The following is a 144,179-nucleotide window of genomic DNA, read 5'->3' as shown; positions in this document are numbered from 1 at the left end:
GCACAACTTGTTACCTTAGCCCTTGAGGCTATCAACTTCACACAAACAACTAACTTCCTACATTGACACTTATTAAATTTGTCAATGTCTCCTATTTGGCTCAAGGTTTAAAAAATCATTTGTGGATAGATTCGTTGGAATCTTCCCCAACAACCCTCCACTTGTAGCAACCTGATATTTGTTGACCAGCTCTTGACTAGTTCTCACAGTGAAATTGGCAAAGATAGATTGTAAGTTTGTGTGCATAAAGAGCTCAAAAAGAATTTAAACCCTGCTTTCCTATTTTTGGTTGGTTTCAAGTAGCACCTTTACTCTTGACAATGTGACATCTTGTGAAATGGATCAAAAGAAATCAAAAGAATCTTAATGCAATGACAATTTTCCCTTTAGGCTATCTCGTTGTGGCTTTGATTTTTTTGGATTCTTAGAACATTGGGAGAGGCTTGAATAATTCTTAATAGGTTAATCAAAGTTGCTCCACTTCTTGAGCCTTGAATAATTCTTAATAGGTTCAAAGTTGCTCTACTTCTTGAGCCTTGAATAATTCTCAATAGGTTCAAGGTCTGGTTGTGGGAAAGGCCACTAAGTTAAATGGGGCTTTGTCAATCGGGCCTCAACTTCAAGGCTAAGAAAAGTGCTTAAAAATTCGGTTTTTTGACGAGTTATAGCATGATAGAGAGAGAGCAATGAGATGAGCGCTCTCCATGTGAAAATTTCTATGGGGTGGCTCAAATGGCTCTAGAGATATGCACCCTAGAGTTTGATGGCACACTGTTATTATGGCTATAGAAGAACAAGGTTAGGCATGATTGATATAGAGATATAGAGTGGCACATTTCTCGCCAAGCTCATAGTCCAAAGTTTGTTTCCTTGGGGCTAAGGCTTACAAGAAATTTCCATACCACGCCTTATCTCACGTAGTTCCTTGATTCTGGTCTATGGATAGTAAGAAATCTCAGAACATGAGAAACCTCTCTTTTTTATAGATGTATCCTTGAATATGTCCCATATGTCACTTTTTATGAGTTGCTCGTTGAGGATCCAGTTGGTGGTTATGTGTCCTGCATTGATTTGACAAAGACAATCATGCTTGGAGGAGTTGGAGAGACAAAACCTTGATTTGAAATGCTTATGTTACAGATCCAGAGGGTTAGTAGCTTGGTGAGAGACCTCATATTGATTGGGGTAGATTGGATCGTGGTCTGACATCAGTCTACATAGCTGGTTTGAAGCATGCTTGTTGTAGATTCCATTGGTAGTCCATTGAGATTTGACGTGGGGTTGCTTCATGTATATAGAGATTGATACTTCTATTATATATGCATTAAGAAAGGTTTGAAATTTACAAGATAAGTTTTTCACATCAAAAAATAGTATCTTCTAGAATATGAAGAATCTCATGGCATGCTATATCAATACAAAGATCTCAAAGAGTGAATTCTAGGTTTTAAGTTCATTTGTAAAAAATTTAAGGTGCACCCATCTTGGAGAAGAGAGAGTAAGTCAACATGCTTATAGGGCCCCTTAGAGAGCAAAAATTTCCCTAGTGGACTAGCATGCCATGATTAGAGGGCATACTACCTTTCCTTCCCATGAGGGGTGGTAGGTGTTCTTTGCAGCGGCCGGTGAACGAATTGTTGCTTGTCATGGCTGGTCTTTCGAGGTGTAGTACCACTTGATTAGCATCTGGATATTCATTGGCATCCTATTTGAGTAGTGGACTCTCTTTGCCAAGCACCCTCCTCATCGTCCGTGCCAATTGGGTCATTGGTCTAAAGAGTTCATCTCTCCTACTTTTCAATTAGAGTTTTGAACTTTTGGTCATTTATTTGGAGCTTCAAATTCATCTACTAGATATCTTACCTCATGTGGAAGATTTCACATGCACGACTCCCGATTCGCACATGAGATGGGCAAAATGACCACTACTTGAAATATCATTGATGTATAACATTGCAAAAGGAGTACCTATGCCATTGGCTTTAGATATGCCCATATAGACAACCGATTTTAATTTCTGGGAAGTATGTTGTTTGTATATCAAAGTTTTCATTCATGATGGGATTATGATGTGGGGGTTGGTGGCCTAGATATTGTGATTTCTGGAATCCCGCATTCTATTTGAGGGTTCCCATACCGATATGGTCTTCATGCTCAAATATTTGGGTTACATAGTTGGCACTCTTGATATGCTAGTTCAATGTGTTGACATCTTGGGTTCATAGTCTTCCACAACATCAACCACCTTGACAAATATCTAGTTAGAGTTGTTGCACACTCTTTGTAGCCAGTGAGATACATCCAAAGCTTTTTTTACCAAAATCAATGATTATTAGCAAACGTCGAGCCACAACACCAAAGCTATGATAGCACTATTACTGGAAGGGAAGCTGAAAACCTCCTCCAAACTCCAAATACACATGTTCTTCACACCTCCCTCTCTCTCTCTCTCTCTCTCAAGCATAAACTCCTTGAAGAGTGTGACGTTATCTTGCAAAACACACACACACACACACCCACGTGTCTAAATTTTGACATAGAAGTGTAAGAAGGTGTAAGAAATGTAGGAGAAGGAGATAGTATATTGCTTGCAATGCTTGGTTGATTGATCTCATCACCTTTGCAAGTTTGTATGCATTTCATATGGACTGGTGAGAGTGTACAAATGTCAGATGTGATCTTCCCACTTTATTGGAGCAATACTAAAGTGTGTGAATCATGCGAGCTATGTATGCTCAGGAGTGCATAGGATCGGGTGTTCGTAATGCGGAGTGGGACTAGAGTCCATTATATAGTGACTAGATTGCACACAAAGAATAAGTTAGAGAAAAAGATAAGAGAATCACGCATCTAATAGCTTAAATATGCCCCCAAGTGCAATGCACATTCTACATCTTGGGCATTTGATATTCAAAAGCAAATCTAGTGCCTAAAATTAGATGCCCCTCTTTTTACATAAAGTTGCATGGCCAACCGTGAGTTAAGATGGTTCTGACTTATAGAAAGCTCCCTCTAGCTAGGCTAAATAAAAAATGACCAGAGATACTTGGCTTTAGAACGAACCAAAAAAATATTTAATGAACACTAAGTTATTACGACTTAATGATTGAATTGAAGTAATCAACTATGCAGTCTCCTTCCAATTCGAGTCTACACAAACATCCATCTCACAATTAGTTAACCATTAATTTATTAATTGAAATAGTAACAAAGTAATTAAATATTATAAAACCTAACTTTCTCCTACATATGCAAATGATTGTCGACCTAAAGGTTAAAAACTAATATTCATCATGAAAAACCCAATGCTTTTTTGCTTCATCATTTTATTATTACAGTGCCATACAAATGTTCCAACAAGACCCAAAAGGGCTTTTAGTATATTCTTTGAAGCCCACCCAGAAAAGGCTTGATCAATATAATTTAGAGCTTGACTTGAAGAAAAACCAACAAAATTTTACCCTACATTGATATTATAAAAGCACCTTGGAGAGGCCATCCAACATTGGTTCTTAGAAAGAAGCCCCTTCTAAGATAGAGGGCCCTTTAATCTATAGGTAATAATCCCATTATCTACCTTGCACATTGTGAGAATAACCCTAGAAACAACCATTTATCGATGAAGAGCTCCATGGCTAGGATCAAAAGTGGTAATTGCATGCTCCTAGTGGAAGATGCATTTTCTTGGTTTGGAAGTTGGTAAAGTCCCCCTCCTCCATAGCTCAACATTTGAAGCGACGGACAGGTCGGAGATCATTTTCCCTACTATGTGGGGTTGCGAGGTTGCCAACATTTACTAGAGTGCACTCTAAAGGGGGTAATGCAATGTGGCTTATGGGGTAGGGCTCTAGTAACCCCCCAAATAGTTTAGAGGACCATTGGTTTTGGTTTTGGTTTTTTTTTTCTTTTTTCTTTTTTTTGAGAGAGTAGAACTTTGAAATTACAACACACACACCCAACCCCCGTTTTTGACTTTGGCTTGCTTTCCATCGGTAGGCGACCATGTGGAAGGAGGGGAATCTAGAGAGAGAGGGGGTGGGCATAAAACATGAAAGAAGAATAAAACATATAAACATGGGAACATGGAAGGAAGGGACGGGCTCTTCAAAAATGGGCTCTCAAGAGGCTGGGAAGGCCACCTTCATTCTCTCACTCTCTCAACTCTTGCACACGATGCAGCCCACCACCACCACTCCATGAGCTGGCCGTCGACGACCCCATCATGCCTGGCCTCGCCGCCCACTCTCTTTCTTTAAGTCTACTCATATCTCTCTCTCTCTCTCTCTCTCTCTCTCTCTCTCTCCACACACGGCGAGTCGACGACCTCTCTCTCTATACACGGCACTTGACATTACGTTGCCAAATCTAGTATATAAGAAAACCATCTCTATCACCTCCATTTCTCTCTCTCTCTCTCTCTCTCTCTCTCTCTCTCTCTCTCACCTGTCACTCTTTCCTTCAGATATCGATACCCTATATTTCTGTAATTCAACACCCGTGCCTGTCGATCGAGCAGCCACTTATAATACACAGCTCTCTCTCTCTCTCTCTCTCTCTCTCTCTCTCTCTCTGTGACAGCCATTAAAGCTGCAGATATTTCTGCCCACCCCGCAGCAACAGCTTTCTTGACGCCGATTATGGGGCTGCAGGTGACATAAGGATAGCAAGAAACTATGGTCTTCTTGAAGAGACGATCGCAGGACAGAGAAATCGCTGAATCTCCAGCAGCGACTGGCGCAGCGCTTTTAATCAATTGGTTGATGGTAATTTGATGGGGAGGCACGGAGTTATGAACATGCAGAGCAGATCAGGCGACGAGACAAGAACAAGAGAAAGCTCTCCAGATCAAGGGACTAACATGAATAATATTATGCAGGGTCAGGCGCAAGGGGCTAATTCCCGGACTGCGATTCCGTGTGCCGCATGCAAGCTTTTACGCCGCAAGTGCGTCCAGGAGTGTCCCTTTGCTCCCTACTTCCCCCCTACAGAGCCTCACAAGTTTGCATCAGTTCACAAAATCTTCGGCGCGAGCAATGTCTCAAAAATGCTCATGGTATGTTACGGTTATTCCGAGGAAATTGACGCACAATTATATTGACTGCGTTTTTTTGGCTGCGTGGCTGGATTTGTGTGTGTGCCTGCCATAGAAGAGAAGTGTAGGTGCTATTACTAGAAATTTTGGACAAATTCTCACAATAATTGCCACATTGCAGACTTACTCAACATCATGAGCTTCTGTGAGGGAGGCACCGCATACCTAGCTAGGTACGATTAAGGGTAGGGGACCGCCTGCCCGGTGGGCAGGCCGGTGGTCCCCTACCCCCAATCGTACCTACCTAGGTATGCAGTCCACCGGGCCGGCGGTCCCCTACCCTTAATCGTACCTACCTAGGTATGTAGTGCTTCTCGAGCAGAAGCTCATGGTGTTATGCATTGAATGAGAACACTGAAAAAGATTGTTTTTCTACATGAGAATTTCTAAATCTTCTTATGTATTGTGTATGGCATAATTAGGTGTATGTCTGTGATGCACCTCATCTGGTTAAATTTCGAGCGCTAGTGCTACCTACGTGGCATTAACGAATGCCCTTGATTTTACTAGTGTCTACGTGGCACTAAAATCAAGGGTATTCACGGCATGTAGGAAGGAACTTATAGCAGGGCATTTATTAGTGCCACACAAGCACTAGTTGCTCCATTTTATAGGTCTCAAAATTTTAAGGGCATTTGCTAGTGCACAAGAGCTTTTGGACAAACGTTTGCAATACTTCTCACATTGTGACTTACCACAACATCATGAGCTTTTGTGAGAGAGGCACGAGCTTCTGCTAGGGAGGCACCACATACCTAACTAGGTGAGGTTGGGGCAGGGGATTGTCGGCGCATTGAGTGCGTTGGCGATTCTCTACCCCCAATCGCACCTAGCTAGAAATGCAGTGCCTTCCGTACGGAAGCTCATGATGCCCATTTGCCTATATGAGAAACTTTTGAAATCTTCTTGTGACAAAGACTAGTAAAATCAAGGGCATTCGCTAGTGCCACATAGACGCAACTAGCCCTATGTGGCACTAGCCGCTCGAAAACTATCACTAACCCATGCATCACAAATCCTTTCTAGAGTCTCCTCGTTTTCTTCATTTCACATCTTTCAAGCAATCAGTATTGTGCTGTGTGTTTGAATATATTGCCATGCTATTATATTTTTATCTAGTCCCTTGACTTTGTTATGTCCTCCATAATACTATACACTTCTTGTCCTTCCGGAAAGTACCTATCTTTATTTTTAATGATATTTATTGAGAGCTGGCATATAAGTCAAAGCTTTTCCATTTAAAAGAAACTTATCAGATTGTTCATTGGCGTCTCTATTGCACTTAAAAATCATCACAAAATACCAATTAATGCTAGATATCTCATTTTACACGACAGATCTTTATTGTATTCTTTTTTAAGAGTTTTTTTCCCTTATTCTTGTTGTCATTGTTAATAAATATAATCTTCTTTATTGCAAGAATCAGTTTTTCTATAGTTTTAGATTCTGGAATATCAATATGCTTGAGAAACATGCTTCCCACAGGAGGTTCCTGAACATCAAAGGGCCGATGTCGCAAATAGCCTCGTATACGAGGCGAATGCGAGGATACGGGATCCGGTTTATGGATGCTTGGGCGCAATATCAACCTTGCAACAAGAGGCGCAAGCTCTACAATCAGAGCTCCATGCAGTAAGGACTCAAATCATGAGATACAGGTTCCAAGAGAGTGCAATGGCAGCAGCAGCATCAGCCCATCATCACATTAGTAGCAACAATAATAATAGTAGCCTCAATAGTAGCATCAATGTTAATAATACTAGTGGAGCCTCCCTTGTAGCTCCACTTGCATTTAAAGTTCCATCAAGCATAGCCATACATGTGTCATCGACCAGCTTATCATCGTCGACGCAAACCACTGTGAATTCCGGTAGTAATGAGCAATACACAATGGGATCGCCGGAGAGTACCATGGCCTCTGTTGATCTCAAGGACCACTATTGGTCCCAACTCCATCAAAGTTGCTAGACTCTCTCTCTCTCTCTCTCTCTCTCTCTCTCTCTCTCTCTCTCTTTTGCATGCAAAACCTATGTGGTTGGACCTCTATACATCACCTCATTGCTCTCCTTGTCTTGTATTTATTGGAGGTCTTCCATTATTTCATTTATTAATACCGAGTCTTCATGCTCTCATACTATGGTTTTAGTCAATAGTGTTGTGGCTTCCTTTTTATATTGAGTCAAGAATGTTGTGGTTTTTTTTTAATTAATTCATCTAGCTTTTCGTTGGATCAAGTCGTTAATCTAAATATTTGACATATAGTATGCTCAAGCGCATGGCTTAGGTGGTAGTCACACAATGCACATGATATATCCATTTGTAGATCTCACTTAATGAACTAAGGTGGTGTTCATAAGATGCATCCTTTTCCGTTGCAATTAATCGAGCAAACTAGGGGAAGATTTGTTAATTTAAGGGATCAAAGCGTTTACCCATGCTCACCTTTAATGGGTCAAAGGTTTTGCCCATGACCATCACCTAGCCTAATCCTGGTTTCCTTTACCTTCCATCCTTAAATTAGTGGATCCATGACCTACATTCTCCTAAAGTTTATCTCTCCTTTCCTAAATTATAAATTTTCATATCATTTGTTACTATGGTTAGTTTGATTAGTGCAGTTCTACTACATTTGCTCCTTGCTTAGTGCTCGATAATATTTGTGATTATCTTCAGTTAGGATGCGTGTATTTCATTATGTGAAATCATCTTTCATGTATCAGAGCTTAGAGCCTTAAGCATATTCTTCTTAATTACACTCATACTTCATATCTCACGACATTAGCTATTGTCCATATTGTCTTCATTGTCCCAATGAATTTGTAGCCTTAAAAAATGGCAGAGAGTCGTCATTTTGCAATCTAAAAAGATGAGATACACATCAGACATATTGAATGGAGCTATTATCAAGTATGGGACTTGGGAATGGAGTTGTACGTTAGATCTTAAGTAGCTTTTACTTAGATCTTAAGCAGCGTCAACTTTGGAAGATTGTCTCTTGCAATGAGCCCATGCAAGCTCTGTCATCCAAGGACTATCCAAAAGAAGACATTGATGAACCAATTGAAAGCATTGGTCATTGTGTAGATTGACATGTATGGATGGTGAGAAACATGACCATATAACACTTGCAAGTATTGTAAAGAGCTATGAGCATACTAACTTAGATTTACCCATGTCTCCATGATCACAAGATTTAAAACTCAAATAGACAAGAATGGCAAGCAATTCCTTGGAAATTACATTTTTTTCTTGTTGAGGTCTTGCCTTAGGATTGTCCATCCCTAAGTCATTGTAAGCAGTCCTTGAGTCACCACCCACTGATCTAGAGAACTTGTAGCTCTAACCTCCAAATTAGTCTTGTATTAAAGATCTAGCAAGAAGAGGATCTTTGAATTAAAAAACTCTTAAATCTTAAAAGTGTGTGGCACTGGTTACCATGAAAAAGCCAATTGGTCCTCATCATGACATGAGTGGTGATTATCACAACCTCTACCATATATATCAACCATGGCCACAAGCATGGTTCAAAGCCCAATCCCAATGAACCAGTTCAGAAAGTAGTTGTGGAAAGTTTGGATAACTAGCAAAAGAATGCCACTATATTGACCAAGGTAATGTCTCATGCGCCACACCTCCATGAAGGAACCAATTAGAGAGAATTATGCGAGAATGAGAGAAGAACTAAAACTTTACATTGAATTATTTTATGAGTAACAGATGCAATGCAATGGTCCTCTTATGCAGAGGTCATATGCTTCTGCGATTTACAGATTAAGTGACATATATCTTGATGAGGATTTGTGGGCATAGATGGATAAAATAGGGTTGTTCAAACTTATGTAGTGTTTTAACTTTTAAGTCAGCCATTCCTTGGTTCAAGATACTCATATCAATGCTTATTCCATAAGTATGTGTAGCGAAGCTATAGAATCCCCCTTGATATATATACGATACCTTAGATTCTATTCATACTATTGAATGTAACATATTGAGTGTAGCAACAAGATAACCACAACATTAGTGCCAAATTATATTAACTTGACGTATCACAGCTCTCCTACAATTCCTATTCAAATGTCAAGCTCTAATGAGCTCAAACTAACAACATGACCCATGTGAGATTTTCAATTTTTTTGGCATGGTTGGTAGCTAGCAAATTACATCTTCTAGCAGCCAATCACCACATATAGGACCAGCTTTATACCCCTTGATTGAATAGCTTGCAACATTAGCAAAACATTTAGCTTGAGTCTAAACACTTTACGTGGTGGAAAGTTTAAGCTCACATGTGTTAATCACACTCCCGTACCCGCACAAAATCCATATCCCACACTGAAATTCCATGAACTTTAGCTCCTTTTCCTCGATGGCTTTGACATGTTAATCACATTCATGCCTCTTCATAAGCCTTAGAGATTGTCCATAAGAGGTACCAAATATATCTTGATGCTAGTAACTCGGAGTTTGGTTGTGGGATTATAAGAGACAATACTAGTACTCTTTTCTAAATTGAAAAAAACGTGGCAAGTTATAGCTTAAAAGAACTACTCGCCAAGTAGACCATATGCTTGATTGTATGGAGAATGGGTTTAGACCTTCCAAGCCAAGACCATCTTCATGCAATGTCATGGCTCTTGCTCTAAGGCTAAGAAATGGTGGAAAACTATAGTTTACAAGAAATACTAGCCAGAAAAACCATATGCTTAATTGTATGGAGAATGGGTAGTCAACACCCATCTTAATGTAGTGTCATCATTACTCTTGCTCAAGCTCGGGCCATTTAGACTTGATATGCTTGAATCCAAGAAAATTAAATGGAATTTTCATAATCTCATTCTTTGCTCCTTGATCCATAAGCTTTGCTAAGTCTAGGATCCAAAAACATAAATTGTGTATGGAGAGCCAATGGAAAACTATGAAGCACTTTGCAAGGAATCTTTCCATTGTCATCTTTATAAGAGTAGGTTACACATTTGAGACATCTCCTTGCTCTGAGATTGGCCGCCTATGTACGAAATAAAATCATTGATATATGCACATTGTGTATTGTATACAAGTCCAAGCTTGGTCATATTATACTTTACCTCATCTCTTGACAAGGGAAGAATTAACATTGCTTGAGGGTAGATATATTTGATAGAGTAGAGTAGCCTTTGGTCAATTGAGCGCACCCCACTCTTCGATTGAAATATCAAGGTTTTCTTAATTTAAAAATACTCTAAAAATTTATAAACATGCCATCTCTTACTTTAACAATGGTGAAATGGATGCATTACTCCAAGATTATCAGGCTCTAAGTAATCTCAACCCTTTTTGGATTTTCTTAAGTACTTCATCTCAAAGAAAATTTCTTGATCACATGCACCACTTTCTTTGTGCCAATCATCAAGGAAATTATTCATGAAAACATCACCATCAAAGACATCATTGCCTTGCTCAAGATGTGGACCATATAGTTTTTGAAGTCTATAGCTAGTTGGATCATTGCAAAGGAGTCTCATGTGATGAACATAAATTTGGCAATTTTTATTGTATCATAGAACTCATTGAATTGTGACCCCAATTGGCATGTCTAACCCTAGTGGCTGATTATGCTTACACATGCACACCTCCCTTATGAATACCTTGCATATGTCCCAGGTGACAATCTTTGAATACGATGAGGTGCTCAAAATTCTATTTGCATCATGCAATGATATGTACCCAAAAGTAAGCATACCCTTTTAATTAGCAAGAAATGGTAGCAAAGAGTATGTAGCCTTATTTTTGTCATCCTTAAATAATCTCCTTTCTATAGATATATGTTCAAGTATCCCATTGGAGGCATTAACAATGAGGAGACATGAGCTCTCTCTGTTTTCAATATCTCCATGCATTGTTGTAGTGCCTCAAACTCCTCCTTGCTAGGGAAATCCCCAGCATACTTGGAAACATCAATATAGATTGCCTATAATGCTTGCATTGCATGCAATAATCTTTGTGTAGCTTGAAGAGATCCATCACATCATTCTATAGCACATAGTACAAGTCACTCATGGGCACCACAAGAAGAATAAATCTTGGAAGAGATATCTGTGCTTCTGTCAAACTATTCACCTCATCAACTTCTACTATTATGGCACTTGGTTCCTCTTCAAATTCTATTTCAACCCTACCTTCCTCCACCAATTGTTCCTTTTTCCTCAGCTTATCTAATTCTACTTGATTATTTAGAAACACTCTAGCCACAATGCAATCCTAACAAGCTCATCCTCTCTCACCACTACATCATGAGTTTCTTGGTGAACCTTGTCCCTTACTACAACTACATCTTGAGCTTTTGCCTCAGGTGAACCACAGTAATCTTTTGTTTTATCTACAAATAGGAAATGAAATCAGCATGGTGTTGGACAAGGAAACATGTATGGCTTACTTTTGTCTTAATAATCTATGTTTAAATTTTGAAGTCTGCATAAAAGGTCCAAATTGTCCCTAAACCTTGTTTTAGATGATACAAGGGAAATATGTGGTAGATATTCTTAAGAAGTATGGCAAGATAGGTTTCAAACCAATCGACACTCCGTGGGACCAATATGTGAAGCTAGCTGATGATGGTCAATACACTATCAAAGTCTCATGTACTTGGCAATTACAAGGCCGGATTTGAGCTCTGTCGCGGGTGTTGTAAGTCGATTTATGCAAAAATTGTGTAAGAGTCACTTTGATGCAGTGAGAAGGATTATGAGATATGTGAAGGTTACTGTACACTTTGGCATGTTTTATGAGGACAATGTTGACTTTTTCTTTCCGATTATTAGAATGTGGATGGCTATACAACCAATTTGACCTTGCATATGCATTTTAGTTCTTTGATCAACTTTGGGTCTAGATGTCCCAATTTTTGGGCGCCCTCATTTTTCCACTCATATAGGTCACTTTTCTAGTATGAAGCTGACAAAAATATGACCCTCTGCTCTCATTCTCAATCATCCATATGTATGAGCATTCTCTTCAATTATGAAATTATTTCTCTTGGGTCATTCTCTCTAATTCCGTTTCATTGTTGTGTGCATATGTTCTTGAAAATAATGGAGCAATAGTTTTGATCCCACCAAGTTGGTTCAAAAAGAATTTTCTTCTAATCACACTCCTATATTGTCTCTACTACTATGCATGGTTATGGGAAGTTTCAAAACATCAAGTTATCTATTGGGGTTTAGGCCAACTGGATAGACGCCCGTCGCCCACTAAGTTATTAACCCATCCCTAACCTTATTCTTTTATGCCTAATAGAACAAGAATCTATAAGATCGTTATCCTTACTCTGTGGTCCACCCACTTTGTGTGTTTGCTCTTCTTCTCCCTCACATTCCATATGCACCCGTGCACTCTACAACTGGTATTTGAGCTCATATCAGAGGTCTTGTGGAGAGCTCAGATCGAGAGAGAGAGAGAGAGAGAGAGAGAGAGAGAGAGAGAGAGAGAGAGACAAAGAGATGAAGTTCGCATCCATATGACCGCAATTTCGGGCTGGATTTTGGTTCCAATGTTGATGCAACTTTTTCATTGTACCGAGTGTCCATCAGATGTCCTAAAGTTTTTAACCCCCTTTCAAAGTCGTTTATGCCCTTAGAATCTCCATTTGAGCAGCATCTCGGCTTATATTGACATAGGTTTGGTTTTTTCTACAATTGATTTCCTTGCATCCCATTGATCTTCAGCATCCCTCGTGTCCTTGTCATCAAATATCCACCTCCTCTGACAATCATCATACAACATCGACATCACGCTTGTAGGTATTCTTTGTATCGACACCCCTACTCTCTACTTTGATATACACACATGCTATGTGACATCAATGAGAGAGTGTTAGGGTATATTTGAGGGCTACCATATTGTAGTCTTGGAGTGGGAGTGTACCTTTTTCTCTCATAGAGTCTCCTGAGAAAGTGTTTTCCCGAGCACATTGCTCAGAGGTGGAGTTTTTTGCATCGGCATCACAGGTGGTTTTAGTGATAAAATTTTGACTAAGGTCTCCATCCCAGTCGAGGTGTAGATTTTTTTAATGACTTTATAGGTGGACTTTACTTGTCAGGGACATCTACTTTTTTCATACACATGTGTATTGCTCTCCGTGCATTTTGAAAGTAGTGTTGGTTTGTGTGAGCATTGCATTTATGGAAAACAGACTAGGGTTACCACTTTTCCATTGAATCGAGAGTTAGGGAATCCTCTAGACTTGGTACATAGTGACTTATGTGAGCCTATTCTGCATACATCTCTAGGGGGTGCATTATATGTCCTAAAATTCATAGATGACTCTACTCGAAAGAGTGGCTTTACCTCTTGAAGACGAAAGACAAAGTTTTTGCTCCGTTCTAGAAATTCCTTGCAATGGTAGAAAACGGGTTACACAAGAAGTTGAAGGCTATGTACACAGACAAAGGGGGAGAGTACGTCTCCACGGAGTTCAATAATTTTTTGTAGCCAAAGAGGAATTTGGTGACAGTTTACTACGCAGTACACACCTGCTTAGAATGGTATTGCTGAGCGGATGAATAGAACAATTCAAGAGAGTCACAACCATATTGCCTATGGCAAACTTACCTCTAGAGTTTTGGGGAGAGTCTATTATGATAGCAGTGTACATAATAAATTGATCACCTAGTACTCCATTGAATTATAAGCATTTGTAGGAGATGTGGACTGCCAAGAAGCCAAACCATGATACATTATGTGTATTTGGGTGTGATGCATTCTCGCATGTCCGTAAAGAGCTATGCAAGGAGCTAGATCCCAAATCACAATACGGGTTCAATAAGAATCTGTTTTTCCGGAGTCCCGAAGGTGCATCTTCATTTGATATGGTGCAGATGGAGGGATGGGCTATCGTCATTTGCACCCAAAATCTAGAAAAGGTATTCGTAGCTCACAAGCTATCTTCAATGAGTGAAATATGCACAGATATCCTATAAAAGAGGTTGAGTATTGCAAGGTCAAATACAAGGACGTACCCTCAAGTGAGATCAAACAAACAGCTCAATCTATGTTGAGCCAGCAGAGGATCACACCCACATTTTTGCTCACACTCATCATTTTTGTAACCATTGATTGTAATAAATGTCTTTCCGACATTGATTTTGAATTGAGCCATTCATTAAGTAACGGGACTCAATTGAGTTTCCAGCTTGTAATCCCGAAGTAATTTCACTTGCTGATGTAATTAGTTAGAGATGTTCTCACCTCCAAGGCTGAGGTATATAAGCCAAAGTTTTTGTAACCTAAGGAGATTCAGTTTTTAATCAAAGTGAGTTTTTGAGCGACGTGACTGTGTCTGAGAGAGAGAGAGAGAGAGAGAGTCTTATCTACTTGCTACGCGAGCTACGGAGCCGCCATTTGAGAAGCGACACCGCCATTGTGTTAGCAAAGGCGAGAGCTACGCACTGATACCAAGAGTGCGCGCTATCGGCTTCTATGTGTGGTAAGTTCCTACGAGCTTCGGTGTGATTTTTCTTCCAACTCGTGTGTCAGAATAGAGCGTGCAGCATATCTATAGAACCACAACAAGTAGAGCTACGCATTCGTACCATCGGGGTCAAGTTTTGATCACCTGTATTTTTCGGCCTGTCTTCATACGCGTTTATCGCACGGAGTGGTTATAGGTTGATTTTGCAGTTCAAGTCTTTAGGGTGTTGTTCTTACCTAGTGTATAGACTTCCCCTTGAGTTTGAGATCGATTCAATGATTCTAAATCCTGTTTCGTATAGCATTCATTCGTAGTAAGGATTTCAATCACTTGCGTATTTTAGAACTTAGATTTGATTTCCTTAGTAGTGATTGTCTTTAGAAGGTCGAGTAGGTGATTTGACACCCACCTAGTTGTTTTCATGCGCCTGCGGGTCAAGCTTCGTCCTCATCTGACAAATTCTGTTGTTGGTTGAGTTCTCGCTATTTAGCTTCCGCTAGCGGCGTAACCGCCTTAACATTTGGCGCCGCTGCCGGGGACGAGAGCCCTAAGTAGGTGACCTTAGACTAATCCTACGAGGTGAGTCGTATAAACTACTTTGTATACTAGAGTTAGAAAAGATCTAGGAGTGGTGGACTCCAAAGATCTCGAGAGATACTAGGAAGTGGGGAATTCCTGGGTCTTCCGTGTTGACAGTATTTTTAGTTTAGCTTAGATTTGTTTGTTGTTTTGTTGGTGTTGAGTAGTTGTTGATAGAAGAAGAATTTGCTAGTCCGTGAGTGGCAGTGAATCTCTTTAAAATCACAATTACCAAACCCATTTTATGATTAGGAATAGCTTAGGTAGGACTTCATTTGATCCTGATCTAGAGCTAATAATCATTGGAGTATTTGCTTGATATGGTTGATTGCATGTTAGATCACTAAACCGTCGAGTTAGTAGCGAAACTTGCAATAAACAAAAGTCAGAGAAATTTTCTGTGTATCCGGGAGTTGTTGAGCACTAGAGAAAGCTTTAGGAAGGATTCTGTGCCAAAAAACTGGAAATCTGCAACTCTAGACATCATACGCGTATGATGTCTAAATGACCAAACAGAAACCAAAACAGAAATTTTGACTTTACCAGAGTGATCAGGAGGGGGGTTATACCCTAATTTTCAACTTAAAACAAGAGCATTAACACTCAAAGAAACCCAAAAAGACAAGTCGGAGTCCAAGAAACGCAAAGAATAGGAAATTTTGGATTCAGATCTTGTTTTTACATTCAAACCTGACAAAAACACTTGAAACTCAATTATAAACATTGGAGAAGGCTTAAAACCAAGAATAGTCCAAATCTGTGAAAAAAGACATCATACGCGTATAATGTCTTTTAGCACATCCACTGCTTATTTTTTATATCTGACCTGACAAGATTGTTACAAACACTGTAGAAAAGCATAAATATCAAGTCTTGACCCAAACTGATGAAAAAGACATCATACGCATATCATGTCTTTGACCTAATTTTGGACATATTTTGATACTTTGCCAACACAGATCCATTGTAATAGTTGTCTAGAGGTTATATTTCAAGTTTCATCCCATTTGCATCACAATTGACCCAAAAAACAAGTTAAAAGCGGAAAATTGCCAAGAAAAGCCTAAATTAGCCATAACTTGCTCAAACAGAGTTCAAACTGAATTTTGTGAGTGGAAAGAGCATAAGGGGGCTACTGAGAGTGAGCATAACCAAAATAGTTTAAATCTGTGAAAAAAAGACATCATACGCATATAATGTCTTTTTCAGCATAACTGCAACAAAATTCTCACTTGATGAAACAGAAGTTGTCCAACTGACAAGATTAAACAATTGACCAAGTATCAATCAGTTTGGATCAATTCTGACCACAAAAACTTGAGGAAAACAAATTGCCGAGACGGAAAAGTTAAAGTCCTTTAGGGGAATTGATGAATTTGAGATCGGGCAGGAACCTCCAGAATAACCAACCAAAACAAGGGGAACCAGCAAGTGTCATATCAACCGAGGGAAGTGTAAACCAAAGTTGGGTGCAACCATTAGAGCCGATCTTTGAAGGAAGTGTCTCTGATACTTCTTCGGAGAGATCTTACGAGATTTTCACCGAACACTTGGAACACTTGAACCTGAACAACAGAGAAAATATGGCAGCAGGATCATCAAACCCTTCCGCCACAATGAAGCTATTGTTCATAAAATACCAGTACGACAATGAGCAAGGTGCCAAGATCTACAAAGATGGAATGGACCGCTATTGTGTAAAGATAGAGGAGAGACCTAGTGAGTTCAAGGACTTAGTGCCTGTGAGCTATAGCGGAGATAGATATCTAGATGACGAGGGTACCATGTACTTGGTAGTCCTAAACCCTAACATTGTGGACAACTGGGGATTGATGGGCACCAAAGCCAAAGTAGATGAAGAACTTGAGGAGAAGGCACCAATAATGAACTTCCCTAATGCGAGGTTAAGAAGAGAGAATGAAACTACAAGGATCAACAATGATAACATCTATGTGGGGCTATACAAATATAATAATGGGGAGCAAGATCTCTATTATAGATGTGAAGAACCCTACACCGGAGAGTTGACAGACCAAAAAAGACTTTATGTCTTTACCTACACAGAGGGATCAGAAGTGAAAATTGCCGCTTACGACAAGTATGGCAGGCAATACTCAACAATGGGCAAGAAAGAATTAGAAGGATATACATACTTTGGGGGACCACTACATCAGTATTATGTTACTTCTAGCTCACAAAGACCAGCACCAACAAATGGAGGGCAAAACCCAATGACGACAGGAGGACAAAGAACTCAGGCTGCTGACTCTTTCAGTCAACCTCAGTACTCGAAGCGCGGACCAATGGGATCATTACATTCCAGAGAGTCAATGGATACGAATCGAGGTAGTGCAATTCCAATCCCCACATATACCACTCCAGGTCCAAGGTTCGAAGCGGAACCATCACATTTACCTCCTAGTAGTAGATTCAGGGCAGGGGAACCGACAAGGGTAACCCATGAAGTCCATGATGCTAGAGAAAGCTTTAGCCGGGACACAGGAGCAATGAGATTGGTAGCAGACCATAGACGTATGAGACCATCTCAAGTAGCCAAGTGTATGCCAAAGAAGTATGGTGGTTCAGGAGATCCGTATGCACATGTGTCACTCTTTAAGCAAGTCTTAAGAGCTGAGCAGATAACCGATTTCCATACACAATACGAGGGATTTGGTCTTACTCTAGAAGGTACGGCATTGACATGGTTTCAACCACTGAACATAGGGGGATTCCATGACATTGACCATTTGCTAAGAGAGTTTGCTGAGGAATTCTCAAAACGGGGGATTAAGCACAATACGGTCTCACAAATATATGCTTTTAAACACAGAGAACACAATACGGTCTCACAAATATATGCTTTTAAACAGAGAGAACACAAAAAAGTGAAGGAAGCTTCACTTCGCTTCAAACAATACATTGAGAGATGTCCAGTACGTGAACGACCACAAGATGACAGACTATCTGTTCTCTTTATTGAGGGACTGAGAAACGACACTCTCAAGAAGGACTTGCACTTGAAAGCTTGTACAAGTTTCGAGCAAGTAACGAGAGAGGCATTGTACTTAGTGGATAACTGTACGGTTTATGGAGAGGTGTCAGCGGATACAGATTTTGCATCCAGTAGCTCCTCCTCCGTAGCGAGCAAGACTACCACTAAAAAGAATGTTCAAATAACAACCATGCCAAATGTAGAGCAAATGATAGAAGATGCTCTAAAAAGGATGGCACCATACCAAAAACCATTGCCAAAAACACTGAAATGGTGTGCTATTGAACAAAAATGGACAAACCATCCAACAGAGGAGTGCTATTACAACAAAGGGTATGTAAGGGAGCGTCAGTATGCACCTCCTGCTCAATTAGCACCACCTCAGATACATCCAGTACCTCGATACCCAACGGGAAATGTACCAGGACCTATGGGGATAGAAAGACCGCAACTGGTATTGGGACAACAACCACCTTTACCAGGAGCAAGACCAGTGGGCATTAGATATGCACCAACCTTAGAGAATCAGGAAGAACAAGCCTTAGTGCCTGTTCAAGCCTATTATGAAGAATCTAGTGCACACGTGTCTCCAACTGTGTATTACCCACCAGAAGAACCCAAAAAACCAGAACCATGGGGCATGATTGGGAATGTTGGAACCCCAACAGTTACAAGTGCTTCTGATGAAGAGAGATACAATTTGGACGCAAGAACATTGATGTTCATAGCTCATGGAGGGTTAACAGGACAAAGACCATCCTATCCACAAAGGACGAATCAAGTGGGACCAAGACCAGCACTAGGACCCTGTTACAAGTGTGGAGGTGACCATCTGATGAATGTTTGTCCACATACGGAAATCATTAGAATTAACGCTTATTGCACTGAGTGTGGGGTTACTCACTTCATTGAGGATTGTTCAAAGAATCCAAACAAAGTGCAAAAGACGACATTGAATATGCTAGAAACTATTCCTACCAGCAGTGGGTCTGAAAATGAAACTCTGATACCAACGCAAGTTGTTACTAGAGCTCAAGCTAAGAAAACCACGAGAGAACCTGAGAATGGAAAGTTAGCGACTGAAGTGGTTAGTCAAGAACCGCGGAGTCAGAGAAACACATGGAAAGCTAGAAAAGCACGCATGAAGTTGAGAAAAGAACGTGAAGACGCTATTCTAGCTGAGGAACTAAAGCAAACGAAAGAAAGATTAGAAAAACTTGAGAGTCAAAACGGAAAATGAGAGATGAGCCCGGAAAGAACGAAACAAAAGAGTATCAAAGAAACAACGAGCTTAAGCTCAGGGGGATCAGTGCTAGTCGACAAAGTACATGAACCATTGGACGCACTAATGAAAGCATACGAAGCTAGGTTAAAGAACAACCAAACACAAGAACAGAGGTGGATGACATACCCAAACGCGGAATTGGAAAAGCAGAGACTTGAAATGTACCAGAGAATGATCGAGACTGCACAAGCCTTATTAGAACCACCAAAAGAAACAATGAATTGTGGAACGGAAAACCCAATTCAGCAAGAGACTGTCGTTTCACGGGTAGCTGAAAAGACTCCCAGTGCACAAAAGCCTGAAAATATACACAAGGATGACCGCATAGTGTTGAACACAACCGATCAGGAGATAGAGAGTTTTCATCCAGTCATACAGAGGTCTTACGGAAGAGATGAGGATTATAATGAATTTTGGAAACAAGTGAGAGAGGCAAACTTTGCAAACGAGCTAAGTTGCCAAGCTAATCAGACAAATTGGGAAAAGGACATCAGGAATCCTCCCATAGTGGAATTTGAGGCAGGATCTCAAGTGGACTTGGATCTGCAATCTTACTGGGGAGATGGGGGCTCTGTTAGAACAATGGAGAGCAAACCTCACTCACTGAATACCTTACCTTCATACTTAGGAGAGTATGAAGCAAAATCCGAGATTAGAGCACTTCCCTCACGAAGAATCTCATCAGAAAAAGTCATGGACTCGCAAGGATTGATAGAGATCTTGTCAACACCAATGACATGCACTATCACTCTAGCTGAGCTTTTGAGGCTAAGACCACATATGTGGACCACTGTAGGAAAATGCTTGGAGAAATTAGGGATAAAAGACCCAACATTGAGACTGCAAGAGGGTATACAAGAGCTGAGTAAACCACAAAAGAACGCTAAGCCTGTACCCTTAAACAACGTCGGAGAGTATTGTGAAGGTGAAGAGGGGAATACAACATTACCAGTTGAATTCCAAGGCGTGAACACGATGGCAATACTAGACAGCGGAGCTGGGGTAGCCATTGCTACAAAAGAAATCTGGAAAAAATGGGGGAAACCAGCAATAAGGAAGACTAGGTTGAAACTCCAATTACCAGATGGACACATGGAGAAACCTATGGGGTTATTAGAGAAAGTTGTAGTGACTTCTTGCGGCATTGAATACGAACATACTTTTGCTATTGTCGATTTTGGCAAGGAGAATAACTATGATATCATACTGGGAAGACCATTCATGAGACAGTTGAAAATGGTCCAGGATTGGGGCTACGATCACATATACCTGAGAAATATGGAAACCACTACACGTGTGAACCTGAAAGACCATAGCTACAAAGATGTGAACCGAACACCGGTGGAGGAGTTTGATTCAGCTACTTTGGCGGGATCCGAATTTCCAGCTTGGTCAGGTAAACCCAAGGAGTTATGGATGTGTGGAGCTTCGCAATGTGGAAGTCTGAAACGAGAAGAATGTGTTTTAGAAAGGGCTATCGAAGACGAAACTTATATAGGAGAACCCTTTAGAGGACACGCTTGAACCATTAGAATGGACACACATTCTAGTAACCCTAGATGTTTGTGCAATTCCAGATGGTCCCACAACGAAATTTTGCGACAAGGACGGGTACGATGTGGTTCCGTACTTCATGTTGAGAACTGTACTCGAAAAAGAAACTGAAAAGAACGATACACTGGAAAAGGAAGATGAAGAGGAGGTGTTTCACGACAGTCCCGATCATCCTGAGGGGGGAAATGAAGCAGACAACGAGTCAACGGACAATTCAAGCGGAAACGAAGAAACTATAACAGATGTCCAATTTTATGATTTTCCGAACCAAACTAAACAACGCCAGAAACGCTATAGAGCAAAGAGAAAAACAAAGGGGGTTAGAACCAATCCGATGCCTAGAATAAGAGGAAAAAATCAATTCCTAATGCTAGTAAAGGTGGAAGATTGTGTTAAGGACAAGATTTCTGGAAGAATGAGAGGCAATGATCAAAAGAGCTTACGAAAAGACAAAAGAGGCTCAAGAAATCGAGTTCAAAGGAATGGAACGAAAACTGAAACTGAAAAATCAGAAAAGAACAAGCGCAACAGAGAACACACGAAGTCCAAGCTAGAACGTAGAAACAAGTACAGAGAGCTCAAGAAAACTCTGAAAGAAGTTTGGACGACAGAAATTGAGAGTGGAGAGGACGAAAACGCCAAAATCAAGGAAAACATGGATGTTCCCTCTCACTATAGGAAATTCACAATAGAGGATAGGAAGGTGGTATTAACCCAACCTATTCGAGAGAGAGAGAGAGAGAGAGAGAGAGAGAGAGAGAGAGTCTTATCTACTTGCTACGCGAGCTACGGAGCCGCCATTTGAGAAGCGACACCGCCATTGTGTTAGCAACGGCGAGAGCTACGCACTGATACTAAGAGTGCGCGCTATCGGCTTCTATATGTGGTAAGTTCCTACGAGCTTCGGTGTGAGTTTTCTTCCAACTCGTGTGTCGAAATAGAGCGTGCAGCATATCTATAGAACCACAACGAGTAGAGCTACGCAATCGTACCATCGGAGTCAAGTTTTGATCACCTGTATTTTTCGGCCTGTTTTCATACGCGTTTACCGCACGGAGTGGTTATAGGTTGATTTTGCAGTTCAAGTCTTTAGGGTGTTGTTTTTACCTAGTGTATAGACTTCCCCTTGAGTTTGAGATCGATTCAATGATTCTAAATCCTGTTTCGTATAGCATTCGTTCGTAGTAAGGATTTCAGTCACTTGCGTATTTTAGAACTTAGATTTGATTTCCTTAGTAGTGATTGTCATTAGAAGGTCGAGTAGGTGATTTGACACCCACCTAGTTGTTTCCATGCGCCTGCGGGTCAAGCTTCGTCCTCGTCTGACAAATTCTGTTGTTGGTTGAGTTCTCGCTAGGTAAGAACAACACCCTAAAGACTTGAACTACAAAATCAACCTATAACCACTCCGTGCGGTAAACGCGTATGAAGACAGGCCGAAAAATACAGGTGATCAAAACTTGACCCCGATGGTACGAATGCGTAGCTCTACTCGTTGTGGTTCTATAGATATGCTGCACGCTCTATTCCGACACACGAGTTGGAAGAAAACTCACACCGAAGCTCGTAGGAACTTACCACACATAGAAGCCGATAGCGCGCACTCTTGGTATCAGTGCGTAGCTCTCGCCGTTGCTAACACAATGGCGGTGTCGCTTCTCAAATGGCGGCTCCGTAGCTCGCGTAGCAAGTAGATAAGACTCTCTCTCTCTCTCTCTCTCTCTCTCTCTCTCTCTCTCTCTCTCTCTCTCTCTCTCTCTCAGACACAGTCACGGGTTATGCCTTTTGGTCTAACCAATGCTCCCGCAACCTTCCAGAGGCTGATGACGCATGCTTTCAAAGAATACTTAAGGTTGTTTCTAGAAATATACATGGATGACTTATGTGTACATTCTCTTCTGAGAGATGAGCATCTAGAACACCTAAGAAAAGTATTTGAGAAATGTAGGACATATCGCATTTGTCTCAATCCTGAGAAATGTGTGTTTATGGTCCGACAGGGCAGAATTCTGGGACATATTGTCTCACAAAACAGAATATCCACGGATTTAGAGAAGATAAAAGTTATAGTGGATATGCCTAGACCAACCAATGCGAAACAAGTACAGAGCTTTATGGGACATTGCGGATATTATAGACGATTCATTTACATGTACGCTATAATAAGCCAACCACTTTACAGGCTAATAGTGAACTTTGAATGGACAGAGGAGTGTGAGGAATCGTTCAAGAAATTGAAAGAGGCACTCATTACTGCTCCAGTCTTGAAATCACCAGATTGGGAGAAGATATTCCATGTGCATATAGATGCTTCGGCATATGCAATAGGATGCATTATGGCTCAGCCAGAAGAAGGAAACATGGATTTTCCTATCTGTTACGCCAATCGACAGCTCAACAATGCAGAGAAGAATTACACCACAACAGAGCGAGAGGGATTAGGAATTATATATGCTGTGAAAAAATTTCGGCATTATCTTCTAGCCAACAAGTTTGTGTTTTTTACGGATCACCAAGCCTTGCTCTACCTAGTGAATAAACCATGCAATACCGGGAGAATAGTGAGATGGTTCATTATCTTACTGGAATTCGACTTCACGGTAGTAGTAAAGAAAGGAAAAACACATCTTAGAGCTGATCATCTTTCGCGATTGACGAATGGAGAAGATCCTATAGGAGTAGATGACGACATGCCAGACACGTACTTGTTCAACATAGAAATGATACCGAAGTAGTCTCAAAATGTCGTTAACCTATTAACCTATGGTGGAGAGTTCGATAGAAGAGAATACAACCACAAACATATTGCTATTCAGCAATCCAAGAATCTTCAATTGGTTGCAGGAAGGTTGTATCAATTGGGACATGATCATGTTTTACAACTATGCATCAATCCTGAGGAATATAATATATATCTACACGAAGCACATGTTCAGGAATGTGCATTTCATTGTTCAAGAAGAAACACATATAGGAATTTGTTACAATTGGGAGTCTATTGGCCAGGAATGAAAGAAAGCGTACATGAATATGTCACTGTATGTATTGTATGTTCATCAAAACCGCCAGCAGAGTATTCGACATTATATCAGATAACAATCGCTCCAGAATGGAGTCAGTATATTGTTGAATATCTCACAAATAGAACTTTCCCAGAAGGAACTTCAAAAGCACGTCAGAAATCTGTAGAAACAGAAGCTAGAGATTACGCTTTAATAGGAGATCAACTCTATAAGAGATGTAAAGACAACCAGCTTAGGATTTGCGCATCAGAGTCCGAGTATGTGATAATCCTAGAGCAAGCTCATGGAGGAGTAGGTGGAGGCCATTTCTCAAATGATAAGACAGCAAAACTTTTCTTAGCCACAAATTTGGTGGCCAACATTACATATGGACGCTGAGGAATACGTTAAACGGTGCGATGACTGTCAGCGGACCAAAGTACCACTTAAAAGAGATGATATGCCGCTTAGACCAATGATGGGGACAAGAGCTTTTGCAAAATGGGGGATTGATTATGTCGGACCCATTTCACCTCCTGCATATAAGACTCATGCACAATACATCATTGTGGCTACAGACTATCTAACAAAGTGGGTCGAAGCAAAGGCAACTCAAAAAGCAAATGCCAGGACCACGGCACAATTTCTATATGAATACGTCTTTGTACGATATGGATTGCCAATAGAAATTGTGAGTGATCGAGGCACACATTTTATAAATGAAGTGATAGAGATCCTTCTAGATGAATTCATGGTAATCCATAGGAAATCAGCCCCGTATCATCCACAAGCAAATGGACAAGCTGAAGCAACAAACAAAACCATATGCACGGTCCTTACGAAGATTGTATCTAAGTCGAGAACTGACTGGGACCAGAAGTTGCATTCAACATTATGGGCATATAGGGTAGCATATAAAACATCAATAGGAACGACCCCATATAACATGGTTTTTGGGCTAAATGCTATCTTACCAATAGAATTCTTGTTTTCAACCTTAAGGGTGGCTAAGGATCTAGAGTGGACAGGGCACGAGCTGTCTGATAGAATAGATGACCTGGAAAAGCTAGACGAGCTTCGCCTAAAAGCAGTAGCTTCTATCTACACTCAAAAAAGGCGACAAAGAGAATTTTTTGATAAGCATGTGCGGACTAAAGAGTTTAAGGTTGGGGACTATGTCCTAGTTTACACTCTGAAACAGCATGCTAAGAAGCTTAAAAAGCGAGGGATGGGACCTCTAGTGATTAAAGATCTATCACCAAGTGGAGCCGTCAAGCTTGCTACATTAAACGGAGAAGAAATGCCCAATTGGATTAGTGGATGCAGAGTGAAAAAGTATCTTTTGCCGCTAACCCAAGACATGCTTCTCAAAATACATCAAGAAAAGCTGCGTGTCCAAAAAAAGAAAAAAATTGTAGAGGAAGCGCAAGCCGAGGCGAAGGAAAAAATGGAGAAAAGAAGACTACTGCGTCAAAAACAGCGCAATGAAGGAGCAATACGAATAAACGCAGTCAGTATAACAGAAATGGATAATGACAAAGAAGAACCCATCATTGAATGCAAAGTAGGAACCAACCAAATCAAAGCCAGAGCACTATTGGATTCAGGAGCTCAAGCTAACCTACTTTCACTCAGTTTGTATAGACAATTGACAAATGACACTAAACTACAAACTGCCAAGCAAGAGTTAAAGAGTTACTCTGAGAATTCAATCAAAACTGTCGGATGCACAGTTTTACATATACAGATTAACCAATATGTGTATCCTCATATGTTTTACGTGGTTGAAGACCAAGCTACACAACAACCATTGTTGCTAGGACAACCATGGCAGAAACAATACAATGCAATGATTGACTGGAGTTCTAAATCAGTGCTTATCAAATACGAAGGTGAAAGTCAATCAGTTAAGTTCACCACAGGAGCAGAGCCAACTCCAAAGGACGAATCCAAAGACAAAGGTAAACAACAACCAGAGAAAAAGAAGAAGCAATGGCAACCAAAAGTTTCTTTACAACCGGATTACTCTTCGACGAGGAATTCTCAACAGTGGATAAGGAAGACAAGCAATAATATAACAGCTCAACCTTGGGAAAAAATGGAGTCAAAGTTGTTATGGAGACCAAAAAAGGTTGTGCCAGAGAACACAAAGGTGGAAAACAGAGTCTTCGATACCAGACAACAGAGTGATTCCAGACAATCAAGGACAGTGAAACAGATCTGGATTCCAAAGAAGTTCATGACGGCACAAAGCTATAGCAAGCAAATTTGGATCCCAAAGATTTGTAAACAGGAACTCCCTTCAGTACAATCAACGGAAACTCCTAGGTATTTCAAGGCGAGGAAATCACCACAAAGGACAAAGCAGGTTTGGGTCGCAAAGAGTTTGTGGCAAGCACAAGCGAAGCGGAAGCAGATTTGGATTGTGCAAAAGAACAACAAGGTAAAGATGAATCCATCTACTGATTCTACTACCGAAGTATCACCAACCCAAAACCCGATCACCAATCATTCAATCAAACAAAGAGCAGCTTTATTGGAAAGACTGTTGTATCATCGCTCTGCAATTGCATTGGGAACTTATGACCAAAACAACTACAATGCTTCGCCCACAGACACTTCATAGTCGTCAGGGAGGACTCAGACTAGGAGGGGGGGAGGTATATAGGTATACAGGAGTTACAAAGCAGCTACAAGCGCCAAAAACAAAGAAAAACAAAAATTATATTACAAGGGCAGTGTCTTACATGATTTTGTAATTTTTTATGTTTGATTGCGGATATTGATAATATTTATGCCCTTATATACCTTGTTTTGCAACAAGAAGAGATCAAATGATGAATTTGGGTCTCTAGACGTGTAAATATCGCTAAATAAGAGTGTTTTTGGAGCTAAAAAGTGGTAATCCAAGTCCAGAAATCACAAATAAGTGTATATTCATATACACAAGTTACCAGCTATTTATTGTGTATGTGTGGAATTTTTTGGCTTCAATTTGCTATTTTCCTTTATTTTTTATGATTTTCTTGATAAAAGTAAAAGAAAAATAAAAAAGCAGGTGAAATGAGATCGGAAAAAAGAAAAGAATAGACGGTGATGGTCCTAATGACAAGGGCAACCCATGGTAAAAATTGGGTACAATTCTGAAAAAGTTGCGGAAAGCCCGAAATGACAGAATTTTGGCAAAGTGGACAGATTTCTCAGAAACAGGTCAAACAGTCCAAATTGAGAAATTTCAAATCCTAAAGTGCATTTCACGATGAGATAGGAGCACATGTCAAATTTGGTAACAAGTGATCCGGGAAGCCCGAAGTTAAGTATTTTTCACATCACTTTCAAGCCCATTTCCACTACTACCTTCTTGGAGAGAGCAAAGAGCACACAGGAGCATCCGACCTTCCACCGCCTTCTACGACTGCTACGAGAGCTCAGAGGACACCAGACATGAGAGGTAGACTCGTTGCCATAAGCTTGTGATGCTTATCGTTAACTTTTGTCGCGAAAACTGACCAAAACCAAGAAACAAGAGCAGACGGGGAATAGGGAAGAACGCTAGGTAGGGGCACAACCGCCTAACCAAACCTTGCAAGGACTTAGAGGTGGGTTACCCTAGCATAGAAGATGGGTTTCTAACACTCAAAGCTCGAGAAAGAACGATTGAAAAAACCCTAGGTCAACAGAGCCTGCAAGAGGCAGACAGGAAAAAGTTGTCGAAACGACACAAAACTTCTCAGGAAGCTTAACAACATCGAGGGCAATGCAACCATGGAGTATCTCCGGGTTTGGATCACCAAAAGTAGGTCGGAACAACCGATTCGGCTGCGGACACACAAAGTGTCATTTTGGCATAACGGCTAAAATTGACGACCAAATGACATAAAACTTCACAAGCAGCTTCAAATATACATGGATGACTTATGTTTGCAAGCAAAACCCAAAAGAAAGCTGATTCACTTATCGATGGTGAAAAAGACGCTTTCGGGCAACCAGATGGAGAAAGATGGAGAACGGGGAGCCAAAGTCAAGTTCAACCAAATAGGTGGCTTCACAACATATCCAATGAGCTGGAAATGCAACTCTCGAGAAGAAAAGTTGAAGAAATTCAATTCCAAGGCAAAAAGACGACTTCGGAGACTGAAATGCCTATAAGGGGGCTTTTTAGCTAAACTGATGACTTTTTAAGTTGAAAACTAGTTAGCAGGGCTTAGGGCACTAGCACAAAGCATTCTTTGCACAAAAAAGACCAACATTTCAAGAAAAGACATCATACGCGTATGATGTCTCACAGCATGATTTTCACATCCATTTCAACATTTGAGTGCATAGCCTCATTCCACATGTTAATCATATCCTATGAACCAAGTATCATGAGAATTGGAGTTAGAAAACCCAAGGAAAACCAAAAGGACGCAAAGTGGGCCATAAAATTAATTTTTGGTCCTAATTTTGTCAAAATAACTCCAAACTCATTGAAACTTTGTAGGATTGTTGATTAACACATCTACAAGCTATCTGGAACCAAAAAGCACCATTTTGACACAAAAGACATCATACGCGTATGATGTCTATTTGCACTTACAGAGCCAAAACTGCTCATTGGACATCATACATCCATTATATATATCTAATACATGCTACATATGAAGTTTGGAACCATTTGGTCAAGTGGATCACCCCATTAGCCCAATTGAAGGAAAATCCTTCACCTAAAGCCTATTTTTAGCCCAAATCCAACATACTCAAGTCCAAACCAAGATTTGAGTAGGGACAGTCCTTCACTAGTACATGGGGAGTCCACAGAACCAATCCCATGAAAAATTGATTAAAAACACATCATACGCGTATGATGTCTCCAGAGCCATTTTTAGCCCAAAATCTATCCAAAATTCATAAATCCACTGAATAAGCCTATCTAAAGCCATATCCAAGCTCATAGAGAAATTTGGTCCAAAAATACACTAAAAGACATCATACGCGTATGATGTCTCACTATGTGATTTTGGCACCTCAGGGCTTCAACCACCAAACAGAAGTGATCTACATGCCATTTGAAGGTGAACCACCAAGTTTTATCTAATTTGGATCATAAAATCCAATTCCCTTTCAAAAAATTTCCAAGAGCTTAAACTGGACTAAACTGGCCAAAACTTGACCAAATGGGATCCAAACTCAAATTCAAGCATATGATACTTATGTATACACTATCAGCTACAAGCACAACCAATATGAAGTCATTTTGACACAAAAGACATCATACGCTTATAATGTCTCCAGCATGATTTTGAGCCCAGTTTGCATATTTTTTCACCTACCTTGCATCCTTAGGCCCTGAATAGCTCATGTTTCAATTTTCAAGTCATTTGAATAGTTAAAAGCTTCATTTCGGCTTTCAGTACTAAAAAGACGCTAACTTCTGAAATTGGAGTTACAGGATCCATGGATTCCGCCAAGTTATCGGCAACAAAGAGAAAAAGACCGACAATCAAAGATGCTCTTGCAGAAGCAGAACCCTTTGACATTCGAGCAGAAACCCTCAAGCCAACCAAAACTTGGGTAGAGGAAGCAGTACTGGAACAAGAGGGAATAAAGATCTACCAGGGGACTTTCAGAGATCCTCAAGGGCAAGTGGTGGATATACCGATGATCCCACAAGAATTGGTGGATTATAGCAGGTCAGAGAACATCAGCAGGTACCTGGAAAGGGCAGACTTGCACAGATTCTTCACCTCGAGACCATCAGGTGTAGATACAAGAAGAGTGTATGAGTTGGCAACCTCCATTCAGAAGGATGGGAAAGCCACATTGACAGCAATAGATGGAGAGAAAGTAGAGGTACACATCACTCCACAGCTCATTGCAGATGCATTGAAGCTGCACAACAAAGGGAGCTCTGTCAGGGAAAGAAGGGAGGCTATAGAGGTTTATGGGCCCAAGAAACAGAATGCAACTTATGGAGATATGGCAGACCAAAGAGCGGCAACCCTTTGCCGACTGTACAACCAATTTTTCCATATTTGCAGTAAAAGACCGATAAAGTATACGACACCGCCCCATGCCATTGCAACTACCATCACATGGGCATTGAAGAGCAATATGCCAAAAGAGGTGAATTACGCTCAACACATCCACGAGCAAGTAATTTCCATGCACAACGAGAAGCCAAAGTATATAGGAGGAGCTGAAGTTCTGACAAGAATAGCTTATGAGGCTATTGGAGCCAGAGATCAATGGCCAAAGGCTCCCTCCCAGAATGAGTGGCTTAGAGAAGCCGATGAGGAGGAAGAACAGCCTGAAGTATCCAAGAGGGCGTCCACAAGAGCACGCAGGAAACTAGAAATAGTTTCAGAACCTGAAGAGAATTTGGATGAGCCGCTTATGAAGAAAGCAAAGAAGAAGGTTACTCCCAAGCAAACCAAAAGTCAGAAAGCGGCAAGAATGGAAAGACTGGTGGAGCAGTTTAGAGCGGAAAGAGCTCTAAAGGGGGACTTTGAAGAAAAGTGGGTTCCAGACCCCACTAAAGTCGGAACTAGCTCAGCCAGGCCACATGTTGATCAATATGATCAATATATTAGAGCTTATGAGGAGTCAGAGGCTATACTGGAGCAGCAACCTGTTGAGCCATACACTGAAGAGGAAGTACAGCTTTTAAAAGCTGAGTTGAAAAAGGACGACAAGGGGAAGAAGAAAGTAGATGAGTCTACTGAACCTAAAGAGAAAGACGGGCAAGCAAACAAAGGGAAAGCCAAGATGACTGAGGACAATCAGCCCTCCTTTACTGATGTATCAAGCCCGAAGAATACGAAAATCATTGTGGAAGAGACCACAGTAGAGATGGACACGGCTGGTATGGAAAAGCCGGAGGCCGGGACCAAGGAAAAGGAGATAGATCCAATTCAGCAAAAGAAAAACGATTATGAGGATCTGGTAGCGATAGGTTACACTGAAGAAGAGGCCCTTGAGGCAGTCTATGGGATCCACCTACAAAAACAAGATGATCAGAGAAGGACAGAGGAAAAAATAAAGAGTACAAAAGAGACTGAAGAGAAACTGGACGAGCAGAACGTACTAGAAGAACAAAAGCCAGTGGAGGTGGTGGCCAAAAAAGCTTTAGAGTTGACAGATGAAGATGAAAAAGACATGCACATGGTGCATGAACTGCTCAACAAGATCAAAGAAAGATCCAAGGTAAAGAAAGTGGAGATTGAGACAGCCAAACAAAGGGAAGCCGAGTTGCAAAGGAAATTAGAGGATGCTATGACTGAATCTGAAAGTCATAAAGCATCACTCTACGATGCGGAAAACGAGAGAGACGGCTTGATACTCCAGCTAGCCGAGGCTTCAAGAGAAGTAACAAGTGCACAGGAAGCAAGGGAGCGGATGGAAGACGACTTGGAGGCGGCTAAAGATGAGCTCATTGAGCTAAGGGAAAGAGTCGAGCTCCAAGAAAGAACAATCACTAGACTCAGGACTACCCCTAGAGCTAGCAGAGCAGGAACCGAACAAGAGGGAGCTCTTGTACCAGCTCTGGAAGACCAGGTCCGAAGCTTACAAAGAGAGCTAAGATTAGAGCAAGTGCAAAGGTTGCACATGGCGGAGGGATCATTGGCAGCAGAGGAGAGGCTCACTTTAGAAAATCAAACACTAAGAACAGAGAATGAGACCCTCCGCAAACAGCTCCAAGATCTACAAGAGCAACAAAGAAGAGAGACAGAGACACCACAAGAAGGATCAGGTGGAGCAGCCATAGAGCTACCAGAAACTGGAGAGGCAACCACAATTGAAGATCCAGCCCCAATTCAAGAGGTGGCCTCAACTTCAGGAATCTCTGAAGAAGAAGAACAAAGGCTCCATGACCAAATAGAAAAGTCAACAGAGGAGAGTGCCAAGGCGGAAATGGAATGGGAGAGGAGACTCCTAATCTCCATTAGACTTCAGGGATTAGACACAAAAGTGCTCCATGAAGAGTGGATGCAACCCAACCTGCCTTTCCCTTTGATGAAGTTTGAAGTGATAAAAACGAAAAAGAGAATAGAGGAGGAGCAGTATGTCGCTCTTTACGAAGGCGACATCACAAAAGAGGAACAATCAAAGAAGATTGTAGATTCGCAGCCTAGATGGAGGAAAGGTTGGCTGAACAAATACCCAGCCTACCTCATCTACTTGGTAGAGGCACCAAAGGAGATTCGGGAGGATGCAACCTTCTGCCCGGTGCCAAGAGTCAGAAGCTGGAAAGAGCATGGCAGGATTGCAGAAAAGAAGCCAAATTGGCTTAATTACCCCAGGATGCCAGGACCAAAGGCAGGAGAGAGAATAGGTAAAGCCTACATGATGAAAACCCTAACGGACACCATCAAGCTCTTTACTGGCTCTCCTGACCTTTCGTGTCAGATGCTCAAGAAAATTTGCAGGACTCTCTTAGCCTGCATTGAAGTGTTCGCGCCAGATAAAGCCACGACCTCGAGTCTACTATCGACGGCCGACACAGTGACTGATATGATGTATGACCTTTCATTGCAGCCTTCTCCAAAAGTGTTGCACCTCCTATACCAGAGGATTATGTTTTTGCCTAGCTTCCACATGCAAACATTCGAAGAAGCTTTCTACACCGGCTTTTTCACCCACGAAAGCAAAATATTCGGCCCAACCTTGACCATCGGCAACCTGCGATACGAATCACATTTGTGGATGCTCAAGACGACAGGACTTTATTGACCAAGCATAAAGGTCATGTCAGGGACGACATGAACGCGGAGGGGGAGAGTGTTGAGCCAGAAGAGGATCACACCTACATTTTTGCTCACACTCATCATTTTTGTAACCATTGATTGTAATAAATGTCTTTCCGACATTGATTTTGAATTGAGCCATTCATTAAGTAACGGGACTCAATTGAGTTTCCAGCTTGTAATCCCGAAGTAATTTCACTTGCTGATGTAATTAGTTAGAGATGTTCTCACCTCCAAGGCTGAGGTATATAAGCCAAAGTTTTTGTAACCTAAGGAGATTCAGTTTTTAATCAAAGTGAGTTTTTGAGCGCCGTGACTGTGTCTGAGAGAGAGAGAGAGAGAGAGAGAGAGAGAGAGAGAGAGAGAGAGAGAGAGAGAGTCTTATCTACTTGCTACGCGAGCTACAGAGCCGCCATTTGAGAAGCGACACCGCCATTGTGTTAGCAACGGCGAGAGCTACGCACTGATACCAAGAGTGCGCGCTATCGGCTTCTATGTCTGGTAAGTTCCTACGAGCTTCGGTGTGAGTTTTCTTCCAACTCGTGTGTCGGAATAGAGCGTGCAGCATATCTATAGAACCACAACGAGTAGAGCTACGCATTCGTACCATCGGGGTCAAGTTTTGATCACCTGTATTTTTCGGCCTGTCTTCATACGCGTTTATCGCACGGAGTGGTTATAGGTTAATTTTGCAGTTCAAGTCTTTAGGGTGTTGTTCTTACCTAGTGTATAGACTTCCCCTTGAGTTTGAAATCGATTCAATGATTCTAGATCCTGTTTCGTATAGCATTCGTTCGTAGTAAGGATTTCAGTCACTTGCGTATTTTAGAACTTAGATTTGATTTCCTTAGTAGTGATTGTCTTTAGAAGGTCGAGTAGGTGATTTGACACCCACCTAGTTGTTTCCATGCGCCTGCGGGTCAAGCTTCGTCCTCGTCTGACAAATTCTGTTGTTGGTTGAGTTCTCGCTATTTAGCTTCCGCTAGCGGCGTAACCGCCTTAACAATCTACTAGTGATGTTCCTACCACTAGTAGTGCTCTAAAGAGAGCAGATTGTAGCACTCAAGCAAGTGGGAGTAGGCAATGCAATCAGAACATAACTTGGTTATGGCATATGAGACGTGGAAACTGATCAAGTTGCCAAAGGGAAAACAAGCCTTGCCTTGTAAATGGATGTATAAGAAGAAATACATGGTAGAAGATCTTAAGCCTAAGTATAAGGCTAGATTGGTTGTTAAGGGATTCAAGCACAAGAAATGTGTGGACTTTGATGAGATTTTCTCTGTAGTAGCCAAGATGACTACATTGTGTCTTGTGTTTGGATTAGTAGCTGCTAAGAACACGGAGCTTGTCTAGATGGATGTGAAGATGACTTTCCTTCATGAGGATCTTGAAGAAGATGTCTACTTGAAAAATCCAAAGGGTTTTGAGATTGAACCTGAAAAGCCAACGAGGGCAAAACTAGTGTGTAGATTGCATAATGCATTGTATGGCATAAAGAAAGGTGAAAGGTAGTGGTAACAAAAATTTGATAAGTACATGCATTCCCAAGGTTATGTGCAGAGCCAAGAAGATCACTGCTTTATACTCAAAAGTTGATCGATGGTTCACTTATCATCTTGATACTTTATGTTATATGATCATTTTGCTGGGAATTGTAAAGATGAGATTGTCATCTTGAAGAAGTCACTTAGCACATAGTTTGCTATGAAGGATTTGGAAGATGCAAGTCACTTTCTTGGTATGTGTATCAAGAGGTATAGAAAACATGGAATACTTGATTCATCTCTGGAAATGTATATCCACAAGGTCTTGCAATGTTTTAATATACAGGAGGGAAGAGTAACCCAATGCAGACATATGCAAAACCTAGCAAGAATGATGCTCCCAAATTTGATGCAGAGAAAGAAAAAATGGCCAAGGTACCATATTCTTCAGCAATAGGTAGTCTTATGTATGCCATGGTAGCAGCAAGACAAAACATTGCATTTGCAATGGGAATGGTAAGCAAATTTATGATTGGCAAATCCTCGTAGGAAGCACTCAGAAGCAGTGAAGCAAGCAAGTGCTTAAGGGTACACCAAGCAAGTGCTTAAGGGTACATCACGCAAGGGCACATTATGAGATATCTTAAGGGTACAGCAAGCAAGTGCTTATGCTTTGGGAATAGTGATGCATCCATAGTGGGTACACGGATGTGAACTATGCAGGTTGAGTGGATAGTGAAAGATCCACCTCTCACTATGTTATCCTCTTTCTTGAATCACTCATGTCATGGATATCATGTCCTCATAATTTCACTTTGTCTTTGACCATAGAGGCAGAGTATGTTTCAATTTCTTATGCTAGCAAGGAAGTTGTATGGTTAGCTAGTTTAGTGGGAGACCTTAGACTCCAATGGTGCATTGTGATACTTGGAGTGCTATTGCCTTAGCAAAGAACCCCTTGTTTCACTACAAATTGAAACACATAGAGGTCAGGTATCATGTGATACAGGACATAATGGCTTGCAAGCACATTGAGATAGTCAAGGTCCATATGGATGACAACCCTACACATGCTCTCACAAAGAGCCTAGCCATAGAGAGATTTTCACATTGCACTGAGATTATGGGTGTAGGGTGAAGCCACTAGAATGTTGCACGATTGTACACGTTGTACATACAGAGGCCACTTGTGCCACATTGGCCTCAAGTGGGAGATTGTTGGGGTTCATGCCAACTAGCCACCCACGCACTAAGTTACTAACCCATCCCTAACCTTATCTTTTATTCCTAATAGAATAAGGATCTGTGATATCCTTATCCTCACTCTCTGCATCTGCTCTTCTTCTCCCTTGCATTTCGCATTCATCGTGCACTCTACAATATCTCCTTTATTAGGTTTGGAATGGCCACAACTTGATTTATGGTTGGTATCATCTTTGAAGCAAATGATGGTATTAGATGTCCAAAACTCCTTGAAATATATACTAAAGTTTTTAGATATGTGGGTTTAAGTTGGTGTTTTTAGTTCATTGTTTTGTGCATATATTTCAAGATCTTGCATTTTTGGAGACTGCCACTATGTTTGTATGCTGGGATGTGCAATAGGAAATTTTTTGGTTTTCTGGAGGGCATGCACAATGGACATAGGTATCATTGTAGAGAGATACCATCAGAGGTTGGGATGTTCTATTCAAAATTTTGCACCTCTTTGTACATACAATTAAGGATGATCGTTGGATGTGCAAGCTTGGGGTGTGGATTCCCTTACACTGTGCTCCGGGAGCTATTGCTCCCTTTAAAATTATGAGTTGTCCAATGATGTTTTGAAAGTTGTCCAAGTAAACAAGCATTGGACTCTCAGTAATGTGCAAGAACATTTAGCCATCATGGGCTTTCATCTCTAAGGTCACAAGGTGAGGATGTTTTTTGATCCTACAAATTCTTTTGCTCATTGGCTCACTTTATACTGAATGTTCACAATGTTTCCCCCTTCTAATCGACATACCAATCGGCACATTTTGTTATTATAATACGATTTTTCATTTAGTTGTAGTTGTCTTGTATAATTTTTTTTTTATATTTTAGTATAATTTATCAAAATCCTGGCATCAGTATGAAATTCCATTACAGTTGTGTGATTTGGCTAGCTACTTTAAAATGGTAATTTTTTATTTCATTTTTAGAAATTTGGCCCATTTTTAAAAAAAGGCCTACTATAAAAGGGGGGCTCAATAACTCATTTTCACAACCCTTGAGCTCCTCCACTGACTTCTTGCACTCAAACGAAACATGGATGCATCCATAGTCTCTTCTGTTGTGCCTCTCTACCCTCATCAACCCCTCTATCACGCTTTACGCTCTTCATTGAGGCCCTAACAAATACAAGGGAAAGATAGAGTTGTACACACTTCTCACTCGTCTCCCCGACCTTCCACCATAATTGAGCTCCAGAGCAACGCATTTGTAGAGATTGTTGCATTCATGGAGGAGCACATCATCAAATACTCATTTTTATCTCACCACATACAAGGATCTAGGTGCCTTAAGGCCTATCAAGTTACATCCACCAAGGATATTTCCCGTTGTCAAAGTGGTTGAGATGGTTTTAGACAATTGCCATGACGCTGGCCATTTTCTTGCAATGAGCAAGCTAAAGGGGTGTTGGTGCTAAGAAGCGCACCTTCATTTTCCTTGTCACATCAAGGAACCCAATTTGGAGGAGGAGAGATTTCCACACCTGCACATTGGCACCTTTGTCAAGGATGGCAAGGAGCCGCATCGTGTCCCCATGAACCCTATGGCTGAGGACCGTGCACTTTTGCTTTACCCCAGGGAACTTGAGAAGGTGGTGCAAAAACCACTGGGTGTGGCTACAACTAGCACCACTCCCAAGGAAGTGCCTCTCTTGAATAAGACCATCCCATAAGTAGAGATCATCCACTTGTCAATGATAGTATTGCATGGGGAGGATTTTTTTTTTTTCATCACTTAGAGAAGGCATTTGGCCTACACATGGATGAGTTCCTAAATGTGTTGTGCACCAACGCTAAGTTTCCCCTCGTCTCCACTCCATATGCCCATGAGACCAATGTCCTACCCCTCGACGACTCCATCACTGAAACTATTGCATTTGTTTTCAGGAGGTTTTGGTAGTAGAGAAATTGGATGTGATAGAGGAGGATTTTCAAGCCACACAATCCAAGGTTGTTGTTTCAAGGAAGCTTATGTAGTGTTGTCCCTCCCTCTTATGAGCCCAGGATTGTGGAAGCATAGAATGGATGGGTGGCACGTGGACGTTGTTGAACCACAATTCTCCCTTGCACACGACATTGGAAAACTGCCCTCTGGCAATGTTTCCATTTTCCACAATGATTTCACTCCCCAGGCCACTTCATGAGGTGGTCATTGAAGGCCTTAAGGTTTTGTGCCTTGGCACCATTCCCCAAACAACCCATGTCATGTTCTTAGTGCATAGATCCCTAGCATCTACTACTGGTAGGCCAGGCTTCCATGTCAAGGGCTAGCCCAAATAGGAACACATGTCTCTATTGGATCTGTAGATCCCTGGTTGGTACAAGGGGAGGCAAATCATCCAAACAAAGGGCCTATTTAATTGATTTTCTCGGCCTTATGGCCACCCTTTTTTTGCCCCAAAGGACATCCTCTAGCCCTTTCAAGACCAAAAGAGAATGGAAATTGTCAAAATTAATGTGTTCCCCCTTCCCTTTGCCCCATCTCAAGATCAGTAACCCAAATCTTGTGCAAGAAGATAAGGAAAAGACAAGATTGAACCTACAAACATTAAGAAATTAAACAACTAGGGTAAAACCTCCAATACAAGCACACCCCCTTAATAAGGAATAGCGAGGCTCAATTATAAAGACGATGTGTAGACTAGTGAAAGGACAAGCAAGCATCTGTAGCTAGTAGCTCATTTAACATGAAACTCTTTGACGTCCATCCGATCAAACATCAAGTCTTGCTGGCCACCAATCCCGATTTACCCCTGGGGTAGGTCCTACTTTACCCTTGACGTTTTGTTACACGGCATTTTTAAAAACCTACAAGCATTTTGGGTATGCTCCATCGAAGCACGCGACAACATTCATGCAAATTTTTGAAGCTCTGTGCTACTAACTGTGCCCTTCAGGGCCATGAAACGAGCCACCCTCAGCTCTAATTAGAGGCCCGCAACTTCACTATGCTTAAGTTGGGGGTTTTACCCTAGAATGAATTTGAACATTAAGAAGATAGAAAATTGATTCCTTTGCATTAATCATTTGAGATACAAAAGAGAAAAAAAATTCATTCCATTTGGTTAATTAAAAAGTGGGGAGGTTAATACAAAAAGATATTTTGCACTTCATCCAATGGTCAAAGTCTCGCCAAATGACATGCGAGGTTCATATCCTTGGGTTGTATTTTCACTCTCTTCGCATGTATTACACAGAGGTTTTTGTTCTCAAGCGCAAAGATTATGTGTGCCTTGATAGATTCTTGAACGGCCTTTACCACCATGGCCTATGTTCTAAGTTGTAGTGCACATTATACGGTGTACATATAATACACCTTAGATAGGTGTATTATACAACACCCTTGATTATCCAACCGTATTATACGGTGCCACATCAATAAAATCAGTGTTTTCATGTAATTTCATGGAATTTCGATCGAAATATATTTTGATCGAACTAATGTTTTGAATCAAAATAATAGATATAATTAACTAAACTTTGCGGACTTCGTTTTCATTCTAGGTGGGCACTCTCTTGAAAGCAATGCCTAGCTCACCTAAATAGATGAGCTCTAAAGTACCCCAAAAATAAAACAAAAATAAAACAAAAAAAAAACCTCGTGATTTATTAATTAGAAAGTGAAATAGATAGTTAATATAGAAAGATAGATAATTAAATATCGTAATTAAGATTCAGCGTAGTTAAATTCTAGATTAGTGAAATTTAGAATTTACTTGCTTTGTGTAGAGTTTATCTCACACTTAAAAGTAAATTAGGTAAAGTAGTTAGTGATTGCTTGCTTTATATAGAGAAAACTCACACTTGGAAATGATTTAGGGTAGCTAAAGTTCGTAGTTACTTGACTTGTGTTGAGTTATGCTCACATCTGGAAGTAACTTATGCTAGATTTATCTAGTGGTTGTCTGCCATGTCGAGTAATACTTGCACTGGAGGGCAATCTAGGTATGTTAAATAGAAATCTCTTGGCTTGTGTAGAGGTATTCTCATACCTGGAAGAGTTTTAGGTAGGACAAGCAGTGATTACCTGCCATGTGTAGAGATTGACTTGCACTAAGAGGTCATCTAGGTAGGTTATTTAAAGATAACGTGCTATGTGCATAGAGTTTACTCACACTTGGAGGTCATGTAGGTAGATTATTTAAAGATAACTTGCTATGTGTAGAGTTTACTCGTTATCTAAGCAAATTAGGTGTTTCTCTTCATGTGAAGAGAGAGAGAGAGAGAGAGAGAGAGAGAGAGAGAGAGAGAGAGAGAGAGAGAGAGAGAGAGAGAGAGAGAGAGAGAGAGAAGTACATGGTGCTTGTGTTTGATGCTTCGGATGAGCCATAATGTTATTTTTTGACTTGAAAATCAATATTTAATGCTTATTGTAAATGGAATGTGTCAAACTGTAAGTGATCTCTTCCCCTCTCTCCATCTCCCCCAAAGGAGAGAGAGAGAGAGAGAGAGAGAGAGAGAGAGAGAGACCGTGTAAATTGTAACAACACATCATACTAATTCATTCTAACAAAAAGAGGTTCAAGTTACAAAAAAAAATGTTAATGAATGTATGACTAATTTAGGTCATGGGTTGAACCTCTCATAAAATCAGATAGGTGAAACTCATTTGTGGGCAATGATCCGTTTGGACCAGCATCGCATATCTCTTCTTCGTTTGTAGGTCCATACTTTGCCTCATACCATGCCAACTTCCTTTCTAGCTCCCTTATTAGTGTGTACCATAGCCAGGCTTGCCATGTCCACCCTTTTGAGTCACGAGGTGCTCAAGGAGCATCTCCTGAGGGAGATATGTATTTCTTTTGTTGTGAGAAGGTTCTTCTTGGTTTACCTCCGGAGCTTGAAGCTTTTCTATTGGGTATCCTTTACCGACACCTATTGTAGTAGGACGATCATTCCAATCTACTTTGAGTCCCAACACATAGTAACAATAGCATTGCTGCACAAAGCAGATTGCCACATGATTGTTGCTGCGAGGTGACTTGTATCCATGTATGAATCTAGAGAGCATATGTTTCGCAGGAACGGTGTGGTGCAAGTCAAAAACCTTTAAGGGGGGAGATCCCTTAGCATTGTTGTTGACCCTAAAAATCATATTGCACACAAAATCATTGAGACACAAATGTCTACATTGCTTGTAGGGAAATTGCTCTCCAAAAATCTCTAATTGGTCCTCTTGGGATGCAGCCAAAGCCGTAAGATCGACACTTGCAACCCAGATTTCCTCCTCTATATAAATCTATTGTGTTAGTTTATGGTTGAGTAATGGGTCAAGAGGTGGATTCTCAGTAAGGGAAAATATGTTCTCTTTATTTTGAGGTTGGTTCTCTTTATTTGGGACAACATCCACCATATGTACCTTACAACAAGATAAGAGTTAAGACCCACATCTTCTTGCAAAGAGACATGATTATAAATACCCAGCTTGAAATAAGTTAAAGACCCAACTTGAAATAGTTTAAAAACTAAACTTGAAATAACGTTGCACACTACCAAAGCCACAAAATATTGTTTCCTTGTTTAATCATCAATAGGCCGCAAGCTAGAATTAAGTACAATAGTATAGCCGACATTATGGGGTCCATTCAAACAAAGTCTCAAATCCTATATTTTACGCCTGTTTAAGGGATTTTTGAATTTTTCATGGATAGGGTGCTTGTTTACATTTCAGGAAAACTCTCGCATGGGGGCCTAAGAAAGTTCAAGCGTACATGCAATCGAACGTTTAAGGATGTAGGATAGGCTAATTACATTAGAGGCTTTTATAAAAGAAGGTGGGTTTGTGCTAATGTTTTTGGGAGCCACCCATGGATAATCTCGCTCAAACTGAGCTTTGGTTTCAAGGTTGAGGTTTGGGAGCTTTGGAAAAGTTTGTAGAGTGTTTGAGGTTGTACTTTGTCACTAGTTTGCAGACTAGGCATACACTCCTTGCTTGCCAAAATACAGTAGAAAATTCCTTGTATGCAAGTCGTTGTGAATGAGGTTGTGGCTATGCAAGAACTTCCTTGTCTACAGAAGACCGTTGCAGATTGGTAGAATGTTGTCTACGACTGATGTACAGTCCCAGACATGTGTTGAAACTCTCTAATAGCATGTCAACTTCCATCATCATAGCAAGCTTGGATCCACTGCTTCAAGATGGCCTCCATTCCAAATTTTGAAGATAAGCATCAACCTTTTGCTATGTAGTACAAGGGCGCGGGCTAGATCATGCCATGGTGTTGCAATATGGTGGTTTTTGCTTCTTCTAGCATTATCTGTAAAATTGGTTTGCTTCGTGAGTGGTCCTTGAAGATCTTTGCCACATAGACTGGATCTTTGAAAAGAAGATGGGCCACTGAGACTTGCTTTACATTTGCATACCGGTCTTGACCAAGTTGGAGAGTTCACCAAGCAAGTGCAAGACAGGAGGGCACGTAGTCTCATCCAAAGTTACAACCTCCAAAGGTTGCACTAAGGTCTGAACGACTGGTGAAGTAGCTACTCCTCTTCAGTCCGGGGGCATTTAGAAGGGCCTTCTCCTTTATCTTTTCTCTTCAAGTCTCAACGTAGTTGTGAAACAAGTTGTATCCGCTCTTTGATTCGTGGCTTAGCCTTGATATTTAGTTGAACCACACTCTCAAGACTTCTTAGGACTTGTCCAAACAGCTGCCTTCATTCTATTGTGCATAACATCGTTCATGTAAGTAGCCGGGTCAAATGCTGAGAAAAACTCAACACTCAACCTCGCAAAATAGTGCTCCACAAGCTCAGCCACACAAAATCATTGAACTTTGACTGAGTGGATCGCAGGCACGATAAATATGATACTCCGAAGCAAGATGGAGGTATAGATCAAGAGCATCACAAATGATCTTGTGCTACTCACATAATATATTTATCTCTACCATGGGTAAAAACGTACTAAAGAAGAATCATCGGATAAAATAGATGCAAAAAATATATAGCTTTGATAATATGGCTATAAGTACATAAATAAAACAACGGATAATGATGGAACATTCTTATTCTCAATTATAAAACGACGATAGCCCTCCCTTCGATGCAACACAGTGGTTAGCAATAGCCAAGGACGAGCAAGTATTTGACCTATAACCCCTATGAGACCGTGTAATGTGACGTGGTGGGCACCAACAGCCAGAGAACACAAATCTATTAAACCTAAACCCCCCTGCAGCACGACTAAGTGGTCAGCAATAGCTACGGAAGATGAATCTAGAACACCCTAAGCCACTCCCTATAGTGTGACACGAAGGTCAACAACAAGTTAGAATGAGGAATTTAGAAAATCCTAAGCAAATTTCAACAGTGCAACACAAAGGTCAGCAACAACCAGGGACGAGAAATCTATTAGACTTAACCCCTCCATGCAATACGACGTGGTGGTTAGCATACTTAAAGCTTGAGAGAGAAAGGAAATTACCTGCTAACTAAAGAAGAGGTGCGTGCATGAGGAGGGACTACGAGGGAGAGAAGAGCAAGGAGAGCTAGGAGGTAGGAGGTAGCAGGTAGTACGTAGGAGAGTCAAGAGGTAGATGCATGTGACAAATGGAATGAATTGTCGCCTACACCTCCACCTGTATATATTAAAGCATTAGCTTGATCGAGATATACTTCGATCCAAAATATATTTCGATTGAAATACTATTTATATAGGTATACGTATATAATACATATATATAGTGTATAAAACTGGATTATACGTACAATTTCATAGATCTAACTTAACCTACATTTGATCTTGATTTCCATAACTTTGAATTATTTCCTTCATCATGCAAGCAAAAGGGGTTCACTGAATGAGAAATTCCGTCATCTCTTGATAGAGTCGGATTTTTGCAAAAGGTCCTTGTAACCTTGTAATGCCACTGGGGGTATTGAGGGGGGCACTTTCACATTGTGTGGTGAGCAACGCTTAGGTTTTTTTAATAACTTTGATTCACAACGACTTAACATGCTTTGTCGCCTTCACTAGCTCCTCCTCACCCCTTGCCTCTCCCTCCGGATCTTAGTGTGTGGATAGAGCTCCCATCCCACATGGCATTGTTTCATTCACCACTGGCACTCAGTGCATGTGTACTATATATGCACGTTACCATGGAGGCTCCATCTCTAATTCATTGCTCTGCACAACTCGCTATCTCTTCGACCCTTTTTCTTGTGCTTAGTGACGTGATGGCTCATCAAAATGTGTGTCGATTCTTAATCCCTTGTTGGGCTCTGCACTTCTTTTTCTCCTGGCTTGTGTTGTAACCACGATGAGCCCTTTCCTTGACTATTGTGCCCAGAAGTAGACAAGAAGTGCATTGAACGTCACCACAAAAACAAAGAAAGAATTTAAGGATGGAAGTCAAAGTATTAATTTCAATATGTTTTCTAGGTTTAGAGTTTATTGGCATTAAGTCCACCTCAACCCTTGCCACACCTATGTTGGTGCCATGCTGCATGGTTGGCGGGGCCTTGTGGCATTACCCACTTGCTGCTTGATTCTTAACCATGCAATTTTTCCACTTCTCTCACAATCTTGGATTGTCGCGCATGCTTCATGGTGAGCTTATTCTCCATACCCCAATCTTAAGACATTACCATAAATTTGGCATGCATTGTTAAAATCCCACCATAAATTAGATGCCAACTATCAAACATTTCCTTTGTGTTACATACATAGTTCGCTTTTGTTTGCATGAATTGTCATGCATATCTTGCTTCTTTTGGGCATCTCTCAATCAAAGCGTTCTAAGAGACAATAGTGCACAAAGAGCACTTTCTACAAAGGACACTTTGAATCTAGCAACCGGCCATGCACCTTGCATACATTTTTACGAGAGTATTACCCTAAATACCATGACGCTCTGATAACCCTTAAGGCTAAAATCTCATCATGGGTTACCTTTGCCTTGTTGATGGCTCAAGTCAAAAAACATAGGCTTTGTGAAAGAACCCATGGGCACCTTAATTTGCAAGAAATCTTTTGTGATACATCAAAACATCTAACACCTTGCTGGCCTCTCTCCTTTTGGGCGCATGCTACAATCAAAGCATTCGAATAGACGATATGCAAGAATCAAGCTTCTCAAGGATACCTTGCACATAGCAATAAGCACCACCCAACACAACATAATTAACCCCCTACATCACAATCCAAGCATGGATTTGCTTTCGTTCATGTGTCTTCAATAACAACATAGGCTTTGAGGCTGCACACATAGGTCACTTCATTTGCAAGGATGCTTTTTTTGCTACACTTTTTTGAAACCAAGAGATTGTTGTCCTTGCTCGATTTGTGCATATCCAACAATTAGAGCATCTTAGAAGATACCATTCATGAGAAAAGTGCTTCTCTAGGATACTTTGTGTGTGGCAAGCAATGAGCACTACACTTGGTATACATATCCATCTGCACTCTGTATAGCAATACAATGCAAGAACCCCCATCTAGAATCTGCACTATGGATAGCAATAGAATGCAAGAACCCCCATCTAGAATCATCAAGGGTCCAAGCAAAACACTCACAATGAGGACGTACAAACTATCTCATTTGCGAATATGCTCATTCACAACATCCATTCACAACATTTAACATCTTGTTCTTGCTTGATTGAGTATTTGTTAGTAAAGCATTCTAGAAGACAATAGTGTAAGAAAACCATCTCTAGGCATTCGTGATCATCACGCTCCGAAAAAAATTCATAAGAACTACCACATAACATCATGATGCAAGACCCTACATCATAGTGGATGTGTTTATTGTCAATGGCTCCAAATCCTTGCAAAGTGCAACACATACAATTTGTTGCATACAACTTTGGCCATTAGTTTCTTTGTACATAATTCTCAAAAAATTCATGTCGATAACAATCATGGCGCACCCAAATACATGTAATCATGCAAGCTTTAGACCCTTGGTATGACCCACACAATAATGTAGACATTAACTCCACACAATGATGTCACCATAAGCTCCTCTTTGCATAGTTATGACTAATAGTACACCACAACACTCATGATAATAGTGCCAAACAATGGGTGAGTTGTTATTGCCATGGATAGAAAAACTTGTGATGATAATGAGGATGTAGGGTAGGCCTACATTCCTACCCACTATAGATACCCTCAATTATTATGCTTATGTTCCCCAAACATTTTACTAGTCACACATGGATGTGACCTTTAGGTCTCATACGTCATTTTGGCCTTTTGAAAATGTCGATATTTCATCCATTTCTTTCTCTTGAATACTCCTACATACTCTGAAGTCACCCCCTCCCGGCTCCACCCCCCCCCCCCCCCCCCCCCCCCTCTCTCTCTCTCTCTCTCTCTCTCTCTCTCTCTCTCTCTCTCTCTGTGATGATCGAACTTCTCTATTTTAATCCTCCATAGCTCCATAGTCACCATATCATCTATCTTTTTGTTGAAATGTTTGTTATAATTACTACGCTGGTGCGAAGCTTCACATTGGCTTAGCATCACATAATGCATCATCTCAAAACATATGTAAGCCCACCAAAAAAAAAAAAAATCATTATTGAGAGCCTCTTTATAGGAGATACCACACGATACAATCTATCGAAGTGCATGCATGAGGCTTTGCCCCAACAAGTCCCATAAGCATAAGACTACCCTGCTCGAGAGAATATTTGTAAATGTCCACATCTAAGGAGCCTTTCTTGTTGTCTGTGGTCCTTGGCAGTGTAGGTGGCAACATCAACAATTACACTAGGAGCCTTTCTTGTTGTCCGTGGTCCTTGGCAGTGTAGGTGGCAACATCAACAATTACACTGCTCAGACCCTTTGCAACCAGTCACACTGTCACCTTCACAGGTGCCCAGCCCAATTGCTTTGAACAACGATTTGAGCTAGCAAATCCTCCGATCAGAACCACAACAGATAAGAAAAAAGGGCATATGTCGTAGGTACCATAATTTGAACTATTATGCCACCACAAATTCACCATCCAAGCCTTCCTGACTCAGTAACACTGATGTTTGGCAAACCTTTTTTAGTTTACATAAGGCCTCAATAAAACAATGAACCCTTCAGACAATTGTGGACCGTAAGTGGTTTTTTGTTTATGATTTTGCGGTGGTGTCTTCAGAGAACTCCCTTTTCAAGGAAATTCTTAAGATCCATATAACTGGCTCAAGGCTAAGCTGAGACGCTTTTCACGAATACTGCTTGGGAGCACTTGTGGACCGTCAATGGTTTTTTTATTATGATTTTGTGGCGGTGTCTTTAGAGAATACTAACAACTCAAGACGGATGCATGCATGCACCCAACCCAAACCCTGAAGATCCATACCAAGATGTAAGGGAGGATGTCAAAGTTGCCGTGTCCAAGGAAGTTGTAACGTGACTGTAACAAGAGAAGCAACTAAAACTATGTGTAACTTAAACCCAAAAAATAAATAAATGAATAAAGTCCTCATATTAGATTACAAATTTAGCACAAGGGATAACTTTCCCAAACTGATGTTTTCAGCTTGAATATCGCATAAAGGATAACTCGTCAAAAAACCATGCAGCAGCATGAAGAAACATATTCAACTTCCACAAGCTGTGTTTGGAAATGGAAATGGTCTGCCCTATAGTTTAGTCCTGTTTTTTATAGCACCTATGGTATATATTGTTATCCTTCTGATGCTTTTAATTTGCGTGATCGCTTATTGCTGGGTGGAGATGGTGGACCCTCTGAGAACCTTGCAGGAGCCTACAGACAGATGATCAAGATAAGCAACAACCATGAGCATGCCTGACCAAGTTGTGACTTTCACATTGTCATTATCTTACTAACCTTCCGCTTATGCTCTCGTTTTCCCGTCCTTTCACCTGCCAGACATCACATTGAACATCTCAGAGAGGAGAGAAATGAAATGTTATATTAACGTCTTCAAAAGGCCATATGAGACCAAAAGGTTACAACCATGTGTGACTCTAGAGAGAGAGAGAGAGAGAGAGAGAGACAGAGAGAGAGAGAGAGAGAGAGAGAGAGAGAGAGGCTTTGCCCTCTGCTGCGCTCAAAAGTTACTATGTCCCCGTTCGCCCTCTCCTCGATGTGAGCTGCCACACCACACGAATTGGAGTTCGATATTGAATATTCGTGTCTTCTGCAGCAGCCCCCTTTTCCCTCCTCTCTGTTAACCACTATGCTTCTCTGCCAAAGAACTAACACTAAAACACTAAGGGAATGAATCTGAAGCTGATTCGGAATTGAAACGAGATAGAGGGGAGGGGGGGCCGGGGGAGGGGGAGGGGGAGGGGGGGGGTTGGTGGGTTCAAATGAAATCTCTCATCGGTCGCTGTCGAATCTCATCAACATCCTCCATGGTCAGTACTCTAGTTGGGCGTCTTGCATGTCGAGCTAGAGTGATCTGTATCTTCTGTTGCAGTCTTCTTCGATGGTGGGAGACCCCTCGAGGTCGTGGGCGTCTGGATCTACCTAGCTCAATGGCTCGGTCAATCAATGTACCTCTAGCGTGGGTGGGCTCTGAGATCTGCTGTGATGACTGCTCCCCTGGCTGTATATATATATATATATATATATATATATATATATATATATAGAGAGAGAGAGAGAGAGAGAGAGAGAGAGAGAGAGAGAGAGAGAGAGAGAAATGAAATGAAATGAAATGTTATATTAACGTCTTCAAAAGGCCATAATGACCTGTGAGACCCGAAAGTTACAAAGTGGTGGATCTGATACAAACTCAGAGTAACAAAATAACCTAACAACAATACAAAAACAAAGATATATACTATGGGGTCCTAAGTTGGTTGATGTGAGCCAAGCAACAAACTAAGCAAAAAATGGGCGGCTTGTTGGGATAGCTGAATTACAAGAGATCTATCATCGGTCGTTGGCGAATCTCATCAATTTCCTCCATGGTTAGTAGTCTGACCGGGCGTCGTGCATGCCTGGCCAGCGTGCTCCGAATTTTCTGTCGTAGCCTCCGTCGATGCTGTGTAGTTCTTCGCAATCGTCGCGGGCGCTTGGATTTCCCCAATTCAATCGCTCGGTCACTCAGTGTGCCTCTGGTGTGAGACGAGGGGGAGCTCTGCTGTGGGAGTGGCTCTTGCGGCTGTCCCGTGTCTACTCTAAAAAAGTCTGTGATCCATCTTTGAGACTGGCTAGCCTCTCCATTCATCAGGCTATCTCTGTGTCTGCGCAGCTCGAGCAAGAACAAACCCAAACATCTCTGATCTTCGTATCCCATGACTCTTGAGAGTGGTCCAAAACCCTCTGTGAACAAGCAGTGGAATCGGCCTCGTATCTCGTAGTAGACGGGGCAGCGGCATGTATAGTGTAGCTCTGTCTCAGGTTCCATGTTACACAAGGGGCATGTCCTGTCTTCTGCTGGTACTCCGCTGTATCTCCCAGTTTCAATCCGCAACTGGTGAGAGGATGTGCGTAACTGGCCAATAGCACATCGTATCCCATGAGACAAGTGGGTATCCATGTATTTGGGTCTCGTCACAAAACCATCTTCCGTGAGGGAGAAGGTGGTCTCTGTAGAAAGCCATCTTCGTGCCCAATTCCTGTGCTGGTTGTATCCATGTCCTTCTGGTGTCTAGTTGGGTCAGGTCTTGGCGGATGAGCTTGGTGATCTCTGACTGTGTAAGAGTGAGAGATGGTGCATCCAATGAGTAATGGAATGGTGGAAGCCTGTCGATGCTGAACCCATGTGCCTGAAACCATGATGTCATCTCCCCATACCAGCATGTTGTATCTCCTTGTATGGCTAACTGTCGAGAGGATTCAAGTGCTATGCGAGCATATCTGTTTCTAGGAAGTTCCCATGTGCGGTTTATGAAGGAGACTGATATGGTGAGCGCCTCCACCACTAGTGGGGGGGGCGCTAGCTTTGCTCGGATAATGGCTCGCGGTATTGATGCCTTGGCTCTAATGAGCCGCGAGATCATAGAAACGAGAGGTCTCTCCATGTTCCCCCAACCGTCTGTGCGACCCGGCCTCCCGTGGTGATCCAGTGAAGGTCCCCATATCTCGGTTCCATAAAGCAATGCTGAAGCCACCAAGGTGTCAAAGAGCCAGAGCTTCGTCCGGGGCTCCTGAAACTGAACCTGCGAACACATCCTTTCCAATCTACCCAATGCTGCGTGGGCTCTAGTAAGTCTGGTCTCAGCTGCTCTTCTGAGTGAGAATGCAAGTCCGCTAAAAACCACTCCAAGGTAAGTGTAAGCGTCTGTGTACTCCACAGTCTCCTGGCCGTATGTGAATGTAGGTGCTGACCTCCTGATCCACTGTGGGGTGGTATTAAACCATAACCTTGGTTTTACCCAAGTTGACAGACAAACCACTTTCGTGGGCAAAGGTATGCAAAGCATCCAATTGACGTTGCATTCCCTTTGGGGATTCGGAGATCAACACTATGTCATCAGCATATAACAAAAGTGGAATCCATGTCCCTGCCAACTGAGCACCTTTATCTCCATCGGTGTCAATGTAGTCAGAAATCTCATCCACATACATACCGAAAAGAGTAGGAGAGAGTGGGCAACCCTGCTTCACCCCAATAGTGGAGTGAACCGGTGTAGAAAGTCCCTCCGGGGTGCGTACATGCCCTACTACTGATCTGTACAATGCCATGGTCCCCCAAATGAGTTCTGTGGGTACCCCCATTTCCTGTAGTCTGTGCATCAGTCTAGCTCTGGGTACTGTGTCGAAAGCTTTGCGGAAGTCCACAAAGCTACAATAGATCCGTCTCCCATGAGATCTGCCTTCCTCGATGATGGCCCTGAGTGTCAGGATATGGTCAAGAGTAAAGAAGCCTCTCCTGAATCCTGCCTGCCCAGTTGCACGTATTCCCTCCCTCTCTGCCCATCTACTCAGCTGTTGCTCAAGAATGGATGCATACAACCGTGCCAGTGTGTGCCCAATCATAATAGTGCGATAATTCCCAGGCTCCATGGGGTCTCCTGATTTGAAGATAGGTACGATCGTAGATAGGCTCCAAGTGTCCGGTAGGCCCTCACACATGGCACGGTTAAACATAACCGCTAGAAGCTCTACGAGTAGGTCTTTGGCATGCATGAAATGCACAGCAACTAGGCCGTCATGATCATATGCTCTCCGAGTCTTCATCCTGTCAATAGCTTTCTTCACTCAGCGGTGAAAAAGACACATGCGTGTGGGCATGGATCGGGGGGGGTCGGGGAGGGGCGGCTAGGTACATGTGGGTGAGACTGAAAGCAGAGACAGGCAAATACCTCTATCTAGCTATTTGCTACTTTCCCCCGAGTACATCAGTTTATGCATCACCAAGAGGACAGTCCCCTTTCTCTATTTTGGATGATGACATATGGGAGTTCTCTAGGGATGGTGACATTATCATCCTAAGGGACTTCAATGCTAGGACTGCCCATCACCAGGCAGTGTTTTATGATACTTCAGAGGAGATGCTAAGAGAGCTAGATGTAGCGGAGACGGGCCTTTCCAGATTATCACACGATGTGGAATATACTGACTATGGGCGACACCTGATAGACAAGGGCACTACACATGGATTGGCCATCTTGAACGGCCTACAGAGATTTCCTGCTACGGGAGGTTTTATATGCTTCCCACACAGACATGGAGCCAGCACTGTGGACTATGTCATGGCACAGCCGAATCTCATCTCTAGTATCCAAGATCTCACAGTTGGGCCCAGACCGGTCGGGGTGGCAGTGGATCATGCTCTGGTGTCGATGACCATCTCCTTCCAGTTCAGTGTAGCACACAGGCCACGAGTAGCGGCCTCCACTCGCTACACATTCACACGGGAGACGGATTCTGTTTACATGGACGGAATCTACATACGCCTATGCACTGAGGACCCGGGGCGACCTCTGGAGGAGCTAACTACTATACTGACACAAACATTACATGAGGCAGCAGCAGAAGCATATCCACACACCAAGCCTGAGCAGAGCCGCCGATCAGGGAGCATGCCTCAGAACAGCAGGTACGATGAGGAGTGCCGCCAGACTAGAGCCAAACTTCAGAAGGAGGTGCTGTTGGGGGACGTCACTCACAGACAGTCACAGATTGACTTCCGACGCCTGGTGCGGCGGAAGAAGAGGGCTTTTCTGGCTCGACTCGAGCAGGATCTATATCAGCTATTCTTGAGTCAGGACTCGCGTGAGGCGTGGCGGCTTTTTCATGAGCAGTCCCCCCCCCCCCCCCCCCCCCCCCCCTGCTATTTCCTCCGCAGAGACCAGGGGTCAGAGAGAGAGAGAGAGAGAAATGAAATGAAATGAAATGTTATATTAACGTCTTCAAAAGGCCAAAATGACCTATGAGACCAATCAGTTACAAAATAGTGAATCTAATACCATGTCTGGGTACAAAAGAACTAGAAAAGAACTAGAAGTGGAACAAAATACTACTACTACTACTACAATCTAAAACTACGTGGGTGTAGCAGCTGATACAATAGGTACCCGGTAAACTGGATGTAACAGTGTGTGAAACAAAGATGGAAGAAATGGTGAGGATCCATCCTCATCTGCACTCTGGATGTCGAGAGAGTATGGCTCGAATCTTCTGTTGTAGTCTCCGTCGATGCTGTGTAGCTCCTCTCCTCAGTCGCGGTCGTCTGTATCTCTGTAGCTCCAATGCTCGGTCGATGAGAGTGCCAGTAGTGGTCGAATGAGTGTGGGACGAGCTCTGCAGTGGTGGCTGCTCCTCTGGCTGTCCCCTATCTAGTGAAAAGAAATTTGTAATGTGTCTCTGGGACTGCCTCTCTCTAGCTCTCCCCAGTAAAGTGTCTCTATACCTGTGTAACTCAAGTAGATATAGTCCAAGACATCTCTGATCCTCATAACTCATGACCCTAGCTAGAGGACCAAAACCCTCTCTGAATAAGCAGTGGAAACGCCCCCGTATCTCATAGAACACTGTGCAATGACATATGTAGTGCAACTCTGTCTCTGGCTCTCTCTGGCATAATCGGCATATCCTGCTGTCTGCTGGTATCCCTCTGAATCTACTAGTCTCAATCTCGAGCTGATGTGAGGATGTGCGTATCTGACCAATGGCACAACGCAAACCATGAGACATATGTGTGTCCATGTAGCTGGGTCGAATCACAAACCCATCTCCTGTGAGGTGGAGAAGATGCTCTCTATAGAAAGCCATCTTCGTGCTCAACTCCTGAGGCGGCTCTATCCATGTCCTCCTGGTGTCGAGCTGGGTCAGGTCCTGACGAAGAGAGAGAGAGAGAGAGAGAGAGAGTCTAAGGAATTTTTCCAATAGTGGAGAAGTTCTTAAGAGTGTTTGTATTGAAGCCAAGGTTAGGAAATTTTGCTAAAACAAACTACAGAGGTAGGGTCCAACTTATGAGTGAAACTCTTTTGTTTCAGTCGTTTCACCTCCAGGCGTTTCAGTGACCAGGTGAAACGTTTCAGCCGTTTCCTGTTTCAAGGCCAGTGAAACGCGTTTCACGGTGCCGTGCGGGTTCAGTCTCTGAGCTATCCCCGATGGTGTGGCATCTGATCAGTCTAGGAAGCTCCACAGGTTGTGATTCTTCAGAGTATCTTGTGCGAGTCTTTGTCTCTTGGATTCCTAATACCTAGGTTTTTCCTCTCAGCTTTGTGATCCCTACAAACTACAGAGGTAGGGTCCAACTTATGAGTGAAACTCTTTTGTTTCAGTCGTTTCACCTCCAGGCGTTTCAGTGACCAGGTGAAACGTTTCAGCCGTTTCCTGTTTCAGGGCCAGTGAAACGCGTTTCACGGTGCCGTGCGGGTTCAGTCTCTGAGCTATCCCCGATGGTGTGGCATCTGATCAGTCTAGGAAGCTCCACAGGTTGTGATTCTTCAGAGTATCTTGTGCGAGTCTTTGTCTCTCGGATTCCGAATACCTAGGTTTTTCCTCTCAGCTTTGTGATCCCTGAAGATCTTAAGGGTTTTTTTGCCTATGGTTGTATCTTGAATTTTGGCTATGGGTGTGATTTGTTAATGCCACTTTAGCTTTATGTATTGTGAGTTCAAGCCCACCACTGTTAGAGAAGAAAAAACAAGAGGTTTTACCATCGTATAAACAATCCCAAGAGACCTCAAAGGTCTATCTGACAAGTCTCGAGCTCAAGAACTGTTATTGAAAAGGGAACTGGGATAACCAATCTACCACACTTGGGTGATAGAAAACTTATTCCAGTTTCCTCTTTCTTATTCTCACACTCACTCTCACGCGCGCGCATGCACACACGCGAGAGAGAGAGAGAGAGAGAGAGAGAGAGAGAGAGAGAGAGAGGCTACAGATGAATGAGATTCACCTGGAAAACTATCTGGATCACTTCCCACTCCTGTCCATAAGCGGTCCTGATCACCAGCACGAATCGACTTCTGCCAACGTACGGTCTTCAGAATTTAAGAGCTCCATACCCCAATGATCACCCAAAAACAAAAACAATCTTCCACACACACACACATATACAGGTCTACAAGCAGACGCCACACTTGCTTTTCAATTTGTGCGCAATGCAGCAGCTGGTCGAGCTCAATAATGAGAGGGCTAATTTTTCCTATTTGCATCTAGCCATGAATAAAAGTAACAAGTAATATATTTAACCTTGGGACAGATGGAGGCATAACATAAACACAAGGCACATTTTTAAGGCAGCCTTTCCATTGACAAATTGGAGCAATACTCTGGCCATTTCTTCGCGGTCAAAAGCTCACAGAACTCCTGCCAATGGGATAAAGAATTTAATGCTTACCTTAGGTGTGCTTGGAGTTGGTGGTATGTCAGCATAAGGATTATCCCTTAGCACAGAGACTTCAGCCCCTCTCCATTGCAACTGATCACAGCCCAACAATCAAAGTAAATGGGTCCTGCTGAAGATGACCACACACCCTACCTTACAGATTTCTGTGCATGCTTAGCCCTTGCCTGCTAACCAGCTCATAATTAAGTCACTTAGGAAAAGCCTAGGCAAAAATAGCACAGACTACCAGAAAAATCCGAATGCATCTGAATGGCAAACTAGTTAGAGAAAGCCCTGTTCAGAACACATGAGATGGTGCATATCTCATAATGCACCAAATACTAACACAGAGATACTACGTACCTTATAGCACACTGATTACAACCACACCCAACAATACCTGCTTTTTAAGATTCAACATTGTCAATATTTCCTTGCGTAGTTCCAAGTGCTCAGCACAAACGGCTTGTGTAGGAACCTTGGGCTTTGTCTGGACCTGCTCAGAAAGTACTCCAAACAAGTCAGAGTCAAAAATGCATGCATACATCCATGCCACTTTTGACACCCGCCCCTACACAAATAAACTGTTAACAGGAAACATGTCCATTAGGGAAACATTACCCCCAATTCTTCCAGAGTCTGTTCGACTTTCTTTGATAGCCTAGCCCCACCAGGTGGCAATACCGTTTGTATCAGTTGCGTGAGCAAAGCACCTCTTGTAAAGACGCGGGGCTGCCACGAAATGAAAAAGGTGGCAGTCAACACTTGAACTTTAGAGGGGTAATAAAGCAAGTAACAACAAAAAGAGGGTCCTCAGTTGGTCCATATATATAACTAGGATGCTTCTTTCTCTTGGAAAAAAGCTTTCATTCTCTTTTGCTTTGAACAAAGAGAAGGCTTACAAAGCGCTAGAAAATATCATTGTTTCTCAAATCATTTATTGTCAGCATAGATATAATCCTTCAAAAGTTTTGTCCAAAGGCTTTTTATGTTTAGTAACTGTGGTGGCAGTCAGTTGAAGATGGTAGGAAGGAAGCAGATAGCCGAGCACTAAGAAGGAAAACCTTCAGATGGCAAAACAAAAGTAATGGAGTCCTTGGCAAATCAATTCAGGTAGCATTCCTTCAACTAAATTTAGAGTATAAGAAGAACAAGGACTGTGAAGAGGGGTCCACATGGTTCTAAACTATGTTCCCTGCACTTGGAGTCTCAAGAAGGAAGTTGATAGCCGAGCACTAAAAAACCTTCAGATGGCAAAACAAAGTAATGGAGTCCTTGGCAAATCAATTCAGGTAGCATTCAATTCAGCTAAGTTTAAAGTATGAGAAGAACAAGGACTGTGAAGGGGGATCCACATGGTTCTAAACTATGTTCCGTGCACTTTGAGTCTCATGTTTCCAGAGGCCCTTTCATGCGCTCATTCCAATGTTTACAGGATAAAAAAGCTTCTTGCAGACTGCTGCTCTACACACAGATTGATTTCAATTTGCATAAGGTGTCCATAATTACAACTGCCATGGCTTGACCTTTTGGCATAATGATAAGCTTATTCTGTCATCTAAAACATAAAAAACAAGCAGTCAGAAAAATAACGTACATAAGGCAGGCAATCTGAAAACTAACCAATCGTGTTCCATTCAAAGCTGTCACAAAAGCGGATGTCAGTGTAGGCGCAGCTGGTGTAGCTAATGGACGAGAGGGATGTTGCAAGGATGGAGATCCAGGTCTGGCCGGAGTAGAAGGAGCTCTCTCTCCAGCATCCCCATCACCAGAAGCATCTATGTCATTGATGCTAAGTTTCTACAATAAAAGGTATAGCACGCTTTAGGCTTGTCCATACATGTAGGATTCCGTTTCATTTCCTATAACAGATCATTGTCAAAGCCATAAACACATGACTGCCGACAAGCATCTGAATCCATCTAATGAGAACAACAGTTTTGCCTGGATGATTTCATACACAAAACGTGCATACAATGTGCTACATCCTTTTCCTTTGAAAGAGAGTCTCATAATGCTTACCCTGGCAAGGCGAGTATCTGAAATCCGCCTTGATTCCGTCAGTACCTGTTCCGAAAAACAAAGAGAGAAACATTAATGTGCACAGCTTCCAAAACCGAAAACAGAGAAATAGTGATACAAACCACAAGACGAGATTCTGAATTGCGTTTTGACTCTGTCTGTTCAGAGAAACACCCAGAAAAACAATTGATGAGCACACCTTCTTTCAAATACTGGAACAGAAAGATGAGGCACAAACCTCCGCATCTTCACGTTCTTGCGGACGTGATAAAGCAACATTTAAAGCCCGCCTGCGCTCTGTTTCATGGGCAGCATTGTAAGACTCCTGAAAAAAGAAAAAACGAATGCACGTTGAAGCACCAAGCTCTCATTCTGACAAAACTAGTCTGGTTTCACTTCTGCCCTTCAAGAATTAACGTGAAGTTGCCTCACAAAGGAAATACAATAGAGTACTGTATTTATCATACCCCTAAATATAAAGTAAATACAATAGAGTGCTGTATTTATCATACCGCTGAATACAGTGACAGTTCAGTGCTTGTGTATTGCACGGAGAAGCCTAAAATAGGGGGCATAAAAAAAAGCCTCAAACAATCTGAGAAGTGCAGAAAATTCTATTTTCTCTGACGTTACCATCCGCAATGTATGATGCATCATAACCTTAGTCATTCAGGGACGTACAGTATTGTTTGCATCATAAGGGGGCAGCTATGCCCTACAAAGAGAATTTTTGCGATGTGTCAAGAACGTGGCAGCCTCGCGTATGGCGAAAAATGCTTGTACTCCGTCATATGCCTAAATGTGAGAGGCATTCCCACTTATGATGAATGGCAGAAATCAGTAAGTGTATTGCATGCACTGTGTTGTCACCAAAGAGATCAAACTTCCTGCTTTATCTTTATCGGTGCCCTTCAAGTCAACATAATAAAAGAAAGAAAGATGTTCCAGCAAGAGAGAAGCATTTGGGCTGCAGTAATGGTCTCTCCTAAACACAGCAATGACTAAAATCCTTGGCAGGTTGAGGCCGCACTCACTTCTGCGCAGGTTTCTCCTGAGGTCACTCTGAATTGCAAATTAAACTAAAGCTCATGATAGTGCAGGTTGTTCCATAGAAAGTGGGTCATGCAGAGAGCTGGGAGCAAGGCTTGGTTTACCACTGTGTAGGCTGTCAGTCACGCGCAGATGGTCCCACAGCAAAGTTGCAAGCTTGTTTGGTTCAGAGTTTCCTGTTTGGTTTAGGTTGAGTTTAGGGTCCATGAACGACAGGGTAGGTGCATCATTTACCAGGCAAGGCGCATGCCAAGCATTTTTGGCTTTACAATCAAGTTAACCTCTCTTCTAGTAATGGCAAATGAGCAAATTTAAATGAGAAAGCTCATACTGCGTTAAGCTGAGTAAGGTTTTTGATCCAAAGGGATTAAGATCTGTTCTTGGGGATGATTTGGCCCCAGCAACACTCTCCACTACCTGAACACAGAGATTCTAGAGGTAACCCCTTCCCACCCTTAGAAGCGAAAGACGTGCATTATAACCTGTTTCATTCCCTCAGGTCTGACCTTTGCTAAGAGAGAACTGTCAAATCTTGATAGATCAGGTCAATCTTTGGATGAATCAGGCAGCTCTATGAAAAATAAGTTATACGCTTCTATGATGTCATATGAAAGGGAGTAGGCTAGGTTGCGGGAGCATCAAGCTAATCTACTAATTGATCTACAGATGGAGTGCTTAGGATTCCTGCAGATAGCATAGCGTGGAAGCACATTCATTACTAGTGGCTGGATTTTGCGTAAGATCCCCGGAATTTGCAACTCATCTTGGCTATGGACGGCGTTAACCCACTTGGGCAATGTTCCACATCCAACAATGTATGGCCAGTCAGCATTGTAAACTAAAATATTCCACCGTGGCTAACAACAAAGAAGTGACACCTGTTCCTAAGCCTGATTGTACCGGATAGCTATAAGGTCAATCTTCGGATGAATCAGGCAGCTCTATGGAAAATAAGTCATATGCTTCTATGATGTTGTATGAAAGGGAGTAGGCTAGGTTGCGGCAAGCTAATCTACTAATTGATCTACAGACGAAGTGCTTAGGATTCCTGCAGATAGCATAGTGTGGAAGCACATTGATTACTAGTGGCTGGATTTTGCGTAAGATCCCTGGAATTTGCAACTCATCTTGGCTATGGACGGTGTTAACCCACTTGGGCAATGTTCCACATCCAGCAATGTATAGCCTTTGCAATGTATAGCCACGTGTCAGCTTTTCCGTGAATGGCGCCGCAATTTCCGACTGGGTCCGTACGCTGCCTGCCACGTCAGCCCTACAACGGTGTGTCTGTAGGCTACGCTTAAAACTTACGCTGGCAGCTTTTTGGGAGTTGATTTAATTTTACAAGCAAGAGAGAGAAAGAGCCTTTGCTTTATTTTTTATGAGGGCTTTTGATTTTCAGCTTTTGGGCTCTGCTTTTAGCATCCCTTGTAATCTTTAAAGATGTGGGCAGGGCCTCACAACTCAGAGCATCTGGACGCAAAGTCTGAGAGTGAACGCATGCCTACACTCTTGTACTTTGAACACAGAATAATACAAAAAGAAATACCGAAAGGGGCGCCAGTCTTTGGGGCCAATATCTCTAGGCACGGAACTCCGCCGGGCGAGTGTCGAATCAATTGTGAATTGTGAACTGTTTTGAAGTGATTATTTGTGTTGTCGCGGTAGATTCTCGACTAGGAGTGTTCAAGTCTGTTACAATGGTATAAGAGCACGGCCGATTTCTCTTCTACAGGAAATCCGATCCCTTTTTTTTTCCGTGGCACTTGTGGCTTCAGGCAGAGATCGGTCGACTTCCTCTACATCCGGAGATGTGGGAAGAAATCACAACGAAGATTCGCACGAGTATGGCCTGCTACTCAGGCGGAGCTCGAAGAGATGGAGCGTCGACGATTGATCGGCGATGCATCAAAGATGACGCTTAATTTTGAGAAGGACCCAAAATTTGCAAAATATGAGCGAAACCTCTTTCGATGAGGTGCACAAACAGCGGCGGCAGACCACAGAGCCACCCCTCAAACCGGCTCTCAAGAAACCTCCTACGCCGAGGATGTACACAGAGCAAGAATTAGAAGAGGTGGTTGATGCACGAATTGCTCAGCTTTTGACGCGCGGAACAAAGCTAAAAAGCACGACAAAAAGCAGAAGAAAGCCGCTGACTTCTCGGGTTATTTGGGTCATCAGTCTACTTTTGAATCGGCAAGAAAGCAGAAGAAGCGTGTTCGATTTGAAGAAGTACCCACTTCTTCTTCTTCTTCTTCTTCTTCTTCTTCTTCTTCTTCTTACAAATCTTCTAGCTCATCTGACTAGAGCGAAGAAGACAAAAAAGGTAAAACGAGAAGCAAAAAGCAAAGCTTTGAAAAGGGCAAGAAAAAGGCAAAGAAGTCTAAATCTCGCCCCGTGGTTGACAGTTCTACAAAGGACTCGTCTTCAGATAGTTCGGACTCTGATAACAGCATCTTTTATGCAAAGAAGAAGAATTTTTATAAAGCCTACCAGTATGACTTTTTGGAAGGTAAAAGCAAGAATGTAAGGTGCAGCAGAATGAATGTTTGAGCTTTGCTCAAGATGAGTGCTCCGATCTATGCTCAAGGTTCCTTTTATTCTTATGGAAGGGAGAGCCTTCCGTTCTTAATGAGAGAGTGCAATGAACACAAAGAAAGTGAATGGACATTGTGCGTGAAAGTGTACGAGTCTATGAGATAGAGAGAGAATACGACACCAGAGACATAAAACCCTCCTCCGAAGGCCCCACTCTCTATGGCCAGAGTGTCTACTTATGATTGCACAAATCTCTACAATGCTTGGACTTGCCGACAATGTCGACGACGATGAGGACAACGACGAGACGGGCTGAAATCTGAAAACGCTAAGGGCTGAAATCTGCAAATCTTGTATCTGCTGAATTCCGACTCTACGTCGATGACGACGGTGCGACGACAACGACGCGCTGAAAATGCAGATGCTGATATCTGCGTTTTCCTGGCTGAAACTGTAAACTTTGCTGGATCTGATCGTGCGGCGAGGATGTGCTGCGGGAAGGTGAGATCTACGAGGTTTGGGGGTTCTTCTGCGAGTGATAAAGGCTGAAAACTGAAAACGCTGGTCCTATGGCTGATTCTGTCGCGATGATCTGCTGCAAAAACGCTGAGGTTGTGCTACAAACCAAAAACGCTAGAGCTGAAAACTGACCTTGCGGGGAAATTTGCTAAGGCTAGGAAATCTGTTGTGCTGTTGTGCGAATCTGCTAACGCTAGGGTTTCTTGATGTTCCGTCGCGGTGAATCTGCAAACGATGGGATATGATGCAGATTCAAAAACGCTAGGGCTGAAAAGGTCTTCTGTTGTCGCCGGTTGTTTTGCAAATGCAAAACGCTAGGCTGATCTGCTATTACGTGATGACGCCGGGGCTGATCTGCTATGCACAAAACGCCAAGGCTGATCTGATGCAAAAACGCTAGGTCCTCAGATGGCTGAAAACGCTAGGCTGCTGCGGGTGTTGGTCTTGCTGAGACGTGTTGAGCAAGTCGCTCCTGCTGCCTCTTCTGCCAGAAAGTGCTAGCGCTAGGTTTCTATTTATACAAACTTAGCAAAATTGCCCTACCACTTTCCAACAAAAGTCACTTAAAAATAATAAGTGAAAAATGTCAAAAATAGGGAAAATAGGCTAAATGCACTGATATGCATCTACTCTGAGTGTCTCGACATACACGGTCTGCGAACAGACTCACAAAAGTGCCAAATCACTTGCTAATCTAGACTGACTTGACTGAACTGAACCATGGTCATGTTGTAGCTTGTCCACGGACACATAGGGTTGGATGTGTCACTCCATCATTGCGTGCTGACGAATCATTCGAACACATAGTACTTCCGGTAAGGGTTCTTTGGACCTAGGCTCGAGAGCCAAGATCGGTTCTTCCTGAAGGGGTGCTTTGGAGTTTGGACCTAGGCCGGAGAGCCAAGATCGATCCTTCGTGATTGATCGAATCTGCAACAACGTTAGCTTCGCTAGAAAAAGTGTCACGGGGACGTGGCAACTGTTAACTATGTCACAAGAGGTGGCAACTGCTAACTTTAATTGTTGGTTTCTTTCAAGGGGTTTTGTTTTATTTTTGAGACCCTCTTCTTGAAGTAGCAAAAGGTCGGACATTGCATGGCCAATGTGAACAGTAGTTTCACCCGCAGATGGGTAGTGGTCGGCACTGGAATTCGTATGGTAAGAGGATGTTTAGGCTCAGAGCAAGATCATATAGGTCCCCCCGTCGCACTTAGCAAGTTGGTGGATACTAGGAAGTGAACTCAATAAAGGCCTAAAGTCAAGGTGTGACTACCAACAGAAAGTATCTGACAGTTGGGCCACATTGCACTTTTGGATGCGGTCCCAATGAGGATAGATGGCCAGATGACCACAGGGAGCCCAACGGAAACATTTCCTAAAATTTAGGGAACTGCTATTTTGGGCCGTGAAATGTGTTCGCATCATTACCTCCGGTGTGACTAGGGGAACACTTTACAACTCTACCGCAAAGTCAACTGGGCGACCAGTCGGGAGATTTTTCAGCGACGAACCCGAAACAGGAAAATGCTTGTAAATGTGCCAAGTGTCACATTTTTGTGCACTTTCCAATGCAAGGAAGAGTTGGCGCTGATTTTATAGATAGGAGGCTCATTTGCAACTCTCTGTCTCACAGGTTAAGAGCTATGGAGTGCTTCCTTTCCCTCTTATGTACAGTGCGGTGCCAGGAGTGACGCCCTGCACGCTACGCACTGCTCTCTCTCCCCCCTACGAGCAATATGTTATGCCCCACTAGTGGGCTTTTCATTTGACCAATGTACAGTTATGTGGGTTCATGCACGATTGCCCACTAGTGGGCTTTTCATTTGACCAATGTACAGTTATGTGGGTTCATGCGCGATTGCCGAGGCAAGAGCCTCTTGCACAGGTACTGGATTAGCTAGCAGCTAATCCCCCGCAGGTACAGGTGAATTCGGAGAGGTTTCACGTAAGAAATCTCGTCCGATTCAAAGGGCAAGTAGCCCTACAGGTGCGGGAGCTCGAGGTCTTGCTACAGATGCGACCGGCACACGAAACGGAGCCAAAACAGGGAATTACAGGCTGCTGTGTATTTTTGCAGGTTTAGGGTTTCGGCCCTAAACGGACCCTAATACCCCCAGGAGGTTCGGGGACGCGAGGGGACCGCTGTACAGGTAAACTGGCGCATTTTCGGGGCAGAAAACAGAGAATTCAGCGTGCTGCAGATTCTCGCCAGGTTTTGCAAAGTGTCCGTATGCGTCGGGAAAGTCACCTATTGCGTGGGGATACTGACTGTGGAGCATCCTAGTACAGTTACGCTGCCGAAATCGGGCCAGAACAGGTGTTTCTTAGCCTAGATTGTGCGGGGCAGCTTGTAGGAGATCACAGGTTTTATTCCCTCTGTTAAAGAATAAAGAAATACCGAAAGGGGCGCCAATTTTGGGGCCTACAGGTTGTCGGCGTCTGCTCGGGGCATTCTAGCTTCCGAGTCGTGTATTATTCAAGTGTTAATTCCCGTCGCAGGTTCTCTTTGCAAAGTGCTCTGTGTGTGTGTCTAAAGTAAAGAATTTCGGGTGTAAGCCAACGCCTACCACCCCACGGGCCAGTTTCATGGTTCCATTGCCGGGAAAAAGAATCAACTAACTCTATCATCCTTGTGAACAATCACGTCATCTTCATGCAAATCATCATGCTTGTGAGAAATCACATCTTGATCATGCAAATCATCATGCTTGTCATTGTCATGCAGTTCATCATGCTTATCTTTATCATTCAAATCATCATCATGCAAATCATGTGTGTCATGCTTGGGAGAAGAAGAGACTGAGAGAGTCTCCTTTTCCTGATATTGTGCAAACTGCACCTGCACAATAGAAAAGAGTCACAAGAACTCTTTCATGTGTTGGTCGCTCTGTTCTTGTCGTGCTTTGCTCTTCCAATCAAATGTTGCTTGTCTTTCATTGTTCTCACGATCCAAATTGGCTTGACTTTCTTTGGCTTCCAAGTCGTACTTACGTTCTATGGCTGCCACGCTTTCTTCATAGTCACGATCTATGGCTGCCATTGTTTCTTCGTAGGCCTTTCTTTCTGCTTCTCTTTCTTGTGTTCCAACTTTCTTTCCATAAACAATTGCTTCAACTCTTCCATAGGAGTTAGTGCAATCCTTGGCGTAGATGGGGAAGGGGGAGGGTCGGAAAAACCTCTTACATTCTTCTTCGCCTCTCTCATGCTCATCACCTCCAAGCGAAGTATCCATTCCGCTTCGAGTGATGACCATCCACTGAAGTCGTGGGTTCTTGTGGGTTCTTGTGGTCTTGGGTTCTTAAGTTCACGAGGAACCTGGGTTCTTGGGGGTTTTTGAGGGTCTTGGGTTCTTAAGTTCACAAGGAACTTGGGTTCTTGGGGGTCTTGAGGTTCTTCTTTCGCTTGCAATCTCTGTTCGAGAAGGATCTTCTTTTCACCCGAGTTTTGCTCTTTTCTGCGGGCGCACCCCTTGGCGGCCTTACGCTCACACCAAGGTTGCTAGCCGCTAAGTGCACGGTCAACTTTCAATGAGTAAAAAGAGGCACAAGGGGAGGCTGGACAAGCCCTTCTTTCCTAAGATTCCTGTCACTCTTCAAAAACACAATTAGGAATCGACACGCCCAAGCGAACTTGGGTTCGTGCGACCTCAACAAGCAAAAAAAATTATTGTGATTCTTGTGGTTCTTTCCTTGAGTGATACAGAACACTGCCAAAGCTCTGATACCAATGTAAGGTGCAGCGGAATGAATGTATGAACTTTGCTCAAGATGAGTGCTCCGATCTGTGCTCAAGGTTCCTTTTATTCTTATGGAAGGGAGAGCCTTCCGTTCTTAATGAGAGTGCAATAAGCATAAACAAAGTGAATGGACATTGTGCGTGAAAGTGTATGAGACTAAGAGATAGAGAGAGAATACGACACCAGAGACGACATAAAACCCTCCTCCGAAGGCCCCACTCTCTATGGCAAGAGTGTCTACTTATGATTGCACAAATCTCTACAATGCTTGGACTTGCCGACGATGAGGACGACGACGAGACGGGCTGAAATCTGAAAACGCTACTGAAAATGCTAAGGGCTGAAATCTGCAAATCTTGTATCTACTGAATTCTGACTCTATGTCGGTGATGATGTCGATGACGACAGTACGACGATGACGCGCTGAAAACGCAGATGCTGAAATCTGCATTTTCCGGGCTGAAACTGTAAACTTCGCTGGATTTGACCGTGCGGCGAGGATGTGCTGCGGGAAGGTGAGATATGCGAGGTTCGGGGGTTCTTCTGCGAGTGATAAAGGCTGAAAACTGAAAACGCTGGTCCTATGGCTGATTCTGTTGCGATGATCTGCTGCAAAAACGCTGAGGTTGTGCTGCAAACCAAAACGCTAGGGCTGAAAACTAACCTTGCGGAGAAATCTGCTAACACTAGGAAATCTGTTTTGCTGCTATGGGAATCTGCTAACGCTAACGCTAGGCTGATCTGCTGTGTCGTGATGATGCCGGGGCTGATCTGTTGTGCGCAAAACGCCAAGGCTGATCTGATGCAAAAAAGCTAGGTCCTCAGATGGCTGAAAACGCTAAGCTGCTGCGGCTGTTGGTCTTGCTGAGAAGTTGCCTGTTGAGCAAGGTGCTCCTGCTGCCTCTTCTGCCAGAAAGTGCTGGCGCTAGGTTTCTATTTATACAAACTTAGCAAAATTGCCCTACCTACTTTCCAACAAAAGTCACTTAAAAATAATAACTGAAAAATGTCAAAAATAGGGAAAATAGGCTAAATGCACTAGAAAATTCCCCTGAAGGATTCTGATGGATTCTGATGGGAATGCTTATGATCATGCTGTGTGCAACCAGAGGATATGCATCTACTCGAAGTGTCTGGACATGCACGGTCTGCGAACAGACTCACAAAAGTGCCAGATCACTTGCTAATCTAGACTGACTTGACTAAACTGAACCCTGGTCATGCTGTAGCTTGTCCACGGACACACAGGGTTGGATGTGTCACGTGACAAAGAAAATCAGAGAGTTTAAGGAAGGTGGACAGTCAATTAAATTTGACATATTTTCCGGTTATAGAGATGCTTCGAAGGCTTTGTCTTTTATACTGCAGTTAAACATAGCTTTCTCAGGAGGGCGTTACTCAGAGCACAGCTGCCTCTTACTTTAAGGGGAATGCTCGAACTTGGTGGTCTACGCTTCTATTAAACAAGACAGCGCGAGTTAAATGGCTGAAATTCAAAAGGGTTTCTATTTCTTCATGGCTGACTCGAGAGCATGAACGCGACATACGAACTACTTGGAACCATCTTCGATTGACCAAGAAGGATACAGTGGACACTTATTACGAGAGATTCTGGAGCTCTTTTCTACCCACCTCTTCATTTAAGAAGATCTCGTTGAAGGAACAGATTGAGCGGTTTACCTTGGGTCTTCCTACAGAGATCTGAGATCACTACTTAGAACAAAAGTCAGCTTTTATTCAGGAGTTGATGAGTCATGCGAAACGGGGTTTTGCCATTCACTCTGGCAGTCTGACCTACCCCACAAATGAGATCATGATGCAAAGAGCCAAACAGACTTCGAAAAATAAAAGTAGAAAGAGAAAGAGCAACCCAAAACAGAAAGAAAAGGATGCATGACCCAAACTTACTCCTCAAGAGAGGGCTCGCTACATCAAGGAGGGGAAGTGCTTTGGATGCAGGGAAACTGGGTATATCTCCGCGAAGTGCCCTATAAAGGCACAGAAAGAACAAAACGACAAGGACGACGAGAGGCCTGAGAGTTCGAGAGCAGCTAAGGACCATGGAAGAAAAGGCAAGATGAAAACAGGCTTGGTTCCAGATTGCGTGGGTACCGATCCCAACACAATGAACGAGAGTACAGAACTTTGCCGAGCTTGGGGCAAAGTGAAAGACCAAGAAGCCCTGATCTTCTTCGATGGAGGAGCCAAAGCCAACTTCATTTCACCAGAATTGGTAGAGCGGCTCGAGATCACTCCCGATCGGATAGGGCCACTTGCAGAGGCAGTTCTAGCGGCACCCGACAAGGACGTAGCCATTACACCTGTCATTGGCAAACTTCAGTTGCATTGTCAGGGGTATTTGGGGCATGAGGACTTTTACATAATGCCTTTGGAAGGTTGTGATGTCCTCTTGGGAATTCTCTGGTACCACAAGAACAACGACGAGGTCGACTATCGGGCAAGGTAAGCGACATTGACCACACAGAAGGGCAGAACCACTGTACTCGATGAACAACTTAAGGGCGAGTCTGTCCCTATTGTATCGGCTTCAACCATTTCTAAATTAATGAAATCCAGTCTGTTTGTTTACTCGATCTTTTTGAAAGAGTTAAGTGATGAGGATTGGACAAATATGTCTGAACTTGATAAAGAACGCCAAGATTTTCTCCACTCTCATGCCGATTGCTTCCCAGAGGGCCTGCTAGGCGAGTTACCACCCGCGCGTCCTGAAGATCATACCATTGATCAGATACCTGGAAGCACACCACCGAACCGGCCACTTTATCGTGTGGGCCGAGCCCAGAATGCAGAGATTATGAACCAAGTGAAAGACCTCTTGGAAAAGGGTCTTGTCCGGCCTAGTACTTCACCGTACTGCTCTCCAGTGTTGTTAGTTTTGAAGAAAAACGGATCTTGGAGAATGTGCATCAATTATAGAACTTTCAACAAAATCACCATCAAGAACAGATTTCTGATTTCTAGAATCGATGATATACTTGACCGACTTCAAGGATCCTCGTGCTTTAGCAGGATCGACTTGAAAAGTGGATATCATCATATCCGAATTGCGTCGGGAGACGTCTACAAGATAGCCTTTCGGACGACTTTTGGATTATTTGAGTTTTTGTTGATGCCTTTTGGCTTAACCAATGCTCCTGCGACATTTAACCAGATGATGAACAGGATTTTTCGAGAGTATAGACTATTTGTTGGCACTTTCTTTGTCGACATCATTGTTTTCTCCAAGGATGAGGCAGAACATAGATACCATCTGCTTCAAGTCTTTCAGGCATTACGAGATCACAAGTTAGTGATTAATGCGAAGAAAAGTGAATTTTTCCTACCGCAGATACACTTTTTGGGACACATTGTGTCAGCAGCAAGAGTGCAGATGGATCCGGACAAGATAGAGACTATTCGTGATTGGCCCGATTTGAAGAATGTCCATGAAGTTAGAAGCTTCTTGGGATTGTGCTCGTACTACAGGCGGTTCATTAGAAAGTTTGCAGAGGTTGCTTCCCCTTTGCATGTTTTAACACAAAAAGGAGTCTCTTTCTCGCGGGGACCCACAGAGATGACTGCCTTTCAGACATTGAAAAAGAAATTGACTACGGGACCAGTTTTGACTTTGCCGGATTTACAGAAGTCATTTGAAGTATATTGTGATGCTTGTGGTCGTAGTCTGGGTGCGGTCTTAATGCAAGAAGGCCATGTCATTGCCTACGAGAGCTGATTGTTCTCGAGGCCGGAATTGACAGCGCAGATTTATGAGAAAGAGCTTTTGGCGGTTATCCATGCTCTTACTCAATGGCGACACTACCTACTCGAAGCGGATTTTACTGCCTTTATAGACCATCAGAGTTTACGCTACTTCTTGTCACAGAAGCAGCTATCGGAAAAGCAGATGCGGTGGGTGAATATCTTGTCACAGTTTCATTTTTAGATTGTCCATGTGCAAGGACAGAAGAATTTGGTGGCAGATGCTTTGTCTCAGAGGCCATTGGTTCTGGCTATTTCCACGATACATCATAAGAGCTTCGAGGCTATGGTCGATCAGTATGCCACAAATACAGATTTTGCAGACATTTTCACACGGATACAGCATGGGGAAACAGTAGCGGGATATTCCATTCGGGATGGCTACTTGATGAGAAAAACCATGTTGTGCATTACACAGCCGTTGAGGGAAAAGGTTATGCCCGAATGCCATTGTCCGCCTTTTACGGGTCACCGCGGCATTGCTACCACCTTGAAAGGGGCAGAGAAATACTTCTTTTGGCCAAGACTCAAGAAGGATGTGGACGAGTTTGTGCGCAATTGCTTGGTATGCCAGAAGGTCAAGTTTGACAGGCATAAAGCACATGGATTGTTACAGCCTTTACCCATACCCACCCGCCCATGCGAAAGTACTGCAATGGATTTCATTTTTTATCTCCCGAGAACACAAAGTGGTCACGATGGTATCTGGACTATTATTGACGGATTTAGCAAGCAGGCTCATTTCATTCCAATGAAGAAAACAGTCAAGCCAAATCACTTAGCGAGACTGTTTGTGGCCCAGATTTTCAGATTACATGGCATGTCCAAGACGATTGTCTCCGACAGGGACCCCAGATTTACGAGTTTGTTTTGGAAGGCAACTTATGAGAACATTGGCACGCGATTGCAGTTCTCGTCATCTTTCGAGCCGCAGACAGACGGGCAATCTGAGATTGCCAATTCAGTGGTTTTAGATTTATTGAAGTCTTATATTTCGAATCAGAGGACTCAATGGGAAAAGTATCTACCTTTGGTGGAATTTGCCTACAACAACAGGATACACTCTTCGACAGGGAAGACACCATTTGAGATTATTGAAGATGCTACCAAGGTTCCACCCTTCCTAAGCACGAAAGATAAGATTTTCGAAGCTGATGAGTACACGCGCAACTTAGACACAGCTTTTGCCAAGGTCCGCGAGGCTTTGCAGAAATCTCAAGAAAGACAGAAAAAGGCAGCAGATCGCCATCGTCGCGATTTGAAATTGAAGGAGGATGATTGGGTGCTCTTACATTTTGAGAAGGCACGCTTGAGAAAGAAAAAGGGAAAGGAGAGGCTTTTTCCAAAGCTTAGTATGCGATACTAAGGACCTTTCCAGATCTCTGAAAAGATCAATGATGTCTCCTTCCGACTGAAACTGCCTGACACTTGGAGGATTCACAATGCATTCCATGTGAGTCTCTTGAAATCTTTTAAAGGTGATGTGCCCGAAGATGAGGAGCCTGATGAGCAACCCGCAATGGAAGAAAACGAGGAGATCCTTGTTCCTGAACAGATTTTGGCACATAAGGATAGAAAGAATAAGGATAAGGTCAAAAGGCGGTTCTTGGTTAAATTCAAGAACTATCCTACATTGGATGCGAAGTGGATGGAGGAGGAGAACCTAGCAAATACTCCTCAGATTGTGAAACTTTACCTTGAAGCTTTTGGTCTAGCATAGTCTATTCCACCCCGAATTCAGCTTGGCCGGAGATCTCGTGCAATGGGTATGCACAAGAGGAGAGTTACTCCGCTCCTTTGTCAACAGATGCCTCGATTTTTGAATACTAGAGTCACTGATGTCTCTTTGAGCTTCAGGGATACTGAGAGCTGACAGTATTCTGTTGTATGACTTTATAAAATGAAATTCCGGAAAATATGAAATTGATTTGTCCTTGACTTGTTTAAGTGCAGGAACTGGTAGACGAAATGACTGCAGCATTTTGGTCTGAATGATCTCGATAGACATGGTTGCAATAGGGGTTAGTCAATCGGGCATCTATGAGGTCCCGAGTGGATCTAGATGCGGTTGCTAATCGCATTGCCGATAAATCATGTTCTGAGATCCGAATGAATGTTGAATGTGATTTGTCCTGTGATGTCTAGTGATGTCCTGTAATGTCGTGTGATGTGACTGTCGATTGGTACATGTGCTAGATGTGTGTTCCTAGTGCGTCGATACTAACAGTCAGTGTCTGCTAAGACAGTTTATGGCTTGTGTCTATTTTGCAGGTGTAATCAAGGGTGATTACAATGCTTTCAAGAGGGGGGCATGTCACAAGCTGGTGACGTGGTTGCTGCCCGGTACACACATACCCGCCTTGCCCTGCTGTGATGATGACGTGGCTGAAACAGTCCAAAACACACACACACACACACACACACACACACACCGCTGTAGGGCTGACGTGGCAGGTAGCGTTTGAACCCAGCCGGAAATTGCGGCGCCATTCGCCAAAAAGCTGACACGTGGCAACATGTACAGACTTCCGCGTTTTGCGGAAAGCTGAGGGCTGCTTTTGGCTACGCTAAAAACTTACACTGGCAGCTTTTTGGGAGTTGATTTAATTTTACAAGCAAGAGAGAGAAAGAGCTTTTGCTTTATTTTTTATGAGGGCTTTTGATTTTCAGATTTTGGGCTCTGCTTTTAGCATCCCTTGTAATCTTTAAATATGTGGGCAGGGCGTCACAACTCAGAGCATCTGGACGCAGAGTCTAAGAGTGAGCGCCTGCCTACACTCTTGTACTTTGAACACAGATTAATACAAAAAGAAAATACCGAAAGGGGCGCCAGTCTTTGGGACCAATATCTCTAGGCACAGAACTTTGTCGGGCCAGTGTCGAATCAATTGTGAACTGTGAACTGTTTTGAAATGATTATTTGTGCTGCCGCGGTAGATTCTCGACTTGGAGTGTCCAAGTCTGTTACACAGTGCTCTCTGGGAGTGGAACTACGCCACTCCGTGTCTATCGCGTGGACTCTCTCTCTCTCTCTCTCTCTCTCTCTCTCTCTCTCTCTCTCTCTCTCTCTCTCTCTCTCTCTCTCTCAATGAGGTTTCTGACTTTATTGAGAGAGATGGTGATAGAGGTGCACAGCTAGCATTGCTATATGCTGATGATATTGTGTTGATCTCCGACTCTCCGGAAGGGATGCAACGTCACGATAGCGGTTTGTCTGTCAACCTTGGTGAAACCAAGGTTACGGTGTTTAACACCACCCCACAGTGGATAAGGAGATCAACACCCGCATTTTGTAACCGGCTTGGACACTCCAAGCGAGAAATCAATAGCAACACACGAACAGAAACTTCATAATCATTGAGCTTTAATGGAGAGAGAGAGAGAGAGAGAGAGAGAGTAGACACGGCCTGGCGTAGCTCCGTGACCAAAGGTATTGGCCCCAAAGACTGGCGCCCCTTTCGGTATTTCTTTTTATATTAATACTTGATCAAAGTACAGCTGCCGTAGGTGCTCGCTCTCAGACTCTGCTTCCAGATGCTCTGAGAAGTGAGTCCCCCTTGGGTCACTTATAAACATTACAAGGGATGCCTAAAGCAGAGCCCCAAAAGCAATTGGCTCAAAATCTGCCAGTAAAAGCAGTCAACATGATTTGCGAAGTCAACAACTGTCAACGCAAAACGCGAAAATCCGTACTGTCTGCCACGTCAGCATGCCAACGCAAATTTCGAGATTCCGTACTGTTGCCACGTGGCACTCTACCACGTTAGCAGGGGTTGTTGTCTGCAAGGTCATGCCAAGTCATCAGTTTCTGACATACCCCCATTAGTTTCTGACATACCCCCCTCTTGAAAGAATTGTAATCGCACTCGATTACGACTGCAAAACAGACAGAGGCCATAAACCAATTCAGTAGACACTGACTGTAAGTACCAACGCACTAGACACGACACATCCAGCACTTGTACAAAGACCACAGCCACATCACTGCACATGAAATCACAGGACATCACATGACAAATCAATCACTAGAAACATTTATCCCAAATCTCAGACCATGACTGCCAGCAACATATTTAGTAACCGCATCTAGATCCATCCCGGACCTCACTGATGCCGGATTAATTAATCCTTATTACGATCATGTCTATAGGGATTTATGAGACCGAAATGTTGCAATCATTTGGTCTTTCAATTCCTACACTCAAAGAAGTCAGATGAAAGAGTACAAATCATGCATGTTCAGTTTCGAGAACTCCGTTTCATAAAGTCATTCAACAGAATATTGTCACCCCAGCAGTATCCCTGAAACCCATAGGGGACATCAGTGACCTTATTCAATTGAGGTAATCTGTTTACAAAGGAGCGGAGTGACTCCCCTCTTGTGCAAACCCGCTGCACCAGATTCAACCTTGCTTAGTTCAGGGGTCTATCGGAGTAGACGATGCTAAACCAAATGCTTCAAGGTAAAGGTCCAAAATCTGAGGAGTATCTGCTAGGTCCTCCTCCTCCATCCAGTTCGCATCTAATGCCGGATAGTTCTCTGCTGCGGCCTGTCAATCATGAGAAAGCAGAACGGCAAGGATGACCCGGTGGAGGATGGCATCAAAAAATGCAAAGAAGAATTGAGCGAGTCCATCAGCAAGAGCAACAGCCACCTCCCAGGTACTATTAACGACGCACGCGTAGCAGCACAATACATACACTTGAGGATCGCGTGAGGGCCCAAGATGACGAAATCGCACTACTCAAGAAAGAGCTTGAGGTGCGATCACAGAATGTCCTCAAAGAAGGAGAGCTTCAACCCTCTGTCATTGAAGAACTTAACACGATTAAGGAACAAGTATGCGCCATCAAGGAAGGTGGGGAGCAACAAAAAGAAATAAAGACCTCGTGGGTAGATGTCATCACAAAGACCCAACAAAAAGCATAAAAGGCCGAAAAATGTTGTCAAGAAAGGAAAAGGCAAGGAAATAACCCCCACTCCCACGCCAACCATCATCAACTTGACACTAGGAGAGGAGCAAAGGAGACGTGTACGGGCCTTACACATGAGGATATATGGCCTCAGAGACCAAGATAATGTGGATAAAGAGGTGAAAGAACTCATGACTCTGGTGGGAGTCAGCGAGCAGACGCATACGAGGGCTTGGAGAGTGGGCACTAAGAAAAATGGGAGCAACGGAGAAACCTCGAAGGAAAGGGCACTCATTCTCCGCTTCCCCTCCATGGAAGCGAAGAAAGACTTCTTAAAGAAGAGACAGACTCTAAAGAAGACTGGCATCTTTCTTGGAGATGACCTCACCCTCACGCAGATTGCTCATATGCAAGAAGTAATGCCGGAAATAAGAGCAGCAAGGGAAAAAGGGAAGATTGCTTTTTACAGAGATGGAAAGGTGGTGATATTGGAGCGACGCCCTGCATGACGGTGCGAGACCTATGGGACCACACTAAAAATGGCAACCTTGAATTGTAATGGGGTCACTCCATCTTGATGTAGGGGCCTTTGAGGATAGCTTCACGGGGAGAGATCATTTTCTACTCTGAGACGCATCAAGCACCTGGACAATCCATGCCACAGGTGAGCGGATATAGATGGGAGACAGCCTGCAGACAGGAGACCAGATCGGAGCATCAAGGACAGGGCTCAGGGGGAGTGGCAGTTCTATTCAAGGAGGAACTGCAGCCACTGATATATATAGCACACAAGGATGAGCAGGCTAGGTACATATGGGTGAGGCTCAAGGCGGAGACGGGCAGATACCTCTACATTGCTATTTGTTACTTTCCTCCTAGTACGTCAGTTTATGCATCACCTAGAGGACAATCCCCCTTTGCTATTTTGGATAATGACATATGGGAGTTTTCCAAGGATGGTGACATTATCATACTAGGGGATTTCAATGCTAGAACTGCCCACCACAAGACAATATTTTATGATACTTCCGAATAGATGCCCAGGGAGCTGAACGCCACAGAGATGGGTCTCTCCAGACTATCACAAGATGACGAATACACTAAATATGGCAGGTACTTGATAGATATGGGAACCGCACACAGATTGGCCATTGTGAATGGCCTACAAAGATTTTCGACAGCTGGAGGTTTTACTTGCTTCCCACACCGACATGGTGCCAGCACAGTGGATTATGTTATGGCCCAGCCAGGTCTCATTCCATTCTTTCAGGATTTCATGGTGGGCACTAGGCTAGTTAGAGTAGCAATTGATCATGCTATCGTGTCTTTCACCCTGACCTTTCAGTTCAGCACAGCTCCATTAGGAGAGGTCCCCCCACACACTCAGTATACCTTCATGAGAAAGACGGACTCTGTGTACAGGCAGCTAAGCACGCAGGAGCCAGGACGGCCACTAGATGAACTCACTCAGATACTGACAGAGACGCTCCATGATGCAGCATCAGAGGCATACCCCCACAGCCAGCCCACACGGAGACGATCGGGGAACATGCCCCAGAACACTTGGTATGATAAGGAGCGCAGAGAGACAAGGATCAAATTACAAAGGGAAGTGCTCACGGGTATTACCACACATAGACAGTCATGGATTATCTTTCGCCGCCTAGTGCGACGAAAGAAAAGGGCCTATCTATCTCTGCTAGAGTGGGATCTATATCAGCTATTTATATGTCAGGACTCAGGCGAAGCATGGAGGCTATTCCACGAGCATTCACCACCACCAACGGTCACCTCCACTGAGACATGGGGGGAATATGCCACATCTCTCTACACAGCATCAGGGCACCACCTCTGCCGGACCCACTAGAGACATGCCCGGAGACATGTTCTCTCTCTACTGCCAAGAGGGTAAGGAAAGCCATTGACAGGATGAAGACAAGGAGAGCACATGATCATGATGGTCTGGTAGCGAAACTTCATCCATGCAAGAGATATGCTTGCAAAGCTCCTGCCTATGATGTTTAATCGAGCCATGCATGAAGGCTTCCCGAAGACTTGGAGTATGTCTACGATTGTGCCTATTTTCAAGTCAAGAGATCCGATGATTCTTGCGAATTATCGCATCATCATGGTTGGTCACACATTAGCTAGGTTGTATGCATCCGTTCTTGAACAGGAGCTAAGTAGATGGGCAGAGTGAGAGGGCATAAGAGCACCAGGGCAAGCAGGTTTCGGAGAGGTTTCTCCACTCTTGACTAGATTCTGACACTCGGAGCTATTATTGAGGAGGGTAGACACCATGGCAAGAGGATCTATTGTAGCTTTGTGGATTTCCGCAAAGCTTTTGACACAGTGCCGAGAGCCAGACTTATACACAGACTACAGGACATGGGTGTGCCTACAGAGCTGATATGGGGTATTCTGGCTCTATACACGACAGTGATGGGGCGGGTACGCACAACTGAGGGCATGTCTGACATGGTCCACTCCACTATTGGAGTAAAGCAGGGATGCCCCCTATCCCCGACTCTTTTTGTCAGCTAGCAAGGACATGGATTCCGCGGTTACTATATGCTGATTATATTGTGCTGATTATATTGTGCTAATTTCTGACTCTCCAGAGGGGATGCAGCGTCATTTGGATGCTCTACATACATTTGCTCGTGAAAGTGGATTGTCTGTCAATTTGGGGAAAACCATGGTTATGGTGTTCGACACCATACCACAGTGGGTCAGGAGGTCAGCACCCACATTTATGTATGGCCAAGAGACTGTGGAGTACACAGATGCATATACTTATCTTGGGGTAGTCTTCGGTGGACCGGTGTTTTCACTAAGGAGAGCATCAGAGACTAGACTAACGAGAGCATATGCAGCTTTGGCAGGACTAGAGAGGATGTGTTCGCACGTTCAGTTTCAAGAACCGCGAACAAAGCTTTGGCTTTTTGACACTCTAGTGACTCCAGCTATGCTCTATGGAGTTCAGGTATGGGGACCCTCAGTAGACCACCATGGGAGATCTGGCAACACAGATGGATGGAGATGTATAGAGAGGCCTCTGGTATCTATGATCGCTCAGATGATTCGGGCTAAGGCCTCAGTACCACATGAGATAATCCGAGCCGAGCTAGCCCCCCCCCCCCCCCCCCCATGGTGGAGGCATTGACGAGATCAGTTTCCTTTACGCACGGTCTATGGGATCTCCCCAGGGATAGATACGCTCGGCTTGCCCTGGAGTCATCTCGACAACTAGCTCTACAAGGCAACACAGCATGTTGGTATGGACAGATGACATCATGGTTTCAGTCGCATGGTCTCAACATGGATAGATTACCCCCGCTTCAATACTCCCTGGATGCACCCTCCCTGTCTCTCACAAGGATAGAGATCACAAGACTCATACGTCAGGATCTGATTCAGCTAAATACTAGGAGCAAATGGATACAGCCTACACAAGAGTTGGGCACGAAGATGGCCTTCTAGAGAGAGCATCTTCTCCAACTCACGGAGGACGGCTTTGTGACTAGGCCTACATACATGGATACACACTTATCTCATGGGATAAGATGCGTTATTGGATAGATACGCACATCCTCACATCAGCTCCAGATCGAGATTGGCCAATTTCGAGGGGTGCCAACAGGAGCCAGGATATGTCACCTATGTAACTTAGAACCAAAGACAGAGCTGCACTACACGTCATTGCACGGCATACTATGAGATACGCGACCACTTCCACTACCTGTTCAGAGAAGGGTTCGGACCTTTTTCTAGAACCATGAGATACAAGGATCAGAGGTGTCTCGGATTGTTCCTGCTAGAGCTATGCCGACTTAAGGAGAGCTTGCTGAGCACATCAGGGGAAAGACAGTCTCAGAGACAAATCACAGATTTCTTTACACCAGCCAGAGGAGAGCCAGCGGAGCAATCACTACAGCAGCTCCCAGAGCCTACTCATACTAGAGGTACACTGATTGACCGAGCCACTAAGCTTGGCAGATCCAGACGTCCACGACCTTGGGGGGTCTCCCACTACCGACGAAGGCTGCAATAGAAGATACAGATCACTCTAGCTCGACATGCAAGACGCCCAACAAGAGTACTGACCATGGAGGAGGTCGATGAGATCCGACAGCGATCGATGAGAGATTTCATCTAAACCCACAACCCCCCCCCCATATTCCTTTCTCCTTAGTGTTTTAGTGTTAGTTCTTTGTAAGTTTGTAATTTTTGTACTCAGACATGGTATCACATTCACCAATTGTAACTTTTTGGTCTCGTAGGTCATTTTGGCCTTTTGAAGACGTTAATATAACATTTCATTTCATCTCTCTCTCTCTCTCTCTCTCTCTCTCTCTCTCTCTCTCTCTCTCTCTCTCTCTCTCTCTCTCTCTCTCTCTCTCTCTCTCTCTCTCTCTCTCTCTCTCTCTCTCTCTCTCTCTCTCTCTCTCTCTCTCTCTCTCTCACACACACACACACACACACACACAATCTCAATTGTTTTGAAGCGCTGAAAGTCTGTTCCAGTCTGTTCTTTTCATTTGGCACGTGGTGCCCTTCCCGTTATAGTCTACGCATTAAAAGGCAACTAGTTAAGTGGATCTTTCGCTACTTGAATGGCACTATACACTTTGGGTTGATCTATTCTAAGGGAAAATCATTGCCACCTGATTTACAACGGCCACTTCTAGAGTTGAAGCTGAGGACAAGACTGCTTCCGAAGCTATTGTTGAGTGCGTTTCGTTCAGACGCCTTTTGACCAACTTGGATGCACTCTAAACATATAGAATATAAAGATGAGCAATCAATGTCAACAAGGCAAAGTGCCGTAAGAAAGCTAACTTGCCACATCTCGTTACAAAGCCCTCATGTCAAGAGGCACAACATACCTATAAAGTTCCTTGTTTGTTTGCCTCTTATTAGTCATGGCAATGATGCCATTTGTATGGAGGTCACCAGACTCACAAAAGTTAGCAAAGTTTATAACAATCAAGTCGGCAGTAAAAAGCCATGAGTTGGTGGTCTTCCTCATAGCAAACTAGTTACACCACCTCTAATAGTGTTGAGATCCGCCACCAGAGCTCCTTGGGTACTCTGATATATTTGTCAGCATCAATCTAGGTCTGGCATCGTGTCACACGCTTTGTGGAAATACACAAAGCAGCAATAAATAAGTCTTCCCCTTAATCAACCTTCCTCTATGGTCGTCCCGAGTTCAGTATGTGGTCAACAACAGTACACACAGCTGCAGTCTCCGACAGTATTGTGAGTCCTCCGCCGTCGTGGGCTTCTGGTTCTCCCAAGCTCGGCCGCTCGATCAATCAACGTGCCTATGGTATAATGAGAATGTGAGCTCTATTGTGGTAGCTGCTTCTCCTACCACCCAGTGTCCGCTCTAAAGAAGTTTGTGATCCGTCTCTGAGACTGGTTAGCCTCTCCTCTCATCAAGCTCTCCTTGCGTCTGCGCAACACGAGCAAAAACAATCTCAGACAACTTTGATGCTCATACCCCATGACTCTAGAAAGTGGTCCAAAGCCCTCCTTGAACAGACAGTGAAAGCAGCCTCGTATCTCATAGTAAACTAGGCAATGGCATGTGTAGTGCAATTCTGTCTCTGGCTCCAACGGACATAGGGAACATGTCCTGGTACTCCGTTGTATCTACCAGTCTCGATCCGAAGTTGTTCTGAAGATGTGCGTATCTGGCCAATGGCATATCGTATCCCATGAGATAAGTGGGTGTCCATGTATCTGGGCCTCGTCACAAAACCATATTCAGTGAGCTAGAGAAGATGCTCTCTATAGAAAGCCATCTTCGTGCCCAGTTCTTGTGCCGGCTGTATCCAAGTCCTCCTGATATCCAGCTGAGTCAGGTCCTGGCGAATGAGCCTTGTGATCTCGGACTGTGTAAGAGTCAAAGAGGATGCATCCAATGAGTACTAATAGGGAGCAATCTGTCCATGCTGAACCCATGTCCCTGAAACCATGATGTCATTTCCCCGTACCAGCATGTTGTATCTCCCTGCATAGCTAACTGTCAAGAGGACTCAAGTGATAGGAAGGCATATCTATCTCTGGGGAGGTCCCATAAGCGGTGTATAAAGGAGACTAATCTGGTGAGCGCTTCAACCACTAGTGGGGCAGCTAGCTTTGCTCGAATAATGTCATGTGGTACTGAAGCCTTGCCTCTAATAAGCAGTGAGATCATAGGGACCAAGGGCTTCTCCACGTCTTTCCATCCATCAGTGCGACCCGACCTCCCATGATGGTCCAAAGAGGGCCCCCATATCTGAACTCCATAGAGCAATGCAGAAGCCACCAGGGTGTCAAAAAGCCAGAGCTTCGTCTGAGGCTCCTGAAACTGGATCTGTGAACACGTCCTCTCGAATCCCCCCAATGCTGCATAGGCTCTAGTCATTCTTGTCTCTGCTGCTCTCCTCAATGAAAGTGCTAGTCCACTAAAGACCACCCCAAGAGAGAGAGAGAGAGAGAGAGAGAGAGAGAGAGAGAGAATCAACTATAATGCCTCTAAAAAGCAAAACAAGAAAGAAGCATTCGGCTCACTATATACAAGCAAACACCTGATTTGGGACACTGAAGCTGTGAGATTATAACCGTTTGTGCGTGTATGATCGAATCATGATAAGCCTCACACAAGCACAATAACTAGACCAAGTTCCCAAATACCTAGACAACACTATCTTAAGTTTGAGCAGCATGTAAACCATCAACAACAGAAAGTGTATTTTGAGATGCTTTGTTGGGGCTTATTTAGGGTGACACTAAAAAATAGAGCCAATAAAGTGTTTCCCCATAAACAGCTCTTGTACGAAAAAAAAATCTTAGAAAAAGCAGTCTGAGTTCCCATGGCACCAAATTCAATGTGCACAGAAATGCTAATAATTAAACCAGACTGTGATTCCAAGCTTGGCCAACAAACCTTTAGAAAGGAACCGATGTCACAGTGAGATTTCATTTCATGGAGTATGATACACTGAGATAGACCAATTGATCATTTTACACGTGTCTCAACAAAAGTAAGAATATTCTACTACCTTCACAACCACGTGGTCCGTTGCTTCTTCAGGTGTTGCCACTCTGGCAAGAACCACTGCCTTCGCAGCTGTCAAACAAGCTAATAGCTGAGAAAGGAGATACACATTCCACCTATTTGAAAACCGAACGTACAACAGCGACAGTAGTACCAGAATAATATCGACTTTTAAGATCTTCAACCGTGCGTGGAGGATGAAATCTGTCTGCAATTACTATGAATCGAAGATCAAATTGTTCGCACAGTTCAAAAAGCTGGTCAGTTTCTTGTTTAGTCCATTTCTGAAAACACAGTATCGGGATGCAAAGTGTTAGTTGAGAAAACATAACAAAAGGGGGAAAAGACACCCATCCAAAAAGACCAATTTTCATTTTAACCCTTCATGAAAATAATAGACTCATCCAGAATAGCTTTCTGAAATGTGTCACAGAGTTTAAAAGTGAGAAAATGACGTGTTAACAAAATCAATGAACTTGATCATGAAGCTAAGCGAGTTCATACATGCACTCACTAAAGCAGCAATGTACTTAACAGCTTCAGATAAGACGTAACAACCTAACCATCAACCAGCTTATGAGAAGTTACATTGATCAACATAAGCAGCAAAGATTCATCAGCAAGGAAATTTTCCTATAATTATCTTTTTTTTTAAAAGTGCAAGAGATAAAATGTTAATTACTCTGTCAAGATAAAACTTACTGGATCCACAGGAACCTTTTTGTACTCTTCCTCCGTATATCTAACGACATCAATACTCTACAGGGACCAGAAAAGATACTCGATAATTAAGGGACAAGATATTTGAAATGATTGGGATGTAACTTCCCCTACCTTGTTGTATCTTGCAAAGAAGTAGTCCCCTGTGGGAGGAACCCCATCCACCAGTTTCACCTGAAAAGCTGAAATGGTTAAAATATCTCAATCTAGAGACTTCGCAGAAACCTATTGACTTGATCTTTAGAGAGGTGTCCACTGGTTTACAAAAGACAGGATGAGAAAAAATCTGTTACCCAATGATATAATTGCAGGTTATCTTTGCGAGCAGAAGAAGAGAAGGGTAGCCACTGCCATGTGATCTGCCACATCCACAAATAAGATTTCATATGACCATGCTTACACAGAGTTCAAACCAAGACAAAACGACCTGTAAAAATGACACTGTGGACTACAAGAGCAAAACTCATAACCACCTACACTCAACAATACTACAAATTTTGGTAAGGACATGATCAAGTTAAACATAATCCATAATAATCCTTACTCAGTTTACTGGAACACAACCCGGTTGTTCTTGACTTCAATTCACACAATCAGTATGCCAGCCACATGGAAAGCCCTCACAAAGAGCAGTTGAGCCTTGAGAGTGTTAACACCCTGAGGAGCATTCCCTCTCAGTGCTTACTTTTTTCCTTCAGCTGCTCACTCTGACAATGAGGGAGTCATTGAATAGCTCATGGCCGGACCTGGATGGTCACTTGCGGGGGGGGCATTCATCGGCAACTTTATGTTTCTATGTCTTGTAACATGCATATGTGAGCATTTGTGTTGCATTGTGATGTGCCAACCATTGAATACTCCGTATTGGATGAGAATTTTCTGGGAACCAGGATATCAAGAGCTCCTAAGACTCCTTTTGAAATGAGATTTTTCTGGGAAGCCAACGAGCCAGAATATCAAGAGCTCCAATCTGGAATGAGAAAATTGATTGTCCCTCTAAATGTCCCCTCAGAAATTTTCTAGCTAGCTTGAGTTGTTTTGTAGATATGCTGTAATGGCGGACGATTACTTTCTTTCAAGAAGGGGATGTCACAAATTGTTGATGTGTCAAGCCATTGAAGAATGGAGCCAGCTTGTAGATCCTAGCCGAGGGGCCTAAACCCTAGAAGAAGCAGAAAAAGCAGCTATGGCGTGACCCTCTTGATTCAAAACTGCTCCTACACAATCTCCAAATGCATCGCAGTACACCTCGAAAGGTTTGCGAAGATCAGGGATAGTGAGAACAAGTCCGTGACTTAGTAGATACTTAAGCTTTTCAAAAGCTTGTTCTTATCTAGGTTCTCAATAGAATGGAATCCGCTTCTTCGTCAAATCGTGGCAAGGACCTCCTATGGCGGCAAAGGCTCGAATGAAATGCCGATAATAGGAGCAGAGGCCGAGAAAACTTCGACGTCATGTATTGTAGTTGGTGTAGGCCATTCTACAATTGCTTGAATCTTATCAGGGTCCATTTTCACCTGGTTGTGAGATACTATATGGCCCAAGTAGTGAATTTCTTTTAGAAAGAACTCACTCTTCTTAGCATTCACAAATAATTTGTGTTTGCGTAATTCTTCAAACACTAATGCGAGATGCTTGTAGTGTTCTTCTTCCGTCTTTGAGAAGATTAAGACGTCATCGAAGAAAACTCCTGTATATCTTCTATATGAATGGAAGATTCTATCCATCATTCTGTTGAATGTGGCTGGTGTTGTAACAGACTTGGACACTCCAAGTCAAGAATCAACCGCGACAACACCAAATAACCACTTCAAAACAATTCATAGATCACAATAGATTTGCACTAGCCCGGCGGAGTTCGTGCCTAGAGATATTGGCCCCGAAGACTGGCGCCCCTTTCGGTATTTCTTTTTATATTAATCAGATCCAAGTACAAGAGATGGCTAGGGTTTCACTCTCAGACTCTGCGTCCAGATGCTCTGAGAAGTGAAGCCCTCACCACTTATTTAAAGATACAAGGGATGCCCAAAAGCAGAGCCCCAAAAGCTTCTAAAATAAAAAGCATCAGTTCTCTCTCTCTCTTAGAGAGTCTTTTCTCAGTTTTTATAAAAAAAGCAAAATTCGCGTCGCTCATCATTTTATTTTTAGTTTTATTTTATTTTTCAAAAAAATTCAGCTTCCGCGATTTCCGGAAATTAGGGTTTCTGGCAGAAATTAGGGTTTGCAGGAATTTTAGGGTTTCTGGCAAAAATTAGGGTTTATGATGTCCGCCACGTCATCACTTTGTGACATACCCCCCTCTTGAAAGCATTGTAATCGACCGCGATACGCCTACAAAACCGACAAAAGCCATAAACCGTCTTAGCAGACACTGACTGTTAGTACCTACGTACTAGGAACACACATCTAGCACATGTACAAAATCGACAGTCACATCACAGGACATCACATGACATTCAACATTCATTCGGATCTTAGACCATGATTTATCGGCAATGTAGCTAGCAATCACATCTAGGTCCAATCGGGACCTCAACGATGTCCGATTGACTAACCCCTATTGCAACCATGTCTATTCGAGATCAATCAGACCAAAATGCTGCAGTCATTTCGTCTATCAGTTCCTGCACTCACAAGAAGTCAAGAACAAATCAGTATCATTATCAAGAATTCCATTTGACAAGGGAGCGGAGTGACTCCCCTCTTGTGCATCCCACTGCACCAGATCTCCCTCCAAGCTAAATTCTGGGTTCCGTTTGGAGTAGACTATGCTAAACCAAAACATCGAGGTAAAGTTTCACAATCCGAGGAGTATCTGCTAGGTCCTCCTCCTCCATCCACTTCGCATCAAATGCAGGAAAGTTCTTGAACTTAACCAAGAACCGCCTTCGGACTTTACCTTTCTTCGTATCGTTATGTGCCAAAATCTGTTCAGGAACAAGGATCTCCTCCTTTTCTTCCACTTCGGGTTGCTCATCAGGCTCCCCATCATCAGGCACATCACCCTTAACACGTTACAAGAGACTCACATGCAATGCATTGTGAATCCTCCAAGTATCTGGCAGTTTCAATCGGAAGGAGACATCATTTATCTTGTCAGTGATCTGGAAATGTCCGTAGTATCGCATACTGAGCTTTGGAAAAAGCCTCTCCTTTCCCTTTTTCTTTCGTAGGTGTGCCTTCTCAAAACGTAAGAGCACCCAATCATCCTCCTTCAATTTCAAGTCGCGACGATGGAGATCCGCTGCCTTTTTCTGTTGTTCTTGAGACTCCTACAAAGTCTCGCGAACCTTGGCAATAGCCGTATCCAAATCTCGCGAATATTCATCTGCTTCAAATATCTAATCTTTCGTGCTCGGGAAGGATGGAACCTTCGCAGCACTTTCAACAATCTCACATGGCGTCTTCCCCGTCGAAGAGTGTATCGCGTTATTGTAGGCAAATTCCACCAAAGGTAAGTTCCTTTCCCATTGAGTCTTCTGATCCGAGATACAAGACTTCAATAAATCTAAAACCACTGAATTGGCAATCTCAGATTGCCCGTCAGTCTGCAAGTGGAACGATGACGAGAACTACAACCGCGTGCCAATGTTCTCCCAAATTGCCTTCCAAAACAAACTCATAAATCTGGGGTCTCTATCGGAGACAATCGTCTCAGACGTGCCGTGTAATCGGAAAATCATCATGATCATTCTATGTAATCGGGAGATCAAAAATGAAATCCATTTCAATACTTTCCCAGGGGCGGGTGGGTATGGGTAAAAGGGTGTAACAATCCCTATCTCTTATGCCTGTCAAAATTGACCTTCTGGCATACTGCGCACAACTCTTCCACGTCCTTTTTGAGTCACGGCCAAAAGAAGTATCTCTCTACCCCTTTCATGGTGGTAGCAATGCCGCGGTGACCCGTAAAAGGTGGACAGTGGCATTCAGTCATAACCTTATCCCTCAACGGCTATGTAACGCACAACATAGTCTTTCTCATCAAGTAGCCTTCAAAAGGGAGTATCCCGCTATTGTCTCCCCATCCCGTATCCGTGTGAAAATATCTGCAAAATCTGTATCTGTGGCATACTGATCGACCATATCCTCGAAGCTCCTATGATGTATCGCGGAAATAGCCAGAACCAACGCTTTCCGAGACAAAGCATCTGCCACCACATTCTTCTGTCCCTGCACATGGACAATCTGGAAGTGGAACTGTGACGAGATGTTCGCCCACCACATCTGCTTTTCCGAAAGCTGCTTCTGTGACAAGAAGTAGCACAAACCCTGATGGTCTGTAAAGACAGTGAAATCCGCTCCGAGAAGGTAATGCCGCCACTGAGTAAGAGCATGGATAACCGCCAAAAGCTCTTTCTCATAGATCTGTGCTGTCATCCCCGGCCTAGAGAAAAAACGGCTCTCGTAAGCCATGACAAGGCCTCCTTGCATCAAGACCTCACCCAGACTACGACCACAAGCATCACAATACACTTCAAATGACTTCTGCAAGTCCGGCAAAGTCAAAATAGGTCCTGTAGTCAATTTCTCTTTCAATGTCCGAAGGCAGTCACCTTTGTGGGTCCCCACGAAAAAGGTACTCCTTTCTGTGTCAAGGTATGCAAAGGGGAAGCAACCTCTGCAAACTTTCGTATGACCGCCTGTAGTACGAACACAGTCCCAAGAAGCTTCTAACTTCATGGGCATTCCTCAAATCGGGCCAATCACGGATGGTCTCTATCTCGGCCGGCTCCATTTGCACTCCTGCTGCTGACACAATGTGTCCCAAAAAGTGTACTCTGGTAGGAAAAATTCACTTTTCTTTGCATTAATCACTAACGTGTGATCTCGTAATGCCTAAAAGACTTGAAGCAAACGATCCCTGTGTTCTGCCTCATTCTTGGAGAAAACAATGATGTCGTCAAAGAAAGTGCCAACAAATAGCCTATACTCTCGAAAAATCCTGTCCATCATCCGGTTAAATGTCGCAGGAGCATTGGTTAAGCCAAAAGGCATCACCAAAAACTCAAATAACCCAAAAGTCGTCCGAAAAGCTGTCTTGTAGACATCTCTCGACGCTATCCTAATCTGATGATATCCACTCTTCAAGTCAATCCTGCTAAAGCACGAGGATCCCTGTAACCTGTCGAGTATATCATCGATCCTAGGAATCGGAAATCTGTTCTTGATGGTGATTTCGTTGAGAGTGCTATAATCGATGCACATTCTCCAAGATCCGTCTTTCTTCAAAACCAACAACACTGGAGAGCAATACGGTGAAGTACTAGGCTGGACAAGACCCTTTTCCAAGAGGTCTTTCACTTGGTTCATAATCTCTTCATTCTGTGCGCGGCTCACACGGTAGGGTGGCCGGTTCGGTGACGTGCTTCCAGGTATCAGATCAATGGTATGATCTTCAGGCCCTCTGAAAAGCAATCAGCATGAGTGTGGAGAAAAATCTTGGCGTTCTTTAGATCAGGTCAAAACATATTCAACCTTTATCCATCGTTCAGTTCTCTCCCAAAAGAATGAGTAAGAAATTGAAGTTCATCAAGTACAATCTCTAAGCCCTTCATTTATCAAAGTCGCTTTCTCGGCCCGATAGTCAACCACGGCGTAGTTCTTGTGGTACCAAGGAATCCTGAGTAGAATGTCACTCGCGTGCCTTGAACACCCCTGTCATTGCAAACAAAGTTTGCCAATGCTCGGTGCAATGGCAACATCCCATCCAGGCGCCAGTCGAACTACCTCCGCCTGTGGCGTCAGTCTGTCGGGCGTAATTCCAAATCGAGCCGCCAATTCCAAGTGAAAAGAAGTTGGCCTTGCTCCTTCAAAAGAGCTTCCTGATCCTTCACTTTGCCCCAAAAGCGGCAAAGTTTGTACTTTCATTCATTAGATTCGGTGCAGGTCCCACGCCATGTGGTACCAGTTCTGCTTTTCTATCTACCTTTTCTACCACATTCCTCGGCTGCTCTCGAACTCTCAGGCCTGTCGTCGTCTTTATCATTCTGTTCTTTCTGTGCCTTTTTAGGGCACTTCGTGGAGATATGTCCATGTTCCCCGCATGCAAAGCACTTCCCCTCTCTGATGGAGCGACCTCTCTCCTCAGGAGTAAGCTTGGGTAGTGCATCCTTTTTCTCTGGGCTGCTCTTTTCTTTCTACTTTCATTCCCAGAAGTCTGTTCGGCTCATTGTGTCGTGGCCTTATCTGTGGGGTAGGTCAAACTGCCAGAGTGAATGGCAAAGCCCCGCTTCGCATGACTCATTAACTCCTAAATAGAAACTGACTTCTATTCCAAGCAGTGATCTCGGATCTCTGTAGGTAGACCCAAGGTAAACCGCTCAATCTGTTCTCTGAACGAGATCTTCTTGAATGAAGAGGCGGGTAGAAAAGAGCTCCAAAATCTTTCACAATAAGCATTGATTGTGTCTTTCTTGGTCATCCGAAGATGGTTCCAAGCAGCTTGTATATCTTATTCATATTCTTGCGTTAACCAAGAAGAAATAAAAAGCTTCTTAAATTTCAACCATTTAACTGGCGCAGTCTTGTTTAAAAGAAGCGTGGACCACCAAGTACGAGCATTCCTCTTAAAGTAAGAGGCAGCTCTCCGAATCTTGGAGTGCTCTGAATAGCGTCCTCCCATGAAAGCGATGTCAAATTGTTGTATAAAAGACAAAGCCTTCGAAGCATCTGAGTATCCTGAAAAAGTATCAAACTTGATCGAGTGGCCACCTTCCTTAAACTCTCGGACTTTCTTGCTTTTATCTTCGAGAAAGTCATACTGGTTGGCTTTGTAAAAATTCTTCTTGTTCGCATAAAAGTTTCCGTTGTCAGAGTCTGAACTGTCCGTAGACGAGTGCTCTGTAGAAGTGTCACTCACTGGGCGAGACTTAGACTTCCTTGCCTTTTTCTTGCCCTTTCCGAAGCGTTGTTTCTTGCTTCGCTTTTTGCTTTTCCTGTCTTCTTCGCTCGAGTTTGAAGAGCTAGAAGAACTGTCAAAAGAAGAAGAAGAAGAAGAACAACAACTGGGTAGGTCTTCAAACTTGACGCGCTTCTTCAATTTCTTTGCCTTGTCAAATGTCGACCGACGACCCAAATATCCCGGAAAGTCAGTGCCTTTCTTCTTCTTTTTGCCGTGCTTTTTGCCTTTCTTTTGCACGTCGAAAAGCTGAGCAATCCGTGCATCAACCACGTTCTCCAGTTCCTTCTCCGTATATTTCTTCGAGACAGAAGGTTTCTTGAGAGCGGGTTTCGGGAGTGGTGTTGTGGTTCTTTGCCACTCCATGTGTACCTCTTCCAAAGAGGTCTGGTTCATATATTTTGCCATCTTCGGGTCCTTCGCAAAATTGAGCATCATCTTTGTTGCATCGCCAATCAATTGACGACGCTCCATCTCTCTTTGCTCCGCCTGAGTAGGCAGAGGCGGGCCATACTCCCTGTCTGAATCTTCGTTGTGATCCCAGCCCGCATCTCCAGATGCAGAGGGAGTCGACTGATCATTGCCTGAAGCCATAGGTGCCGCGGAAAAAAAAAATCCGAGGATCAGATTTCCCGTAGAAGAGAAATCGGTCGTGCTCTGATACCACTGTAACAGACTTGGACACTCCAAGTCAAGAATCACCGCGACAGCACCAAATAACCACTTCAAAACAATTCACAGATCACAATAGATTTGCACTGGCTCGGCGGAGTTCCGTGCCTAGAGATATTGGCCCCAAAGACTGGCGCCCCTTTCAGTATTTCTTTTTATATTAATCAGATCCAAGTACAAGAGAGTGGCTAGGGTTTCACTCTCAGACTCTGCGTCCAGATGCTTTGAGAAGTGGAGCCCTCACCACTTATTTAAAGATACAGGGATGCCCAAAAGCAGAGCCCCAAAAGCTTTTAAAATAAAAAGCATCAGTTCTCTCTCTCTCTTAGAGAGTCTTTTCTCATTTTTTATAAAAAAAGTAAAATTCGCGTCGCTCATCATTTTTTTTTTTTTTTTTTTAAATTCAGCCTCCACGATTTTTGGAAATTAGGATTTCTGGGTTTGCAAGAATTTTAGGATTTCTGGCAAAAATTAGGGTTTCTGTTGTCCGCCACATCATCACTTTGTGACAGGTGCATTAGTGAGTCCAAAAGGCATCACTAAGAATTCATACAACCTGAAGGTTGTTCTAAATAAAGTCTTATACACATCCTAGGGAGCTATGCAGACTTGATGATACCCGCTCTTCAAGTCTATACGACTAAAGACACTTGCTCCTTGTAGCTTATCAAGAATGTCATCAATCCGAGGGATTGGGAATCGATTCTTGATTGTGATCTTGTTTAAAGATCTATAGTCTATGCACATACCGAATGTGCAACAAGACGGGTGAACAAGAGTTTGCTAGCCTACTTAAGGATCTCCTCTTGCTGCATTAAACTGACTCTATAAGGGGGCTGATTTGGAGGAGAACTCCCTGGGATCAAATCGATTGTATGATCCTCAGGCCGAGAAGGTGGGAGTTCATTTGGAAGTTCATCTGCAAAACAATCTTCAAATCTTTCTAGTAACTTAATTCTTTTTTGCTTTAAAGAGGAAGAAAGTTGTGAAGAAGACACATCTCTCTCTCTTGCAAAAATTAAGTATGCTGAAACACACTTTTTCATTACTTTCTTAATTGCAATGTGATTGGCGATGGAGATACGCCAATCACTTGCATCCGCAAGTACAATATATTGCTTTCCTTTATGATCAAAGGATAAAGTTTTCTGAACATAGTCAGGAATGGGATGCATCTTGTAGTGCCAAGGCATTCCCAAGATGACATCATACCCTTCAAGTGAGGCTAGTAAGAAAGACTCTTGATCTTTGTAGTTGTCGACCTTTAAATTCAGCTTCCCTATGATTGGAGTAGAACTGGCAGATGCTGCTTGAATAGACACTCCAAAACGGTTGGCTTGTAAATTGAGATCTTCGGCTAACTCCGTAGGGATGAAGTTATCCATACTGCCTGGATCAAACAGGATAAGGGCCCACTGATTGTTGATGCTACCCCATGCTTTGAGAAGAGATCTTTCTTTCCCATCCTTCGTTGTATTTCCTTATACATCTCGGATTGCATTGGAAGAAGGTGGTTGCGGGGTTTTGGTAAGGCAATCACCCTTCATATGCCCAATTTGTCCACACTTGAAGCATCTTCCTTCGTTGATGTAGGTTCTCAATTCAACACGAGAGGGGTATTTCCCTTTCTTGGGCTGATTTGGCTTTGCTTGTGCATCAAAGGCGGTTCTTTTCTTCTTTTGAGAAGAGGAAGTAGAAGTACGTTGTTCATGGAGAGCCTTCAGCATGGCATAATAGGTGCTTTGCTTCATCTTCCTGGGAGTATGCTTGTCATGGAGGGGGAGGGGGTGCTCCTATATAGCCAACAAGAAGAGGGGGCACTAGAGGATGAGGGAGGGTGAGAGTAGGGGTGAGAGAGTCACTTTGCATTGGTAAGTGTGCCAAGTGGTACACTTTCTTAATAACTTAAAAACCATTCAACTTTTCACCCGAAACTTAAAAAACCAGTCAAGTCGGTACAGAGCAGAGCCAACCTTCAAATCATGGCCGAGGGGCCTAAACCCTAAGAAGCACAAGCAACAGAAGAAGAAGTCCTACTATTATGTCCCCCTCACAGGAGAGGGGATCTAGCCCAGATGCCGTCGGGATGGGCGTCCAATGTCCGGGCGGACGTAGTGTGAACACGGCCACTGTGGCCGGCCATTATTATAAAAGGGAGGCCAAGGCCTCATTTGCAGTTATCAACCCCCACTGGCAGAGTGCCAGTACTGAGCCCACGAGGCTAGGAGCGCACGAGGTAACCTCGAGGAGGTGAGGCCGGGTGGTATGGGACGCCCAGTCTTACAGGTGCACGCCTACGTCCTCCAACGCTGGCCCCAACACGAGGGATCTGCCGGATGGTGGCTATGGTCAGGTGGTTCGTCCGACGCGTGTCAGTAGGCGGTCTGTGTAGCCGGGAGATCCACTTCCTGCGTTCGTTTCATGGTATCGGAGCCGACTTGGCTGCACGAAGGACTGTGTGCACACCTACGAGCTGGTTAGAGTCAGAAAATCATGGTTTCATGTAATTTTTTATGATATAACTGTTTAATCGATTATTTTCTTCTCATGAGCATGTTTGCAAGTGAAATTTAATGTGTTTCTCGCTGATTTTTTATAAAATTCAGCAATTTAACAGGTAGAGGTGCTGAAAATCAATGGATTTTTATTGCTTTTGCTGTTTTTTTATGAAAATCAGTGATTTATTTATTCAATTGCTGACTTTAGACTAAATTCAGCGAACAAAAGCTTTGATCTTTCTCTATGCTCCTCTTCTGTGTGGTGTACACACACACACACACACACACAGATACCTCTCTCTGTGTGTTTACTTGCATCTGCAGGGAACAATAGAAGAGAGACAGAGAGCTTTGGAAATGTATAAAGATACAAAGTCTTCTGATGTTGACTTTTATCAATGTGTCTCATCTGCTTGGTTTGATTCATTAGTGCTTCGTGCTTTTGTCACCGAATTTCATAAAAATATTTCATGTTCTTCAGTTGAACTTGGGGATTCCAACAAATCCAACCTTATCCGAGAAATCATGACTGATTTCAAGGATGTTTTTCCTGATGATCTACCTCCTGGCTTGCTGCCTTCGAGAGTAGATCATGGCATTGAGTTGCTGGCTAGTAGTCAGCCCTTCTCAAAGCAACCCTATCGGTTTAGTAAAACCGAGGACGAGATTCAGCGACAACTGAAAGATTATCTCGACAGGGATTTTGTTCGGCCAAGTAAATCCCCGTGGTGAGTGTTACTTTCTCGAAAGAAGAATAACACTATGCGCTTCTGCATGGATTACAAAGGGTTGAATAAGCTCATTGTTAAGAATTAGTATCCGCTCCCACGCATGAACGATCTGATAGATCGGCTCCATGGAGCGTTGTATTTTACGAAGATAGACCTGCGATCAAGATATCATCAGATACGGATCAAGCTGGAAGATATTCATAAGACAGGTTTCCATACGCGTTATGGTCACTATGAGTTTTTGGTCTTGCCTTTTGGTTTGACCAATTCTCCAGCTACATTTCAACAGATGATGAATGATCTACTGAGACCATTTTTAGGCAACTTCGTTGTTGTATTTTTAAATGATATCTTGATCTACAGCGGAAGTTTGTCTGAGCACTTAGCGCATATACGCGTTGTTCTCGAAGTACTGAGAACTGAGAAGCTTGCTAAGGCTTCCAAGTGCGAATTCTTCAAGAAAGAGCTTCAGTACTTGGGTCACATCATTACTCGCGATGGAATTCACGTTGACCCTGAAAAGTTGGATAAAGTGCGTAATTGGCCCATTCTGAAGAATGCGCGCCAAGTAAAGTCCTTTTTAAGCTTTACTGGATTCTTTCACAAGTTTATCAAGGATTACTCTAAAGTTGCTGCTCCGCTTACGCAACTTTTAAAAGGAGGGGGAAAGGGCCGAAGACTTTGGGTCCTCACCGTAAAGGTAATCCCTCTGTTGTCTAGAATGAGCGTCTCGACGAGAGCTTTCGGACACTAAAGCACTTGGTGACTACTGCGCCAATATTACACATTGTGGATCCTAGCAAACCGTTCGTAGTTGAAACGGATGCTAGTGATTATGCCATTAGTGCGGCAGTATACCAGGATGGACGTCCTGTTGTGTTTGAAAGTAAGAAACTTTCTGATGCTGAGATGCCTTATCCAACGTATAAGAAGGAGCTTTACGCCGTAGTCCACGCCCTGAGGAAATGGCGGCACTACTTTTATGGCTCTATGTTTGTTGCATGGACAAATCAACACTCCTTGCGCTATGTTTGTGATCAGGGTGATATCAGAGGCCGGAAGGCTAGATGGGTTGAGCTTATGCAAGACTTTGACTTTGAGATCCGTTATAGAAAAGGATCCAAAAATTGAGTTGTTGATGCACTCAACAGGATTCCTGAGGTTAATGCCTTGTCTATGGCTGAAATCTTGACGAAATCTCTCTCTCTCTCTCTCTCTCTCTCTCTCTCTCTCTCTCTCTCTCTCTCTCTCTCTGCGAGGGCTATGTTGTTCTGATGGCCATTTTCACAAGATATGGAACGAGGTCGAAGCGGGGCATGACTCGCGTACAGGCTTGGGTGATCCGGAGACCCAAGCGAGTCGTGCTGGAGAGACGAGACAGCGACAATATTCCATTAAAGGTGGACCATTGTGAAGGAGTACGAGCGGAAGTGCGACGCGAGAGAGAGTGCGAGAAGAAGAGCACAACGATATGGTGAACTCGCTCTACTGTAATGTGTAGAGCATAGTGAGTTCTTATTAGGTTTTAACAAAAGAATATGTGTACATACCTGGCGGCCCACCCACTTACCTGCGCGACCACATTGGGCTTTATACCCCAACAACCTCCCACTTAAAGTCCAATGTGGTACTTTAAGTGTGAGAGAAGCTACTATACAAGCTAATATACAAAAGATGTAGAGAAGTGATGTACTACCCTACACCTAACTGCTTGCGAAAATGCGCAAAGCTCTCTGAGGGAAGTCCTTTTGTAAGTAGATCAGCAGGATTTTCTGTGGTGTGAACTTTGACAAGCTGAAGTTGCTTATCCTCGAGCATTTCCCTGATGAAATGATACTTCACATCCACATGCTTTGTCTTTGAGTGATAAACTGGATTGCGAGCCAATTGTATAGCACTTTGACTATCACAATATAACACAGGCATCTCTTCTTTCATTCCCAAATCTGTTACTAGTCGATTAAGCCAAATTGATTCTTTGCATGCCTCTGATGCTGCAACATATTCAGCCTCTGTAGTAGACTGAGTAACACAATCTTGTAATCTAGAACGCCATGATACTGCTCCACCAGCCAATGTAAAGACATACCCTGACGTAGACCTTCGGTTGTCTAAGTCACCTGCATAATCTGAGTCTGTAAAACCCTTTACACTTAGCTCCTGACTCCCATAGCATATACGCATACTCTTTGTAGCTTTCAGGTATCTCAATATTCCTTTCACTGCCTCCCAATGTTTCTTGCCTGGGTTTGACATGTATCGACTTACTACTCCCACTCCAAATGCAATGTCTGGGCGAGTAGCAATCATTGCATACATCAAACTACCCACTGCAGACGCATATGGAATCTTATCCATTTCAGCCTGTTCTTCCTCAGACACAGGACAATCTTGTTTGCTAAGTTTCACATATGGTGACAATGGAACACTCAGTGCCTTTCCCTTCTCCATATTGAAACGTTGCAAAACCTTGTCAATATACTCTGTTTGAGATAACCAAATCAACTTCTTTGATCTGTCTCTCTCAATGCGCATACCAAGTATATGACTTGCCTCACCCATGTCTTTCATGTCAAACGATTTTGCCATCTTTGACTTCAAAGCTAAAATTTCTTCCAAGTGCTTGCCAGCAATCAACATGTCATCCACATACAAAATAAGGATCAGCCAACTGCCATCCTTAGCCTTCTTTGTATATAGACAGTGATCGAACTCACTACGTTTGTAGCCATGAGAAAGCATAAACTTGTGGAATTTATGGTACCATGCCCTCGGTGATTGTTTTAAGCCATAAAGACTCTTTAACAACTAGCATACCCAATCTTCCTTGCCTTTCTCAACAAACCCTTCTGGCTGCTGCATGTAAATTTCCACATCTAAATCACCATGCAAGAACGCTGTCTTGACATCCATTTGGTGCAACACCAAATCTAATATGGCAACCAATGCAAGAAAGCATCTCAATGTAGTCATTTTGACCACCGGAGAGAAGACTTCATCAAAGTCAATGCCTTGTTCTTGCTTAAAGCCCTTGGCAACAAGCCTTGCTTTGTACTTTGGCTGACTATCATGAGCGGTGATCTTATACCTGTAAACCCATTTACAGGGTAGAGCCTTTTTGCCCCGTGGTAATTTAACTAGCTTCCATGTCTGGTGTTTATGCAGAGCTGTCATCTCTGACTGCATGGCCAATTGCCAATTCCCGGAGTCCTTCATTTGCACTGCTTCCTTGTAACATGAAGGCTCATTGCAATCAGTCAACATGACATAGTTCATAGATGGAACAAACCTATCAGGAGGTCGCGTGACACGTCCAGATCTACGCACAATAGGTGGCTCAGGCTCAGCCACAACCTGTGGTTCCAATCTATCATGTCCTTGCTCCTCTTGAGCCCTGACATTTTGTCTTGCACGTGCAGGTCCATCTTCTTGGAAGACAACTCTTCTAATCTCCTCAACTTTCCCTGGTTTAGAATGATATTTGGCTTCATTAAAGTCTGTACCCCATCTCACCAGAATTACCATAGCCTAGAAAGATGCACTTTCTACTCTTTGGCTCAAGTTTGTTCCTAAATTCCTTTGCAACGTGAGTATGTGCCTCACAGCCAAAGACTCTGAGATGCTTGTATGAGGGCACCTTGCCTGACCATACCATCTCTGGCACTGAATCCTTCTGCAAAACCTTGCTAGGAGATCTATTTACAAGATGAACAGCTGTTGATACAGCTTCAGCCCAAAACCCATTTGGCAGCTGTGCATTAGACAACATACTTCTGACCTTCTCTTGTATGGTCCTATTCATCCTCTCAGCAACACCATTTTGAGAAGGATTGTAAGGAGCAGTAAGTTCACGTTTTATACCTTTTGACTCACAAAAGTCCTGAAAGGCCTTTGAAACATACTCTCCAACATTGTCAGCGCGTAAGCATTTAAGCTTCTTGCCACTCTGATTCTCCACAAGTGTCACAAACGTTTTGAAAACACGAAACGCTTCATCCTTGTGCTTGAGAAAGTAAACCCATACTTTCCTCGAGTAATCATCTATAAATGTCATGAAATAAGAAGCTCCCCCTAGAGATAGGTTAGGCATAGGTCCACACAAATCACTATGAACAAGTGCCAACTGTGTATCTCTTCTACTGCTTCTATGCTTATGTGGCTGCTGTGTTTGCTTATCATACAGACAATGTTCACAAAATTCAAAATCATTAAATGAAAAGCCACGAAAATAACAAGAACGAGACAAGATTTCCATTCCCTTCTTGGACATATGTCCTAACCGGCTATGCCACAAAGAAACGTTCGACTGCTCGGTTACATTGATTACATTTTTAGAGACATTTGATACATAAATCATGTAAAGTCCTCCAAACTTTACTCCATGTGCTACTGTCATAGAACCCTTGGATATCTTCCACATGTTCTATCCAAAGTGGTGACGTAGCCAGCATCATCAAGTAAACCTGTGCTGATCAAGCTCTTTGTAATTGCGGGAACATGTCTCACATTCTTCAGCGTGAAAGAAGAGCCATTCTGAAACTTCAATTGAACATCTCCAACACCTAAGATCTCACATGTCTGCCCATTGCCTAGCCGAACATGATCTTTAGTGGTCACATAAGAAGTAAACCACTCCTTGTTTGGAGACACATGAAGTGATGCTCCTGAGTCTATAATCCAGTCACTCAGTGCATTTCCATCAGATGCTGTAAGAAGAGCTGAGTCCATTGTATTCTTCAAGAAGTAGATGTCTCCTGACACTAGACTGTCATCCTCTGCAGCAGTGTTTGTCACATTTATTTCTTGAATCTTCACTCAGGACTTTTTCTTCTCACCATGGTCTTGAGCTTTCTCTTTGCCTTTTTCTGCTTTCCATTCTCTGCAATCTCTTTTCATGTGACCCTTCTTGCCACAATGGTAGCATTCTATGTCACTCTTGCCTTTAGCACTGCGGGACTTGCTATGAAACTGATTCCTCTTTCCACCTTTGTACTTTTCTTTGGTCCTTCCCCTGACAACTAAGGCTGTTCCTTTGCCTTTGTCGATTGTCTTTCTATTGGTTTCTTCAGTAAGCAGACTTCCTTCTACACCTGCTATGTTCAAACCATCTGGAGGTGCAGAATTACTCAAAGCTGTGCGAAAAGTGTCCCAACTTTCCGGCAATGTGATCAACAGGAACATAGCTCTAACAGGTTCATCAAACTTGACACCTTGAGCTGACAACTGACTATAGATTGTGTTGAATTCATTCAGATGATTGGACATAGGTGTCCCTTCTTTCATCTTTAAGTCAACAAGCTTCTTAAGCCAATATACCTGTGAAGCTGCACTCTGCTTCTCATAAAGATCACTTCAGCTTTAACCATGCTTGATAAACCGACATCTCGTCTGCTACATTGAAGTGAACGCTTTCTGCCAAAGTCAACATAATGGTAGAAAGTGCCAATTCATCCATTTCGCTCCATTCATCTTCGTCCATATCTTGTGGTTTTATCCCCTTGAGCTTTATAGGTTTTATCTGCTTCTTTTGTACCAACACGTGCCAAATCTGCTTCTTCCACAATGGGAAATTGGTTCCATTCAGCTTCTTGATATTGTAAAGAGCAGTGTCCTGTGATCCAGCCATAGCTACGCTTCACAGTGGTTTACTTTCCTGGGAAAAATTCGGCAAAGTTTCCCCTGTAAACTAACCTCTGAACCAATATCAACCTGTCAAATGAACCAAGAAAGCTTCAGATTCTGCATAAATTTCGGCAGAGTCTCCTTTGTAAAATGGCTCTGGTGTACTCAAAAAACAGCTCAAAAAACACTGTCTCTCTGACACTGTAAGCTATGGGTAAACCTGTCCTGCACCTGTACTGTCTCTCACTGTCCTGTCACTGTCCTGTAAGCATAGACTGCGACAATGCCTCAACGGCAGTAAAGCAAAGATGCAATCCCAACTGTCTAACTCACAGTCAATACATCCTAGCTGCCTATCTAAGGGTGCTCGAGGGATCGCTCCAAGACCTGTATCACCGAAAGGATCTCAACATTTGAGAATCCCCTAGGTCAATAAAACCTCACTCGACCCTCAACAAAGGCTGCAGTAAATCTGACAATACATAGACTTCCCACAAAGTCATACATCCACAAATTTCCCACTATATGCTGTAACCGCTGCGGCGGTTGTTTGCTGCGTGACTCACAGCCAGCAAACCCTCAATAGACATACATCATCTCTGACAATACATCCCATGTGGAAGTACCTGCAATGTCAGGATGAAATCTGGAATATCAAGCAGCAAACACAAGCTACCTGATGAACTAGTGGATGTCGCCTACAGTCTGTGTAGATGCGCCCGTGTGGTATGTGACACGCCTCCAAGAACTGTGAGCCGTCCTTCGATGTGTAGACAGCCAGAAATCAACACTCTGGGAGTGTCGATATCCTCAGCACCTGCAATCGTAGGCCGAAAACCCCAAATTTGCAGAGTCGGATCTGCACCCGCCGAGACCACGTAGTCGAAAATGGCCTGCGCAGACCTTTGTCGAAGCCGAACGGTGACCGAGATGACCTCAAAATGAAATTCAGAGCACACCGTGCCCTTTGCGCTCGCCCACAGGATTTGGGGCCGTGTCTTCGCCTGTCGAATTTCACTCTAATCTGAGCTTGTGACTCTAGCCTCCTACCGTGCTGCCCCGAGCCTCGATCTGAGCTCTGATACCAGTTGAAGAAGTTCGAGCAGAAGTGCGACGCGAGAGAGAGTGCGAGAAGAAGAGCACAACGATATGGTGAACTCGCTCTACTGTAATGTGTAGAGCATAGTGAGTTCTTATTAGGTTTTAACAAAAGAATATGTGTACGTACCTGGCGGCCCGCCCACATACCTGGGCGACCACATTGGGCTTTATACCCCAACATATTGTTCAGAAATGGCAAAGTCTGCTTGCCGGAAATCGATGAGGTTCGACAAAGGATTTTGTGCGAATGCCACAATGTTCCTAGCGCTGGGCACCTAGGCATCCAAAGAACTTTGGCTTTGGTCGAGCAATATTTCTATTGGCAAAGAATGCGCTCTTACATAGAGAGTTATGTGAAGAGATGCCCTCAGTGTTAGGTCAATAAGGCAGAGCGCCTGAGGAAAGCTGGCCTACTACATCCATTGGAAATCCCAGATGCCAAGTGGCAAGAGTATTTCCATGGACTTCATCGTTGGTTTGCCAAAGCAATGACACTATTTGGGTTATGGTCGATAGACTCACAAAGATGGCCAAATTTATACCAACGAAGGTCGACAGTAAAAAGCCATGAGTTGGTGGTTTTATTTGTCGATCAGTTTTATAAGCTGTTCACTAGCCGATTTTGGCAAAATGTGTTTGCTCATCTTCAGACGAAGTTGCGTATGTCGTCTTCTGACCATCCTGAGTCCAACGAACAAACTGAGAGGATGAATCAGATGTTAGAGGACATGTTGAGAGCCTATGTCTCTCACAGGCAGTCTGATTGGGAAAGATATCTTCCACAGTTAGAGTTTGCCTATAATAATAGCAAGCATTCTGCTACTGGATTTAGCCCATTCATGCTGATGTATGATTTGAGCCTAAATCTCCAATTGCTATTGGCTTAGAGAAAGCCAAGGAACGCCAAGCTCGTGATTTCTTGTATAACATGCAAGAAATACTCGAATTGGCTAAAAATAGTATAAGAACGGCTCGTGATCGAGTCACTACTCATGCTAAGCAAAAGAGATCTCCCAGGACTCTAGATGTGGGACAATGCGTCTATCTGAAGATACCCAAGGATTCCAAGACTATGCGAACGGGAAAGCATTATAAGCTTTCAGCTTGATATTGTGGTCCATTCTTGATCACAAAGAAAATTGGCCAGGTTGCCTATAAATTGGCTCTTCCTTCGGATGTTAGTGCACATCCAGTGTTTCATGTCAACCGCCTTAAAGTAAAATTGGACGAAGCCGACGTTGTTGTGCCCATCGAGGAAAATGTATGGCAAGATATGCAAACTGAGTATATTCCTCGAGAACCAAAGGCAGTTTAAGATCATCGTACCCATCATTTGCGCCAAAAGGCTTATGACAAGTACTTAATTAAATGGAAGGGTCAATCTGAAAGATTTGCTACTTGGGAACCAGTTAGAGCTCTGAAAGCTCAGTATCCCCACTTCATTGATGAGGACATCAATGGTTCTTAAGGGGAGAGGTATGTTATGTCCCGCTCACAGGAGAGGGGATCTAGCCCAAACGTCGTCGGGATGGGTATCCAATGTCCGTGCGGACTTAGTGTGAACACGGCCAGTGTGGTCGGCCATTATTATAAAAGGGAGGCCAAGGCCTCATTTGCAATTATCGACCCCACTGGCAAAGGCCAGTGGTGAGCCTACGAGGCTAGGAGTGCGCGAGGTCACCTCGAGGAGGTGAGGCCGGGTGGTATGGGACGCCCGGTCTTACAGGTGCACACCTACCTCCTCGGACGGTGGCCCCAGTACGGGGGAGCTGCCGGATGGTGGCTATGGTCGGGTGGTTCGTCCGATGCGTGTCTATAGGCGGTCTGTGTAGCCGGGAGATCCAATCCCTACGTTCGTTTCACCTACCAACTTATAAGACCTTGTCCGATGGGACCCAAGTGACATAAAGAATTAAAATAAAGCAGGACCCACACACACACACTGAAAGACTTGTGCAAAAACTGATGACGTGGCACCTATAAAGACAGTCCGGATTTTGCGATGACAGTGTTGATGTGGCAGATTTCCGCAAAACGCATTGTACATTGCTGACGTGGCACTTGTACGGAATTTCGTAATTTATGCTGGCAACGTTTTGGCATTGCTTTTGGACCAGAAGCTTTCGAGTTTGAAGGCTTTTCATGTAAACTGCTTTTGGGGCCTAGGGCCTTTAAATATGAGGCCATGCTAGCATGCTTCCTGGAGAAGCTGCAAAGTCTGGAGTACCGGCTTGTACTGAGTTGATGCAATATAAAGAAATATCGAAAGGGGCGCCAAGGTTTGGGGCCAATACTCTCTGGGGTGGAATTCCGCCACTCCGTGTCGCGTGTCATCTCTCTCTTTCTATTCAATTGTTATTGAAGTGCTAAAAGTTTGTTCAGTGTGTTCAATTCTATTTGGCACGTGGTGTCGTTCTTGTGACAACACACGTACTTTTCTCAACTTGAAATCTGAGGCTACTATCTACCCCTTATTGAAGACCCGAATTCCCAATCACTAGGGCTTCATGGTATTTTCTGCTAGGGTCTCCCTGAGGTGCTCAAGCCCAAGTTTTGGGCGCACCTAAGGCCCTAGAACTGCTAGTTCTATTCTGATGTGCACACAACTAATAAGATAACTATTTTCTCGTAAATAAATTAATTATTTACAAAGTCTGAGATTGTTACAACACCCTCCCTATCTATCACTCGGACAGAGATCACTAGACTCATACGTCACGAATTGATTCAACTAGATACCAGGAGTACATGGATACAGCCGATACGGGAGTTAGACACGAAGATGGCTTTCTATAGAGAGCATCTTCTCCAACTCATGGAGGACGGATTTGTGACGAGGCCTAGAAACATGGATACACACTTATCTCATGGGATACGGTGTGTTATTGGCCAAATACGCACATCCCCGCATCAGCTTCAGATCGAGATTGGTAGATTTCGAGGAGTACTAGCAGAGGCTAGGATATGTCATTTATGTCATATTGAACGAGACCGGCCGCCACTAGAATCCGAGCAATAAAAGGGTGTCTAGGCTCAATTCAAAGTCATTTAGGCCCCTCGCTACACTTATAAGTCGGTGGGTACTAGGAAATTAACTCAAAAGAGGCAAACTCGACACATGGCGGTCTGTGAACTATTTGCCAAGTCCAGCATGAAGAGGGGACGCCCATTTTGAGAGAGGAGGCTGAGGGTGAGTAGTGGGTACAGGTTTCACAGCTTTAATGGAAAGCTTGCATCCTCGCTTGTCTTATATAGCGCGATGATTCCGCTCTCGTGCATCTCTCTCCCCCTTTGAATATATAAACGTGATGTCCCGCTCGAGGGCTTTTCATCAGTATGTACAATTGTGTGGGTTCATGCGCGATTGCCGAGGCAAGAGCCTCTTACACAGGTACTAGATTAGCTAGTTGTTGATCCCCCGCAGGTACGGGTGAATTTGGAGAGATTTCACGCAAGAAATCTCGTCCGATTCAAAGGGCAAGTAGCCCTACAGGTGCGGGAGCTCGAGGGCTTGCTATGGATGCGACCAACACGCAAAATGGAGCCCGAAACAGTGAATTACAGCCTGCTGTGTATTTTTGCAGGTTTAGGGTTTTGGCCCTAATTGATCCTTATTTCCCCAGGAGTTTAAGGAAGCGAGGGGATCATTGTACATGCGATCTGGTCCATTTTCGGGGCAAAAAACAGAGAATTCAGCGTGTTACAAATTCTCGCCAGGTTTGGGAAAGTGCTTGTATGCGCCGGGAAAGTCATCCATTGCATGGGGATTTTGTCTGTGAAGCTTCCTAGTACGGTTATGCTACCGAAATCGGGCCAAAACAGGTCTTTTCAGCCCGGTCTATGCGGGACAACTCGCAGGTTTTATCCCCATTTTGATAAGAATAAAGAAATGGCGAAAGGGGCGCCAGTCTTTGGGGCAACACGTTGTCGGCGTCTGCTTGGTAGCGCTCTAGCTTCCAAGCCGTGTGTGTGAAGTGTTAATTCCAACAGCAGGCTTTTATTTGCAAAATTTCTCTGTGTCCTAAAGTCTAAAGTAAAGTTTCGGGTGAAAGCCAAAGTCTACCGCCCTACGGGCCGGTTTCACATAAGCCAACAAGTCTTTTGCAACCTTTACCTATACCTAGCTGACCTTGGGAAAGTATAGCGATGCATTTCATTTTTTATCTTCCCAAGACTCACAATGGACACTATGGCAACTGGACAGTCATCGACAGATTTAATAAGCATGTCATTTTGTTTCAATCAAGAAGACGGTTAAGCCACATCATTTGGCTACACTGTTTGTTTCACGGATATTTCGACTACATGACATGCCTCAATCTATAGTTTTAGATAGAGATCCCCGTTTTACTAGTTTGTTTTGAAGGGCAATCTGAGAGAATATGGGTACGCGGCTACAATTCTCATCCTCGTTCCACCAACAGATAGATCGGCAATTGGAGATAGCGAATTCATTGATTTTGGATTTGTTGAAGCTTATATCTCTGATCATAAGGCTCAGTTGGAGAAGCATTCGCCTTTGGTAGAGTTTGCCTACAACAACACAATACATATGTCTACAGGGAAGGCGCCATTTGAGATCATTAAGGGTCGTAAGAAGGTTCCACCTATTCTAAGCACCAAGGATAAGATTTTTGAAACAGGTACGTTCAGGATCTGGACACGGCTTTTGCTAAGGTACGCGAGAGAAGAAGACAAGTGCTTTGTGCTCACAAGTTTTTCCATAAGCTCTTTACAATTGCCTGGAAGCATCGAGTACACAAATTGCATAGATGTCTGGAGCAAAGTCTCAATGTGGTTCTTGCTTTCTTAGCGGGAGGTTGCCCAAGAGGTTATCACCTTTATAAGGACATACATAAGACGTGTATCCCGTTCGGAAACATTCGAAGCACTTGCCTTCTTGTTGAAGAGTATCTCGTTGGCAAGTAGTCGAGCGAGACCGTGCAAGCAGAGTCCAAATGTCGTGAGAATTCCTAGAATTTGAGCATTGTGATCCAGCCTCCAGGATTATGTGTAGTTGTCTCAATTTTAAATTATTCCCTTCATTACTTTGTAACCAACCACGGCATAATCCATGAGCTCCTGTATGGTAGAGACCTAGTTCAACAAACAGCATTCTTGAAGTGGTGATGGTAGTTCGATGGTGTAGCGCTCACACTAGTCCCCTAAGGTTATCAATTTGAAGAAAGAGACCGGGAGATACATGTCCCAAAACCAAGAGGTACATGAAGAAAGAGAACAAGAGGTACATGGGCACAAAAAAACATCTTCTTGTTATATATTCTAAACTCGTCAATCTTGAAGCATCCATCAAGATGATATTCATCCACAAAAGACAAACTTTGCTAAACATTAGCTTTCACTTGATATATACACCTAAAACAGAAGCCCAAATTCCCTGTTAAGGGGAAGTGCAAGATAAAGATTCATCATAATCATTAAAATGACTGTAATCAGGCATGGTATTTTCTTTCAAATGATTCTAACCATGTTTTAGAAATGAAAAAACTTACCTTCTTGCTACTAGCTACAGGTCGTTTCTTTAAAAAAGAAGTGTCCAAAGCAGGCATAATGGGGGGCAATCCTCCGGTAAGAGCATAAACCTGATAAAAAATCGATATTCAATGGACTTGATAAAAAACGTAGACATTATATCATATATGTACACATAATCCCACAATGAGTTGGTTTTCAAAAGGTATCTATTAAGCCTACTATGGAACAAAGCAATTCCAGCATGCTTGACATGGCATTAAATGACACAAACAAGGTGCATTACACATAAAAATGTGATGTGTCCACATGAAGGCAGCACACAGTCGTTTGAGTACTGCTCTTGAATACAAAATATGAGTACATTATCATACTCTATTGCTTAACATGGCCTGGTGCCTTTTCCCTTCTTTCTATGGAGAACTATATGCTTTTTCTTCGTCTTTTGGGGTGTGTGTGTGTGTGCGCGCGGGCGCGCATTTTCTTACCCAAAAGAAAAGTGTGTCTGCGTTTTCTCACATATGTATGTGCAAAAAATCCCGCCATGCTGCCATATATGTAATAAGTATGTTGCATGACTACTCATCCCCCTCTATGATGCAGACTTGCAACGCCCTCTTCGCACCCTGGCATTGACTTTAGCTACCACAGAATCGTTAATTTCATCCGAAAGTAGCGCAAAGGTTTAATTCTCTCTCTCTCTCTCTCTCTCTCTCTCTCTCTCTCTCTCTCTCTCTCTCTCTCTCTCTCTCTCTCTCTCTCTCTCTCTCTCTGTGTGTGTGTACCTCACGGGAGACTCCATCGGGCTTCTTAGGGACATCTTTGGGAGGCTTCTTGGGCTTTTCTGCGGCGAAGGCGCTCTTTGGTAACCCTAGGATGTCCTTGGCATCCGCCATGCCATGCCCAGAGCGTTTGCGCCCCTCTACTTGGCTTCCTCTGGTGCTGCACTTCCTCAGATGAAGATTGAACTCACGTAATGCATCAAGCTTCGCAAGTGCAACGTAACGGGTGAAATTCGTCCAGCAAAAGACTTTATTGGCACTGCCTGCAGGTGCAGATATTTTTTAAGATTTCTTTTAAAGTTTTTTTAAGGTTATTTTTTAAGCTTTGTAATAAAAGTATTTTAACTCTCTCTCTCTCTCTCTCTCTCTCTCTCTCTCTCTCAACAGGCATTGTCATTGTTTGCGCGTTAGTATCGGCCTGTCATTACTAGCATGTTATATCCAATATGAGCTCGCTGACGAAACAACCGATCGATAAGCGCTCCAAATATTGGTAACTTTTGAATTTCTAAACATCATCTAAATGATAGGGCAGTTTGGGACTTATGATCTTGGTCCGCCATCTCCATATCATATGAGTTATGTAAAATCTGAAAGTGCAAGAAATGGATGTTCTCTTGTATATGTGTGCAGTTAATGATTCTTGGAAACGGGGTTGCAAGGAAAGACACGCAGCTTGGAGAAGATGAAGAAGCCCAAGGCACACAACAGAGAGTATATTTCTTAGTGCACAATGGAAAGATAAGCTAGCCCTAAAATGATGGGCATATATACAATGCACAGGGAAAAAACCTCCTAGTGAGGAAAAAAATGCCATGACGGTCCTAAGTGTGTTCACACACATCACTACCACACATATATATGGTAACAAATCTCCCCTAGGAGTGATTCGATGAACGAGAGCTAGCACATAGTGTGTAGGGAAGTGCCATGCCTTGAGGACATGATCGATCCACAAGGGGAGTAAGCCCAAAGCTTTGCGGAAAGCTTCGAACTTCTCACGAGGCAATGCCTTTGTGAAAAGATATGCAAGGTTGTCGCGTGTTGACACATAAGCAAGCTGATGGCTCTTGCTGAGAGTCTCTCTCTGACATAGTGATAATGCATCTCAATGTGCTTTGTGAGCACATGAAAAATTGGGTTCCTCGCAACTACCAATGCGCTCTGATTGTCAATGTAGATGGTGTTGGCAGTGTCCTGTCCAATACCCAAGTCAGCCATAAGGCGTCTGAGCCATACACACTGAATCGTAGCTATGAAGATTTCCATGTACTGAGCTTCACAATTGGAAGTGGCCACAGTATGTTGCTTCTTGCTTAGCCATGATATGCATGAAGTGCGAAGCATGAAACAAAAACCATTTGTGGACACTCCCGTGTCATAACAACCAGCCCAATCATATTTTGAAAAAGCATGTAAATCCAATGGCAATGATCCCTCCTTGGGATAAAAAAAAGCCAAGATATAATGTGCCACTCAAGTAGCGAAAAATCCTCTTGACAACCTGCCAATGCTTAGACCCTGGGCTATGCATAAATCTTCTCACCTGTGAGACCGCAAATTGAATATCGAGCCTCGTATTGTATACATAAATAAGGCATTCGACAACAGTCTGATAAAGAGTGACATTAGCAGGATCACCAACATCATGAAGACTCGATTTCAAAGGAGCAATAGGTTTGCAGTCCTCAAGCCCAAACTTACATAATAATGTCTCTATGTAGCTTGTTTGACACAAGGCAATACCACCATCACGCTACTTAAGTTGTCTGCCCAAATAATGATGCAAAAGACCCAAGTCTTTCATCTTGAAAGTAGCATTCAAATCAGCCTTGAATTTAGCAATGTGTATCTCATTCATACCAATAATCAACAAATCATCTACATATAGAACAACGATGAGAAATACATCACCCTCACGCTTTACGTACAAAGTGCTTTTTGTTGGACTGTTTTACGAAAGCCTCGTTTAACCAAATGAGTGTTAGCTTTCTCATGCCAAGCACAAGGAGACTGCTTCAACCCATACAAAGCTTTCTTACATTTGAACACTTTATCTTCTTGTCCTTTCTTGACAAAACCATGAGGCTATGTTACATAAACTTCCTCAAATATATCACCATTCAAGAAAGTAGTAACAATTTCTGATTGATGTACATCCCATCCAAAGTAAGTTGCCAATGCACATAGAAAACGCACAGTAGTCATAGGACAAGTGGGAGCAAAAGTCTCTTCATAATCTATGTCTTTCTGTTGTGCATAACCCTTTTCACCAACTTAAGCCTTGTAGCAATCAATCTCAGCATCCGGCTTATGTTTCAACTTGTAAACCCACTTTGTATCAATGGCCTTTTTGCCGGGAGGCAAATCACATAAAACTCACATGTCATTTTCTATAAGTGCATCATATTTTGATTGCATAGCAGCCATCCAATCCCGTGAGCTTACATTATTGTCTCTAGTACATGACAACAAAGGCTGAACAGAATCTTCCACAAAGACAACATCTCTTGAAACCAAGATACGTTTTGTTTGCGGATGGTATAGCCTATAACCTCTGCTTTCAAATTGTAACCAACAAAAATGCAGTTAACAGCCTTATCATCCAATTTCCTACATTGTGTTTGTGGCACCAAAGAATAAGCTAAACAACCAAAAACGCGCATGTGATCAATAGATTGCTTCTTATCATACCATGCTTGATAAAGAGTCATAGATTGCAAAGCTTTCGTAGGACACCTATTAAGTACATAAGTAGCACACATAATAGCCTCAAGCCAAAATGAATGTGGCAAAGCTTGACTCTTGACCATACATCGTGCCATCTCTGTAAGCAGTCTGATTTTCCTTTCGGCAACAACATTTTGCTAACGGCACTATACATTGGTGTTTTATCCCACGACTAGCGAGAAATGCATTAAACTCATCAGACATATACTCCCCCCCTCAATTTGAATGGATGGTGCCCATAGTACATTTAGAGACATTTTTAGCCATAGCCAAAAATTGCTTGAAGCACATGAACACTTCGGATTTAGCTTTAAGTGGATATACCCATGCATGCCTAGAGTAATCATCAATGAAAGATGTGCTTTGTAGCACCACTATCAAAGTACCACACATGTGAGTCCGTAGCAACTTGCATACATGCATCATGGACAGAAGGATCAAAAATGCATTTTGCAGTATATGCCCACTCTACATCTATATCAACATCACAATCTCCTTTCATAAAAGACTCAATAGCTCCACTTGTAGTGGAACCAGTCTCTTTCTTCATGGCCTCTTTTGCCGTCAATTTAAGACAATGCTTAATATGGTGATCATTAGCCTTGCAATAATGGCAACGTATCTTCTTCTTGCCTTTTTCACCAGAATTCCCATACGAGGTGACGTCAGCAGAAGCATTAGGAACATGTGATTTTCCACTTGCTAAAAAACCATGAGAAGTGGCTACATTGTTTGTTACCACCTTTTCTTTGAGCAGCAAGAAAGGCCTATTCAAATGCACCTTGTTTAGCCCTGTTCTTTCTTAAAAGTGATTCTTACACCAGCAATGTGCATAATGCATCAAACTTGACAACATCAAGATTTCCTTGGGTCATATGTCTCCAAGTACTAGCAAAAGTCTGGTAAGAATTTGGCAATGCATCAAGAACAATCTGCACAAGTGAATTGTCAGAAATGACTTCACCTACAGAAATGAGTTTCTCATTGATATCCTTGATACCAGCAAAGGAAAGTGTCCATTTCATCTTCCTCATGCATAATCTTCGATTTCAGCTCTTTATGCAACAATGCAATTTTAGCCTCATTGCGACTTGCATAAAGACCAGCCAGAATATCACAAGCATGTTTTGCTTATTTAGCTGAGCGATTGTGAGGAGTAGTAGTGTGCTTCATAGATAATGCAACTAATGCATGAGCATGTGCATGTCTAACATTCCAACGAGACTGCTCAATTGTAGGAAAAATAGCTCTAGCAGCAGCAGTCCTGCCACCAAAACCTGCAACATCCTCAACAGAGCTTGTGAGGAGTAGTAGTGTGCTTCATAGATAATGCAACTAATGCATGAGCATGTGCATGTCTAACATTCCAACGAGACTGCTCAATTGTAGGAAAAATAGCTCTAGCAGCAGCAGTCCTGCCACCAAAACCTGCAACATCCTCAACAGAGCTTGTATCCACAGAAGGCAGACATACATCAATGCCCTGTACAAAATTCTAAACGCCCTTTAACATACTAACAGGTTGAACCTTTTATCATATACATGTGGTGGTGATCTGTGTGAACACACTTAGGACTCAAGGCATTTTTTCCCTCACGGGGAGGTTTTTTCCCTCGTGCATTGTATATACGCCCATCACTCTAGGACTAACTTATATTTTCATTGCACATTAAGTATTACTACTCTCCGTTTTGTGCCTTGAGCTTCTTCATCTTCTCCAAGTTGTGTGTGTTTTCCTTCAAACCTATTTCCAACAATTGGTATCAGAGTACGTTGCATCCTCTCGGGCATAGTCGTCACCGCCGCCAGCACCCGCATGCTCACTTTCTTCGATTTGGGTGAGCTTTGGTGAGCGTCAGTAGGTCAACCAATACTTTGGGAGAACTCGATGAGCTTGGTCTGCTCAAAATTATGATTCGGGCTCATTTCGGTCCTTGTTTCCACTACAAGCAGTATTGCGCATGCTTTTTGTCCCAACAACACAGATGTGTTCAAGATGTTTGCCACTGGGGACCATTACCCAATGTGGGCTTACATGATGCAACATGTTCTTGTGCCAAAGGGCACTTGGAATGTTGTGTAGGGGATTGATGTACGTCTGGATTCTTTAAATGCAGGTGTTGTTGAGGATGTTGTAGGTTTTGGTGGCATGATTGTTGTTGCTAGAGCTGTTTTGCCTAAAGCTGAGCAAGCTTATTGGGATGTTAGAGATTCACATGCTCATGCATTGATTGTATTATCTGTGAAGCGCACTATTACTCCTCACATTCTCTCATCTAAATCAGCTAAACAGGCTTAGGATATTCTAGTTGGTCTTTATTCAAGTCGCAATGAGGCCAAAATTTTATTGTTGCGTAAAGAGTTGGAGTCGAAGATTATACATGAGGAAGATGACATTGACACTTTCCTTACTTGTATCAAGGATATTAATGAGAAAATCATTTTTGATAGTTCCCTTGTGAAATTTTTTCTTGATGCTTTGTTGAGGATGTTGCAGGTTTTGGTGGCATGATTGTTGCTGTTAGAGCTGTTTTGCCTACAGTTGAGCAAGCTTGTTGGGATGTTAGAGATTCACATGCTCATGCATTGATTGCTTTATCTATGAAGCGCACTATTAATTCTCACATTCTCTCAACTAAATCAGCTAAACAAGCTTAGGATATTCTAATTGGTCTTTATTCAAGTCTCAATGAGGCTAAAAAAAATTTGTTGCGTAAAGAGTTGGAGTCGAAGATTATACATGAGGAAGATGACATGGACACTTTCCTTGCTTGTATCAAGGATATTAATGAGAAAATCATTTATGATAGTTCACGTGTGCAAATTGTTCTTGATGCTTTGCTAGATTCTTACCAAACTTTTGCTAGTACTATGACCCAAGGAAATCTTGATGTTGTCAAGTTTGATGCATTATGCACATTGCTCCTGTAGGAGTCACTTTCAAGAAAAAAAAGGGCTTAACAATGTGCAATTGAACAAGATTTTATTGATGCTCAAATGAAAGGTGGTAACAACAACGTAGCCACTTCTCATAGTTCTTCAGCGAGTGGCAAATCACGTGTTCCTAATGCATCTGCTGGCAACACCTCTTCTGGGAATTCTGGTGAAAAAGGCAAGAAGAAGATGCATTGTTATTAGTGTAAGTCTAATGATCACTTGATTAAGCAATGTTCGAAATTGATGGCAAAAGAGACCAAGAAGCAAGAGGCTATCTTTTATGAAAGGAGATTGTGATGCTGATGTAGATATAGAGTGCGCACATAGCGAAAAATGCACTTTTGATCCTTATGTCCATGATGCATGTATGTCAGTTGTTGTGGATTCACATGTGTGGTACTTTGATAGTGGTGCTACAAAGCACATTATCTCATATCGTGACTTGTTTACCTCTCTTGAGGCTGTCACTCATGGGAATACGGTCACTTGTGCCAACAGTGCCTCTTATCTGATCAAGGGAGTTGAAAAGATTGTATTGACTGCTACGACTGGTAGTTCTTTACACTTGTTGATGCACTCTATGTACGTGGGGAAAAAAAGAACCTTTTGTCTTTATCTGCACTTGCTAGAATTGGTCTTGTTGTGAAATTTATGGATGACAAATGTACAATTCATGATTCCAATTTTTGTGATGAAATTGTTGCATCTGGCAATGTATGTCATTGGTTGTATAAGCTCACTTTGTATGACAAGTATGGACAGAATTTAACAAATTCATTTATGGATTCGAAGGTTGTTTCAGATGCAAGCTTTGGCATGCACGTTTTGGGCATTTGAATTTTGTCAGTTTGTTGCGTTTGCAAAAATCTGGTATGGTTGCTTCTTTGTTGCCTTTTGAAGCACCTATGAAGTATGTTTATGAAGGCTGTATTTTGGGTAAGATGCAACGTTCAAAGTTTGCAGAGGATGGTTCAGTAAGGGGCACATGCAGATTGCCACTTGTGCATAGTGATATTTTTGGGCCTATGCAAACTCCGTCCTCGGGCAATTACCTTTACTTCATGACTTTCATTGATGATTACTCCATGCATGCATGGGTATATCCGCTTAAAGCTAAGTCGAAGTATTCATGTGCTTCAAGCAATTTTTACCTATAGCTAAAAATGTCTCTAAATGTATTATGGGTACCCTCCGTTTAGATCAAGGGAAGGAGTATATGTCTCGTGGGATAAAACACTAATGTACAATGTCGTATACACCTTAACAAAATGGTATTTTTGAAAGAAAAAAAGGTCGCTTACGAGATGGCACGATGTATGGTCAAGATTCAAGCTTTACCACATTCATTTTGGCTTGAGGACATCATGTGTGCTACTTATGTACTCAACAGGTGTCCTACAAAAGCTTTGCAATCTATGACTCCATATGAAGCATGGCATGATAAGAAGCCATCTATTGATCACATGCACATTTTTGGTTGTTTAGCTTATGCTTTTTTGCCACAAAAGTAGCACAAAAATTTGGATGGTAAGACTATTAAATGCATTTTGGGTTTAGGTCATGCTTTTATAGCGTCAATTTTCTTGGGGTCTACATGTATTCCCTTACTTGATAAAATGTGTCTCAAATATTTTATTTTCGATTGGAAAAATAAACTCTTTTTAGGATTCAAGTATAGATGGTTTTGTGATAGAAGGTCAAAGGTACGTTTTAAATGCTCCTTATGTTCTTACTCATATTTTGTAAACACCAAAATATCACAAAAAATTACAATGACAAAATCTTGATGGTCAATGAAAATTTGGTTCATCATACGAGTGAAGGTAGTTGGTGCATTTGTCAGACCAAATGGCATGGCAAGGAATTCATACTACCATGTTTGTGTTCTGAAGGCAGTTTTGTAGATATCTTCTTCAAACATTTTAACTTGGTGAAACCCTGAATTAAGGTCTATTTTGCTAAAGATGTTTGCCCCTTTGAGTTTGTCCAGTAGATCTATAGGAAATATATTCTTAATGGTGATCGTTTTAAAACCCTGTAGTCAATACACATACAAAAGGTTCCCATTTTCTTCTTAACAAGAAGTATTGGAGCTCGTATGGTGAACTACTAGGTCTACTAAGTCCCCGATCAAGTTAGTATGTGATTTGATTTTGTATTTCCCTATGTGCGGTTGGGTTTACATGGTATGGTGGTCTACAAGGAGGTTCACTACTCAAGATAATATCAATTTTATGGTCTTCAGGACGTGATGGTGGTATTCTAGGAGGCAAATTATGCATGAAACAATGTTTAAATTGTGAGAGAAATTCATCGTGTGAAGAGTCTTGAGAAGTTTTGGTTTGAGCAGAAAGTTGGTTTACAAGCACTAGATAGGTTATTCTTTGCTTTTCAATTGCTCGTTTGGCTCGAGTGTGAGAGAGTAGTGGGAATTTTTGGTGTTCTAGGATTGCTTGGATGGAGTGGGTTTTGTGTTCATGGGGGTGAGAGTTAAAGTGCGTGTTTTAACTTGTAATTGATTGGTGGGTTAAATTCATGTCAAAACGACATCCAAAACTCATATCAATACCATACAAGGGTGCGACTATAAATATACGTATGTGAGAAAATTCACCAATGCAAACTTCAACACTGACTTGAGTTTTACAGTTAAAATGTTGATTATTAAAAACAATTTTTGCTTTTTGGGGTGAAGATAGTTGTGAAAGAGATAGTTGTTGTGCGAGTCGTGTAGAGATGAAATTATGGCTACTATCATCATTTAAAAGAATTGTGATATCTTCACCTTTAATTGTGTCTTTCACTTTGAGAAGAGTGTGTGGAGGTATAGGAATACCTGGAGAAGGATCGTCATTGACATCATACTTAGGATCATAGCCCTCACCATAATTGATCTCAACTTCATTATTGTTGGGATTAGCACCTTCGATGAGATTAATTTGTGCACCGTTTGGGCGGTTGTTATTGAATGGTCTTTGCTTGTGGTTGTGTGCGACTCCATTAGATTGGCTATTGGAGCGACAATTGCTCTTAATAGTAGGGTTGTTTGGACACTTATCTACATAATGGCCAAACTGAAAGCATTTGTAACATTTCACCTTCTTATTACCGTTGGATGATTGATTAGGGCGTTGATTGTTGGAAGGATTTTGGTTGTCCCTCTGCTACATGGGGTTATTGGTGCCATGAGGTTGAGAAGATATAGCAGAGTTGTCAAATCTGCATCTCTTGAAGAAGGTACGACTTTGATTTTTGTTCTTGTCAAAGTTAGTAGAGGAAGGAACTTTCTTGTTACGGTTACTGTTAGCAGCTTGATCAACATGAAGTTAATGTCCGCCTTTCATTTTCTTCGCATCGAGTGTCAAATTGATGGCCTTTGATAGTGAATCTGGCTCAAACATGTCCACTTCATCACTAATTTGCAGTGCTAACCTAGATATATACTTACGCTTTAATTTCCTACGGCTAACATGTTCAATAGCTTGAAGCTTAATGCGACAATTCCAAAACGGGTCATTGTAAGCATGCACATCTTCTCTACCTTGGCAAATTAAATCCCATTGGCGATGTAAGATTTCTAGTTGTTCTAACTAAGGTAAAACGTACAAAGCCTATTCAAAGAGGCTTGATTCTAAAAGATCAATGGTAACTTGCCCAATTATAGCAAAGGTTATTATAGCTAGGAATTTTCAAAATTATATTCGGGTAAAAGTTGACCCCACTATTGGCTCTGGAATTTTTCACAGTTAGTTTAATTTTCAAAAATAATTGAAGGCTTTTAGTAATCATTAAAGCACAAGACTTTTATCGTAACCTACTAGATATTTTTAAGATATTTGTCGATAAAGCAAAAAATGGGCATGAAAATCAGCACAATTGAAACTTAAAGAGGATGGTGCTGGGAGGGACCATCATGGACCTGCCAAAGACCAATTTAGTAGCATGTAGTGCTAGATGGAGTTGGGAGGTTGCTTGACCTGTAAGAAACTGCCTCTGTGTGCCAATAAAATTTTTAAATAAGCCCTTAAGCTTCACAATTACACTCAGACTTGAAGTCCTCGCCAAAAATCTCTCGTTCTTAGAGATATTCTTCACAAAATTTTCTAAGAAAGCAAAAAACTCTAGTGGTTAAGCGAGGTAACTAGTGCTAAACTCAGTTAATTAGTACATGATATTAATGTATGTCTATTTTTTTAAAAATTAGAGAATATTAGACTTTTCTCTACTATTAATTACTTTCTTATATATTATTAGATTGTTGATTATTTAATCCGTAAGTATGATTAGTAATATAATTAATAATTGACCTATATTAGGATTGAAATTGATTAATTTTGATCTTAATTAAAGAGAACTATAGTAATTAAGCTTAGTTGATTACAAATTAATTTCCAAAGTTGGTGCACAATGATAAGAAGCTCTGGAAATTGTGTCATTATTTTTCAATAATTTTAATATTTAATTAAGCAAAATCTATCTATTTTAAGTTTAAATATGATAGAAAAATAAAAAAAATATAGTCTTTTAATTAGTCAAATAATTATCAAAGATAGATTATGATGTTACAAACCCATGATAAATAGATCATAATTAGTTAAATAATTTCACTCATTATCTTGGCTTAAAAACTCTATTTTTTATTGAAGATTAATTAAGATAATTAGCAAACATGTTTAAAAGTTAATGAAATATTTATCAAAGAAAGATATAAGTTTTAATAATATAAGATAATTAGCTCATAAATATATAATTAATATTGGTTATTATTTTGGCCTAAAAACCTTGTTTTTGGCTGAAAATTAATCAAGATAACTAACAAATATATTTAAAAGTTAATGAGATAGTTATTAGAGAAATATCTAAGCATCAATAATCCAAGATAGTTATCTCATAAATAGTTAATTAATTTTAGTGATTATCTTGACCTAAAAATTTGTTTTTAATTGAAAATCATTCAAGATGATTAGCAAACATGTTTAAAATTTAATAAGAATTTTTTCACAAAATTTCTAAGTTTTAATAACTTGAGATAATTAGCTCATAAATAGCTAATTAGTTTTGCTAATTATCTTGTCCTAAAAGCCATGTTCTTTTATTGAAAATTAATTAAAATAATTAGTAGAGCCTAGAAACCCTATAAGGAAGCTAGCATAAAAATATATTATATATATAAATAAGTAAAAAATTACAATAAAAGCTAGCAGATTAGTTTCCAAAAATTAATCATGAATTCTTATGGCTAAACTAAGGTATAAAGAGTTACGAGAATGATATTTAACCACAAGAGTCTTCTATAATCAGTTAAATTACCCCAGGGATCTGAAAATTAGGTTAAGTCATGGAAGTACAATAAGGAATGGTAAAATCGGGTTTTGATCATTTACCTAATGATTAGATGTACTTTTTATAAAGATAAATTTCATGGCTCCCAAGAGGACCTGGGCGAACTAGCCAACTAAAGATGATGGTAGTATTATAAAGAGGGCTAGGGCCTCACACAATCATGAGGTCGTTCCAAGTAGTAGACCAACGGACGAGCGTGTTCGGGCCCCAGAGCTTCAGTGAATACCCGACCAATCCCAGGTGGGTCTTCGTTATAATTATGTTATAAGTAATTCAAATTCTTTCTAAATGATAACAATGTATTCGTTAAAGAGTGGATAAGGACTTAAGAAAATATAAAATTGGCCAAAAACTAGAAGGTTATCTTCTAAGAAACCATTGTGCAATTGTTTGTAATCTAGGAAAGATGGTTGGGATAGCCTGCTTGATCTAAGACAGAAATGGTTGATCATCCTTAAGACAGCAGCTTGTCTCAAAACACCTCTGATTCCTCAAAATATTTTAACTTCAGGTGATGAGTTATGATGGCTTTTCAACCACGGATGAGTCGGTTACCTCCATGTATGAGGAGTTTTTACCCCGTACATGTGTATGTTTTTTACATGTCTTAGAATACTATTTTTTTCCTAGGGGAACCACCCGATTCTATGGGCAACTAGTTTTGGCGTATGGGTGTCCCGAACTTTGGGTGATGCTTTTCCACCATGGACTATAAATAAGAAAGGGTAACGTTTTTCACCCATGTATAGGTGTGCTTGAAACAAGTTGAGTTCGAGTCAGGTTTTTCAAAGAATATTCTAAGTGATCGTACCTTGTCTTAAGTTTAAAGATGCTTGTTTGCTAAAGATTGTTTTTTATGTAGATTTCAATACCTGTTTTAATGAATCACCGTGTCAAAAAGTCAAAATAAACTATTATTTTAAATGTTGAAAGAAGGTGGTAGTAATTAAATAACAAAGAAGCATGTGTAAGTGCGGGGTGGTAAGTGGGGATCGACTAAGGTTGTCGATCATGGATGGGTGGACATGATTAGTCATGTAACTATCCATCCCCATGCACTAACGTTAAAAGACTTCTTCAGTGGAAGAGGAGTCCCACCAACGGCTGTGCCCTCACTTATGCATAGGAGAAAAAACATTGGATGGACGAGGATACCTTAGCCCATTTACAGAAGTTTTAGGGTCGATTTTTTTTTTGAACTTTTAGATTTATCTTGTTTCCGTTTGCGAGACATGACTAGGTCTTTTCTAGGGCTATAGTCCCAAGCCATTGCCAATGGCAAAGGTCTATTTTCAGGATTTTTCTTACTTAACACTAGAATGGTAACAGGACACTTTTATGTCCTTGAACACTTTTGTTTCCTGTTAAGTGACCATTTTGCTTGAATTATTTGAAGAGTATGAAAATGAATTTCTAGGTGCTATATATCCACAAAGTTGCCTTATGAGCTGAAAAAAACTTAGCATTTTTTTCTGAGTATCGATCTCACCATTAACCTTACTCTTGCACAACATTTTTGAACCTAAACTGTGTGAAAAAACGGGTCTTGTTTTTGGCTTTTTTTTTCAATTTTTGGAAACTATACCACTCTAAACTTCATGTTTGTGAGGTTTATATGGCTAGAGGTTAGGCCTTCATAGTTCTCAACATGTTTTGATGCTTGTAGGGAGAGCTAAGTGTTAAAATTGAAAGTTATGACCAATTTACAAGAATTGCATAATCCTGTTTTTTTGACCAAAATTAACACTTTTATGATTTTTTTGGTGGCTTTCTTGATATCCAAATTCAATTTTGATTGTGTAAGTGTAATGTATAACATAAATCTAATCTTCCTTGAGTTTTGGGGGACCTAATATGCTATATAGCATAGTATATGATGATGGTTGAGTTTTTTGATTGCTGGAGAATACGATACATTTTAGAGTAGCAAGTATAACTTTCTCAATATTGTTAGTTTCTTAGGCCAATTGTGTGTATTTTGTAGGTAGTGACCATATCTAATCATAGACTACAAACTTGGCTAGATATTGAGTAGTTTCTATGGGTTTCTAGAGGTCATAATGCTAAACCCAGTTTTTTCATGTTTGCTGTATTTAGCACTTTATCATTGCCCCCAAGGTTCCAATTGTAAGAGATCCATTATCCTTTTGACATGCTCCGTGGATCCTTTTGAATCCAGAGGCCCAAAGGAAACTAAGAAAACATGTATATAGTATCTGTATTGAGCGTGACTATAGAAACTTTGATGATAGGTCCGCAGAATGGCAAAAATGCAACTTTTTTGTACTTATTTTTTTTGCCCAAAAAAAAATTAGTGAGGTAAAAGCAACCATATGTTTTGGTCACCAACCCATTGAATTTAACGGAGCATTTTATCTCATGTCCTACAAAAATCTCCACTCTTATTTATATGCAATCAGCCGTAAGAAATTGCTGTTTTGGGCAAAATGCACTGGTCCATCAACTTTGGAGGCTTGTAGTGATCAAGGGATGAGAAAAATTACAAGTTTCTCGATTTTTCCATATGTAGTAGTTATTGAACTATAAGCTCATGAAAGGATTTTTCAAAATGAGTGGATCTACTATGGTTTTGGAATTTTTTCCCAAAACCCTGAAAGGACACTTTTATGTCCTGTTAGGTTACCATTCTAGTGTTAAAGACTTTAGTTTCTATTAGATCTAGAGACCTATCAAGGACCCCATCTTGACCTTGGTGTCAGTGGGCTGGGGATCACTTAGGCGACGTGCTTTAGCTTTGTATTATATGGATAGAAAATGGGGTAAAAACAACTTCTTGAATGAATGCCAGGTACAAGGTCTTTTACCGTGCTGTTTGGTGGTGTTCCACCATTAGTGCAATGCTATCAGTAAGGTGATTTGATGCACACTTAACCATACCACGCTTGGAAAAGTCTTCATCATGGAAGTAGTCATCCAGTTGACTAAACCATGCCAGTACTGTGCTGGCATCTTAAGTGCCATCAAGATCTTTAAATATGAAAGCTTTTCTGTTGTAAGGGCCTCTGCATCCATCAACTCAGAAAAACAAATTGAGTAAATTCAGGCTAAATCCAAGCACCAAAGTTTACCCACTAGACACTTTAGGTTTACACCATGGGAACATGGGCATATCCAATGCATGGAAAATTAGCTTTTCATTCTGAGAAATTTAGCATAAAGAAAAAGATAAGATAAGGAAAAAGAAAAAGAAAAAGATAGGAAAAATAAAAAGAGAATATATGGATAAGGTGAGTAAGTAACTTGTTGAAGAAGTTTTAGAAAGTAAATAAGTTATCAAGATAAGGAAAAAATGAACTTATCAATAAGGAAGATAAGCAAGCAAGATAAGTGAAGGCACTTACCTAAAATGTGCTTAAAAAGAGGGCTTCTCTTCTCATTTTACACTTCTCTCCTTCATTTCTCAAGGTGCAAACTTAAGAGTAAGCTTGAGAAAGCCATAGATAAGTGTCATAGAATCTAATATCTACCTATCCCAAATGATTTTTTTCATATTAAACTGATCACTTAATGTGGGAAAATGAATGGGAACAAAAGTTAGAATATAGATATGTGCTTTTAGACGTATCTCAGCAAGGGACCAAAGGGAGAGAAGGCTACATCTCATGAAGGGTGCAAAAGGGAGATGGTCTACTGAAAGAACAATGAGAAGGTAATGGAGCTTAAAATACCTTAGGGTTAGCTTCATTAAAGACCTCCAAAGGTTAGTGTTAAAAGTCCTTAAACCTAGGATCTTTGGGTACTTTGGACCTTAGGAAAGCTAGGCATGTGATTGAGGTGCTTGAGCTGACTAAGATGCTTGAGGTGCTTGTCGTGCTTAATGACTAAGGTGCTTGTCGTGCTTGATGACCAAGCTGCTTGAGGTGTTTGTCATGCTTGATGACCAAGGTGCATGTGATGTTCAAGTCAAAGATGATCCCTACAAAGGAGGGGGAGAGCCCTAAAGGTAGGGACATAAGAGAGAACACACACACACACACACATACACACACTCAAGGTAAGCCCAAGAATGAAGAAGCATTAAGGACACATGTCAAGCCCCTAGCCCTGCTGCCCTCATGGTGTGCCTGAATCTTATTTGATGGCCTTTAGGGAGGTCCAATGAGAATTTAGATACATGTAATTAATTAATTAAGCTCTCTCTCTCTCTCTCTCTCTCTCAAAGGGGGAAAGAATGACACTTGTCCAAATGCTACCCCTATTGCTTGATTTGACCATAACTTATGATTTGCCAGCCTTGGCATAAGCCAATAGGATGCAAGCCAGAGTAATGAGAGAGAGGGGTTGAGCAAGGCAAGGAAGAGACCTCTTTTTTGCACATTCTTTCACACACACTCACACATTCTCTCATTGTGTTGAGCAAGAACTCCATCTCCTTCTCCAAGCTTGAGAAGTAGAGAGCCTACACCAGCACCTCTTGGCTATGGAATGCAAATCCAACCAAGAGTCAAGCTTCAATGGCATGCTCATCTTCTCTACCATCTATATTACTATGCTAAGCCAAGCTCCAAGAGTACTCTATGGTGAGAAAAGTACTTCTTTCTCGTATGCTACTTCTTCTTCCAGCTCTTCCCTTCCCTCACTCCCTGCTAGCTCTCTCCACCTTTGAAGGTGTTTGAAGTCTTGGGATTGATGCCGAGGACAAGTTAATGCTTTTGCAAGTTAGTTACGGGCATAATATTGGTGCATGAAGCTTATCATCTTCATGGCATCAACAAGGTCTCAAGGAACACAAAGTATGTACCAAGACTCTCTTCAAGGGAGAATCTATAATACAAAATCCTTTTGGAGGGGGAACTGGATCCAAGTAAATCGGGTCCTCAACTGTTGTCAATTTCTCTAATTCTCTCTCTCTCTCTCTCTCTCTCTCTCTCTCTCTCTCTCTCTCAAGTATTGTTCATGCCATGCTAACTAGGTATAATACTCATTTTGCTACCTTTAATCGAGTACTCTCCTTATGCTCTTTAAGAATTCTCTTAAGGAAATGCTCACTATGGTTACTTTAATTCCGCTACAATCAATGTTATTAGCCATATTCCGTTACATAAGCCTCTTTCACACACACACACACACACACACACACACACACACACACACACACACACACACACACACACACACCTCCTACATACACACCCTCTCCAAGAGAAGCCATGGCCAAAATTCTAATCAAGTTGATGAGGAATGGCCACAGATAAAACCAGCTCCTGCTCTCGATCCATAAAGTAAGGTAATGAGAAAGATGGAGGTAAGAATACTGTAAGAAAGAAGGAGAGATTGTGCCTTATATAGATGAGCCAATTAGCAAAGAATGAATCATTGTTACCTACAAGCTAAAGGTGTAACTTGCAGATGACGATTTACCGCTTTTTTTAATTGTTCAGGGTTGAGGACAGCTCTTTCTTTTTGTCGAGGAGTTTGTAAGGGCCTCCTCCTAGCCCTTACTCTTGACTGACACATCTTAGCCATCGATTTTTATATTTTTTTTAAAGAAGAAAAAATGTTCGAATAAATTTGGGCTATAGCCAAGCATCCTAGTCACTCACGATTCGCTTTCGATTTACACCATGGGAACATGGACATAACCAATGCATGAGAAATCAGCTTTTTATCTCAATAAAAATTCCATAAAGGAAAAGATTTTAGAAAAAGGAAAAGATAAGGTAAGACAAAAAGAAAAGAAAATGGAAAAGAGAAGATACGGATAAGGTGAGTAAGAACTTGTTGATGAAGTTTTTAAAAGCAAGATAAGTAAAGAAAAACTTATTGATAAGGAAGATAAGCTATCAAGATAAGTGAAGACACTTATCTAAAATGTGCATAAAAAGAGGACCACTCTTCTCATTTTACACCTCTCCTTCATTTCTCAAGGTGCAAACTTGAGAGTAAGCCATAGATAAGCCTCTTTCACACACACACCTCTTACACACACACACACCCTTTCTAAGAGAATCCATGGCCAAAAGCCTAATCAAGTGATTTACCTTTCATGCTTAAGCTCTCATGTTTTCATAAGCAAGCATTTCCCTTGCTTGTTTGGGAAGAATAATAACTTCTTAATTTCGTTTTTCCTTCTAACTACGGTTCATTATTAATCATAACTAACCACGCTACTAACAACTAACCAACGATGTTATGTTAAGTTTCGTTATTTCAAGTTCTTTAGATTGCCATACTAATATAGCATAGAGAGGGTAGAAAGCACTCTCTTTAACCATATGTGATTGGAGATCAAAGTTACCTAGATAGTATGCATAATGAATGGTAACTAATATCTTTAATTATCCCTTAATCTCCTCGATAATTTTTTTTAAAATTTTTAAGTTACTTTTTTTTCTTACCTAAATTACTCTTATAAAAGTAAATGCCATAAATCAAAGAAACTAGGTAATGGATTTGTTTTTGGAACGAACCTTATTTTCCAAAAGAGGAATTATTTTCTCCAAAAGAAATGCTCTTATGAAAGGCTCACAACGTTTTCTTGATTTTGCATAAATTATGTGGATAAAAGTTTTAGTGACCTACTTAAGTTAATATCTAATTCTCTCAAGAAGGAGTTGAGTTTTGAAGGGTAATTTTATTATAACCAAAAGAGTTCTCTTTGAAAGAAGAGGATTTTCCTTCCAAGTAGGGTTATCCTCCCTCTGCTCTTATCAATTGGCAAACCCCAAATACTTAAACAACTCTTACCTACGAAAATAATCCTCTCCATGGTAGGAAGGCATGCCTAAATCCCATCTCAAAGAAGAACTTTTTAATTATTCATACTTCATTGCATGCACATTTCTTACTATAGTAACTTGTCCACTCTTAGGAATGTTGCATTTTTACTCTTGCAGTACCATTGAAGGGTTCTATTCTTGCATAATCAATCATTCAACTCTTGGTAATCAATTAAAAAAGAGGAAGTTTTGAGGATACTTATCTTAACATTACAAGTTGGTGCATTTTAAAGTTTTGTGTTTACATCTCATGGTTCACACGAAAGCAAAGGTCCTTGTAGAGAACATATACATTGTTCATTTCAAGTTTATCTACCTTCAAACTTGTTTAGCGATTACGAAGTAGGGGGGGGACTAAGGGGATAGCTTCATAGAAGTGACGGTTGTGTTGCTTGAACATAAAACTCCCATCATATCCATGGAGATGCCGCATGGATGGAAAATGATACAAGAAAAGCAAATGAGATTTGCCCAAGACGGGATTAACTCTTGAAACTTAAGTGGAGACAAAACTTTAAACTCCCAAGAGACATAGTATTTCTCAAAGTCTTGTTTGAGTAGACATTAAAAGGAAATAGGAGCTAAGGGATTATAACTCAAGAAACTCACTCTAAATTTCAACTAAGATTAAAACTTTATCGATAAGATTTGATGTGGATAGCCCCAGCATAACATATAATTTTTAAGTGTGAAACTTATCTTACATGTTTTAAAAAGACTCGTGTATGTGCTTATCTATGGGATGCAACGAGGGATGGTCCTTTTTTGATAGTATCGATAACCATTGATCTATCTTTTGAGCTCAGATTCATTCCATGCGTTGGAATTGGGATTGGATGGAAGTTTGACCGGTCGGGTGGTGAGACCCGCAGATGCATTTAGTAAATCAGTCTGGTCCGGGTAGGCCTGCTGTGCAAACAGGAATGGAAAAAGAAAAATGGATTCAAGAAGGGATCAGATAAGGGAGAAGGATACGATTTAATTAAGAAACTCTTCAAATTGTTTGGTAAAAATGAACCTTGAAAAGGCTAGGAACCTAAATGGGCTATCCCACAATTATCTTCATCAATCGGACCTTTGCTCTACTTCTTGGATCATTTATCTAAAAGGAACTTAAGGTAGGTTAATTTGCAAGCCTTTTCCAAACAAGATAAAGAAAAATAGGAATTGAAAATTGTGTAAAGGAGCCACCTCCCCCTACACATGGCGGAGGAGACAAGATACCAAATTCCTAGGACGAGGATAGGGATATGCTTAGAGAAGTATATGTGATTGTTTGAAAGATAACTAGATAAATTTAACAATACTAAAGAAAAAAGGAAGTATAACATTCTAAAACACAAAAAAGGTGAGAACGACATGATAAATGCACACTTGCAAGGGTATGGAACAATTTGCATGCTACTTTCAAATGTTTGAATTGTATTCTTGGTTTGACATGTTTGAAATATTTTTTTCTAGGATCATAGTACTACCTTGAAAAGGTGCATTTACCAAATGGTTCAGTGGGAGGGTGGATTCTAGAGGGTTAATTTGTTGGCCAAAATGTTGAACCCAATTTGATGTTGTCGATTAGGTTAAGTCAAGAACGAGAGAAAGAGATTCTGATCTACGGAGTGGGGATGAAACTTGGAAATGAGGGATTTATATAATTAGTAACTACACTCATCTTAGGGAAACGCATCAACGACTGTGCTCGATCATAACTGGGAAAAAGACGTCAATGACCTTGAAACAAAGGTGAACTAGAGAACTCTCACATGTTGACCCTGGAAGGCAGAGTTCAAATCTAGTATGATGGATTTGATTGGAAAGTTTTGAATCGATAAGGAAATATATTTTGGGGTTAAGGGTTCCATATGAGAAAAAGTGAATGTTATCACCCCCTTGAGTTGGCATCGAAAAGCAAGAGAAGTCCCGTCTTAGTGTCGGTCTCAAGCGGGATGGATGTCAAGAATCATGGTGTATCCATTTGGGGATGGTGCAACCGACGGTCCTTGGCATGGCCCTCACAAGTGGTATCAGAGTGCAATTTCTATCCTTGGCCAAATAAAGATTTTAGTAGAGCGTTTGTAGGACGAGAGTGAGGTACGGACAAAAAATGGCATGGAACTCTCAAGAATGAGAAGTTCTCAAAAACATTGTGTAAAAGCAAACAAAAATAAAAAATAGCCAAGAACTCTCAAGAAGAAGGAGTTCTTGGAATTGTGCAAGAGAAAATGGAAGTAGAATCTAGAAGAGAAAATGAGACTATGTTAGAATATTTTGTCCACCTCATCTCTTATGTAAAAGGTACTGTTTCTTTTCAAAAATGCAAATGGTGGACAAGTTTTAGTGCAAGGTAGAACAAGAGAAGCTCCCTTGAAAGTACTCAGACCAGTGAGCTTTTGTAAGAAATTTTTATAGAAAAATTAGAGTTAATAGGATTATTTTGAAAATTAAGATTTTTAAGGAACAAAGAAACAAAAAGAAAAGAAGATTGTTCAAGATAAGTTCAAATCTAATTTCATCACTAAGAGACTGCAACTCGAGGCTCGTCCCATGGGTAAAAAGTTGAGAGCATCATTGGGCTAGTGGGTAAAGAGTTGAGAGCATTGGGCTAGTAGGTCCACTATTTTCACAGACAAGGAGGGCATAGACCTTCCTTTCAGCTTAAAAGGTCATTCTAGATCTCAATCAAGTTTGTGTATGCAAGATGAAAAAATTATAGATATATTTTTAAGAAATTATAAGGATGGAGTGCTTGAGTAAAAATCAAGTTATTGCAATCACGGGAGTGCAACATTCGCATACAATTAAAGGGAACAAGATACAAGTACAAGGCCAAATAGACAAAGATTCTCTAAGAGTACTAAAGATTAATCAATCACTCAAGAGACTTAACAAATGTATATTCAAGTGTTTCATCAACTTAAATTCTATGTCAGGGAGAGACTCTTAGCATGGGAGATTAGCTTGGCTTAGTGCCAACAACGGAAAACCTTGTAGATCTGTTCACAAAGGCATTACCTCATGAGAAGTTTGAATCTTTCCACAAAGCTTCTTGTTTACTCCACTTTGTGTAATGATCATGCACTCTGGGCATGACACTTTCCTATACATTATGTGCCAGCTCTTGTTCACCGCATCACTCCGAGGGGGGATTTGTTACCACAAACATGTGGTAGTGATGTGTGTGGACACACTGAGGATCGTTAGGGCATTTTTCCCTCACTAGGAGGTTTTTTCCCCTGTGCATTGTATATACGCCCATCACTCTAGGGAAAAACCTAACTTTTCATTGCACACTAAGTATTACTACTCTCAGTTGTGTGCCTTGAGATTCTTCATCTTCTCCAAGTTGTGTGTGTTTCCTTGCAACCCTATTTTCCAACAACATCATGCATGCCCACATTTGTAATTATCCCCATCCATTTTATCCGCAACAGCGAACATCTTGAAAAGATCTGTGTTGTTGTTAGCCATGGCAAGTGATTGCACCTGATGTAAAAACTACTCAAAAAGAGAAAGAACAAAGTAGGACCAACATGTGCTATGTAGCACAACCCAAAGAAGATTGTAAGGATGTGCTCTATAGGAGATTGCAATTGACAAAAATTTTGCGCGAAAGGAGGAAATTGCATGCGTAGTACTGTCTGTAGTGGAAACAAAGGCTAAAATGAGCCTGAATGAAATTTTTGAGCACACCAAGCTCTGCAGATTTTCTTGAGGTATTTGTCAACCTATTGATGCTCACAAAAGCTCACCCAAATTGGAGAAAGTGAGTAGGCGGATGTTGGTAACATTGACGACTATGCCTAGAAGGACGCAACTTGCTCTTATACAACCAATTGTTGGAAATAGGGCTGCAGGGAAACACACACATCTTCGGTAAGATGAAAAAGCTCAAGGCACACAACAGAGAATATATTTCTTACAAGGATATATAAGTTAGTTGTTGAATGATGGGTGTATATACAATGCACAGGGTAAAAAACCTTTTAGTGAGGTAAAAGATGCTTTGATTGTTCTCAATGTGTTCACACACATCACTACCACCCACACACACACACACACACACACACACACACACACACACACACACACACACACACACACACACACATATATATATATATATATATGGTAACAATGATAGGACTTGTTATCTAAGTCACTTCGTTGATACTCGCATTTTTTAAGACCTCAACTATTTCAACCTTCCAAATCACACCTCAAGTCATATGTGATTATTGTGAGCACCAAGAATTGCACCTAGAGAGTGTTGCAAGTAAGGAAATTTCTTCAAGCACAATGCTCCAATAGGCATTCCCATGACCAAAATTAACCTAAAGTAAACAAGTTTCCCACTTATAGTATAGGAGTTGAGATGGTACATTGGCTATCATGGTAGGGACCAATCTGAGACAAAGAACTTTGAATGGAGTGGTGCTTTTGAATGGTGGGATGTTTCCAAGTGCCAGAGTTCTTTCTAATAGTGATGGTTTTATTAGTACCTGTAACTAGGAATTTTAGAAATGTTCTAAATGTTGAGGGTTTCTTGAATGGAACTTTGATATGTGATGGTAATTAGTGCCCAAGCAATGAAATAACTTATCATTGCGGATACACTCTACATCCAAGTCATTCACATAGGCACAATCCCTAAGCAAGGCCACAAGCACATGATTGTTGTGATACATGATTGGGCTTCTCAGGGAGAAATTTGGGAATTGTTGATAGCCTATAACTGAACTACACAATAATGATAGGGTTTCATGCTAGATTTTTTTGATATGCTAGAAAATCTTAGAGTTCAAAAGTATCATAATCTAGTTAGCATTTTGGACAGTAATGATCAACATATGATGTTATCAACCCATTTTAAAGCCCAAGATCTCATACCAAAAGCAGCTCAAAAGAATGTAGTTACTATCCCTTTATGTAGATCCTATGCTAGGACAACCTTTAAGACTGAAAAAGGTGATATGGTAGCTAGATACATACCATTTGAATGTGTAATTGCAATTAAACACTTTACTGTTTCATCATCATAGGCATACTCTACATAACTTGCTATCAACATATCGCAAGGGAAATTGTTTATGGTTATAGGTTGATTAAACACATCATGATATGGAGCCACTTATAGACTCCACACCAACCAAGCCACTACCTAATATCTTGTCCCTCTCTAGCAGTCCCTATCTTAAAAGTTAATCATGTAGTTCATATCCTTTATGACCACTTATAGCCACACATTATTAAGGTGCAAGCAGGTGTAATTGATCACACTTCTAGTGCCTCAGCATGATAGTCATCAAGAAGAAGATTGTGATCATTTGGTGCACTTGTTGGTAAGGTCAATGTTATGCTGACTTTTAGTCTAAAAGATGCAACCAAGAGATGCCATGGGTCACATTTGATGGCTTGTGTTGGTAGACCTCAAGGTGCATGTGAAAAGTGAGACGAATATGTGGCCAATAGTTCTTCTTTCATGATGTGCTAAAAATACCCATTTGAGATTCACCCCATGTCATAGCCCACCATACTCCCATCCACATCAATATTATGCTAGGAGATGCAAAACTGCCACCCATGTACCTAAATAGCATAATTGGAGCTCCATAATTTGGTCTCTTCAAAAAATTCTAAAAATTTTGTGTCCAAAGATCTTGATCTTGAGATCTTCTAGCATCCCAATAGGCTTAACAATAGTCCCATTGGCCAACTTTTCCACTATGTTTGTCTCCCAAGGAGAGGTCTTCCCATAGTTTCCCAACAATTTTTAATCACAATGTTAACCCCAGCACCACCATCAAGGATTCCCTTCACAATTAATCCTTGGTAGTGATTGATATGGTCTCATTGGATTCGTCGCCTTCAAAGTATTGTCCCAGCTTGTTAACATGTATTTCTATAACAGAGTTCTCATCTAGGTTGGGTTGTGGATCTAAGTGTTCCTCCTCTATTGGCATCTCCCTAGCTCCATCCATCTGTGCAAGTTGTGGTAGCCCGACTTTCAGTTCTCCATTGAGCAAAGCTCCAAGAGCTAACAATAGCTCGGGATCTCCATATAGTTTGGACATGATGGTGGTTCTAACTTTTGAAGCCATGAAATCCATCAATTTGGCAATATTTAACAACACCTTTTCGGCCTCAGTCCCTTGACGTGGGGAAGATGGGATCTCCATTTCTTTGATAGGGTCAGGTAGTCCCTCTGTAAACATTCTCTCCAACAAGAAGTGAGTATGCCCACTTTCCCATGAATTTAAGTCACGTTCTTCTTGGATGACACTAGGTATGGCTAGTGGTCTATGGACTTTGTGAGGTTGCTTTTGCATAGGGAACACTCTGCTGGTAATCTGGATCTGCCTATGTGCTCGCTCTAGATCCCTTTGGGGCTCTTCTACCAAACTCCTTAATTGCTTGACTCGCTTGATCTCCTCTATAGGGTTTGGGTAAGTTCCTATCTTCTTCTTGGGTCCTGGCCATTGTGGCTCATGACAATCTTTCTTGTTTGTTTCTTTCCTAGTGGTTGTTTTAGTCTCCATTGTTTCACCTGAATCAAAATCCTCTTCAACGTCATTCAAATATACGGGGTCGTCACCAGTCCCTATGTTGGTCTTCGAAATGGGGTCTGACTTTGCTGCTTTTTGCGATCTCTTCCTTCGAGTTTTCTTCTTCTTCTTCTGAGACTGGGCAATTGATGTTGTGTCTCTTTCTTCAAGAATATAATTTTGGTTTTGGAGCATCAATTGTGTGAGTATATTTATTGGTACTACAGGCGTACTTTGCATTGGCTCCTCAACAAATTCAATTAAATTCATTGGTGTTATCTGTTGGAATTAGGGTTGCAAAGAAATGTACACAGCTTGGAGAAGATGAAGGAAGCTCAAGGTACACAATAGAGAGTGTGTTACTTAGTGTGCAATGGAAAAATAGATAGCCCTAGAGTGATGGGCGTATATACGAATGCACAGGGGAAAAAACCTTCTAAAGAGGGAAAAAGTGCCCGGCAGTCCTGGTGTGTTTCACACACATCACTACCACATGTATATGGTAACAAATCCTCCCCGGAGTGATTCGGTGAATGAGAAATGGAACATGAGTAAAGGGAAGTGCCACGCCATGAGGACATGATCAGTCCACAAAGCGGAGTAAGCCCAAAGATTTGCGAAAAGATTCAAGCTTCTCACGAGACAATGCCTTTGTGAAAAGATCTGCAAGGTTGTCCTGTGTTGGCACATAAGCCAAGCTGATCTCTCCTGATAAGAGCCTCTCCCTGACATAGTGGTAATGCACCTCAATGTGCTTTGTGCGAGCATGAAAAACTGGTTCCTCGCAACTACCAATGCGCTCTGATTGTCAGTGTAGATAGTGTTGGCAGTAGTTGTCCTATCCAACACCCAAATCAGCCATAAGGCATCTGAGCCATACACACTCAACCGTAGCTGTGAAGACTGCCCTGTACTCAACCTCACAACTTGAAGTGGCCACAGTAGGTTGCTTCTTACTCAACCATGATATACATGAACTGCCAAGCATGAAACAAAAACCACTTGTGGACACTCGCGTGTCAAAACAACCAGCCCAATCTGAGTCCAAAAAAGCATGTAAATATGGGGGCAATGATATCCCCTTGGGATAAAAACAAGCCAAGATGTAAAGTGCCACTAACGTAGCAAAAAATCCTCTCGACAGCCTGCCAATGCTTAGACCCTGGGCTATGCATAAATCTGCTGACCTGTGAGACTGCAAAATTGAATATCTGGCTCGTGTTGCATACATAAATGAGGCAGCCAAGAGTAGTTTGGTAAAGAGTGACATCAGCAAGATCGCCAGCATAATGTAGACTCAACTTCAAACCTGTTTCCATGGGAGTGGCAATAGGTTTTGCAATCATCAAGTCCAAACTTACATAGCAATGTCTCTATGTAACTTTTCTAACACAAGGCAATACCACCATCACACTGCTTAAATTGTATGCCCAAATAATGATGCAACAACCGCAAATATTTCATCTTGAAAGTAGTATTCAAATCAGCCTTAAATTCAGCAATACGTCTCTCATTTGGTCCAATGATTAGCAAATCATCGACATAGAGAACCACAATGAGAAGTACATCACCCTCATGCTTTACATACAATGTGCTTTCTGTTGGACTGTTACGAAAGCCTCGTTTGACCAAATGAGTGTCAGCTTTCTCATACCAAGTATGAGGAGATTGCTTCAACCCATACAAAGCCTTCTTACATCTGCACACTTTGTCCTCTTGTCCTTTTATGACAAACCACGAGGTTGCGTTACATAAACTTCCTCAAATATGTCACCATTCAAGAAATCAGTAACAATGTTTGATTGATGTACATCCCAACCAAAATGAGCTGATGCACATAGAAAACGCACAGTAGTCATACGACAAGTGGGAGAAAAAGTCTCTTCATAATGTATGCCTTTTTTATGTGCATAACCCTTTGCAACAAGTCGAGCCTTATGGCGATCAATCTCACCATCCGGCTTGTGTTTCAACTTGTAAACCCACTTCGTACCAATGGCCTTTTTGCCAGGAGGCAAATCACATAAAGTCCATGTGCAAATTTTGATTGCATGGCACCCATCCATTTTCTGAATTTTGTGCTTCATCAAAAGACAGAGGCTCCTCAACATCATGTAAGCTAGACACACAGCCAAAGCATAACAATCTGATGCATAAGATGCATGGCGAGAGCCTGAACAAGTACGACTAGACAAAGGTGCATCCTATTTACTGTCACGCAAAGTGTGCACCAACAGTTTTGGCATACCTCTAGCCTGCTCATTTTCAGCCCTTTCCTCATCAAGTACATCATGTACATCTGCATCAGTAATAGGCTGATCTGTAACATTTTCAAAAACCCCCATAGGCTGTACATTTGCCTCATTGGAACTTACATTCGTATTTCCACCACTGAAAAGAGGCAACAAAGTGTCATAAATGTCCTGTGAGCTTACATTATTGTCTCTAGTACATGATAGCAAGGGCTGAACAAAATCTTCCACAAACACTACATCCCGGGAAACCAGAATATGTTTTGTTTGCGGATGATACAACCTGTAACCTTCACTTTCAGCACTATAACCAACAAAAATAATTTGACAGCCTTATCATCCAATTTCCTTTGCTGTGTTTGTGGCACCAAAGCATATGCCAAACAACCAAAAACACGCATGTGCTCAATAGAAGGCTTTCTATCATGCCATGCATATGGAGTGATAGACTGCAAAGCTTTCGTAGGACACCTGTTTAGTACATAAGTGGGACACATGATGGCCTCAAGCCAAAAATGATGTGGCAAAGCTTGACTTTTGACCATACATCGTGCCATTTTTCGTGACTGACCTGTTTTTCCTCTGAGCAAGACCATTTTGCTGAGGTGTATAAGGAACTGCACATTGGTGTTTTATCCCACAAACTAGCCAAAAATGCATTGAATTCATGAGACATTTACTCCCCCCTCAATCGCAACGGAGGGTGCCCATAGTACATTTTGAAACATTTTCAGCCATAGCCACAAATTGTTTGAAGCACATAAAAAATTTGGACTTTTCTTTAAGCGGAAATACCCACGCATGCCTGGAGTAATCATCAATGAAAGTCACGAAGTAAAGGTAATTGCCAAGGAAGGAGTTTGCATAGGCCACAAAATCACTATGTCACAAGCTGCAACCTGCATGTGGCCCGAACTGAACCATCCTTTGAAAACTTGGAAGGCTGCATCTTACCCAAAATACAGCTCAAGAGATGGAGGTGCCGGTTTAGGAGTTTAAAACTCCTGGATGATGGCTTTACTGCCTCAATAGACAACCCATTTACCTTGTTTACGAGCTTCGTGCATCTTCTTGAGCTCGCTTGTCTTGAGCTTGAGTTGATTTGGGGTCAATTCCTCGGTAATCCAAAGCGTTTTCCCTTGAGGAGATGAGATTGTTGTAGTAGCTTCATTCACGTTTCCTTGTCCTTGAATGTAAGAATACATTGTTTAGGTGGCACTGATTTGTTTGTATCGTTGATCCAAAAAATAGAAATAGGCTTAATGTGAACTGGTTGGAGAATATCATTGAGCTTGGTGATGGATTCTTCGAGTGTGTCTTCCTCAGTGCACCATGGGGAATCAGGCTTAATGTGAACTGGTTGGAGAATATCATTGAGCTTGGTGATGGCTTCTTCGAGTGTGTCTTCCTCAGTGCACCATGGGGAGTTGAGCCCTCCAATCCTGACCTTCAATCCAAGAGACTCTTGCAGTCAGTTTTCTTGTAGTGCTTTTTGTATTTGAGTGTCAAGCTTCGTGTGTTACCTCATGCATTTGTTTTTGTACTGCCACAACAGTTTCGGTGAGGGAAGCTTCAACCTTCAGGGCTTTTGCAAGTAGACCTTGACTCTCGGTTTCCTTTGTTTCCTCAAGCAACTACAGGCGTTGCTTAAGCGACTCGTTCTCCTTGATTAGCTCCTGGATTTGCGCCTCTAGGATTGTGATCCGTGTATCTTGGCGAGCAAAGGGGTCTTTTCTTGGAGCAGCTACCATCGCAAGAAAGCTGTTGCGGTTGTGGGATGGGGTACTAGGAGAAGACATGATCTAGATGCGGGTTGACAATGTCGATGCCAAAAAGTGCTCCTAATCAGCCCATAAACACCATCTTAATAACACATAATAGCCATATAACGGCTATATACCATCCCAAAATAGTCTCTGAACAACCTACACATGTGTCTTGTACCTGTACACGTAGCTGTAGCAAAAGTGGAGTTGAAAAATACAACTCCTGAAGTGTAGCTCGGATGAAGCTTTCGACTGCATGAACAACTTCGAAAGGGGGGTAAAACTTGAGGACACCTACTGGAAACGCTCTCAGAATGCTGAAAACGGCAAGCACAAACCCTGCTTTGATACCAGTTGAAGGTGCCGCAGAAAGCGTGTGCGAGTGCAAGTGCGCGAGCAAAGAGAGAGAGAGACCTTCTTTGGGTGGAGTGCACATTGCAACATTCTCATGTTGTAGCTCCTTATTCTATTGTATTAAAGAATAAAAGTATAATGGTTAAGTTAGTAGATGGGTTAGTAGTAAGTGGGATGTCCGGCTAGTTGGCCTGAATCCCAATAACGAGTAGGTCACAACAAAAAACATGCAGGCTTGGGGCAGAGTAGGCTTGGGCATGGGGTAGAGCTTGGGCATTAATGCCCCCCACAGGGCCACCCTCGAGACGCGCAGGGGTTGAGGTTGAGGCTTAGGGTTCGAAGAGAGAGAGAGAGAGAGAGAGAGAGAGAGAGAGAGAGAGAGAGAGAGAGAGAGAGAGAGAGAGAGAGTAGTTGGAGCTTTGGGAGAGCTTTTCGATGAGCGTGAGCATGCCCAGCTTAAGCACACCCAGAGGGCTTTAATGTGCTCTACACACACACTGTTAAGGCGGTTACGCTGCTAGCGGAAGCTAAATAGTGAGAACTCAACCAACAACAAAATTTGTCAGATGAGGACGGAGCTTGACCCGCAGGCACATGGAAACAACTAGGTGGGTGTCAAATCACCTACTCGACCTTCTAATGACAATCACTACTAAGGAAATCAAATCTAAGTTCTAAAATACGCAAGTGACTGAAATCCTTACTACGAACGAATGCTATACGAAACAGGATCTAGAATCATTGAATCGATCTCAAACTCAAGGGGAAGTCTATACACTAGGTAAGAACAACACCCTAAAGACTTGAACTGCAAAATCAACCTATAACCACTCCGTGCGGTAAACGCGTATGAAGACAGGCCAAAAATACAGGTGATCGAAACTGACCCCGATGGTACTAATGTGTAGCTCTACTCGTTGTGGTTCTATAGATATGCTGCACGCATTCCGACACACGAGTTGAAGAAAACTCACACCGAAGCTCGTAGGAACTTACCACACATAGAAGCCGATAGCGCGCACTCTTGGTATCTGTGCGTACTCTCGCCGTTGCTAACACAATGGCGGTGTCGCTTCTCCAATGGCGGCTCCGTAGCTCGCGTAGCAAGTAGATAAGACTCTCTCTCTCCTCTCTCTCTCTCAACACAGTCACGGCGCTCAAAAACTCACTTGATTAATAATCTGAATCCCCCTTAGGTTACAAAAACTTTGGCTTATATACCTCAGCCTTGGAGGTGAGAACATCTCTAACTATTACATCAGCAAGTGAAATTACTTCGGATTACAAGCTGGAAACTCAATTGAGTCCCGTTACTTAATGAATGGCTCAAATCAAAATTAATGTCGGAAAGACATTTATTACAATCAATGGTTACAAAATGATGAGTGTGAGCAAAAATGTGGGTGTGATCCTCTGCTGGCTCAACACTCCCCCCTCCGCGTTCATGTCGTCCCTGACATGACTTTTATGCTTGGTCAATAAAGTCCTGTCGTCTTGAGCATTGCAAATGTGATTCGTATCGTAGGTTGCCGATGGTCAAGGTTGGGCCGAATATTTTGCTTTCGTGGGTGAAAAAGCCGGTGTAGAAAGCTTCTTCGAATGTTTGCATGTGGAAGCTAGGCAAAAACATAATCCTTTGGTATAGGAGGTGTAACACTTTTGGAAGGCTGCAATGAAAGATCGTACATCATATCAGTCACTGTGTCGGCCGTCGATAGTAGACTCGAGGTCGTGGCTTTTCTGGCGCGAACACTTCAATGCAAGCTAAGAGAGTCCTGCAGATTTTCTGAGCATCTGACACGAAAGGTCAGGAGAGCCAGTAAAGAGCTTGATGGTGCCCGTTAGGGTTTTCACCATGTAGGCTTTACCTATTCTCTCTCCTGCCTTTGGTCCTGGCATCCTGATAATTAAGCCAATTTGGCTTCTTTTCTGCAATCTGCCATGCTCTTTCCAGTTTCTGACTCTTGGCACCGGCAGAAGGTTGCATCCTCCCGAATCTCCTTTGGTGCCTCCACCAAGTAGATGAGGTAGGCTGGGTATTTGTTCAACCAACCTTTCCTCCATCTAGGTTGTGAATTACTATCTTCTTTGATTGTTCCTCCTTTGTGATGTCGCCTTCGTAAAGAGCGACATACTGCTCCTCCTCTATTCTCTTTTTCGTCTTTAGCACTTCAAATTTCATCAAAGGGAAAGGCAGGCTGGGTTGCATCCACTGTTCATGGAGCACTTTTGTGTCTAGTCCCTGAAGTCTAATGGAGATTAGGAGTCTCCTCCCCATTCCATTTCCGCCTTGGCACTCTCCTCTGCTGACTTTTCTATTTGGTCATGGAGCCTTGTTCTTCTTCTTCAGAGATTCTGAAGTCGAGGCCACCTCTGAACTGGGGCTGGATCTTCAATTGTGGTTGCCTCTCCAGTTTCTGGTAGCTCTATGCTGCTCCACCTGATTCTTCTTGTGGTGTCTCTGTCTCTCTTCTTTGTTGCTCTTGTAGATCTTGGAGCTGTTTGCGAGGGCCTCATTCTCTGTCCATAGTGTTTGATTTTCTAATGTGAGCCTCTCCTCTGCGGCCAAGATCCCTCCGCAATGTGCAACCTTTGCACTTGCTCTAATCTTAGCTCTCTTTGTAAGCTTCGGACTGGTCTTCCAAAGCTGGTACGAGAGTCCTCTTGTTCGGTTCCTGCTCTGCTAGCTCTAGGGGTAGTCCTAGTCTAGTGATTGTTCTTTCTTGGAGCTCGACTCTTTCCCTAGCTCAATGAGCTCATCCTTGGCCGCCTCCAACTCATCTTCTATCCGCTCCTTGCTTCCTGTGCACTTGTTACTCTCTTGAAGCCTCGGCTAGCTGGAGTATCAAGCCGTTCTCTCGTTTTCCGCGTCATAGAGTGATGCTTTATGACTTTCAGATTCAGTCATAGCATTCTCTAATTTCCTCTGCAACTCTGCTTCCCTTTGTTTGGCTGTCTCAATCTCTACTTCCTTTGCCTGGATCTTTCTTTGATCTTGCTAGCAGTTCATGCACCATGTCATGTCTTTTTCATCTCATCTGTCAACTCTAAAGCTCTTTCTGCCACCACCTCCACTGGCTTCGGCTCTTCTAGTACGTTCTGTTCGTCCAGTTTCTCTTCACTTTCTTTTGTACTCTTTGTTTTTTCCTCCGTCCCTCTCCGATCATCTTGTTTTTGTAGGGTGATCCCATAAATGCCTCAAGGGCCTCTTCTTCAGTGTATCTATCGCTACCAGATCTATCTCCTTTTCTTTGGTCTCGGCCTTCGGCTTTTCCAAACATCTGTGTCCATCTCTATGTGGTCTCTTCCACATATTTTTCGTCTTCTTCGGGCTTGGTACATCAGTATAAAGGGGTATCTGTCCTCAGCTTCTTGGCTTTCCCCTTGTCGGCTTGCCCGTCTTTCTCTTGAGGTTTAGTAGATCATCTACTTTCTTCCCCTTGTCGTCCTTTTTCAGCTCAGCTTTTAAAAGCTGTACCTCCTCTTCAGTGTATGGCTCGACAGGTTGCTGCTCCATATAGCCTCTACTCCTCATAAGCTTTAATATATTGATCGTATTGATCAACATGTGCCTGGCTGAGCTAGTTCCGACTTTGTGGGGTCTGGCACCCACTTTTCTTCAAAGTCACCCTTTAGAGCTCTTTCCGCTCTAAACTGCTCCACTAGTCTTTCCATTCTTGCCGCTTTCTGACTTTGGTTTGCTTGGGAGCAACCTTCTTCTTTACTTTCTTCATAAGCGGCTCGTCCACATCCTCTTCAGGTTCTGAAACTATTTCTAGTTTCCGGCGTGCTCTTGTGGACGCCCTCTTGGATACTTCGGGCTGTTCTTCCTCCTCGTCGGCTTCTCTAAGCCACTCATTCTGGGAGGGAACCTTTGGCCACTGATCTCTAGTCCAATAGCTCATAAGCTATTCTTGTCAGAATTTCCGCTCCTCCTATGTACTTTGGCTTCTCGTTGTGCATGGCAATTACTTGCTCGTGGATGTGTTGAGCGTAATTCACCTCTTTTGGCATATTGCTTTTAATGCCCATGTGATGGTGGTTGCAATGGCATGGGGGTGTCGTATACTTTTGCGGTCTTTTACTGCAAACATGGAGAAACTGGTTGTACAGTCGGCAAAGGGTTGCCGCTCTTTGGTCCCCATATCTCCATAGGTGCATTCTGTTTCTTGGATCCATAGACCTCTATGCCTCCCTTCTTTCCCTGACAGAGCTCCCTTTGTTGTGCAGCTTCAATGCGTCTGCAATGAGCTGTGGAGTGATCTGTACTTCTACTTTCTCTCCATCCATGGCTGTCAATGTGGCTTTCCCATCCTTCTGAATGGATGTTGCCAACTCGTACACTCTTCTTGTATCCACACCTGATGGTCTCGAGGTGAAGAAACTGTGCAAGTCTGCCCTTTCCAGGTACCTGCTGATGTCTTCTGACCTGCTATAATCTACCAATTCCTGTGGGATCATCGGTACATCCACCGCTTGCCCTTGAGGATCTCTGAAAGTCCCCTGGTAGATCTTTATTCCCTCTTTCTCCAATACTGCTTCCTCCACCCAAGTTTTGGTTGGCTTGAGGGTTTCTGCTGGAATGTCAAAGGGTTCCGCTTCTGCAAGAGCATCTTTGATTGTCGGTCTTTTTCTCTTCGTTGCCGATACTTGGCGGAATCCATGGATCCTGTAACTCCAATTTCAGAAGTTAGCGTCTTTTTAGTACTGAAAGCCGAAATGAAGCTTTTAACTATCCAAATGACTTGAAAATTGAAACATGAGCTATTCAGGGCCTAAGGATGCAAGGTAGGTGAAAAAATATGCAAAATGGGCTCAAAATCATGCTGGAGACATCATACGCGTATGATGTCTTTTGTGTCAAAATGACTTCATATTGGTTGTGCTTGTAGCTGATAGTGTATACATGAGTATCATATGCTTGGATTTGAGTTTGGATCCCATTTGGTCAAGTTTTGGCAGTTTAGTCCAGTTCAGGCTCTTGGCAAAATTTTGAAAGGGAATTGGATTTTATGATCCAAATTGGATAAAACTTGGTGGTTCACTTTCAAATGGCATGTAGATCACTTCTGTTTGGTGGTTGAAGCCCTGAGGTGCCAAAATCACATAGTGAGACATATACGCGTATGATGTCTTTTAGTGTATTTTTGGACCAAATTTCTCTATAAGCTTGGATTTGGCTTTAGATAGGCTTATTCAGTGGATTTATGAAGTTTGGATAGATTTTGGGCTAAAAATGGCTCTTAGACATCATACGCGTATGATGTCTTTTTCATCAATTTTTCATGGGATTGGTTCTGTGGACTCCCCATGTACTAGTGAAGGACTGTCCCTACTCAAATCTTGGTTTGGACTTGAGTATGTTGGATTTGGGCCAAAAATAGGCTTTATGTGAAGGATTTTCCCTCAATTGGGCTAATGGGGTGATCCACTTGACCAAATGGTTCCAAATTCATATGTAGCATGTATTAGATATATATAATGGATGTATGATGACAAATGAGCAATTTTGGCTCTGTAAGTGCAAATAGACATCATACGCGTATGATGTCTTTTGTGTCAAAATGGTGCTTTTTGGTTCCAGATAGCTTGTAGATGTGTTAATCAACAATCCTACAAAGTTTCATGAGTTTGGAGTTATTTTGACAAAATTAGGACCAAAAATCAATTTTATGGCCTACTTTGCGTCTTTTTGGTTTTCCTTGGGTTTTCTAACTCCAATTCTCATGATACTTGGTTCATAGGATGTGATTAACATGTGGAATGAGGCTATGCACTCAAATGTTGAAATGGATGTGAAATTCATGCTGTGAGACATCATACGCGTATGATGTCTTTTCTTGAAATGTTGGTCTTTTTGTGCAAAGAATGCTGTGTGCTAGTGCCCTAAGCCCTGCTAACTAGTTTTCAACTTAAAAAGTCATCAGTTTAGCTAAAAAGCCCCCTTATAGGCATTTCAGTCTCCAAGTCGTCTCTTTTGCCGTGGTTGAATTTCTTCAACTTTTCTTCTCGAGAGTTGCATTTCCAGCTCATTGGATATGTTGTGAAGCCATCTATTTGGTTGAACTTGACTTTGGCTCCCCGTTCTCCATCTTTCTCCATTTGATTGCCCGAAAGCGTCTTTTTCACCATCGGTAAGTGAATCAGCTTTCTTTTGGGTTTTGCTTGCAAACATAAGTCATCCATATATGTTTGAAGCTGCTTGTGAAGTTTCATTTCATTCGGTCGTCAATTTCAGTCGTTATGTCAAAATGACGCTTTGTGTGTTCGTAGCCGAATCGGTTGTTCCGACCTACTTTTGGTGGTCCCAACCTGGAGATACTCCATGGTTGCATTGCCCTCGATGTTGTTAAGCTTCCTGAGAAGTTTTGTGTCGTTTTGACAACGTTTTCCTCTTTGCCTCTTGCAGGCTCTGTTGACCTAGGGTTTTTCCAGTCGTTCTTTCTCGAGCTTTGAGTGTTAGAAACCCATCTTCTATACTAGGGTAACCCACCTATAAGTTCTTGCAAGGTTTGGTTAGGCGTTTGTGCCCCTACCTAGCATTCTTCCCCATTCCCCGTCTGCTCTTGTTTCTTGGTTTTGGTCAGTTTTCGCGACAAAAGTTAACGATAAGCATCAAAAGCTTATGGCAACGAGTCTACCTCTCATGTCTGGTGTCCTCTGAGCTCTCGTAGCAGTCGTAGAAGGCTGTAGAAGGTTGGATGCTCCTGTGTGCTCTTTGCTCTCTCCAAGAAGGTAATAGTGGAAATGAGCTTGAAAGTGATGTGAAAAATACTTAACTTCGGACTTCCCGGATCACTTGTTACCAAATTTGACATGTGCTCCTATCTCGTCGTGAAATGCACTTTAGGATTTGAAATTTCTCAATTTGGACTCCATTTGACTTGTTTCTGAGAAATCTGTCCACTTTGCCAAAATTCTGTCATTTCGGGCTTTCCGCAACTTTTTCAGAATTGTACCCAATTTTTACCATGGGTTGCCCTTGTCATTAGGACCATCACCGTCTATTCTTTTCTTTTTTCCGATCTCATTTCACCTGCTTTTTTATTTTTCTTTTACTTTTATTAAGAGAATCATAAAAAATAAAGGAAAATAGCAAATTGAAGCCAAAAAATTCCAAACATACACAATAAATAGCTGGTAACCCTGTGTATATGAATATACACTTAATTGTGATTTCTGGACTTGGATTACCACTTTTTAGCTCCAAACACGCTCTTATTTAGTGATATTTACACGTCTAGAGACCCAAATTCATCATTTGATCTCTTCTTGTTGCAAAACAAGGTATATAAGGGCATAAATATTATCAATATCCGCAATCAAACATAAAAATTGCAAAATCATGTAAGACACTGCCCTTGTAATATAATTTTTGTTTTTCTTTGTTTTTGGTGCTTGTAGCTGCTTTGTAACTCCTGTATACCTGTATACCTCCCCCCCTCCTAGTCTGAGTCCTCCCGGACGACTATGAAGTGTCTGTGGGCGAAGCATTGTAGTTGTTTTGGTCATAAGCTCCCAATGCAATTGTAGAGCGATGATACAACAGTCTTTCCAATAAAGCTGCTCTTTGTTTGATTGAAGGATTGGTGGTCGGGTTTTGGGTTGGTTTTGGCACTTCGATAGTAGAATCAGTAGATGGATTCTTCTTTACTTTGTTGTTCTTTTTTGCAATCCAAATCTGCTTCCGCTTCACTTGTGCTTGCCACAAACTCTTTGCGACCCAAACCTGCTTTGTTCTTTGTGTTGATTTCCTCGACTTGAAATACCTAGGAGTTTCCGTTGATTGTACTGCAGGGAGTTTCTCTTTACAAATCTGTGGGATCCAAATTTGCTTGCTATAGCTTTGTGCCGTCATGAACTTCTTTGGAATCCAGATCTGTTTCACTGTCCTTGATTGTCTGGAATCACTCTGTTGTCTGGTATTGAAGACTCTGTTTTCCACCTTTGTGTTCTCTGGCACAACCTTTTTTGGTCTCCATACCAACTTTGACTCCGTTTTTTCCCAAGGTTGAGCTGTTATATTATTGCTTGTCTTCCTTATCCACTGTTGAGAATTCCTCGTCGAAGAGTAATCCGGTTGTATAGAAACTTTTGGTTGCCATTGCTTCTTCTTTTTCTCTGGTTGTTGTTTACCTTTGTCTTTGGATTCGTCCTTTGGAGTTGGCTCTTCTCCTTTGGTGAACTTAACTGATTGACTTTCACCTTCGTATTTGATAAGCACTGATTTAGAACTCCAGTCAATCATTGCATTGTATTGCTTCTGCCATGGTTGTCCTAGCAATAATGGATGTTGTGTAGCTTGGTCTTCAACCACGTAAAACATATGAGGATACACATACTGGTTAATATGTATATGTAAAACTGTGCATCCGACAGTTTTGATTGAATTCTCAGAGTCACTCTTTAACTCTTGCTTGGCAGTTTGTAGTTTAGTGTCAGTTGTCAATTGTCTATACAAACTGAGTGAAAGTAGGTTAGTTTGAGCTCCTGAATCCAATAGTGCTCTGGCATTGATTTGGTTGGTTCCTACTTTGCATTCAATGATGGGTTCTTCTTTGTCATTATCCATTTCTGTTATACTGACTGCGTTTATTCGTATTGCTCCTTCATTGCGCTGTTTCTGACGTAGTAGTCTTCTTTTCTCCATTCTTTCCTTCGCCTCGGCTTGCGCTTCCTCCAAAATCATTTTCTTTTTCTGGACACGCAACTTTTCTTGATGTATTTTGAGAAGCATGTCTTGGGTTAGCGGCAAAAGATACTTTTTCACTCTGCATCCACTAATCCAATTGGGCATTTCTTCTCCGTCTAATGTAGCAAGCTTGACGGCTCCACTTGGTGATAGATCTTTAATCACCAGAGGTCCCATCCCTCGCTTTTTAAGCTTCTTAGCATGCTGTTTCAGAGTGTAAACTAGGACATAGTCCCCAACCTTAAACTCTTTAGTCCGCACATGCTTATCAAAAAATTCCTTTTGTCGCCTTTTTTGAGCGTAGATAGAAGCTACTGCTTTTAGGCGAAGCTCGTCTAGCTTTTCCAGGTCATCTATTCTATCAGAAAGCTCGTGTCCTGTCCACTCTAGATCCTTAGCCACCCTTAAGGTTGAAATCAAGAATTCTATTGGTAAGATAGCATTTAGCCCAAAAACCATGTTATATGGGGTCGTTCCTATTGATGTTTTATATGCTACCCTATATGCCCATAATGTTGAATGCAACTTCTGGTCCCAGTCAGTTCTCAACTCAGATACAATCTTTGTAAGGACCGTGCATATGGTTTTGTTTGTTGCTTCAGCTTGTCCGTTTGCTTGTGGATGATACGGGGCTGATTTCCTATGGATTACCATGAATTCATCTAGAAGGATCTTTATCACTTCATTTATAAAATGTGTGCCTCGATCACTCACAATTTCTATTGGCAATCCATATCGTACAAAGACGTATTCATATAGAAATTGTGCCGTGGTCCTGGCATCCGCTTTTTGAGTTGCCTTTGCTTTGACCCACTTTGTAAGATAGTCTGTAGCCACAACGATGTATTGTGCATGAGTCTTATATGCAGGAGGTGAAATGGGTCCGACATAATCAATCCCCCATTTTGCAAAAGCTCTTGCCCCCATCATTGGTCTAAGCGGCATATCATCTCTTTTAAGTGGTATTTTGGTCCACTCACAGTCATCACACCGTTTAACGTATTCTTCAGCGTCCATATGTAATGTTGGCCACCATATTCCTGTGGCTAAGACAAGTTTTGCTGTCTTATCACCTGAGAAATGGCCTCCACCTACTCCTCCATGAGCTTGCTCCAGGATTATCACATACTCAGACTTTGATGCGCAAATCCTAAGCTGGTTGTCTTTACCTCTCTTATAGAGTTGATCTCCTATTAAAGTGTAATCTCTAGCTTTTGTCTCTACAGATTTCTGACGAGCTTTTGACGTTCCTTCTGGGAAAGTTCTATTTGTGAGATATTCAACAATATACTGACTCCATTCTGATATAATGTCGAATACTCTGCTGGCAGTTTTGATGAACATACAATACATACAGTGACATATTCATGTATGCTTTCTTTCATTCCTGGCCAATAGACTCCCAATTGTAACAAATTCCTATATGTGTTCCTTCTTGAACAATGAAATGCACATTACTGAACATGTGCTTCGCGCAGATATATATTATATTCCTCAGGATTGATGCATAGTCGTAAAACATGATCATTTCCCAATTGATACAACCTTCCTGCAACCAATTGAAGATTCTTGGATTGCTGAATAGCAATATGTTTCTGGTTGTATTCTCTTTTATCAAACTCTCCTCCATAGGTTAATAGGTTAACGACATTTTGAGACCACTTCGGTATCATTTCTATGCTGAACAAGTACGCGTCTGGCATGTCGTCATCTACTCCTATAGGGTCTTCTCCATTCGTCAATCGCGAAAGATGATCAGCTCTAAGATGTGTTTTTCCTTTCTTTACTACTACCGTGAATTCGAATTCCAGTAAGATAATGAACCATCTCACTATTCTCCCGGTATTGCATGGTTTATTCACTAGGTAGAGCAAGGCTTGGTGATCCGTAAAAAACACAAACTTGTTGGCTAGAAGATAATGCCGAAATTTCTTCACAGCATATATCATTCCTAATCCTTCTCGCTCTGTTGTGGTGTAATTCTTCTCTGCATTGTTGAGCTGTCGACTGGCGTAACAGATAGGAAAATCCATGTTTCCTTCTTCTGGCTGAGCCAGAATGCATCCTATTGCATATGCCGAAGCATCTATATGCACATGGAATATCTTCTCCCAATCTGGTGATTTCAAGACTGGAGCAGTAATGAGTGCCTGTTTCAATTTCTTGAACGATTCCTCACACTCCTCTGTCCATTCAAAGTTCACTATTAGCCTGTAAAGTGGTTGGCCTATTATAGCGTACATGTAAATGAATCGTTTATAATATCCGCAATGTCCCATAAAGCTCTGTACTTGTTTCGCATTGGTTGGTCTAGGCATATCCACTATAACTTTTATCTTCTCTAAATCCGTGGATATTCCGTTTTGTGAGACAATATGTCCCAGAATTCTGCCCTGTCGGACCATAAACACACATTTCTCAGGATTGAGACAAATGCGATGTGTCCTACATTTCTCAAATACTTTTCTTAGGTGTTCTAGATGCTCATCTCTCAGAAGAGAATGTCCACATAAGTCATCCATGTATATTTCTAGAAACAACCTTAAGTATTCTTTGAAAGCATGTGTCATCAGCCTCTGGAAGGTTGCGGGAGC

The 144,179-nt window shown here is 42.2% G+C and overlaps 2 protein-coding genes across 2 annotated transcripts; one reads left to right on the top strand and one right to left on the bottom strand.

Moving 5' to 3' along the window:
- Positions 1–4,409: 4,409 nt before the first annotated feature.
- On the top strand, positions 4,410–7,230 carry LOC147463728 (LOB domain-containing protein 15-like). Its single transcript, XM_086529463.1, has 2 exons — positions 4,410–5,053; positions 6,578–7,230. Exons 1-2 carry the CDS (start codon positions 4,772–4,774, stop codon positions 7,058–7,060), a joined length of 765 nt encoding a protein of 254 aa, XP_086385589.1. The 5' UTR covers positions 4,410–4,771; the 3' UTR covers positions 7,061–7,230.
- A 39,570-nt stretch (positions 7,231–46,800) lies between these two features.
- On the bottom strand, positions 46,801–104,490 carry LOC147463727 (myb-like transcription factor family protein). The gene is made up of 17 exons (XM_086490482.1): positions 104,236–104,490; positions 103,471–103,560; positions 80,726–80,791; positions 80,547–80,606; positions 80,415–80,471; positions 79,867–79,996; positions 79,717–79,784; positions 56,381–56,467; positions 56,265–56,300; positions 56,143–56,187; positions 55,744–55,920; positions 54,742–54,852; positions 54,521–54,616; positions 54,133–54,213; positions 53,689–53,758; positions 47,208–47,242; positions 46,801–47,123 (listed from the first exon to the last, which is right to left on the bottom strand). The coding sequence occupies exons 1-17, from the start codon at positions 104,344–104,346 to the stop codon at positions 47,043–47,045; spliced, it is 1,401 nt and encodes a 466-aa protein (XP_086346608.1). The 5' UTR covers positions 104,347–104,490; the 3' UTR covers positions 46,801–47,042.
- Between the last annotated feature and the right edge of the window lie 39,689 nt (positions 104,491–144,179).

The sequence above is a fragment of the Adiantum capillus-veneris genome, chromosome 2, assembly GCF_014529385.1.
Source record: "Adiantum capillus-veneris isolate H3 chromosome 2, ASM1452938v2, whole genome shotgun sequence".
NCBI lineage: Eukaryota > Viridiplantae > Streptophyta > Polypodiopsida > Polypodiales > Pteridaceae > Adiantum > Adiantum capillus-veneris.
This window is presented reverse-complemented; position numbering and strand designations above follow the sequence as displayed.

What these genes read in the sequence shown, in the direction of transcription:
- LOC147463728 (XM_086529463.1), top strand. Translation starts at nt 4,772, where the DNA reads ATGGGGAGGCACGGAGTTATGAACATGCAGAGCAGATCAGGCGACGAG. An exon ending in ATGTCTCAAAAATGCTCATG is followed by an intron (nt 5,054 to 6,577) that starts GTATGTTACGGT and finishes TGCTTCCCACAG; the next exon opens with GAGGTTCCTGAACATCAAAG.
- LOC147463727 (XM_086490482.1), bottom strand. Translation starts at nt 104,346, where the DNA reads ATGGCGGATGCCAAGGACATCCTAGGGTTACCAAAGAGCGCCTTCGCC. An exon ending in TCTTTGCAAGATACAACAAG is followed by an intron (nt 80,472 to 80,546) that starts GTAGGGGAAGTT and finishes TGGTCCCTGTAG; the next exon opens with AGTATTGATGTCGTTAGATA. An exon ending in ATTCAGAATCTCGTCTTGTG is followed by an intron (nt 56,188 to 56,264) that starts GTTTGTATCACT and finishes TTTTCGGAACAG; the next exon opens with GTACTGACGGAATCAAGGCG.